Here is a 131,326-nt window from a genome sequence, read left to right as displayed (position 1 = left end):
ATAATTAGAACTGCAGAAAAAACAATTACTACCAACCTACCTTTCATTGAAGACCTGTATACTGCACGAGTCAAAAAGAGGGCTGTGAAAATATTTACAGACCCCTCACATCCTGGACATAAACTGTTTCAACTCCTACCCTCGCTGCACACCAGAACAACTAGACACAAGAACAGTTTTTTCCCAAATGCCATCACTCTATTAAACAAATAATTCCCTCAACACTGTCAAACTACTTACTAAGTCTGCACTACTATTAATCTTCTCATCGTTCCCACCACCCATCTCCTTCCATTTATGACTGTATGACTGTAATTTTGTTGCTTGTATCCTTACGATTTATATTGATATTGTTTCCTGACTGCTTATTTGTACCCTATGACTATCATTCTATCTATTCTATTCTAAGATGACACGATTGAAGCCACAAAATAAAAATGAAAGGATCCTCGGGGGTCTTGAGATCTTCACTTCAAAATGGCTGTTCTTTTCCTTAAAATGCGAACTTGTTTTTATTATCACCATCCATGCTAAGGACTGGAATTTAACCCATTTGTTTTCTTTAAAAGGGGGGGGGGATTGAGGGGAAGTAAAGAGAACCATAGAGCAGTAGAACATTTGTTTTGGGAAAAAGATTGGAAAAAGTAATGAATTCATCACAGCTTCCTATAGAGGCTTGTGCAATAAGCACATTAGTGAACCATTAAGTTTACTTAGACATCAAGAAAATCAAAGATACCAGATCTAACTCACTGGAAATAATTAAAAACCAGGAAAGGACAATAAATGGACTGTGTGAAAATACCATTCCCCTAAGGATCGCTAGTGCTTTTTATTTAAATTTTATTTAAAAATTTATTTATTTAAAATTATCTGGAATGAAGGCTGAAAAGAGGGGTAGTCATGTTTGTGGATGACACCAAACTGGTCAGAAGAGTAAACTCAAGATAGATTGAGAAATGTTCCAAAGTGGGTGAATGTGCAAAAAGGCAGTCAAAATTACCACTGTATAGGAGCAATTCCCATATAAAGAAAGATTACAGTAACAGAAGCTTTTTAGCTTGGAATGAGGATAAACAATGAAATGATAAGAGGTCATGCAGGATATTCATTTTTTTCCTAAATTATGGAATTTGATGTCAGGAGTTGTAGCCATTGTAGCCAATTTGGATGATTCTAAAAGGGAACCAAATAAGTGCCTGGAGGATCAACTATAAAAATCTACTGTCTCTCTACTTCAGGAATTGTATACTATTTCCTGAGCAGCTTAAAATGAGTTGGTGGGAAGTAAAGTAAAAGGGGGCAATCTCCCTCGAGTACAGAGAATGTGACACACAGTGCTTCAGTAGATAATCCTTGTTCTATCAAGCTCTTTGCGTAGAATTTGAATAGTTCTCTTTCACAGAAGCATAAGAATGGAAAGCAACATTTCGACCAGTGTTTCTCATCTTTAGCAACTTTAATGTGTCTGGACTTCAACTCCCAGAATTCTCTAGCCAGCAAACCCGATACACTGCTCAGTTCAGGAATTCAGTTTTAAACATCTGGCTGTCAAGCCTCTACTTGAACATACCTGACAAAAGGAAACATACCGCCTCTTTTAATAATTGGGTCCATTGCCAAACTCTTCCTTAGTTTATTCTATCATTTAATGGATGTTGTGTGATATTATTTCAGTTTGAAGTGTTTTATCATATTCTTCTCAGTATTTAGGTCTCAAGCCTGAACATGCTGGGTTCCTTTATTCTTCCTAGTGCTTATCTTCTAGATCCTCATTCATTGCTTTTCTCTGAACCTGTTCCAGTTTTTCTAAATAACATAGTACCCAGAACTGAAATAAACTCACTAATGAAGAATAAAGTGGAATTACTTCTTCCACTAGTTTACAATAGAACTACAGATACATTCCAGGCAGAAAAGGGAAAAAAGATTAGGAAGTAAGTGGAGTGACCTAATACAGAAATAGGAACATAAACTACGAACACAGGTTAACAATGAACGACAAAGATAGACATAAGAGATAGACTAAATAATGAGTCAAAAGCACAGATAAGAATATACAGTACAGTTACGATAAACTTGAATTTAAATTTGAATCTCTGTATATATGTTTACATGTTTTGTATGCTTTGTTGTGATTTGTTTGTTTAGTTTGTACTTTCAAATAAAAATTTTAAAAAATTAAAAAAAAAAGAACTACAGATGCATTCCAAAATTGCATTTGCTTTTTTTACAGTCTCATCACACAGTTGAGCCACATTCAGTTTATAATCAGCTACTATGCCAAGATTTTTTTCATAAGCCTCATTGCCAAGCTAGCTGCACCCTATTCTATATCTGTATGTTTCATGTTTGTTTCTGAAGTAATTTTGCACTTGATTTGGTTAACTTTCATTCCATTATTTTCTTCAAGCTATCAAGATGGTCTTGAATTGTATTTCAGTCTTCTAAGGATCTAGCTATCCTTCACATTTTTGTTTTTTTAATTTTGGTAATCAGTCCCTCCAATTCTTAATTCAATTAACAAAAGTAGTACAAGCATTGAAGAGTACTTTTTGGTACTTTGTTCAGCACTTTACAGTACGTCACCCTTGATGTGGAACCATTGAGTACTTTGATTCTTTGAGAAGGTTGTGTATCTGCTTAATTGCTGTAGCCCCCCCTCCAACTCTTAATAATCAAAACTGTATTTGCCATGCTTTCAGGAACCGTGAGAGTTGAAAGTCAAAATATTTGTAGGTCAATCAATGAGAAATGTGCTTTTTTGAAAACAGCTATGAAAATCTAAATACAGATTTGTGAATCTATATTTAGGATTATGTTTATGCTGCAACAACCCCTAAATGTTTCTTTCATTTCATTTTTTTCAAGGTTCCATAAAGTTCCTTCACTTTTCAGCCAGGATAGTAGTGATTCTAGCCCTATACATATAGATTGCAGTATTGTGGGATAGACTAAAATTCAAATATTCAAATCCCAGCCATTTATTGCCACTGAATCTTTGAACTGTGTACTAGGAATTAAGTTCAAATATATAATAGTCTGGAGTGGTTACATTTTCTGTCATAAATAAGGTAACGTTGTAGTTAAAATCATTCTGAATCTACTAGAGTCAATTTAGTGAATTTGAAGATATAGCCAATGGCATTTAACATCCAATTAAGGTTAGCAATAGAGATTTTTTCTGTATCAAGCATCTTTAGCCATATATGTTGCTTTTAAATATGTTTCAATTATTTAGCCATGAAGTTTGACTTTAAAAAAGTAAAAAAGTCTTGAGTATTGTTCCCAATAAGAACTCTTATTTTTCTTTTAACTCAATTTATGAAACCTTTTCTGCTGGACATATTAACTAGTAATTCTCTGTTAACTGCAGTTCCAGGCGAGTGAAACTTGCTCTAGAAATCAAACGCATCACTTTCTATTGATAAAGGAGGAATTTGCAACATAGTAGTCCTTAGCAATTGATGCTTTGATAGAATCATTAACCACTGTAAACTTCTCAAGGGAACAGTTTGGTTACAGTACTCCTTTTCTATAGTACAGCAAGGGAGAGAAAATAAATCCAGCAGTATATTATAGTTTTGCTTCTTGTCACAGCCTGAAAGCAAAGTCTAGTCAAGAAATGCAGATCTTGGAATTGTTCCTGTTCCTGTTCCTCACCCCAAATTCTTAGAAAGTATGGCTCAGAATCACCTTGAATCACGAGATGGGGTAGGGCAAATAAATTTGATAAAAAATAATGTAAAAAGTAATGTAAAGCTGTAGAAATGATCCGAGATGGTATGATGTATCTTTTCTCTGAAACATTCATGTAAGAAGTAAAGAGCTAATGGTCCAGATTATGGAAACGCCCAAGAGCACTCTTGCATTCCAGGTATTTCACAATAAAACGAAGTAGGAACAGATCTAAGTATTATCAAAAGTGGCTGTTGTTCTTCATATATTTTGCTATTTCCTGTTGCTGTGGCTGGGGAAGTGATCTATTATGGGACTCTATAGCACCTTGGATTTGAAGGCAAAACAAGCTTCCAGGTATAAGAACAACAGGCAAACACCATCTGCAATTCTCAAAGTGAACAGCTCCCATGTTCCTCTGCAGCTGTACAAGACAGCTGTGTGATCCTGGGAAAGATAAAGTTCCTGTATGGGATTGCCAGGAGATGCAACATGGGGCACACTAAAGCACTATTTTGCCTTAGAGTCTGAAGCTGTGTACAACCCTCATCTCTCACATACATATTTTATTTTGAGTGATGAAAAACTTTTGTATTTTGCTTCCCAATAAAACTTAAAGTGAAATATGTTTAAAGTAGGAAATGTCATAAGAAAAATAATTCCCCTCAAGAAATCAGCTTGAGCTTAGTTATTACAAAGGTATTTTCTATTCTTTAAATTGAACCACAGTGCCAAAGGACACAGCTCAGTCAACTTTAATCTGCCTTTTTATAACTTAGCCAGCTGTTAAATTTATTTAGTTCTCTACATATACCGTGTTTTCCCAAAAATAAGATCCTGTCTTATTTTTTTTGCCACCAAAAAAGGCACCAGATCTTCTTTTCGGGGGGGGGGTGTCGTCCACTGACTCACCTCATTTGTGCACGTTGTCCCTGACCTCTTTTTCGCTATCGGAGGCCTTCAGGAACTTCTTTGTCCGGCAAGGCCAGCAAGGCTTTCCTGATCGATCCGGAGCTCTGTTATCGGCTACAGAGGCCTTCAGGAAAGCCTTGCCAGTTGCAGAAGAAATGGGCCGAGGTGTGCGAGGCCTGGCTCCAAAGGTAAGTAGTAGGGCAGGTTCACCACCCCCATCCCCACCCAAGGTTAATTTTTACTCATGCACCCTGGAGTGGGTGGGGTCTTAAATTAGGGCTTATTTTGTGGGAAGGGCATATATTGGGCGCACATGTAAAAATTAAGCTAGGACTTACTTTCTGAGTAGGTCATATTTTCAGGGAAACACGGTAGCTCAAGGTAGACACCTACTTACAGCAGCAAATCTAAATATGCCAGATTATTTTTTGCTATCTCTTTTTGGATGAATGGGCACAATTGTATAAACAGATTTACTGCATAATTAAATATGCTAGGAGGCCACAGATTTTATCTTCATACCATATGCATTTGGGTGTGTATCTAATTTACCTATGCATACTTGTTTACATCTGCATAGGCACATCTGTGTGAGCAGGACCTCTGCATTTTTTTTCCACATTAATCTGAGTTAGTGATATAAAGAAAAAGAAATAACATGTTTTTCTACAATGTCTCTATTTGATGGAGAATTTTTTAAAATCCTTATGAGTCAGAGAGATTATATGTACATGTACTAATTATGAGATGTATGAGATCTCATAATTGCCTTTCATTCTATAATCTATATAGAATGCCTTTCATTCTATAATCATCTTTTCTTACCTTACAGCCTCCCTAGCTTTCCATTCATTCATTTATTTTCAAATAAAGACAAAAAGAATTCTTCTTATGAAAGATTTCACAACCCAGTGGACTAATGCAAGGATATTTTGTAAAAAAAAAAAAAAATGGCAAAAGAAAGATTATGGTTAAAAATTGGCCAGATCAGGCTGAGGATTGTGGTGGAAAACATTCCATAAAAAACTTTCCTCATTCATTCCTATGGAAGAGGCAGTTGGGCAGCCACTCAGAAAGTTGTGACTCCTTCTAAGCTCTTCCTTCCTCTTCCTTCTTAGTATTTCAGTCAGAGCAGAATAAGAATTAAGCATTAAACTGAGAGACACTGTAGTAATTACAGTGCTGATCTAGAACCAAGAAATTCTGAGTTTTAGTCCTGCCTTAGGCATAAAAGCTAGCTGGGTGACATTGGGACATCATTCTCACTCTCTCTGTGCTCACCTCACCAAATTATTATTATGGGTAAAGTAGGATGATGAGGGAGTACATTTTGCGTTGCGTTGAGTTATTTCTGAAGTAATAAAGGCAATTTTTTTTAGAAAATCTAAAAATATTAAGAATATTGGAAAGAATTCCAGATGCCATGCTGTGTACATTTTCTCTGGCTTACTTTAATCTGTCTCAATAGTCTTCCTGGCTTCTTTCTCCAATGTAATTTCAAAAGTGATTTATCCAACATCTCCCATGAAGAAGCATGCAAAGATTTGTGTGTATGGATAGATGATAGATAGATAGACAGACAGACAGACAGGACCCAAAATGCAGAGTCTGTAGAGAGGCCTGAAAGACAGTCCAAATCATAGTGACAGGACATAAGATGCAGGGAGAAACAGCATATCCTGAACAGCACAGCCAGGTAGCTGGCATTTTGCACAGGAATATCTGCACAGTGCAGATGCCACACCCTCCCAAGTCCAGATGGGAGAGTCTACAGTTGTGAAGAACAGTTACAATTCTATGTGGCTTCCAGATCTAGCTATACCAGATAGCCAGTCAATCAGACAACATGATAGTAGACAAGGATCAAAAGACTGCTAGTGATATAGCTGTACCAACATAACATCAAGTGTATGGGAACCTGAAGAAGTACCAGGGTCGGAAGGAGTAACTAGAGATGATGTGAAAAGTTAAGGCCAAGTGTACCCAATGGTGGTTGGAACACTTGAGGCTATGGCTGTTAACTTGAGGGATCCCAGGAACAATATAGGAACTCCCTACAGAAGAGTGAAGGCAAGATATTGTGCAGAACCACCAAACTCTCATGCCTCTGGTAGAGGTTACCTGATATTGAGTGAGGAAGACACATACCATCCATGGGGTGTAAAGGGAATTTTTATTTACACAGACACACACCTTTAATCTTACTTTTGGAATCATTGAAGCAACTGTTAATAGCAATAGCAATAGCACTTAGACTTATATACCGTTTCATAGTGCTTTTACAGCCCTCTCTAAGTGGTTTACAGAGTCAGCATATTGGGTCCTCATTTTACCCACCTTGGAAGGATGGAAGGCTGAGTCAACCTTGAGCCGGTGAGATTTGAACTGCCGAACTGCAGCTAGCAGTCAGCTGAAGTAGCCTGCAGTACTGCACTCTAAACACTGCGCCACCTCGGTTAAGTTCACCTAGAGTTAAGCACACCTAAATTGAATCTCAGCCCAATCACTGTCCTTAAAAGAGTGCATTATATCACTGTAGAAGTATTACTTCTATGATCAGGTTCATTAAAAAAAAATCATATGTAAAGAAGCAAAATTATGCATCTGAATGTTGTATGCATACCAGAATGGTGCTTCCAAAAATAGGTTGGATGTGATCCATAGCAAAGCTAAGCAAAAAAAGAAAAGGCAGACTGATTTATAGAACTGTTGGCTATGATTCCACATCATTTTCAGTAATATATGTAACCTAGAAAGGGGAAGCACAACAAAACTTACACTTGTATTTTGACCAACTGCTTCTAGTTAACAGATAGTGTATCTTTTCTTTCCATCAGTTAAATAAACCAAATATGCATGATTTTGACTTACTGTATAGAATGAACTATTGTAGTTTGTAAACTATGGTTTATGAGTAAATGTAAGCCCAATCAATTGTAGTTTATCCAATTATGGATATACTCTAGGTTAGCATGTATGAACTCAGTTATAAGTTCAAAACCTTCCTTAGGTTTTGCTTTTAGGATGTGACACTCCATATTAAATATCCATATGGATTTGGGATTTATCTTTTATCCATACAATTTATGGAAATGAACCTTATTTTCAGCAGCAGAACTAGTGAAAGAATCCATAGCAGCAATACTACACAACACGTTTGGCTTAACCAAATATACTAAGATTGAAATACCCAGATTAATGGAATTATTATGGAATGAAATACTCATCAAATTTTGCCTCACAACCTACTTTTAGTTTGATGGACAAACATACCAACAGATCAGAGGAACATTCATGGGATCATCAGTTTCAGGCTCACAGCAAAGATTATAATACAGTATCTAGAAACTATAGAATTCCACACATACAACCAAAAGTATAGGCCATTATGCAGATGACATCTTTGTCATAATTATCCACCTCTGAACAATGAGATGGGCAGCATGTAAATTTAATACATAAATAAATGAGACAATCAGAGAAAACACATGACATGAAATTTTTAAATAAATGAAATTCTTGAAGGAAAAAAAGAACAGCACACTGCCCTCTCTATATACCCTTATCAACAGAAGAAATGATGGCAAATTAAAAACACAAGACTATTGAAAAACAACTCTTAGAAAGCAAATTCTCCAATACCAAAATAACAACCCAACTTCCCACAAGAGAAGCTATTTTAAGAGACAAACATAAACAACTGCAGCAACCCAGACACCAAAAAAGAAAACAGTGCCTATGCAGCATCTGCCAACAAAATTGGTACTTATGCAACGTTATCAAAATGTACCTGACCACTCAACCCACAATAGTACAACAAATACAAGCATCCAAAAAATACCACTGCCATGCATCAAAATCACCTCAGAAACAACCAACAAACTATTTCAACCACACGGCATCACCATAGTATACAAACCAGCCCAAGCCCTCCAAAACATCTTAAGTAAGCCAAGAGATCTAGTAGTCCAGGGGGGAAAAAGTCATCTGTACCATACTATGTAAGGATCGTAACAGCCATTATGTAGGAAAGACAGGCAAGAGACTAGCTGTATACATCCATAAACACCAACTAGCAGTCAAAAGAAATGATGAAAATTTGCAACATGGATAGTTTCTACTGAGAAACTGAGCGTCCTAGACCAAGTTAAATCCAAAAATGGTCAGATTTCCTGGAGCTTGGCACTCAGACAAATCAGTCATCAACTAGAGATGCATACAGAAACAACATTTACACACCATTCAGAGGAGACAATAAAAAAACTGAAAAGGAAACAGACCAGAATACTACTTTGACTAGCAATCGACATCCAGATATACAGGAATTAAAACCAGGATTAACACCAGACAAACAATCAAGCAGTAAACAATAGGCTAATAAACTAGCCAACAAGCAGCAAATAGTAGCCTGATCAAGGAACTACCAAGGAGAAAACACTTCCACGAAAACATTCTTACAGGACAAGCTACTGTATTGTATATAAATAAGCAAACCCCACTTCTATCACTGAAGATGTTGCTTAGTCTAGTAATGAAACATCTGCAACCAAACAATCCAGCTCAGACAGCCCCAAGGATTCCATAGAATTATTAAAAATTGTATCACCCTGTAGATATTATGCGGCTGATTGTTACTAGAAGTATGCCTTCCTCAAAAATAACTACACAGATCTGGTTGTCAGTGGAGGGAATGGACCTAACTTCAACATATTCTTCCTTCAAAAATTATGAATTCTGCTAGAAGTTGTTGATGAGACAAGACCTCACGGATACAGCAACATTTGACAGAAAAAGCAGAATCACATTTGCTGTGCAGTTTTCATAGGTGGCTTCTCACTGAGCTATAGATATTCATATGATGCTTGTTACTGTTCACATATTTTTCCTGCCTGTAATGGACCATCTAAGAAAATCTGACAGAGTTCCTTCATAACATGTAATGTAGATAGACATATTCAATTAAATTGGATATTCTGACCATATTATCCAGAAAATAGTGCAATAAAAATGTGATTCAGACGGGAAAGTTGGCCAACTGACTGTACTGTAGTAGCTGTAGTTATTTGGCAATTAGTGCTTCCAACATTTTTTCACAAGGTGTGTCAATCTGGCCCTAGGAATTGACTCCATATGAATTGTGTAAGAATTTAAGATGTTTCCAAAATCTATAAAGCTTTTCCAGCCTTTTATGTCTCACAGTGGTTAAACAGATGCATCTCCCATGTAATCTACTAGGTTACCCTGGGATCTACCATTGCATAAGAAGAATTTATGTTCCTTTGCTTTTTCCCACCCAATACAAGGGTTTATGTATTTATCCCCTCCAAAGAATCTTATATCCAGACTACAATAATCTAAAATGTGGGTTTTTTTTCTATATGGGAATTAGTCTCACGGGCATGATTTCATGTGTCTCTTTATACATGAATAGGCCTACAGATGGATCCAGCTGCCTCTTGAAAGAAAAATAAATGCTTACATGCTTGAAAGAAAAACAAATGCTTACACTATCAACATTAATAAACAAGCAGAAGGAAAGATCTTCCTTATGAGATAAGTAGATAGATTTGTCTGGCCACAGACTGCTAGGTAAGGTAAAACTGGTTCAATAAAGCTTTTGTGTTTGTAGACAAATCCAGAGAGTCACTTAACATGATTGTGTGAATTCCAGGCTATAAATTCTATAGAACAAAGAGAAAATAGGTGTTTCAGTGAAGACTGTAGGTGCATATTGACTAAATATTCTTTTAATCCCAATCTCTATATTTCAATGTAATCAGGAATGCCACAAAAAATCCATAGTCTATGAGCAAAGCCTCAATTATTTCCTGAATTCTGACTATAATTTTTAAATTTAGTTATATCTCATTTTCCCTCCATGGAATTTACAATAGATTACATTGGTTTCTCACTTAGTACTAACTTGAGCCTACATTTGGTCAGCTTTAGCAAAGATCAGGAACTTTTAAATATACAGGTGAAACTCGAAAAATTAGAATATCGTGCAAAAGTTCATTTATTTCAGTAATGCAATTTAAAAGGTGAAACTAATATATGAGATAGACTCATTACATGCAAAACGAGATAGTTCAAGCCTTGATTTGTCATACTTTTGATGATTATGGATTACAACTCATGAAAACCCCAAATTCACAATCTCAGAAAATTAGAATATTACATGAAATCAATAAAACAAGGATTGTACATAGAACAATATCAAACCTCTGAAAAGTATAAGCATGCATATGTACTCAGTTCTTGGTTTGGGCCCCTTTTGCATCAATTACTGCCTCAATGCAGCGTGACATGGATGCTATCAGCCTGTGGCACAGCTGAGGTGTTATGGAAGACCAGGATGCTTCAATAGCGGTCTTCAGCTCTTCTGCATTGTTCGGTCTCATGTCTCTCAACTTTCTCTTGGCAATGCCCCATAGATTCTCCATGAGGTTCAGGTCAGGCGAGTTTGCTGCCAATCAAGCACAGTAATCCCATGGTCATTGAACCAGGTTTTGGTACTTTTGGCAGTGTGGGCAGGTGCCAAGTCCTGCTGGAAAATGAAGTCAGCATCCCCATAAAGCTCGCCTGTGGAAGGAAGTATGAAGTGCTCCAAAATCTCCTGGTAGATGGTTGCGTTGACCCTGGACTTAATGAAGCACAGTGGACCAACACCAGTAGATGACATGGCTCCCCAAATCAACACAGACTGTGGAAACTTCACACTGGACTTCAAGCATCTTGCAGTGTGTGCCTCTCCATTGTTCCTCTAGACTCTGGGTCCTTGGTTTCCAAATGAGATGCAAAAGTTGCTCTCATCAGAAAAGAGGACTTTGGACCACTGAGCAACAGACCAGTTCTTTTTTTCTTTAGCCCAGGTAAGACGCTTCTAATGGTGTTTGTTGTTCAGGAGCAGCTTGACAGGAGGAATACGACATTTGAAGCCCATGTCCAGGATCCGTCTGTGTGTGGTGGCTCTTGATGCACTGACTCCAGCCTCAGTCCACTCCTTGTGAAAGTCTCCAACACTTTTGAATGGCCTTTTCCTAACAATCCTCTCCAGGCTGCGGTCATCCCTGCTGCTTGTGCACCTTTTTCTTCCACACTTTTCCCTTCCACATAACTTTCTATTAATGTGCTTTGATACAGCACTTTGGGAACATCCAACTTCTTTTGCAATTACCTTTTAAGGCTTTCCCTCCTTATGGTGTCAATGATGGTTTTCTGCACAACTGTCAGGTCAGCAGTCTTTCCCATGGTTGTGATTCCTACTGAACCAGATTGAGAGATGATTTAAAGGCTCAGGAACCCTTTGCAGGTGTTATGGCTTAATTAGCTGATTAGAGTGGGACACTTTGAGCCTAGAATATTGAACCTTTTCACAATATTCTAATTTTCTGAGATTGTGAATTTGGGGTTTTCATGAGTTGTAAGCCATAATCATCAAAAGTATGACAAATCAAGGCTTGAACTATCTCGCTTTGCATGTAATGAGTCTATCTCATATATTAGTTTCACCTTTTAAGTTGCATTACTGAAATAAATGAACTTTTGCACGATATTCTAATTTTTCGAGTTTCACCTGTATTATTGGCCAGATTCCCAGAAAAAGCTGGAGTTACAGTTTAGCAGCACCTGGAGTGATACAGATTGGTTCCTTTTACATTAGGTCCTATTGCAAGGCAACAAAATAATTATTGCTTTAAAAAAAACCCCACTGCTTATACATAGGACAAAGAGATATCAAAGTTCTGCAAGCATGGTCCTTTTTTCCTACTTATGAATAGGCACAAAGAATCAACACTCATCTCCTTTCCTGTTAATAAAGGAAATTTAATAGTTAGTTAAAAAGTATTCACTTAATCAAAGGCAGAAACTAATACTGATATATTCCATGCCATCAGATTTCTGAAGCAGTTTAAGACTTCATATATTGTTTCAGCTAGTTATGGAACAACCATACATCATAATATTAAGATTTTCATAAAAATAGAAAATAATCCTTTTAAAAAAACTTTTAATATATTAGATTTTATAAGCCCAAATGTATACTGTGTTTCCCCGAAAATAAGACCCTGTCTTATATTTTTTTGAACCCTGAAATAAGTGCTTGGCCTTATTGCTATGTGCTCAAAAGCACGATTGGGCTTATTATCAGGGGATGTCTTATTTGGGGGGAAACGGTATATATATTGTGTTCCTAATATGTACAGGTGTGAGTTCTTTACCCCATCCCCTTTTTGTATAAATATTTCAATGAAATCCTTAGAGTCATCATCGCAAAGGCTAACCAAACTGCTGACATAGTGTGAATGTAGCTTTACTGTCACTGTTTATTGGTCTTACTGTCACCAGTTTCTTTCCAGACAATGTTGAAAAATGTTGCTGCTAAATTATCGTGTAACATTTACCTCATGCCAGAATAATCATTACAACAATCTGTCTTAAAAAGATAGCCCATTTTCAACACGCCCCTTAATTAAAAAGCAGTAGTTTTCCAATGACATTACTAGACATTTCTTTCTTTTTACAGTAAAGATTAGGATTCTACTAGAAATTTGAAATTCAGAACTGACAGAATTTAGAGAGGAATACAGATGGCCAGATTCTATGCTACAAAAATAGCTCATAGGGATTTTTGTTTTGTTTATTGTTTCAAAATTACAAAACAGTTGGAGCTATAGATAATAGAATTATTTCCAAAAATATAGATATAGGGAGAGCTATTTAAATTACAAAAGAAAAGTGTGCAAAAGAAAATTTCAGGTAGATTGTGGATGTTTTCCATTGCTAATAGAACTCAGAGGAATGGCTGGATTAATTTTTAATAGGCATTAATTTCAAAAGTCGCAAAATGAACATGACTACATTCTTTGAAAAACTCATTTGGCCATGCCATTGCATTTCCCCAAAAGCAACAGATATCTGTCTGGAAGGGACTCTTTTTGTTTACAAGCATTTTTGTTTGCTTCATACAATAAAATGTACATGTCTTTCTGCATAAAGATACAGACCACATTTCTACAATTTCTTGAGGCCTCCCGTTGTTACTTTCAGCTCCATGAATATTTCATAAAATATTCATTCAGTTCCATGAAACTTCACCAAGTTGAGGAAGATCAAAAAACCCTACAGCTTGCAATTATTAACAAAATAGATATTTTAGAAATAGATGCTATTTCAACCCACCCATATATAAAATAAACATTAGAGTTTGGCTATACTGTACAGCTGAGGTTGTCTAAAAATATTTTGATTCCATAAAAATTTCTCAGAGTAGTCACGAGAATAAAGTTGCCACAATGCATGGCAAGTCTGGTTTTGAAATGATAACTTGGGATTTATAGCAACATATGTGATTTTGTTTTCCCCAAGTGTCTTAGGGCTGTTTTATTCAATGCCTCACACAGAAAAAAAAAATACAAACTGCACTTGGGACTTAATATATACCAGATGGAGTATGGTATGAGTGTTATTTTAATTGAATTTACAGATTAAGCAAGTAAAAAAACATTTTTCAGATCGGTAGGAATAAGAAAAACAAAACTGAGCCAGTCATGCTATAAAACGATTCTCTAAAATCTATACCAACTGTGAGGAACATGTTTCCACAAGTCCCATGGGATCTTTGTTAGTTATAAAATCTGGGGGCTACAGGAGTTGAAATTCAACAATAGTTGGAAGACCACCACTAGATTATGGCTTCTTAAATTCCTGCATTGTGGTAACTTGAGTGCTTCATCAGACATCTGAAAAATATATGTTGTGTAATACTTTTACTCTCCAGCTGGGGGCATGACAGACTTGTATTCAGAATACACTGAATGTTAAAGAGGTGGTATAAATTCAAGAAGTTAATAAAGAAATAGCATTTAAAAAAACTACATAGATATATTTTCTATTGTTGCTTTCCCAATTGGTGATAGTATAATAAATATCTTACAATTCTGCATATATAGATTTACAACAAAGCTGATTTTTTTTTAAAAAAAAAAATCAGGCACTGCATGCATTGGAAAGGAATTAGAAAACAGATTAAATACTGTATAATCTCTCTTCTACCATCCAGACCCTTGAAAATTACGCTTTACTGTTGTCAGCCTCTAAGTCAGGGGTGTCAAACTCGCGGCCCACAGACTAGATGTGTCACATGCTGGCCCCGCACCCACCCGGTTTAACAAAGGGAGAAAAGTCCCAATATGTCACATGACGCCATGACAACGCAAGTTTGACAGCCCTGATCTAAGTAAAATAGAAATTCCCCAGGCAGTTATACTTGTCACTCACCCCAAAACCTTCAACTGAGTCCACAGCTGCTTCTTCACAATTGTTTTTGTAATAGGCTATATAGCCTGTTAGTGCAGAGTGAACACCTTGACATTGTAATCAATAGGTTAAAACTGATTTAAAACATACACATAAGTAATCAATTCAAAGTAATAATTAAGTGCTTATAATTAACTGAGATTGCACTCCTCCAATTCACACATTAGTGAACAATGCAGAGGAATTTGCAGACCTATGGCCTGTTACTGAAAGGCCTGAATTTTCTGTCATGTCCAAATTTTTTTATGAAAATTACTCTAGATCAGGGCTGTCAAACTCCTGGGCCATGGGCCGGATGCCTCATGCACTGGCCACGCCCATGTTCAGTTTAGCAAAGGGGGGAGGGAATCCCGATATATCATGTTACGCTGTCGTGACGACATGAGTTTGACATCCCTGCTCTAGATGCCTGCTCAAAACTCTTTAATATTCTAATATTAGTATTAGAATATTAGTATTAGTATTTAATATTCTAATATTTAGGTTAAATCTTCTTCGGAATATTAAATTATAAACATGCTCTTCTGATATAGGGATATATGGATAGAAACCAGGGATTGTACATCCAGATTCTCTTGTCTTCATGTAATCATATGTTGGGGTAATTGAATTTGTCTGCAGCCCAGTTTAAGGGAGATTGCATGTCTTTTTATTATAGCATTACTTGAACTATCAGAAGAATCTATGGGTACTCCCAGATACAATGCACAAAAATAGCTAAAGGTGAGATGCTATTTTTTTCCTCTTTATCAGAGTTTTGGAGAAAAAAATATAGAAGTGATAAAACTCAAGAAAGTGACAAGCAGAAACTAGATCAGGACCCAAAGTACTTACATTAACACTGCTTTTTCTTCGACATACAATTATTGATCACTACATAGATTTACTGTCATGGCTCCTATAAATCATAACTTGATATAAATGCTGAGAAATTTTGTTAAACACCTGTCTCCTTGCTACTAACTACAGAACAATTCTTTCGACTGTTGGACAAGAAGGAAGATTGTACGGAACTATCCTTAATTCCTACTGCATATTATATTCAACAACACTTTACAATTTTGACATTATTGAAAACACAGAACCACAATTACCTGCTCAGATATACAGCTCTGTAAGTAGAAAGTTTCAGAGAGAGCATGCGCCTAACAATTTAGTTAAAAGAGAAAAAGTCTAAACAAAATCTGTTTCAGGATTATCCTCTTTTCTCCAATTTAAAGGATCTTTTGAAAAACTGAATAAAAAATAAGTAAAAATAAACAAAGACAATTGTTTTACAGTTATATTTGCAAGTACAAAATTGACTAAATATTGAATAATAGGTGAAATTTTCAGCTACTTTATTATTTATCAGCTCTAGCACGATACTTAAGAGATACTTTTCCAACATCATGAATTAAATAAGATGTGAGATTTTCATTGCTGAAACAGTCATTTTAATCACATATAATTTGCCAACGCACAGCTGCTCTTAATTTGCTATCTTGCATTGAAGACTATTTCTCATTATTGTGTGTTAAATACAAGTTCAGATTTCTAGAATGCTTTTCATAAAACTGCAGACACTTCTTCAGATGAAACATTCCCCTTCATCATGTGCATCATGTGCAATATATATATGTAATTTTAAAAGCCCTGTAATTATTCTAAAAATTATACCCTTGGATATATAGTAGGAAAGACTAAGTTGCCTAGTTTGCCTTTTAGATAGCTAGTTTGCTATGTGTTGTACGCTGTTTTCCCTGTTAAGGAAAAGTTAGTTTGCTTTCTTGCTTGCAAAATGGTTGCCAAAGGAATAGAGACTTTGGGTTTTAGCAAGAGAATTCCAAATCTAATCTTCAATTGATGGAAGAGTACATCAGATGTAGTATGAAGAGTTTCAGAAGTTACACTTTCCTTTCACTCTAATAAAAAAACTTTATAGAGAATTAAGATTAAATCATTACTATTTCATAAATCAGGTATGAGTCAAGAAGGGGTTAGGTTAAAAAACAAGACCAACAGTGACCAGTACACCTTTCAGCAAACTAAAATGAAATGTGCAGTTAAGCGTCTTATGGGTAATAAGAATACGTATTTGTCTCTAATTGGCAATCAGGCTTCCACCACATGACTATGTGCTGGTCATCTGCAAATTCAAATATTATTGCTAGATATTGCTAAGTGGCTTTTATTTAATGTGAAAACCTCCTCATGTGCTTCTGTGGAGTGGAGCAATGCACAACACTCTTACAATGTTAACATGGGAAATTTGCAGCTTTACCCTCCAAGTGCAAGCAGTGAATTCTGAATATTATATTCCTAACACAATTAGATAGCATCAGAGAAAAGAAGGGTAGATAAATGTGTAATGATGAGGAGAACCTGACTCAGGAATGTAGATCTCCTATGAATACAACTAAATTCCAGCAGATCCTCAAATCCTAGTATAGATTTAATGTTTAAAAGCCACTTCAAGGGTTTTTTTTAATGTACAGCAGAACAAGCTAATCAAATAATAGTACAAGTTGCAAGGCATAATACTGGGAAGAAAGAAAACTTCTCATAAAATCTTCAAAATAGAATTGGAGGTAAAATCAAAAATGGAAGTTCTCTGACGGAACATGATGAAGTAAAATTTGCTACACTACTGCAATGCATAGCAAAATATTTTCAAGTGCAAACTAAAAAGGACTCTCAGTGGAGAAGGATAGATAGAAGCATGAATCTTTTTAACTGTACTGCTCCTCTGAGGAGCTGAAAATAACCTCTTCCTTAAAACAGTTGAAAACCTACATCATGATTTTTAAAAATGAGCGCTAATAAATGATGGCAAAACAAAATTGGCAGCAAGATAGTTAACATTCCAACAGTGCAGTCACATTAGAGGCTATGTTTTTGGGTTGGTTGCTATCATAAAGTGCATACATCTTCATGTGCAAAACCTTACACAGAGAAACTGGGTCCTCTCTTGTTTACCTAGTCTGCTTGTAAAAGAGTATTTGTCAGTAATGCTGTACCAATGTCAACAGAATTTATTTCTGATGTGCCGATTATGGTCCCAGAAACCCATGAATAGATATTTCAAATCAGATTAGAGTTGCAATCAAATGAGCACTCTCTCATCTAATAGACAAAAGTTATGTGTAGAGTTTCACTTCTCTTTCCACCTACACATGCTCAATTTTTAATGAAACTGCAAAAACAAAATATGGAATTAGGTATAGTCCCAGATGATTGAACCAGATTCTGTGATCCTGCAAAAGTAAAAATGAAGATTCAGTAGTAGATGCAACATGCCTACCAACTTGGTAGGAATAAACTGAGATCAGGAAATCCTACAGCAGCCATGCACCTTCTCCTCCATTTCTTCCATGGGAGCCTTGAATTTTAAGAGAGGTGGGTCACCACTTGATATGGTGTAATAAACTGAAGTTCCATTGGATGTATAAGAAGGTGTCCTGGAATTAATCAAATGTTCTTTAGCTTCTCCCCCATTTTCCACTGAGTCTCCTATACCGCTTGCAAAGTGTGTACTGATAAAGGGGTGATTGAGAAGTTTGGCTGCTGCTCGCTGCCGTTTCAGTTCAGAAAGGGTTTGGTGGCTTCTTTCTTTGTACTCCTCCCAGATGTGATGAGAGTCAGAAATCCCAGGGGTATTGTAGGGCAATGCTTGGCTTCCATCATTGTCCAGGACTGAATGCATTAACCAAATATCTCCATTTGGAATAGAATATTGGTAAGGAATGGAGGGTAGACTGAGTCCATTCTGAAGCAAATTTTCTGAATCACATTGTGTTCCTTTTGTTACCAGCTCTGGAAGGATTATAGCTGTATCAGCGGTCAAGTTCTGAAACACAAAAATAAATATGAGGGGTAACTTTGCTGTTGCATCTATCAAAAAACCCGATAATTTGTCCATGTTTACTGATTTTCTTGCATTATAAAATCAAGCCCTTGTGCTCTACTACATAGCTATCCAACCAAAGGCTCAGGACCACATGAGATATCCCAAAATCTTTGGTGTGGCTGCCAGAGAATCCCTTCCCCAAAGTTCTTACCAAATTGAATTTCTTAAAGAGAGGAAAAATAGTACATTATTTGACCAAGGATCTAGATCAGGGGTTGGCAACCTTAAACACTCAAAGAGCCATTTGGACCCGTTTCCCACAGAAAAGAAAACACCGGGAGCCACAAAAACCTTTTGACATCTAAAATGAAGATAACACTGCATATATCATTTTTTACCTTTATGCTATGTATAAAAAACTATACTGTGTTGCATTTATGTAATCAGTGAACTGCTACAGAGAAAACAATTTTTTTGTTTCTGCATGCAACAAAAACATTTTGAACTCTGAAAAAAAAAAAGAGTCAAAAAGCTCAATAAATCATGTGCTGGCGGGTGTCGCACATTGGCAGTTGTGACGCATGTTTTGAGCGACGGAGCCACACCAGAGGGATGAAAGAGCCACATGCGGCTTCAGAGCCGCAGGTTGCAGACTCCTGATCTAGATGGTAATCAGGTTAAGTCAATGATAGTTTTCTTTTTCCTTGCCCCATCTATTATGCCCCCAACACACAACTCTGAGGCTAAGTATGATTAAGAAGAAAATGTGCAGTCTTGCTGTACTGAATGTTAAACCAGTACGTGGCTTTTTCTTCACTGAAAGGAATTTGTAAAGAATAATTTTTTTCCTTTAAAAAATGTGAGAGGTTAGCAATGATATCAACGTAAGATGGAAAGGGAAATAAAGAAGATTGCATAATAGGCATATACGCTTTGGTTATCATGAGTTTTAGTTGCTCCATTAAGATTCACATGGTTTCTTGATTGGAAATGCTTTAATAGGAACAAGAAAATATATTAATTATTAGATTTTCCTTACTGGATCTGTGTTCTCTTGGTTAGAGGAAGCCTCCCGAATGTCAATATTGTAATCAGAAGTTCTTTGCTCTTCAGAAGATTCTATCTGTTGCCAGATGATAGCCTCCTTCTCATATTCCTTTCTATAAAGGTTTGTTCGATCTGAAAGGCTTGCCCTCCGCACCACTTTTCTAGGACAAGATGTGAAGAGAAGAGATTTACTAAAATGGTGATTTGCAGAAATGAATATAGCTGCACTTTTCTGAAGAAAGAAAGACGTCTACCTGAGCAGAAATGGACCAGTTTTCTAACATCAGGTGGTACTCATGAGTCATTCTTTTTATTTATTCAAAAGTAGATTGTCAACCATCGCAAAATTGAAATTCATGGATGAATCCTCATCCATCCATATCACATACTGAATCACTCCCTCACTTTAAATTAAATTCATTTCTGTTACACGTTCATGGTTTAGAATTTTTCAGACAGCTATTTAATCATATAAATATGTCAACCAGCAAATTGTTCCTCTATTAATTATAAATCTTACTGCTGCTTTTATCACAAGTTGTTGGACAAATAAGTACACGACATACATATTCAAACACTAAGAAAGTTTTGGATTCTAAATTAATTTTCATCACAATTTGTATGGAATAACATTTCTTGAGCATTTAAATATTGCACATTTAAATTCATAAATACAAAGCTACTTTTTGGTGCCTTCGAGTCAATCTTGATTCCTGGTGACTGCCTAGAGACAAATCCCTGTAGTTTTCATGGCAGTTTTTTCAATGGCAGTCATTTGCCATTGCCTGTTTCTCAGGGCTGAGAGAGAATGACTGGCCCAAAGTCACCCACCTGGCTTTGTATCTAAGTATCAATTTTCTAATGCGAGTTCTGAGCCTAGAACTCAGGGTGTCCTGGTTCATAGCCTGATGCCTTAACCACTACACTAAACTGGCACTCTTACATATAGTATCATACACCAGGATATTTATTAATTAGAGTAAGTTCATATCTATATCCTAATTATGATGGGGAAATCTCTTGGTGTTTCATTTAATGAACTATTCTTTTTATGGCTTCCCATGAAGCCATAAATGATACTCCAGATGTAGTTGCAACTTGCAGTATCCCTTTCCGTTGCCCATTGAGCAGTACTCATAGCTTAAAATATCATTGCATGTTCCTCTAGCTAATAGAAAAAAAAGTACTCTATTGCTATCCATTTTACATTGCATGAAACTCTATTTCCAGATTACTCAAAGTATAAAGCAATTGGTTTAAATCAAGGATACATAACATAGATCTTATAGCTAACCAAAAGAACAGAAGTCAAGAGTTTTTGTTTTATTAGACTAAAAATGGTGTCTAGATTCAAGCCAGTATTTTGTTTTTAAGTTTGTCTATCTGCCCCTGCCCCTCCCCGCAAACGACAATAGTAAAGTACAGTGATGCAGAACTAGAGGGCATAATATGGATTTCTCTTGAAAACAGTATAATTGGCTATGTCAATGATAATGGCTAATGAGGTATCTATAGCATATTTCCAAATGTATCCACCATTTGAAAGATTTGTTGATCCCTGCCTTATGAACAAGCCAAATATAATAACCTATTTAAACTTGGCAATCTTTTGTCAATATTATTTATTAAAACATATTTTGAATGCCATAATAGATGACAGCACATGTTGAACTGCTGGACAGTTTCTTTTATTCAACTCTACCAAATGAGTGCATAATTTTCTAATGTGAGGTCAGGCCACCGATTAATAGAGAAAAGATTTATCAATAGAGTGAAATACTAATTTTAAAATTTATCTGAAATATGGACCCTATTTGCTTCAGATAAAACCTGTAGAAAAATAGTAGTGGTTTTGGGGGACAGTGTATCTTAGTACAAATATTTTGGTTAGCATTTCTTGCACCTCGAAATTAGATGGTCATGGTGAAAATCAACTTCAAGAAGTTCAACCTGTAGTTTAGAAAAAACTTAAGACTGACTGAGAACAGATTTTTTTTTCCCCTTATTCACTCACCCTCTGCTCCCAGTGCTTGATGTTCTCCTATTCAAGGAGGATTTATGTCTCATCTGAGATTTCATGATGACATCATGTTTATGCTTCAGCTCTAAGAGCAGAACCTTAAACTCCTCTTCTTCACACAGGTCTAAAGGAACATAGATAAATTCCTTTAACTGAATTGTTCAGTGATGATAAAACAAACATAAGCATGAACTATTGCATCCAGTAGACATTCTACATGGTAGTACATGGGTCAGGATAAGGAAAAATAGGAGTCTTGCATATCTTTAAGAACCATAGAGTTGATTGCAGATTTGCCTACTGTTATTTGAAGATCACTGTGGATTAAGGCTACCATATCAGAGCTACATAAATCTGGATAATTGCACCCAAAAGTTAAATTGCACCCAAAAGGTTCTGTACCTCTTTGCTTCCATCTAATGGTCACCCAGATATTTGCAGTCCTGTAAAACAACTTTGTTTACTTATTGCAGATGCAGTAAATATCCAGTCACTTCTGACATGCCTTCTTCTGACTCTAAGGAAGGGAAAATGTCTTTCTGATTGTCTTTTTTTTCTATTTAAAAATCCAATTTAAATATATATGTGTATGTACAGTACATATGGGATATTAGTATACTATACAGATTGCATTTTAATTACTAATATCAGGATTTGTAGATTTAGAGAAGTGGGCAATGCAGGGGACATCTATATTCTGAAGGATATATTTGCCCAAGAAGTGCATCTGAAACTATTCCTTAAGCATCCATAGTTAATCTATGAGCTATAATCTATAATCTAATAATCTATAAGAATAATCTATGAGAATGTCTGGGCTCTGCTTTCAATTTAAGAAATATTAAACAGATAAATAGCTTTTAGGACCATCTGACAATTTCAGGATTACTGAAGAAATACTTAAAAGTGAATACAATGGTTTTATTCTAAAGTGATATGAAGACATAATTCAGACTCAGTTTTTCTTTCTTCATCCTTGATACAAAACACAGATTTTCTCACATGTAAAGGTATTCTAAGGAGCATTTTCCCATACTTTACATAATAGCAATGTGTGTGTGTGTGTGTGTGTGTGTGTGTGTGTGTGTGTGTGTGTCTTTCCTCTAGCCAGGTTTTTCACCTGGCAGCAAAAGCTTGCTGGCTGCCAGAAAGAAAAAAAGCCCAGAATCGAGTGGATGTGATTCCACTGAGCTAGGGCTGCAGAAAAACCTTGGTTACGTAGGAAAAACCTGGTTAGAGGAAAAACACACATAAATCCTACGAAGAAGTGTGTGTGTGTGTGTGTGTGTGTGTGTGTGTGTGTGTGTGTATGTAGATATATATATATATATTCCAATTTTCTTGTAGAAACTTTGACTAATTTAAGGATACAAGGGCTGGGCAAGCTAAGAGAGCAATTCCTAAAAGAGTCATGCTGTCAAAACTTTGGCCAAGAATAGAAATGGCAGGAATTCACCTATTGGCATCTCATCCATAGCTGTTCGGGCACTCAAGTTTGCCCCATGGGACACTAAGAGCTCCGCCATTTGCATCTGGAATAAAGAAAATGATGTTAAAATGTAATACCTTCCCACAACATCACCCAAATTTTAGTTAAATCTAGCACTCACAAGATAAGCTAGGCAGTGGTGGGTTTCAAAAATTTTTACTACCAGTTCTGTGGGTGTGGCTTGGTGGGCATGGCATGGCTTGGTGGGCGTGGCTTGGTGGGCGTGGCAGGGGAAGGATACTGTAAAATCTCCATTCCCACCCCAATCCAGGGGAAGGTTACTGCAAAATTCCCACTTCCTCCCGATCAGCTGGGATTCGGGAGGCAGAGAATAGATGGAGGCGGGGCCAGTCAGAAATTTTACTACCGGTTCTTCGAACTACTCAAAATTTCTGCTACCGGTTCTCCAGAACTGGACAGAATCTGCTGGAACCCACCTCTGAGGCTAGGCAACCTGTATGAAGGTAGACCCTCTAAGGCGAGATACGTTTTCAATAACTACCTTAAAATTAAAATGAAGTATGAGAGAGTGTGTGAAGCTTTTGAACATATCTAATATACTACTAATTCTGCACATGTGCATCATCTAACATGCAGTATATCAGGAGACAGCAATGAGGCCCTCAATGGCAACAGGTTACATACTAATAAATCAAATCTAATAAATATTTCACTTCAATTTTCCCCAAGTTGTGCCTTTCAGAAATACTGGGATTTAAATTTTCACAAGCTCTACTCAGCCTGGAGAATGGGTGACTCAGAATTCTAGAAGTCATAATCTAATACTTCTGAAATATACTAGGCTGGGCAAGATTGAGCTAAACCAGGAACATGGTTATACTGATGTTTTAAGGATGATTCACAACTAGGTAGTGCAGTAAATTACTATCCTACTCTCTGCTTGCCTCTTCTCACAAGAACAGCCCCAAGCTGACATTCAGCGACACACAGTTCTGGACAGATTCCATATAGCTATATGGTAAATATATCTTGATAACTCAGTTTTTCTTGATTGCTCTAGTCCTATTTGAACTGGTCCGTTAATGAAACACATACATGTCCCCAGAAAGCAGCAGCATGGAGGGGTTCCCAGCCATCACAGTCCTTGAGGTCCAGTCTGGTTCCCTGGTCTAGAAGCAGTTCTGCTGCATGTAGATAACCATTGGCGGCAGATATATGTAACTATAGCCAGGAAGAAATAAGAATGTTTTAAATGTCTGCAATTTTCTGTAATATATGTACAAGTATCTGTATACCCTTATTTTTTTTTTCTTTGCATATTCTTTTTAATACTGATTTTTGTCTTGTTTTGATTTGGCTTACAGCTAACCGGATGTTCATTCTATGTAAATTAATTATCAGTGGCTTGCTATAGTAGTCAGCCTCGTTTCAGACTAGGGGAAGCTAGTGTTTAATGTGGGTTCTATTCTTACATTGACCTAACCAAATAAATATGGATTATTAAATATATAATAATTAAGTATTAACTAACCAATGGTAAGGTTTCTTGAGCAAATGGAAACAGGTAATACCTGCATTAAAAATCTGTGCTGGCAGCCCAAAGTTGGAATCTAGCATCAAGCACCATGTCTTGCTATTGTGAGCCATTCTGATAGGGAGCCTTATAAATCTTTTAAATAAATAAGTAAAATAAAATGTTTTAGGATTCAACTAAAAGTGGACATTTTTATGGGGTTTTTTTGCTTCTATTTGTACAGTGGAAAAAGCCCGTTAACTCTGCTTCTTCTTTCACCTAAAAGGCTCCCCTGAAGCTGATGTTATGAGAAGATTCAAAATGAATGCCATTCTAGCTCTTTCCTCCTACCACATCATGTCACAGGTAATAACAATTTTGGAGAAGAGAAAAGCAATTTAAGTGTGTTAACTGGCTCTGAAGGATAAGACTGGACTAATTTTTCCTCCCCAAATCCCTAGTGAGATGGCCTCACTCCTAATTACACAACTGTACCATGATTTCAGCAGAGCAAAAAGTATGACCATAAAACCCCTGGAGAAATATGCAAAAAAACTTCTCTCTAGTTCAACATTCTTGATGTATAGCAGCCATTCAAAAAGCAAGCAGAAGTTAAAGGCAATAGCTGTCTTCCATAATATTTCAGCGCAGTATTTATTTAAAGATGCCACCTTTGATTCTGGAGATAATCTACAGTTGTCAAGCCCGGCAGTGTAATCTCTAGGAATTTCTCTTTGAAGCTGCCTAGAATGGTGGGCACTATCCACTATTAGTAGGGAATTCTATAGCTTATGGATGAAACAAGATCTTTTATTGGTCTAGAACAGGGATGTCAAACTTGCATCGTCATGGCGTCATCACAACTTTTTCCCCCTTTGCTAAACGGGGCGTGGCCAGCATGTGACGCATCTGGCCCACAGGCCGCAAGTGTGACACCCCTGGTCTAGAATTCTACCCCTTATTTAGATTCAATGGATAATATGGGGAAAATCCTTTTTTCCATAGCATGGGGTAATGCCTATTATGTATTACTAAGACCCTAGTAATATTGTACAATGTGTATTTCATTAGAACTGCAGTCATGTTATTAAAAAAACATGCATTGTCAAAGTCAGTATCAGCATTTAGGAATACATGGGACCATTCTTATAAAATCATTTCATTGTTTCTGTTTTATGCATTACATTTCACAACATTATTTGAATGTATTTTTTAGACCAGTTAACACAGAATTCACCATTAACAAGTTAATGAAAATATAAGAAAAATATGATTATTTATTTCCCTTGCTCTGTTATTATATTGATTTTGCAATCCAAGTTCAATCTCTGACATATACAGTACTACACAGTAGAATAACATAGCAGAAGCTTTTACAGGGTGAAGCACCTAATTTAGCCATCATTGACTCTAACTTCATCCAGAAAGGCAGTTCCATGATAATCTCTACTGTTGAATGCAAATCTGATGAATAGACAGATAAAACTATAAGATTAGTTTATTCGAATCTCCAGTCCCAAACTTAGCCTAAATTAATGATTATGCCATGAGATCAGTATAGTATGTTAAGAGATTTCTATTATTGTTTCTGTTATTGAACAGACATAGGATTACAAAATGAATCTTTGGCCAATTCCATACTTTCTGCCAACTACTTTCTATGTAGTTGTCAACTGTATAGAAACATTAATTTCTATGTAAATGTCAACTGTATAGAAACATTGTATTTAACTCTGTCTTTAGTGTACATGTACTAGAGTTTGCATGTGGCAACTTTTTTTTTTTATTTTATTTTTTTAATTTGATTTATATGCTGCCCTTCTCCAGAGACTCAGGGCGGCTTACAATGCGTTAAGCAATAGCCTTCATACTTTTGTATATTTATAAGTCAGCTTATTGCCCCACAAACTGGGTCCTCATTTAACCTACCTTAGAAAGGATGGAAGGCTGACTCAACCTTGAGCCTGGTAAGATTCGAACCTGCAGTAATTGCAGGCAGCTGTGTTAATAACAGGGTGCTTTAAACCACTGTACTACCAAGGCTCCTACTTGAACACTGGGCTGGGGATTTATTTATTTTTTGCATTCATTTGCAACCTCAAATTTCAATTCCAGTCATTCTGTTGCAGGAAACAAGCAAATGTAATAGGCAACACACCCAACTCATATCCCTAGCCCCAATCATGAATCTAACAAGTCTCCATATGTCTACTTCCAAGTTAAAAGCAGCTATGCTTTTCCAGATGTAATACAGGAGAAGCAGCAGTTAAGCCTTGGCATAATATATATATGAAAACCCTACAGGGTATCTTGAAGGTGTATAGGTCCAACTATATTCAAAGATGGCCAGTCTGCATGCCAGCTGTAAAAGCAATGTGGCTACGGCTCACCAGTGAAGCACCTTGAGCATCTATTATGTTCAGATCCTCTCCTCTTGCAATCATCTCTGAAATATCATCAACCATTCCCTGTTCAGGAGCAGCTCGCATCTCATTGATTTTCTCTTGTGTGATTCCTACAATGAATAGAAGAGGAAATTTGCACTGTAACAATTCCTGGAAACATTAAAGCAAATGAATAGGAAAAAATAATAATTTTTAAAAGTGCCTTTCCCATTTATTTATTTAAATGCAAAAATGCTGCTACCAATTTCCCATTCCAATCCCAGGGTCTCAGTATAGTTCTCTTCTCTATTCCCAACATCTAATATAACCCATATTACCAAAAAATGATAAAATTCCATGAAAAGTGCTACTACCCCAGATATCAAAGATTGAAAAGAAAACTGAAAAGGTATTTTTTGACTCTTCAGAAACAGTGATGCAATCTTTGGCTTAGATTTTATCTTATTTTACAAGACTAAACCATTTTTATTCAGGCCCAAGAACATAGCCTTTTTTTGTTCTGGAACCTACTCTCTGGAACTTCTTTCCCCCAGAAATCAGATTTGTCCTGACCCTCTCAGCCTTATGCAAGGCCTAAAAGACATGCTTCTGTCTGTGAGAATTTTTATTCTGTATTTTTTTTTAACCTCAGCTAAGTTTTTATTATTTTTAAACTAATTTAGTAAGTTAATTTTTAGGGTTATTTTTGTTTGTTCCTCTTGTTTAATTTCTTTTCTTTGCCTTGCTATTGTAACTCAATAGCTAATTAATTTGCTGGACATGTGCATATTGCTATCTTTTAAATTATTTTTCCATATTGTTTTCTCTGTATTTCTTTTTTTTAAAATGGCAATAAAATTACAGATATAACATAATACAATGTGTCTATCCTACTCTCAGTGCTTTAAGGCATACTGGAGATCAGAAAAATTCTACTGAACTCTCTATCTAAAGTTAGAAAGAGGAAATAGACTCATGAGTTTTAAAAAAATGTACCAAGTCCTTCTTTTCCTTATGAAATATCTCAGTACCAACTGGAGGAAGAGTTGCATTCTTGACCTTGACTTCAGAGCTGTATTGTATAATATGTCCTTTGTGTAAATGAACTGTAATGATAATGACTCTAAATAGTCTTTCTATTACATAAGTTTTAGAAATCATTTGGGAGAGTAAACATTGCATTGCAATATATGAACACTTTTCTTAATTATTAATACTTCATTTTAAAAAGAAATATTAAAAAATCAAGGTGTTTTTTTTTACATTTTCTTATGGGAAAAGTTGTAAAAGAAATATATTGATAATGCACCTACTATTTGCTTTTTATATTTTGGTTACTTTTTATATCATTATATTGACATGTAATATCTGAACAACCCTGCTATCTTTTCAGTAAGAAAAACCATTAAAAAGGCATTTTAAAAAATCAGGATTCTTATGAATGTTACTTTTTCATTCTAAATTGATCTTTTCCAAATTTAATAATAATAAACAAAATGTTTATGCATAACAATTGCACATATTATGCATCCATGACGCCAAGCAGAAAATATAACTCACAGTTGATAAAATGAACAAATGAATGGAAATGCTGCTTCTGCATTTCCAGTACAGGTAGTCCTCAACTTACAACCACAATTGAGCCCAACATTTCTTATGTTAAGTGAGACATTTGTTAAGTGAGTTTTCCCCCATTTTTTGACTTTTCTTGCCACAGTTGTTAAGTGAATCACTGCAGTTGATAAATTAGTAACCTGGTTGTTATGTGAATCTGTCTTTCCCATTGACATTGCTTGTCAGAAGGCTGTAAAAGGTGATCACATGATCCTGGGACACAGCAAAGGTCGTAAATATGAACCAATTGCCAAGCATCTGGATTTTGATCACATGGTCATGGGGATGCTTCAACGGACATATGTCACATTTTTCAGTGCCATTGTAACTTTGAACAGTCACTAAATGAACTGTTGTAAATCAGTCCCAATCTAGTCCCAAATAAGTACTTAGATGGCAGAACAGTGTTTTCCAATCTGTTGGCGCTGCACCTATGTTTATCTATAACTCCCAGAATTCTAGCTGTGATCAACAGCAAGAATAAATGAGCATTTCACACCAATGCATCTGAAAGGGAAGAGATTGGTACAAGCTGCCTTAGTCTCCAAACAAAAAAATTATAAAAATTTTTGGGGCAAAAATTTGACAGAATCTCATCTGATGTTCCAGGTTCCTTATCCTGCTTACCTTGGTATGCCATGCAGGTCTCAATAACATCCAGAGTTGGTTCATCTTCACAGAGATCATATGGCATGTTGCCATCTGCATTGACTGCCAGTAGGTCTGCCCCACTACAAGAAAAAAAAAAAAAGCAAGACATGAGAGATATCTGCACAGCTGGACAGAAAATCCTCAGGCACTTTTAAGGATGTATAGTAAGGGGCAAAAAATGCAGCCTACAGGCCAGGTACAGCCTGCCAGCATCCTCACCATTCCCAGAGCCCCACAGAGTAGGTGGAGCAAAAAAGATGATCCCATTTTTTGTCCCCTGGGTAAGTTTACAGCTGTCATTTCACCCATAGAAACTTTCTACCATTTTGGGACACATTTTTGAAATGTAGTTCTTGACATTCTAGTAAAATAACCATTGAAAACTAGATGATTTCTAGTTTTAACGTAGGATGCAGCAAGGTCAGATTTTTAATTTTCTAATTATATATTAAAGGAATTTACATATTGATGGTATTTAGAAGATGACTGGTCATTGAGGTCACTTTTATTTTACTGAGCTACTCAACCCTAGCTAAGTGTTACTTATGTTATTGCGGGGGAGTGCTAATTTATTATTGTTGCAGTTCTTTATAATTCCAATGTGTTGTGCGTCTTGGTCTTTTGATTTTGACAAGCTACAAACAAATAAATAAATAAGGTGGGTTTCATAGGAAATGCATTTCATGGGCAAATGGATAATTTATGGGAATTTATGTTTCTCCTGCATGCTTTGCAGTGCTGGTCTCATTTGTCTCATAGTTTCTCATGAGATTAAACAGATTTAAAAAACAAAACATTATCAATGCCATATCAATCTGCAACCCCATGGCTTTTTTTTACTGATTACTAAAGAAGTTGCCACTAAGCTAACAAAGCAAACATACTTCCCAAGAGTCTCACTAAATTCTAAAATGAATGACCATTTTAAAAAAATAAGTAATCAGTACTGAGTATTGTAAATGTTTACATTCTCGGAGAACATTTATTTATTTATTAAGGTAGACGGTGCTGAGAGGTATGTGTGCCCTAAACTAGCAGCCAATCCTTTATGATTTGTTTTTATAATTTCCTATGTTAGCCACATTTTTGGCCTACCAAGCAAATATGGCAGATTTTATCAAACAGATCAAGTCTCTCCCCCTTGTTCAATACACAGACCTTTCATAATTCTCAGCAATGGTTATATTAAGCTGGGGAATTCTGGGAATTAAAAGCCACATATTAGAGTAGTACATAGGGTGGGAAAGACTGCAATAGGCTCTAATATAATGCTTGACAACAATTGGGATAGCATATCACACTAAGCCAGAATGTAGTTTGTTGTTTCTGGTTTATTACTGTACAAATCTAATTACTGTATTTTACAAATTATGATTAATGTATTATACGTTGAACAAACCATCTTAGTGCAAGATATGAACCAATCCATGCTACATATTACAAGGACGGGAAACCTAAGTTATTTATTTTGTCTGAGCAGTTAATCTCATCAAATAACCTTATAAATTCTTCTACTTTTTCCTTTCTGCTTCAGTATGTCCTTCTAGCATATTCTTTGTCCTCATGAATCTTTATGTAGAAACAGAATAAACCACCAGTGGCCTTCTCTGGATTTTGATGTTTGACAGAATTACTGCCATTTCACTGCTAATAGCATTTAAGAATATTAATCACATAAACGCAATTCATCTTAAAACATAATAATGAGACTAATCAAAGTGTTGAACAAAAACATTATGTTACTATTTTCTATAGTTTTCACTCAATTTAATATAACAGGAGAATGGCATAGGAGAATTTTTCAAAGGAAAGGAGAATTCTAGGGAAATTCTCACATATAGATTATGGAACTCTTGCATTTAAATTAATCATAAATTAGACACCTTTCACTACACAATAATTTGAACATCTTTTTGCATATCTGACAAATCCAAAGAACAAACTCATCCCCTGACTTTTTCAGTAGGAATGAACTATTCCTGCCAGAGAAGGGTCCCATCCTTGAGAAACTGATAGAGAATTTCCAATTTCCTGGAGAAAATTGGAGGAATGACCACCAAACTTCTCTGCCCACAAATATGATGGAAAGTTCAAAACAACTATTTACAACAAAATATACCTGAGCAAACAGCTCAAAATCAAGCACCTATCTGAATTAAAATATTTTTCCTTTTAGTTCAGGTTTTCTATTGTGATTCGATATTAAGGAAGATACACAGCAATAGTCCCATACGCACATTTCCCTAAAATATCCTTCCATTCTATTTTACCAGCTACTTTGTGAAGATATCTACTGTAAATTGAGAAACCCACCATTCTGCTGCAATAGGTGATACCTATCCCCGGATAAACTGCCCAAAGGGTACCAAGTATTCTGAATTAGTTGAACTTCAAGATGAAAATGTTCAGTGCAGATTAAGCTTGACCCACCTTGATACTGAAAGCCTTTGAAGAGGACCAACCAACCACTTTTATGGGTATTTATGCTCATTTTTCTACCCCATGAGAACAGAGGAAATTAAAATGTAAAATGCACCTGCAAGCTGTTTCTCTGTCTATATCAGCAAACAAAGCATAGGATCAGACTTCCTTTGTGTGCTGTTACTCTCTGGCTTCCATGCTCTGACACTGAAGCCTTTTGATTTTGTGCTTAAATAAGCTCTTTGATCCAAAAGACTTCTGACAGAATCCTGCTTTGATTAGAACAAACATATGCTGCTTTGTGTTCTGCAAATAAACAAATAAAAGTGAATCCACCCATTGCCTCTTTTGATACCAAAAGCTCAACTGCTGCAATGAAACAAGTATTATATTCTTATTACTGAATGCTATAGCCAAAGCATATCCTTCTCTTCCAAGTTCAAGGAAGCACATGTAAAGTTTTCCCTACTGTATTTTATTTTTTTTTTCTGTAGCAATCTTTTGTGATCAACTCAGAAATAGGCTACAGTGAGTAAATATATGATGGCTGACTCATTCATTCATTCATTCATTCATTCATTCATTCATTCATTCAAATATTTTATGGTGGTCTATATTTCTTCCAAGACCATGAATAGTTAATCAGTTAAACCGTAACAATCAAATCCGAAAATTCAAATAAAAATAACCACAACAATAATGTTAATATAATGCTTTCAAGACCCTTACAACCTACAACCATACAGCTGGATTTATCTAACATCCTGGTCCACTGCTGAGGAAATAGATGCCTTTTTAGAGCTTTTCAGAACATGGAACTGGGCCATCTGAATCTCATGGTAGAATGATATTCTACAGGGAAACATTGAGACAGAAAAATTATATCTCCATGGTCTCACTACGTGACACTGCTTCAAAGATGCAATCTGGGGTATGTCCAACCTGTCTGAATAAGCAGAAACAATTGGAGACAGCTGATACTGAAATAACCTGGCTCTATGTCAGGTTATTTATATAAATCTCCATGTATCCATGTGTTGGGGGCAGGGACACACAGATACTTTATGTTGCCAGAACTGACCTACAGCCAGTTGTTTCCCATTCCTCCCAGCCATCAGACATTGGCAAAGAGCTTTGGCAAGTTCATAGGGCAAAGATTTACAACTACTATCAGCACACTGATAATATTTCACCAAATCATCTCATCTGGCACCTCATATCAGTGTTGAAAAGGAGTAGGGGGGAAAAGAGCCTTGCGATATCCCTGAATGGATATTCCAATTTCCTTTGAAACTCAACAGGAACAATCCCAACTTCCTTTGAATCTTAATGGGGTCCATTAAGTATCTAGAGTGGACCAAATGAATACTGTAGGTCCTCCTTCTCTGTAGCAAAGTACAACTGAGAGAATGGCAAAGGTAATTGGGAGTTTTCAGATCATAAAAACAGACATATTAATATCCCACCATCACTGTGAGACAAAAAACCCCCCAACAGATCTAACATGTGACCCTCAAAAATCTGGATCAGGTGATGTCTATAGTTGCCATGGTGGCCTTGAACTCCAAAGCTGTTTCAATCTAATTGACTAGATATGTCAAGATGAAGGGTCTACCCACCCCACTTGCCATTATCATACATTTGGGAAACTCGGCTGCATCAAAGGAAAATAGAGGTGACCTTGGTAAAAGAAAGGATGAACCATTAAAAGAGGAAAAATTATAACTAATTTCTGGGAAAATGGAAAGTGTGAGAAAGAAACTCAAAATAACACCACCTTGATTCTGTTTAGCGTAAAATGGGGCAGAGAGAAATTCTGACAGACTCTGACAAGAGTCTGTTACTATACCCTACAATAACATTCCTGGAAAAGTTGTGGTGTCTGACCTGGTCCACATCAAACCTGACAACTGCCAAACCAGTACTGAACAGTTCACATAAGGAAGCTGCCATGTAGCAGGAGGATGATTCATTAGCAAGAGTTCCATTTAATCCCTACAGTCTGACATTATGAACAGTGTCTCATATCTGGTTATCTTTGGAGTAGTGCCCCTGAAACCCACCAGAATCTCTCAGATGACAATTGCCAGTTCACTGCCCTAAAGCCACACCTGATGCCACACACAGATAGCCACATTTCTGAGAACATCTCCCCTTCCCATGCACAATAGGGTTGTAATGCATTCAAAATTGGTCCTCTTATACATTAAATCATGAATAACACCAACCATGGATTGAGCAGCCAGAAAACAGGGTCACTGAGATTCTGATGACCACCGTTAGAGCAAAATGCAGGAGGTGAAAAGTCAGTATTGGCTCTAAACACTGAAACTGTCTTTCCTCAGAATGGCTCAGTCCCTTTCTCCATCTCTGAATTAGAATCTTCATGTTCCATTAACAAATGCTACAATTTCTTTTTAGACCCAATTCATACTGACAGTTTTTCATTTTAAACTTTGGCCAGTTTGAAAGCAAGACATCTGCAGAATCATCACTTTAATTATTTGCTTCACAACCTTTATATTTGCTCCCAAAGATTTGGATTAGTGCCATAATAGGTTCCTTTTGGCAGAATGCCAAGCTGTTTAATTAAGGTGTGCCTTTTGTGTGTTTCAGTGAGGAGATCTGACTGCTGTTTTATTTTAACTGCCGAGATGCTTTTATTGTTTTCAGCCAATTTCAAAGACGGATATAAAAACTGCTTTATCCCAGGTGAGGCTACAGTATTAATTCATCTAGTCTGCTATTATCTATTCTGATCAAGTCAAGCTATCTTTGCTTTTTAATTAGAGATGCAAGGATTCATCTTGGAACCTTACGTATCTTTATCTTTATCTTTTATTAGATTTATATACCGCCCTTCTCCTTTCGGACTCAGGGCGGTGAACAGCCAAAATAAAAACATTTGTGCACAAAAGTTAAAATAATTTTAAAAATAATTAAATGAAATTTGGCCCATAATTTAAAACATTTCAATTAAAAATCAGTATCAAACTTTAAAACCAACATAGAATCAAACCAGCCCGGCTAACTGAAAAAAGTAAGTTTTAAGGTCCCGACGAAAAGTCCGGAGGTCTGGGATCACTCGTATCTCTGGGGGTAGATCGTTCCAGAGGGTAGGTGCCACTACAGAGAAGGCTCTCCCCCTGGGGGTTGCCAGCCGACATTGTCTGGCTGATGGCACCCTGAGGAGGCCCTCTCTGTGGGAGCAAACCGGCCGGTGGGAGGCAATTGGTGGCAGAAGGCAGTCCCGTAAGTGCCCCGGCCCTAAACCATGGAGTGCTTTAAAGGTGGTTACCAACACCATGAAGCGCACCCGGAAGTCCACAGGAAGCCAATGCAGCTTGTGCAGGAGAGGTGTCATGTGGGAGTGCCCCGTCACTCCCATAATCCCCCGCACGGCCGCATTTTGCACCAGTTGGAGCCTCCGGGTACACCCCAAGGGGAGCCCCATGTAGAGAGTGTTACAATAGTCCAGACGAGAAGTGACGAGTGCTTGAGTGACCGTGCGTAAGGAGTCCCAATCTAGAAAGGGTATAAAAAGTATATTCCCTATGACTAAGAAATTATAATGAGAGATTTATACATATATACACATATATTCACATACATATATACATGGACACACATGCACACAAATACACAAATTTACCAAAGAACTTACTTTTGCTTATATACTAAAAAATAAAGCTGTGCAACACATCACATCACTGTAAAGCCCAAAGCACTGTATTATTTTCATGTACCACCCCACTAAATTTAGACCATAGATAACCTCAAGCAGGAAGATGGAAAAAAATAGAGCATAATTACAAACATTTACTCTTCCCAAAATAAATTAGATGTAGATGAAAAACGTTATGGACTCTTACCTTAACAGTCATGTGAAACAGTCTTGTGAGGGTTTGAAAAAGCATGCCTATCCATTCTACACAACCATGATCTCCATCCTTCAAACGCTCAGAAGTATCTTACAAGATTTATTGTTGCCATTTTGGTAAAAAGCCACCTCACTTCAGCTCCTTAAATGACACCTTGTGAAGTGGTAGCAACACATTTGACTTCAACAGGAACTGAGAAAAGGCTGAGCAGCTGGGAAACAGGATGAGGTGATTCTCACCAATTGAAAACTGTCCACCAGGACAGCTCTAGCATTTCTGCTGAACAAGTGTCTTTACTGCTTTAGTGCTGGAATTAAACTGCAGCCAATATTTGTAGAAAAGTCTACCAATAGCAACAGTATGGTGTTGATCCCAAATCAGCACATATGCCCCAAATGGAAAAACCCTACCAGACCATTATGTCACTGGATACTGAAGCTATTCATCTTGTCTCTATCTCATTACTATGTTGTCTTGATCTCATCACTATACTGTATTTCATTTTTTATCCTACCTTTCCACTAAAATTTCTGCTTCACCATTGCTCTGATAGAATGAAGATATATGGTGCAATTACAATCTACCCAAAGAAAATAGATTTATAACATATCTGGAAGCTGAGGGAGACATTTCTTTATTGAGAAACCCCTTTTAATGAGAATTTCCTCTTAAAAATGCTAGTATACAGTACTTCCACTATAATCTGCTCCTCAAGAGAACACTTTAGCTGTTCAAGGGCTTATATTTTGAAATCAGAGACAAGATATCTTTCTGTTGCAGTTTTCTAAAATGTCTGCGCCCAAAAGATGGAAGACACTCTATTCAAGCATTTGCCTGAACCTGTAAGGGTTCGGAATAGACAGATGATGAGACAATGTACACTGACCAGTGGTGGGTTGCTCCCGGTTCTGTCCGGTTTTTGCGAACTGATAGTAAAAGCAGTGGGAGGCTCCGCCCACCCACCCACCCGGACATCATAATGGACGATCTGCACAGAAGCGCACAAGCGAGCGAAGTGAGCGTGCATTCACGCTCCCATTGCGAACCAGTAGTAAAGGTAAGTAGAACCCACCCCTGACACTGACCACACTCATGCTTTCCCTGATCTATTCACATTAAGCAAAAATGTCTAATGGAGAATTGCACTCTGTTATTTGAATGGGAGTATAACTTTCTGCATAAATCGGAAGCCAGGATCATAGGAAAATCTCATTAATCAAATGTGAATATAGCTCCTATTTAGATCTTCCAGCTGACTGCATGGAGATCTGCAATAGTAGGTGCATAAATATAGGGACGCTGGTGAGGACAGCACATACAGCTCCACGCTTTACCCAATTTGTCTTCACATACGTTTTAAGGGGGGGGTTCTGTGTAGAAGTGGTTTAGCACAAAATTGGGTCAACAAAAATGTCAAGTATCACAGGTCACCTACTGCTGAATCAGGATCTTCACTAGATTGATGTGTCCACATGTTGCTGCTGCATGCAGAGGAGTCCACAGTTCATTGTCCTTTGCATTGGCATTGGCCCCATGGCTCAGAAGGAGTGTAACTATTTCTTCATAGTTGTCTATGCAGCACTGTTGAGAAATCAAACCAGTAATGTTAAGCTTTAATTTGTACAGATGATTTCTGCCCCCTGAAGCAATGACTTTTACTTTACTGCCACCTGACAGAGTATTGATGCCTTGATAACATTCAAATGATTGAAAGTGATATGTCAAGGTGATGAAGACAAGCTTTGTGTTCACAATGAGGAGATTCATGTTGCAATATGAGATGTAATCACCTAATCTTCGAACCGCTGCACCCCGCCGCAGGGAGGCGGAGCCGGTAAGATGGTTCCGCCCCAGGTGCCTGATGGAACCTGATAGGTTCCAGATGGAGCTTGGGCCATTTCCCGAGGCTCTGGCACATACCTCGATTGGAGATCTAGTGGCCACCTGGGATAGGGCGGCCGCTGGAGCTCTGGATCGGGTCGTGCCTTTGCGGCCTCTGACCCGCCACTGATCTCATTTGGCTCCTTGGTTCACTGAGGAGCTGAGGGAGTTGAAGCACCGGAAAAGACGCCTAGAGAGTAGTTGGAGGGCCAGTCTTTCTGAATCGGACCGGACACTGGTAAGATCTCATATTAGGAATTACCTAGTGGCGATAAAAGCAGCGAAATGTAGTTATTTTGCTGCTCTTATTGCATCATCAGATAACCGCCCGGCTACCCTGTTTAGGGTGACCCGCTCCCTGCTCCACCAGGACCCCTTGGAGGGTAGAGCCAAGGATTTTGTTCAGTATCTGTATGACAAAATCATTCAGATTCGGGAAGATCTGGACTCCAACTGGGTAGTCTCAGGGGGAGGGACTGGGGCAGGTCTTGAGAATGTTATCTGGGATGAGTTTGATCCTGTGACCCCTGAGGATGTGGACAGGATTCTGGGCAGACTGAACGCGACCACTTGTTTATTGGACCTGTGTCCTTCCTGGTTAGTGCTGGCTTCCCGGGCGGTGACGCGAGACTGGCTCCAGGGGATTATAAATGCTTCATTGGGTGAGGGTGACTTCCCCGCCGCCTTGAAAGAGGTGGTGGTGAGGCCTCTCCTCAAGAAGCCTTCCCTGGACCCGGCAATGTTGGTCCGGTCTCCAACCTTCGTTTTGTGGCGAAGGTTGTCGAGAGTGTGGTTGCGCAACAGCTTCCCCAGCACCTGGATGAGACGACGTATCTGGATCCGTTCCAGTCGGGTTTCAGACCCGGGTAACGGAAACGGCATTGGTCGCATTGGTTGATGATCTCTGGAGGGCTCGGGACAGGGGGTGCTCCTCTGTCCTGGTCCTGTTAGACCTCTCAGCGGCTTTTGATACCATCGACCATGGTATCATGCTGCACCAGTTGGAAGAGTTAGGGGTGGGAGGCACTGTACTACGGTGGTTCTCCTCCTTTCTCTCCGGCCGGTTGCAGTCTGTGTTGGCAGGGGGGCAGAGGTCGACCCTGAGGCCCCTCATATGTGGGGTGCCACAAGGGTCGGTCCTCTCGCCCCTTTTGTTCAACATTTATGTAAAGCTGCTGGGTGAGATCATCCGTGGTTTCGGGGAGAAGTACCACCAGTACGCTGATGACACCAGCTGTACATCTCCACCCCGGACCACCCCAACGATGCCCTTGAAGTGATGTCTCGGTGTCTGGAGGCCGTGCGGATCTGGATGGGGAGGAACAGGCTCAGGCTCAACCCATCCAAGACCTAGTGGCTGTGGTTTCCGACGTCCTGATATAGTCAGTTGACACCATCGCTGACTATTGGGGGCGAATCGCTGGCCCCCACGGAGAGGGCTCGCAACTTGGGCGTCCTCCTGGACTCACGGCTGTCTTTAGAAGAGCACTTGACGGCCGTGACCGGGAGGATCTTTCATCAGGTTCGCCTGATTCGCCAGTTGCATCCCTTTCTGGATCGGGACTCCCTACACACAGTCACTCATGCCCTCGTTACCTCCCGCCTGGACTATTGTAACGCTCTCTACATGGGGCTCCCCTTGAGGAGCACCCGGAGGCTCCAACTGGCGCAGAGTGCGGCCGCGCGGGTGGTTATGGGAGCAACATGGCGCTCCCGTGTGACACCTCTCCTGCGCGAGCTGCACTGGCTCCCGGTGGTCTTCCAGGTGCGCTTCAAGGTTTTGGTTACCACCTTTAGAGTGCTCCATGGCTTAGGACCTGGCTACTTACGGGACCGCCTACTACCACAAACAGCTTCCCACCGGCCGATACGCTCTCATAGAGAGGGGCTCCTCCAGGTGCCATCAGCCAAACAATGTCGACTGGCGGCCCCTAGGGGGAGAGCCTTCTCTGTGGGGGCACCTACTATCTGGAACGAGCTCCCCCCGGAGATACGGAGGATCCCGGATCTGCGCACTTTCCGCCATGCTTTGAAGACACTCCTATTCCAGCAGGCCGGCCTGGCCTAATTTTCCCCCTTCTTTTAAATTTTTAAACTCAAATTTTAATTCGTTTTAAATTATTGGGAGTTTTAAATTTGTCTCGGGCAAAAATTATTTAATTGGGTTTTAATCATGTCTTAACTTTTGTATTTATGTGTTTTATTTCGTGCCTGTTCACCGCCCTGAGTCCTTCGGGAGAAGGGCGGTATACAAATTTAATAAAATGAAATGAAATGAAAAAATGAAAAAATCTTGTAATTGCATTTATTCTTCCATTCCATGATGGAAACCTAAATAGAAAGATTACCAACAGCTTTTGACTAAGTCCCTTTCTTTGCCTTATAGATGTAGATACTGAAACATACTTCATAAAAAAGTTCCAAGCACAGGTTCAGAATTTGGTGTCAGTGAAAAGTATGTATTATTTCTCATAGGCAATATCCAATGGCCACCTGCCAACAGGTCTGTCAAAAAATAATTTTTCATTTCACTAATACAGACGTTATCTTTTTATAATCCAGCATTCATAAGAAAGTGTGAAATCAAAAGCAGAAAAATCAATCTGACACATAAAAATGGAAGTGTGCACCTCAGACAATGATATTCTGCAATACTCTTTCCAACACTACAAAAAAGTTTTAATTTATAAGAACTTCAAGTATCAATGGTCTTCTTTATATAGATAATAGTACAATCTCTGGAACCATCTCACTTAAGATTTTGGCTCACAGGGGTGTGAAATGTATTAGCTAACAATTTAAATGAAAATTCAATGAGCTGTTAAAGAAGTCCATAGCACTGAGATTTTATTGTACACATCAGGAGCATCTTCTGAGTGGTAAAGATGGAGCCCTCTTTTTATTTATCTTCATAACAAGCTTTCAAGTTGTACCTGTGAATGAATGTGTCATTCGTTTAGATCAGGGGTATCAAAGTCAATTTCACTGAGGGCCGCATCAGGGTTGTGTTTGACCTCCGGGGTTGGGGGGTCATGGCCAGGGGGCATGACCAGCTCGACATCACTTGTGTCAGGGGCGCCTGTGGTGGCCCAAGCGCTCGGCCAGTGAAAACGGGCTTCCAAGCTCTGTTTTCAGCTGCGACAGCTTCCTGCAACCCTCTGCCAGCAAAAATAGAATTCGTGAGGGCCACCCGTGAGCCTCCTGAGCTCCGTTTTCACTGGCAGAGACACCAGGGGCCGGTCTTTTGCTGTTTCCAGGATGGCTCCGCGGGCCAGATCTAAGCACCATGTGGGCCGGGACTTGAGTTTGACACCCTGGTTTAGATTCTTCGGACTTCCTAATACAACACACAGCAACTGATACTCAGCACTTCTCTTAGGAATTCCTGGGAAATTTTCATTTAAACATACAATTAATTTATAACACCTTTGATAAATTTAATGTCAAATGTTAGGAGCAAAAAGAAGCCAAATATGATCTTTTAAAATCCAATACTCTTCTTCCATTTTTATAGATGAGATAAAGAAGAGCAGGGTGGATAAAAATGGATTTTTTAAAAAATGGATTTTTAAAAAATTTAAATTGGATTTCTTTTTAATTTAAATTGATTTTTTTTATTTTTATTGTATTTATTTTAATAACATGTTTTTGGAGTAAAAATCTATTTAAAGATAGTTTTCTATTTAAGATACATTAATAATTTCAGTATAAAATGGAGCTTAGTTATGTAACATGAGGCTGTATATTCTGCAATATTTACATTTTTGGTAAACTCATTCAATGAACCCAAGCTCTGCAAGCAGAGATAATATGCACTCTAAATAGGAAACCTTCATTTTGTTTGCAAATAATAATATTAAAGATTCTAACTAGCAGCAAGAATGAGTCCTTACATTTAAAGAGCACCCGTCATTTCAGATCCATCTTGGCAGCCTGTTAGTGGGCATCCACTCACACATGTCCCTCACCTTGTGTCACTGCCGCATCACCAGCCATCCCATTAAAGTGAATGGGACTGTCAGTGGGTCAACAATGGGTCAGAGGAGAAACCACTGCGGGACAGAGATGACAGTTGCTCTTTAAAAATTATAATTTAAATCACGTTGATTTAAATCAAGCTTTTTTACTAATGATTTAAATCATGATGTAAATTGTGATTTAAATGACTTGATTTCAATCAAATCTACCCTGAAGCAGAGTTTTTCAAACTCTGTTCTGTGGAATCTAGACAACTGTGACAACTTGATGGAGGCTCCATGAGAAACTAAGAGCAAAAGAGAATAAAGCTCATTCAAAAACAGCCACTTTTCTATCACTAGAGGTTTGCCTCTTGATCAGAAGTTCTAGGATTTTTTTTCCAATGATTTTTTTAAAAAATTCAAAAAATTTGAAACCCCTAGTATAAAGCAACATCTCAGATTAACATTATTCAGCAACACTTACATTTATCATTAAAAATCTATGAATGAATTCAGGTTATATGAATGTCAAGGCATTCCAAAGAACTTAAAGCTTAAAGAGAAATCTCAAAATGATGCCTCCCGCTCCAAAAGTCCACTAGCCCACTGATTTCAGGACGGGGGGCGCGGGGGGTATGGAAAAAGAGACAGAATTCAACCTGTCTAAACAACCTGCCTTCTAATATGCAATATTTTATATGATTACGTTTGTTATTTTATTTAATTACTATATTTCAAAATCATCCTCTGCTCTGGATGATATGCTAATTAAAGCAAGAAAGAAAATGTAGCAACAGGAAAAAGAATCAAAAAGCAAATAGTTGAATAGGCTATGTTGCCAATACAACTACATTCTGAAAGATCTGTTAGGCAATACCTTTATTAGACCAATGTGCAAATTTTGTGTAAATCTCTTAATTTTCGGTAAGTAAAACATTAAAACAAAAGCCTGGGAACTGGAGAAAGGAAAAATAAGGAGATGACTTAATACTGAACTCATAAAATCATGATGGAACACGGAAGGAGACTGGGGACTGGTGTACTGATAATTTTGGCTTGTATTCAAGACTTCATTTCGTATTATGAGGATATGAAAACAATGGCAGAGCTCTTGTTTTTAAAAATATAAAATCCAAGAATTACTCTCACCCATTTTTATCCTTAAGCAAAATAGAGACCTTGATAAATAGGAAAAATCAGTAAATTATAACTTGTACTATAATTACTACAATCAATCTATTATGTTTACTTCTTACTTTGCAAGATCCCTAACATGCATGCTGATTTCCAGGGATCTCTTGCTGCTTATCTTTTAACTCATTTGCAATTTTATCTGCTGATGGGAACTTCTTCCATTTAAATTAAAGAAGAAAATGCAATACTGTCTAGAGTGACTAGACTAGAAGAGCTGTTGCAGCCAAAAGTTTTTTTCTGAATAAATGCAAGTATGGTGGATGCAGGGATTTAGAATTGAAGGAGGATAACTAATTCCTACCACCAGCACCACCCATGTCACTTTCTTAACTTTAATCAGGCGTCAAAATCAATTAACAGAATTGGAAGTAAAAATGCAACTTCTGTTCCAGACAGGTTTTTCACAACAGAAAACAGTAGTTACATACTACTGTTTTCTTACATACTACATACCAGCTACATACTACATACCAGCTTTCCCAAAGAGTAGCAGGGAAAATATGATTTGATTTCTTTAAGATAGTAACTACTTACATATATTGCAGTTGACTATTTCTTACTGTCCCTAGACCTCTACACTAGCAACACAGAAGTCCTGATATAGAACTATTTTTCTTCCTTTCTCCCTGAATGATGTCACATTTCTGCTTTACAAAATGCTTACTTGATGCAGTGCAGTTAATCCATCTTCATTGCACAGATCGGGATTGAAGTCGTTGTTCAATAAATAACAGACTGAAAGAGACAAGGCAAAGATTTATTCTCAGGAAGGTTTATTATACTTTATACTTAGATGGAACAAACAATTGGCCCCAAAGGGAACCACTATGTCTAAAATGCACAATGAAATAAGCTGAATGTGCTTTATATTATTGAATACAATAGAACAAGCACCATTTTAAATCCAAAACTTTCACTCAACAATTGTTTTAAAATCTATGTACTATTCAGACATCCCCAGAGGTATTGTTATAGCATGCTATTGCTCTAGCACTTAATTAACATCAGAACATTTGAGAAATGAATCCTGTTCAGCAGTCACAATTATCAGATTTTCATTGCTTCAAATTAAGAACTAGTAATGTGACATCTTTCAAAGTTACTGAACTTCAGTTATGGTGAGTTTAAACCAGTATGGTCAATGTGATTCAGACTTCCACTTCGACAATATTTGAAAGATTGCCCAAGTATATATTGTGGCCTGCCAGCGACCAGTGGAGCTGGCAGCAGAGTCAGACAGTGAGGAGGTTGGGGAGGAACTTGGGCCAGTTCTGGGGGCTGGGGAAAGTTCAGATGAGGGCTCTGCATCGGAGGCAGAGAGGGGGCCAAGGCCGTCTGATAGTTATGTGCTGCCTCCGGAACTTCCGGAGCCTCAGGAGTCTGACATCAGCGAGGCAGAACAGCGGGAACCTGTTCCCAGTATGCGCATGTGCAGAGCTATCAGAAGACAAGAGCAATTAAGAAAACAGGGTCGACTTGGGAGTAAGGCTTGGAGATGATTGGCCCCTCCCATAAGACATAAAAGAGGAGCAAACAGGATGAGAGCTTTTGCCAAGTTTGGTCTTGCCCTGCGTTTGGCAATTAGTTCTCTGGCAGCATTCCAAGGGAGATAAGGTGGGTGTTTATAAACATTCCCCTGAAAGACTGTGAAGCCTTGTGGACTGTGAATGACAATAATTCACAGTTGTGTAAATAAAAGTGGTTTTACCGGGACTAAGATTGTGCTTTATACTTTCTAAGGAAGCAGGGGTTAAATGCTCCCGGTTTGGACTGGATCGCCTGATCTGGTAGCGATGGAGGTGGGTGGTTCGGAGAACTGGTAGCAAAAATCTGTGCCCCCCCCCCATGCCCAGCTGAGCTGCACAATCATCAGAGGTTTTTTTTTTTACTTTTAAAAGCATTTTTTCTACAACCTCTTCGGCCGAAAAAATGCTTTTAAAAGTAAAAAAAAAAAGCCTCTGATGATCGCGCAGCTCAACTGGGATCATCAAAGGCTTTTAAAAGAAAAAAACCCTTTTTTTCTTTTAAATGCCTCTGACGATCCAAGCTGAGTTGCCTGATCGTCAGAGGCATTTAAAAGAAAAAAAGTCTCTGCTGATCAGGCAACTAAGCTGGGATCGTCAGAGCCTTTTGAAAGCATTTTTTTACAACCTCTTCGCTGGAGAGGTTGTAGAAAAAATGGTTTTAAAAGTTAAAAAAAAATTGGCTACGCCCACCCAGTCACATTACCCCCCCAAGCCACGCCCACAGAACCGGTAGTAACAAATTTTAGATTTCACCCCTGTAAGGAAGCCTAGGTCAGAACAGTATATTTTTTTTAAAGAGGACCTCAAATATGTCTCTTAATCCCTAAAGATGGATCCTGAATTAGTTAGTTAGAAATCCATAGAAAAATGAGAATTTTAGAAGCGAACATCTTAATTGCTCATCTACTGTACATCAGGAAGCCAGTGTAAAGTTGCAAAGCACTGATTCTTCACCATCAGACATCGGGTTCAAGCGATTCGAAGAAACTAGAAGCAGTATAATGAAACAGTTGTATTTTTAACAGGAAGCTGTTGTACATATAAATGGTAGAAAACAAACAAGAGGATGAATTTATGTACTTTGGTAGAATATTTATTAAAGAGATAAAAATGGGTGGAGAAATTTTAAGATGTGCATCTTAAATTTCTTAAAAAGAAATTTTAAAATGTCATAGAAAGATAGTGGATAATATGTGGTTTGTTGCAAAAGATAATGCTTGTCAAGACAAATGAAAATATCTTTGTGCAAGGGAATACTTCTGCCCACTTTGTCATATGGAACTGATGGTTAGGTATCTCATAAAAATATAAAACATAAACTGTAGATGGTAGAAATTGGGGCTCTTAGAAAGAATGCATGACAAAGCAAGAATGAATGTGTGATGAATGAATGTGGACCATATACATTATTAGTGACCAATATGAATGAAATATGGGCTGTTTTATAATGACAATTAATTAAAATCAGTTCCCTATAGGATGAAAGCCACTGAAGGTTATGGACTTTAATTGACTCTGTTATTCCAATGTGGTGTAGATAGATACTTGTCAGTTTTCCAGTCTAAGACTAAGACAGAGTCACTGGCCCAAAATGACCCAGCTAGCTTTCACAGGATTAGCAACTGGATATCCCCACTCCTAGTCCAGCATCATAACCACTATCATATATATACCCAGCAGTGTGGTATGATGGTTAAGTGATTATAGGGGTCCTGAGAGAGAGAGGAAGAGAGAGAAATATTAAAAATATAAAGAACAAAAAGCAATGTATGCGTAAGCATATGGAAATGGTGGAGCCAGGGATGGTTTACAATAACAGGAAGGTAGCACGATATAGTGCTATTTCTCTGTCCGCTACTTCACATTGCTACATATTGTTTATTCCAAAAGTAAGTAGCATGATTGCCATGTATCATTATTTTTGTACATGTAGAGGTGGTCCTCGCTTAATGACTTCTCATTCAGCAACTGTTCGAACAATACTGAACAAGTAGTTATGATCAGCCTTCGTATTTATGTTGTATACAGTATCCCATGGTCACATCTGGCACGGTGCCATTTGTGATTTTCTTTGCTTGCTTCCTACAGGAAAAGTCAATGGGAAAGCCAGCAAGAGATGTTGCAAAAGGCAAATGCACAATATCCTTGTGTATTTTAATGTGTCATGAAAAATTACAGCATCTCAGATTTACCATCTGCACAGCCTATGTGCCTATCACACAGACCCCAATACATAGTCTCTATCTGTATCTATATATATATATATTATGATTTGCTTAGATTAATCTTTCCTATTTTGTTGCCTTCCACATGCGTTGGTCTATATCTGACAACATGACCATCTAACTGGGGATGAAAAAAGCAGCAGTTCATCATCTGCACATCTGAAAGGTGCTAGACAGAAGAAATCTGGGTCAGGCATTCTTCTTTCTTGAGTGTGCATGAAAAATGGTCAGCTTTTGTTAATTCTATTTAAAACACCATCATAAGAGAGAGGGGGGGAAACAGAGGAAAGAATTAAGATTTGGGAAGTACTTTTGTAAAAAATTTTTAGGAAAAACTTCAAATCTTCCCTAACTAACCAATAGCATTTGCAAATAAATACTACAATACACTTTCCCTTTTCCTTATGATTTTCCCCCCTCCTTTCCTTTCTCATCTGAACAATTCATTTTGTGTATTTTTCAACTCGTCTAAAGAAGTAGTTTGTGCAACCCAGAAAGTATATGTGTTTCTCCTGACCCTTTTTGAAGGAACTGACTAATAAATGTGTCATCCACCAGTGACTCTGGCTTTTCTGATTTACTCTGAATACAACTTCCATTAGGATTCTTAATTCAATCTGGCTCATTTAAAAGCCATTGTGGACTAATGACATGAGTATCTGTAATCACATTGGGTCTGCTTCCAGTGATATAGCCATGTTGCTACATGAAAATTAAATTTTATCAGTTCTTTTTGCTTCCCTTCTATTTTACAATATATTTCAGAAAATAAAAAATAAACTTGCCTGTTCTGTTTTTTCCTCTATCTCATATTCTTTAGCCTTTGGGTATACACTTGCCTCCACAAATTTTAAGTAATGTTATACCTAATTTGCTGAGCAGGCCACAATGCAAACTGGTTTTATCCAGAAGAAAACACATGGATAGAGGCAAAGATTTTGGTTTCTTTTTCCTACTATTTGTATTTTGTTCCTGATTGAGGTGTCTGAGACATTTATTAGAGCAATTTAGTGGCTTTTTCATCTATTAATGTGCCTAATCCAATCAAATAGCCATATATGATAGTGATCATTCCCACATATTCTGGAAGTGAATTTGGCATTGACTGCATATTTATGAAAGGATACTTTTTTTGTTTTATATAATTACTAATAAATTATATTGGATGGTACAAGAAGTGGGTTTCAGCAGATTCTAATCAGTTCTGGAGAACCGATAGCGGAAATTTTGAGTAGTTCAGAGAACCGGTAAATACCACCTCTGACTGGCCCCACCCCATCTATTCTCTGCCTTCCGAGTCCCAGCTGATTGGGAGGAAATGGAGATTTTACAGTATCCTTCTCCTGGAGTGGGGTGGGAATGGAGATTTTACAGTATCCTTCCCCTGCCACGCCCACCAAGTCACACCCACAGAACTGGTAGTAAAAAATTTTTGAAACCAACCACTGGATGGTATTGTGTTGGTTAAGATGCATAGAAGCTATTAGGAGGAAAACTCGACCTATTCACACCCCTTTTTTCTTCTTCATACAAATAGTTCATTTATTACAATGTAGCTGCTGCTGATGACCATACAACTTCCTTTGTCTGCACTACAAAAAATGGAAATTGGTGCAGCAAAGATTAGATGTGGCAGCTTATTACATAAAATCCCTCTACTGTTCTTCCCGAAAATCTTTGTGCTACCGTGTTTCCCTGAAAATAAGACCCTGTCTTATAATTTTTTGAACCCTGAAATAAGTGCTTGGCCTTATTGCCATGCGCTCAAAAGCCCAATTGGGCTTATTATCAGGGGAGGCCTTATTTTGGGGAAAACAGGGTATTATTGTGCTACAAGAGGTTGCCAAAAAAAGAGGGGTCAACTTATTTTCCAAAGCATCTGAAGGAAGCACAAGAAGCTACGGATGGAAACTAATCAAGAACACAACCAAGCTTGAACTGAGGAGAATTTTCCTGACAGAACAATCAATCAGTGGAACAACTTGCCTCCAAAAGTTGTGGGTGCTCCAACACTGGAGGATTTTAAAAAGAAATTGGATAACCATTGGTCTGAAATGGTATTGGGTTTCCTGCTTGAGCAGGGGGCTGGACCTCCAATGTCCCTTCCAAGTTCCAACTCTGTTATTCTGCTATTCTGTTACTATATGTCTTCTTTCCCAGTATACACAGGTAGTCCTTCAGTTACGACCAGTGGTGGGATTCAAATAATTTAACAACCGGTTCTCTGCCTTAATGGATTTCTTCCAACAACCAGTTCACCAAACTGCTCAGAAAGTTAACAACCGGTTCTCCCAAAGAGGTGCGAACTGGCTGAATCCCACCACTGGTTACGACCATAATCGAGCCCTGCAATTACGATCTTAAATTATGATAATTATAAAGTGGGTCACCTCATGATTGGACCCAATTTTTGCTAAGTGAATGGGATGGTCATAAAACGAATGCAACAGTTGTGAAGCAAACACTGCGGTTTTTCAGCGAACCCATTGCTGACTATGGGGTGATTTTTGGAGTAAACCTGAAGTAAACATCGGTTTCCAGAAAAAATGTCATAAATCACAGTCAAATGATCAGAATTCCTTCCAAACAGCCATAAATATGGACTGGTTACTGAGTGCTCAAATATGGTCAAATAACTTTGAATGGTCACTAAGCAACCGATCACAAGTTGAGGGCTACCTGTTTTAGACAATTACTTAGGAAGAAAAAACAAAGTTGTGTTTTCATACTGAGCTATGATTTCCTCAGTAAACAGTGGCCGAGTTCATACAATATTTCATGCCAAAACCAAACAAAGCACATTTTGATTCAGTGCACTGTTTGAAGTCTACGTACATATATTGGGAATGTTATTCATAATCCCCAGGAGTAAATATGGTTCTGGGCAATGGTAGAGAATGGAATATCTGAACAAGTCACCAGAAAATAGCAGAAGCCCTTAAAAACTGTTTAAAAACATTTTCACACTTGATCTTGGCCAAAAAGGCTGAGAAGCTTTTCTGAAATATAAGTTGCTAATCATGACGAAGTTGTTGATTCATTGAACTCCATTTATAATTTATTTTAATGCAGTCTTACAAAACACATGAAGGCACTTTTCAGAGCCAATTTAGCATCGTTTCCAGTAGATGGAGAAGATAACTGTGCAGGTAGGTGTAAATAGGTTTGCTGGCTTGGCTATGATATTGCTTTGCTTTCCTGCTGCATTTCAAGAACATTTGTCAAGATTTTGCCACAAGGTGACAGCAGTATAGCAAAAGGGACTTCAAGTGTGTAAATAAAGACAAATTCAATGCCAAATGGACATTATTTGGCTACTTGTTCTTCTCATTCCCCAAGAAAATCCTGGGAACCTTAGTTGCATAAGATGTTTTTAAAATGGAATTACAATTTTGCAACAAGGTGACAACAGTATAGCAAAAGGGACTTCAAGTGTGTAAAGAAAAACAAATTCAATGCCAGATGTAAGAAAATCCCGGGAACTTTAGTTGCATTTTTTTTAAAATGGATTTACAATTTCTTGGCTTTGGCAAGACACCAAATCAAAATCGAAATAGATTCCTAGTGTGAGGACTAACTACGCCAACAATGCTAACTTAAGGAAAGTGACCATGCAAGATACCTAAAAACTAGTCCATTTCAGGGTTTCCTCTTTTATAGGTAGACCAACCCATTTTAAAAAGAGGGAAATAGTGGCTGCTGAAGCAAGTTTCCCTCAAGAAAACTGAGGGGTGTGAGAAAAGGTTAGAAGCTGAATGAAGGTTGCGCCACACAAAAGAAACTAGCATTTGGAAACCAAGCAGAAGTAATCGGAACCACAGGTTTATAAAGAACACATCATTCCAAGTTGACCACATTGTGTATCAATACGATTAACACTGTCTACGTACCACATTGGGGGGTGAAAGCAGAGCACCTAAGGCCATCCTTACACTGACTCAATGGCAAGTAAATAATAAAATGTTTCCACAGATGTTTCTGTGGAAATAGTTAGCAGGCCAACACACACAGATTGTGGATAGGGTTTTTTTCTGGGATTTGGAGAAAATCCAGTGGGATTCTTTGCTCTAGAAACCAGGTCTGAACTATTTTAAAACTTATGCTACACATTTTGGGTTTTTTTTTAAAAAAATGAGGGAAAGGGAAAAACTGTACTGATTTTCAATGTCAGTAGTCAGTCAGGGTTCTGAGAATTACCCATTCCTGCTTTAAATTCTTCAAAAGACAGAATGAGAGAGTAAGCAACCTCAGGGGTTGCAAAGGTTTTTGTTTCACTAAAAGATTCTACTTTTAAATTCAGTGGCCTAGTTTTGCATATTAAATTGTTTCAAGAGCAGTGCATCAATAAAGTTGAAGACAATACCTTCATACTATAAATGGTTACCCTTGGACAAAGCTTGTTTATCAGAATTGCAAGACACATGATCAGTCTTACCCGTTAAACTAGGAATCAAGACATTACTGAACAGTTCTCAATGCCCTTAAGACTCTGGACTACTTCCTGCCTACCTTACACTGCTTGTCTCTAAAATGCCTACTATCACAACATTGGACAGCTGTATAAGGATTTGAGCCCCAGGGCAGACTCTGTTAGTTGCCAAGAACATGTACGAGAAGTAATTTGACACAGTTAAGATAAACTGCTAGACAGTTGCTTCATTTCACAGCCCTCTCTCCCCCGGCTTTCAAATTCATGAATGTCTCTACTTCTCAATTACTTCTTTATCCTGAGAGCGGTTCCTAGAATATGGTGACTTGACCTTTCATTGACATTACAGGACTTCATGTGTGTTCAGGCTTCAGTTTGCAAATTTTGCAAAAGGTTATTATTATTCAACAAACAACAGAGAGGCAGTCAGCAGGAAACCATTCAGTATAGCAACTTATCATCTCCTAGAAACGTTGTTTCTCAAGGTGTTCCATAAACATGACAGTCTTAAGTTCATGGTATCGCTGGAGGCTACACTTCACTGATCTTCAATTGGTGGTCAATTACTTGATCCTGATCTGGAAGCAAGCCAAGCAAAGTTGAACAACACTCATATGTTCTTATTCTTTTTTATTATGGTTTTTGTTTTGCTTTTAAAAAATGTAGAGAAAACAGTCAACACAACAGATGAAAGGGGAAATAAAACTGACAGGGAGGAAAGCACATGGACAAAAGAAGCTATGTGTTTCCTCCTCTAAATGCAAAGTTTCAATTTCAGATATTTATCAGATTTATGTGATTCTGGATGGTGTACAACAATCAGATAAAAAACAACATAAAATCAATATTTAAAATATAGACAATCATTGGTGATTTTTTAAAATCATCAAAAATTAGAGTGTAATATAATAAGGATTGCAATTTTTAATATATATAATATAATATAGGTGAGCCATTATTATAATTATTATTATTATAATTTATTTTGTACACCGCCCTTCTCCTGAAAGACTTGGGGTGGTGAACAGCCAGCAGATAAAATACAGAAAATACAACAATTAAAACAATATTAAAAACCAATTAAATTAATTTGGCCCACAGTTAAAACACCCCCATATTAAAAAACCCATAATTTAGCAATTTAAAATTAAAACAATTTAAAAAATATGGTCAGGTCAGCCCAGCTTGATGAAACAAAAACGTCTTAAAGGCATGGCAGAAAATGCGCAGATCCGGGATCCGCCGTATGTCCGGGGGCAACTCGTTCCAGAGGGTCGGTGCCCCCACAGAGAAGGCTCTCCCCCTGGGGGCCACCAGCCGACATTGTTTGGCCGACGGAACCCTGAAGAGCCCCTCTCTGTGGGAGCGTACTGGTCAGTGGGAGGCTACTGGCGGCAGAAGGCGGTCTCGTAAATACCCGGGCCCTAAGCCATGAAAGAATGGCAAGGTTCACGTATCAAACTGAATGCTTGCTTTTGGATTAATATGATACATGAACCCAACCATTGTGGATTGATTAAAGTTGGGTGTGAACACAGCCAGTGTGGCTTACTCAACCACCAAAATGTTAAAAAGCCATGGTTGCCCTTAATATGAGATTCCAATGCCCACCTTTCTGAGTGAGAAAAGAAATGATGATTTTTAAGGAGCATTAATCTCTACCCCAGTTGCAAAATACACCGACTATTTCAAATCAAAGAATTTGCCAGTACTGACTCATCTGAGCCACACATGGGGAACTATTTTTACTGTGTGTATGTGCCTGCTTTTGAGTCAGCATTGACTCCTGGTAACTGCCTGGGCTAGTTGCTGCAGTTTTCTTGGTGAGATTTCAGAAGGGGTTTGCTTTCCAGGGCTGACTTCACCCAGCTGTCTTCCTGCCAAAGGTGGGTCAGAGTTCAATGTCTTTTGCTTTCTAGCCCAGGGCCTTAATGGCTGTCATTGAGGGTAATTTATTGGAAGACAATAAAGGGTAACTACATGAGGGCAATTTATTAGATGTTACATACCAACTCCAAGCATAGCCAAAGTGAAAATGTATGCCTCTTCTTTTCTACTCTATACTTTCTCTTTTCAACTGCCACATGAGGGCCATGGAAGTCTTATCAGAAAGTTGAACTTGTTAGATTTTTTGAAATTAGATATAAGTACATATTAAATTAGGCTGAGAGCTCGTTCTGATGTAACTCATTGAACTCTCACATATCTTAGACAGTGGTGAAATCCTCCCACCGGTTCTCTGCCTGCGTATGTGTGGTGCACGCCAATTGCACACTGCATGCGTGCTGTGCACCAAATGCATGCATGCGCAGTGCACGCCAACGCACGCTGCATGTGGAAAAAGGAGGCTTAAGAAGATAAGTAGAACAGCGAGGGGGGGAAAACAGCTGTGCCGCGTGATTTAGATTTGCTAGAAAGCCTTCCTTCTAGCGAATAGAAATCACATGGCACAGCTGATTGTTGGAAATACCGGTTTGGATGAATCAGTAGCTTTTTTAAACTACTGGTTCGCCCGAACCGGTGGCTTTTTAAGTACTGGTTCGCCCGAACCAGTAGCTTTTTTTTACCACTGGTTCACCGAACCAGTAGCTTTTATTACTACCGGTATGAACCAGTAGCATTTCACCCCTGATCTTAGACTACTTTGTTGAATCACATATTGTTAAATATATGGTTTATTGAAAAAAAACTGATTATGCTAAAACATAAGTTCACAGAATATGCTCATTCAAATAAAAATAAACTATATTATAGCTTAGAACAGAGGTGGGGAACCATGGCCCTTTTATGACTTGTGGATTTCCAGAATTATTGAGCCAGTTGATGTCACAAGCCATAACAGGGCCATGGTTCCTCACCCCTGGATTAGAACAACCCCTGGATTAGAACGAAATGTGGCCTGAATTACCTCCTTGACCAGTAATAAATCTCTAGGATTTTTCAGAAAGAAGTCCTTCAGGTCTACCTGTAAATGCCAAGATGCGGCCCAGAGAATGGCAGATGTTTGAAGACCAAGTTACAATGTTTTTTCCTTGGATTGTTTTTTGTTTGTTTGTCTAGTCTTACCCCAATGAAAAAGATTGAAATGTGTATTATTAAACAGCTAGATTCCTTTATTGGACTAGCAATTCCAATTATTTTATAATTGCCATGGATTATGTAACTTTTGAAGGAGTTAGAAACAGTCACAAATTGTTCTTCAGTGCATCAGTAGTGCTGATTATAATCTAAAATTCTGGGCGCCAACAATGAATTTAACCCTCTTTAACCTTATCAACGCCTTCTCCTTACAGCACTTTTTTTTTAATTTTTCAGCCTCCTTTGAATGTTCTTTTATCACCCTGTTGTTAAGGCTGCCTACACACACAAGAAACTATTTTCTAGACTGTTCCCCCCAACCTTAAAGTCACGCAGTGACAAACTGCAATCTGCTCCACTGTTATTAAGTAAAATATATGCCCACACCTCCTGCATTAGGCTTTTTCTGTTTGCAGTTTTCCGTCTGTTAAAAAGGTCTTTTATAACCGAACAAAAAAACAAATCACACAAACAACGGAAACTGACTCACTGGTTCAGTGCAGGAAGAACAATGAGGCTGATTACAGAAAAAAAATAAATATTGCATCTACAAAAGAAACAAGTGACGGACCTCTTTTCATTCTGCCCTGCATGGCATCAATTCCTTTGTGAATATAAGCAAGACACTTTTGCTTATAATTCGAGACTCATTCTGCTCGGTCATGTTCATGTGAATGGTAACAGCGGTGCCTACACACTTATTGAAAACTAGCCCAGAGCTTCTTGAGGAAAGGCAGGTTATAAATATAATTAATTAATTAAATCAAGCCTACCTATCCCACTCTTCAAAAACCCTTCCAGGACTAAATGCAGATTAAAAAAAAATCAGCACAACAGTAAACACAATTCCTTCCTATGTATATATTGTACATATCCTTGAGTATTATGGCATTGAATATATAGTTGTTTTCATATTCCATAAACGTCCAAATGCCTTGCTGCATATTAGAATTTGTTAGAAAATGAAAAACCTAATGTGTGCAAGACAATATTTCATTTAACCTGGGCCCCAACTGATGCCTCCAAGCTCCTGGATTCCAGAACCCCTATAAATGCACTTCCATATTATGGATTCCCACTATTTTGTGGTATGAAATAGAAAAGAACTATAATGCAATCTACATAGATTTAACACTTGGAGGGAAAAGCACATAATTATAGTCTGCATGCATACATCAAGAGGCAGTTTGGTCTAATGTTTAAGGCATATGTTCTAGCCCCACCTTAGTCACAAAGGCAGTTGGATGACCTTGGACTAGTCACTCACTCTCCTAGGAAGGAGGTAATAACAAAACACATCCAACTTCTTGCTAAGTGCAAGGACCTGTCTAGGCAGCTAGTAGGGATCAGCACTAACTCAATAGGAACCAAAACAAAACAAACCCCCACCATAAAATAAATGGCGTATTCCTTTCCCCACTTAGAAAAGCACCTGATTGTTGTGGCCTGCCAGTTGCCAGCAGAGCTGGCAGCAGACTCAGACAATGAGGAGGTTGGGGAGGAACATGGGCCAGTGCTGGTGTCTGGAGAAGGTTCTGATGGATGCTCTGTATCAGATGCAGAGATAGAGCCAGGGCTGTCCGACATTTCCCAGCCACCGGAGAGGCCGTTGCCTTTGGAGGCTGATATGAGTGAGGTGGAAGAACAGCTGGGGCCTGTTCTATATGCACTTATGCACAGAGCAGTTAGAAGAGGTGAGCAATGGAGGACAAGGAGTTGAGTTGGGAAGCAAAGCACACGTGGACACTGAATGGCCCCTCCCTGGCTGGGAAATAAATAGAAGGAAAGGGGAGTGGTTGTCGTAGGATACAACAGTTTGTATTTCTGAAAATTTTGCTCATGGTGTTTCATGCCACAACAACTGCTTGCCAGAACTTAATTTGCAGCCTTTCGGCTGGAAGCTCACAGATTATTGCAAGGAACTGATAAGGTCTGTACTGCAGTTAACTCCTCAAAGGACTATTGCCTGGACTTTTCGGTGGGTGAAAGCAATAAATTCACAAGAGGTAAATAAAGAGGGATTTTCTTGACAAGGAGTCTGTTTCTTGCTTCTGCTAAGGCTGGGTCAGAACACTGACCACCTCCTCAAAAGTGATTTTTTCTCCCTTTCAGCCCTGATATAACCCTTTCAATTCACTTTTTAGAATCAAACTACAACTTATACTGGATAATATTTCATGACTAATACAACTTTCAAGGGCTACATAATTTATTGAAGAACTGGCATAGATCTTTTGTTTATTTAACCTTTCCTACAATTTTCTAAATCTGTCCCTTCTGAGCATCTATTGTTTGCATGAGGAGGGAGGAAAGAACTGAAATGTAGGTAGGACTCAAGAAAGCGGGGTGGTTGGTGCTTTCTGAGCTTGGTTGTTTTCTTGCAGGTGATCCCTTACCCAGTTAGCACTGATGATGTTGCCTAGTTGGGTAATGAAATGTCTGCAGGAAAACAACCAAGGACTCCATAGCTCAATTCTGAGCTACAAATATTCTCTTCTATAGGTAATACTAGGAAGGGCCTGCATTTCCCACTCTCCATTGCTGGAGAGCAACCATCCCACTTGGGAGGTTGCTCAAGCGGGGACTTTTTCTGGAATTGTTACATAAACACAAGAGGGCAACGTCCATCACACACACACACACCTCCAAATACCTTTAAGCCTTATCTAGTCTTCCCCAGGCAAAAGCTGCCAGTCTGGGGAGATTCCTGTGGAATTTGCATAGAACAATAAAGTAAACAGATTGGACTCTACACATGTGGGTCTGGTTTTTTATCCTTGACATATAGACCAGTGGCGGGTTCCTCCCGGTTCGGTTCGGCCCGGTTCGGCCGGTAGGGGTGAGGATATATCAAGAACCTAGAAGTGCCTTCATATTAAGCATATATTCTGATGTAAGAGGTCTGTCTCAGATTTCCTAGAAAAAGAACCTTATTTTGTGTTTTCATATGTTAAAAGAAAGCTGATGTTTTAATGGATTACTTCAATCGATTTTAATTCAAATGTGTTTTATAAGGGTTTCATTTAAAAAAAAAAAAGACTTAATCCTGCTCTTGTTCTTGCTCTAAATCCAACATTTTATCTCTGCCCAAAGGCCACTTCCCTTTGAAAGCATAGTAATCTGTATACAATGGAATTGCAATATAATTATTTCCAAGACTATCCCAAGCAGTTCCTTTACCTGGAGGCTGACTTGTGAAACCATATATTCTGATGAGCCCCAAAAGCTGTTTATCTCAGCAGTACAGTCAAATCCATATAAACAAAAGCTCTTTCAAAACATCTTCTAACTTTGGACCTAAAACCTATCTGGAAACAGAATAAAGACATTTAAATAAACTCCAAGCTACAAAGGCGCTGTGAATAATCAGGCAAATATATGAAAAATTGAAGTTACCAAAACTGGAAAACTCAAGAAAGAAATTACAAAACAGACCAAAACAGAAAATTTTTACTAGTAGAAATTCATCAGAACATTAATCAAGTTGATATTATTTTGTATTTTTATAATTAGCCAAAATTGTTACTGTAGGGAAAATAGGAGGAGAAAGGGGTATTATGAATGTTTGCAATCTTAAATTACTTATAAAGTAATAAAAGTGGGATTCTAAAAAAAACTAATAAATAAATGAAAATTGGCTATAAAACATTATAATTAATTAATAGAGGTAAAACAACAAACTTTTGCTTTCGCCAAAATCTTAAGTATATGCATTACTATAATGAATCACTGATGTTATATCTTCCTTGAGAAGACTGTACCACTGTTCAAACAGCAATACCACATTGAATGTTGTTTAAGTTTTCCATAGTCACTGAATACATCGTGTGTGTGTGTGTGTGTGTGTGTGTGTGTGTGTGTGTGTGTGTAGCCTTTGCATGAACAGAACCCCCTTAAAACAAAAATGGCACAAAGGTAGGGGAACTGCATATTCCATTTTTTCCAAAGATTTGTAACTCATGAACATGATTTCAGGTATTGGCTCACAAAATCTTGTTCATAGATGAAGCAAATAACACCTCCTACATTTATAAATAAATAGAAAGGAACTATTATAATCTGGGTACACACAAGTCCTCTGTAGCACATTCCTCATCAAGTATGTTACAGTGTCATCTTAATTATTAGAATAAGAAAAACAAAATCTGCTAGACCTTAGAGTCTAGCAACCCTAGGATCATGGAAGCTAGGAGAATATCTGCTATCATTGCTACAAACCCTAGAACCTAAAAATAGTTGAATGACAGGAAAAAGTGCATTTCATTATGCCTCAGAGACTATTCCCAGAGATCTTGGTGGGATGTACAGACAAGTTAACATAAATGTGCAGGTATGTTGACCAACATGCTGACAGACACAATTCCAACTATAGGAGGTGAAATCCATGCAGAAGAAATAGCTGCTCTAAGTTAATAAAGTACTTTAATTCTTCCAAAATTTTATATCTAAACTTCCAATATACAAAGCCTGTGATTTATGAATCACATGATTTATTGCATCTCAAAATGACACACCCTGTCAATAAAAAAATCTAGAATTACATCCTCTGCAAACATGTTATTATATATTCACAAGTTTTAGGATGATGCTTTTGGCATGGATTTAATCTCCTATAAGAATATTTTGCATGTACCAGTTTTAAAGAGTAATTCTCAATTTATTAACAACGTTCTTTCCTAAGGTGAAGGGATACAATTTTGACATCAGTTAAGTAAAGGCTTTGATTCAGCATCCATTTGATTCACAGTTGAATCAAATTTCCAACAGTATAAATGCTTCACATAAAATCCCACTATGATTCTATGCAGGGGTGAAATCCAGCAGGTTCTGACAGGTTCTGGAGAACCAGTAGCGGAAATTTTGAGTAGTTCGGAGAACCAGTGGGAATGGAGATTTTGCAGTATCCTTCCCCCAGAAGTGGGGAGGGAATGGGGATTTTGCAGTGTCCTTCCCCTGGAGTTGGGTGGGAATGGAGATTTTGCAGTATCCTTCCCCTGCCAAGCCCACCAAGCCACGCCCACCAAGCCACACCATGCCCACCAAGCCAAGCCCCCAGAACCAGTAGTAAAAACATTTGGATTTCACCACTGGTTCTAATGTTTGGTGGTCATGATAGTGGTGAGAAAGAGAATCTGATATGGATGCTTCAGTCAATATGTGAGACATATAATACTGAAGAGAAATAGGAACTCATGTGGGAGCAGACACTAGTTCTAAGTAGACAGCATATGGAAAATTTCTCTTACTGGAAGAGTGAAGCCTCCTGCTTCCTGGGTACCTTCTGTAAAGTCTGATTCTTCTAAGTCTGATAGGTTTTCTAGAGTTGTGGGGAGGTGAGGAAAATTATCATGTTCTAAAGAAGGCATTGGGCTTCATTTGTTACATAGACAAAAATTAAAATGAAAGAACTCTATTAACAGGTTCTATCAAAATCAGAAGACGACAAACGTATTAGGGAAATACTGCTTTAGGAAGGCAAATTCTTTTGCTCCATCTCTACTCATTTTGATGTTAAATCAAGGAGAATGAAATCACAAATTAGTGCATTATTTTTGAATGATCTCATTGTAGAAGTGATCAATGTTCAAGCTCACTCTTAAAAGAAGAGATTCTGATCCATTTGCATAAATCATTTAACTTGTGAAATTACAAGAGGGAGAAGCAGCAGCAGCTAGTGAGAAAAGGTTAATTCCAGGGGTGAAATCCAGCAGTTTGTGACAGGTTCTGGAGAACTGGTAGCGGAAATTTTGAGTAGTTTGGAGATATGGCAAATACTACCTCTTGCTGGCCCCAGACCGTTAACAGACCGTTAAAAACAAAGTCCATGATAAAATTGACAAAAAATTCAATAAAACCCCATTAAGTTCTATTAAAAACCCCATCAGTCTAGGGCGGCTAGATGAAATAGCCACGTTTTCAGCCCATGGCGGAAGGAGCGAAAGTCGGGGGCTACCCGGAGCTCCAGAGGGAGTTGATTCCAAAGGGTGGGTGCACCTACAGAGAAAGCTCTCTCCCTGGGGTCGGCAGCCGACATTGTCTGGCCAACGGCATCCTGAATAGACCCTCCCTGTGAGAGCGCACCGGGCGATGGGAAGCTGTTGCTGGCTGCAGATGGTCTGCCAAATATCCCAGGCCTAAGCCATTTTGCAGTATCCTTCCCCTGCCATGCCCTCCAAGCCACACCATGCCCACCAAGCCATGCCCACAGAATCGGTAGTAAAAAGATTTGGATTTCACCACTGGTTAGTTCCATTGATCCTCCTAGAAGCTAGGGGAGAGGGGGTTGCTATATGCACTGGCATATAATGTCTTGTTACAACCAGAAGTATCTATCTGTTCAATATCAAATAGCATAAAAACAGTTCAAAAATTCACGATTCTCTCTTTGACAGCATCAGACTATAGAAAGCAGTACCACAAGATTCCCTTTTCGTACATGGTTTCAGGAAATCTTTAAAACTAAAATCTCTTAATGTCTTCTCTTCATTCAAGGCCACCTGTAATAAGTGTTTTCTTTGGTCTGGAGGTCAAGAAAGAGAGAAGAGATCGTAATTGGCAAAGCAACCAATGAATTCCCATCTCATTGTCTGCAACATGATCACCCATGCAGCTTGATACTATGTCAACAGTTCATCTATCCTTACAACAGCTGTTGCTGCCAAGCTACAGGAATGAGCAGCCTTCTGAAATCAACAGCAAAGAACCAGCCCATTGCTTCTAATTCAATAATATAAAGTAACTTTTTGAAAAGAACCTTGTACGATATTTACCTTAAGGGTATAGTCAACCCACAAAATGATTTTCAGATTCAGTATATTGAAAGGAGGACTGCATTTTACATAAAAAAGGGATTAAGGGTTTTTTTTTAAAAAAAATTTCAATTAGAATCTAGTACTATACATGATAGCTGATCTACATGTGGTAAAAAGGAAATGCAGAACTCTGAATATTCTTAAAAGCAAGTATCAGTCAGTGGAGCTGAGATGGCAGGGCTGCCTATGCTACAGGTGAACAGGCAGCCGCTCGATTCCTTTTTCCAATAATTATATGAAACGTATCTGCAACATCAGCATAATATACCTTACAAGATAAGAAATCTTTGAACATGCAGATGGATGTTCAAAGCCAGGGCATGGGGCAAATACCCTCTACAGGTAGGGAGATGTGCATTAAAGGAAGCCATTGTTTGTTTAACCAAATTTTATTGAATAAGTCACAATTTGCTAGTTTCTACAAAACCAATAATTAGCTTTAGTTTAACACTGCAGTTGCGTAGCATGCTAATATCAAAGTTTATAATATATGTGCAGATTTCCTTTACATCAGCATATGAGTACAAGTCATCCTCAATTTACAACAGTTTATTTAGTGGCCATTTGAAGTTACAATAGCGCTGAAGAAACTGACTTGTGATTGTTTTTCACATTTATGACCGTTGCAGTATCCTCATGGTCACAGGATCAAAATTCAGACTCTTGGCAATTGACTCATATTTATGATAGTTATGGTGTCCTGATGTCATGTGATCACCTTTTGCGACCTTCTGACAAATAAAAGTCAGTGGGGAAGTCAGATTTACATCATAACCATATTACTAACTTAACAAGCTTAACAAACTTAACAAGTGACTCACTTAACCAATGCTGCAAGAAAGTTGGTAAAATGGAGCAAAATTCACTTAGGAACCGGCTTGCTTGCCAACAGAAATTTTGGGCTCAATTGTAGTCACAAGTCAAGAACTACCTATATATATAGAATACCAATCTGATTCAAATATCGCTTCAGCCATGGATTCAATAGGTAGCAGTAGAAAACCCCGTTTTACCATCTAATTCCAAGCATAATTATTATTGGAACAATGACAATCAAAAGACTTTGAGCTCTCCCAAATGCCAAGTATTATAATCATGATTAAATACCGACATCAGGATGCTGACAACACCAAGTTCTGATTTCCCCTTGGAGGCTTGTCAAAATCTGGAAATGTTCTCATGTCTTACAAAAAAAAGCATCCTGAATCTGTGAGTATTGTTAATGAAAGGCAAAAAATATAAATAAAACAAAACCCAAGTGTACATTTCACTGAAAGTATTGAAGCGTAAATCAACTGCACAGAATGTGTTAAAAAGAATATTTAAAATATCTCTTGCATACATTCAAATCATAACTAGGATTTTAAGGAACCAAGCTTTCATTTCTTATACAACCACAGATTTTTAAAAATTTGTAGAAAACTGGGGAGGGGGAGAGGGTTAGACTGATTACAACTAATCAGGTTGTGTGACTCATTCTCACTGACTTGAGATGGGTTCATGTGATTTGGTTAAGCTACAAGCCACAATATTAAAAACTATTAGGGCTAAGCCAAGTCAAAAATCATTAGTGTATTTTCAAAACACACTTGATCTGGTTACTGAATTAATCATATTTTGGATTTACCCAATACATTTAATGACAAATGTAACCAAGCATGCTGGATTTTGCACAGCATGCCAAGCCACCAGAAGCGTAATCAAAATTTAGACCATCCAAATTTAGCATATTAAGCAAATAAAGCCCCTTTGACCTGTAGAAGTTCTTGAGTAAACACAAACCCATGTTTCCCCATTTTCTGTGAACCAGGACACTAGGGTTTACCACAACATGATTTATTTATCACAACTACTATAGGTGGATTGTTAATCATATTTTATCATTTAACATATAATGCAAACACAACCTTGATCTTCCTTGATAGAAAGTCAAGATTTCTATCAACTGCAATTTCTCATCTGAAACTTAAACCAATGTTCATTTTTACTGTGATTTGTGACATGGTAGACAACCAGTTGTGTTTGCTTATTCATTCAGAAGTAAGTCAAACCATGACAAAACCCTACAATCTGGATACATTTGTATTATTCAACTAATTTGTTTTGCTGCAGATGCCATTATTAGAAATCTGCATCAGATTTAGCAACTGCACTACTGTGTATTCATTAACCTCCAATTAGGTTGTCAAGATTAATAACACAGAGAAGAAGATTTAAACCATGTATTTTGTGCTTGCTAATAAGTCAGTCCTCACTATGGAAAAGAAGAAACTAACTTTGGAAAGTTACTGCAAAAAAAAAAAAAAAAACGAACAGGGGTACAGCAGCCGCTTTTAGAGTAATACTTAGTCTCCCAGCACACTGTTTTGTCTTCACAATTTATAGCATCAAATAAACTGTTTTAGAAGCCAAAGGTGATCTCAGTAAATTCATTAAAGTAATTAATGCTGAAGGGGCTGCCTATGCTGCACGAGAGAAAAGAGAGATAATTGCATACTACAGACATAGATCATAGTAATGTTCCAGGGAAGCAATGAGTCACTTCTAATTAGGAGCAAGAGCTTGGCTTTATGTGGTAAAGTTGTGAGGACAAGGGGTTTTTTTTAATCATTACAGTTCAGAAAGTGCCAACATTTCCAGTTTTGAAGTCTTTGGAATCTCAATTTTTCTACACTGTAATAACCAATAGATCAACTGAGTATTTATTTTTAATTCTAAGAAAGGACTCTCATTGGTTGCTTGTGGATTCAGCAAAAGAAAATATATCACTCCTTTATTGTACAAGTTTACACACTAGCCAACCATCTCACACAATGACTCTGAGCAGTTTACACCAGTAAAATCAAACAATACATGTATAACAACTATCATTTGTTTTTAAAAAATATAATACTGTCATTCTTGAAAGTACAAACTGTCATATACAAGAGAGAGTAAATTACTAGAAAAGCCACCTAAGAATATCCCTGGTCCTGTGACAAAGTCAAGTCTTGAGACACGTATGAAATTTTAGCAGGGATGGGGCCACCCCCACTTCAGAGAGGAGGAAGAATGACCCATAATGTGGGTGCCATGATGGAGAAGGTTCACCTCCTTGGACCCACTAAGTGTAACTCTCTACTAGATAGAAATTAAAGCATGCCCTGTTTGCCAGGTCTAATGGGACAGGCAGACATAATTGGGATGATGCAGTCCCTCAGAAATATAATATTAATGCTAATTGACCCATTTTTAATTAACACAGTGGAAAAAAAAGATTCTTAAAATCATGTGGAGGAAGATAGGGTAAAGTTTTAAAATATTCTTATCACAGTTGATTTCCTTTGTCTCAATATGTCTGGTACAAGCTAGGAGATCCAATTCCATGATTGTATTGACCTTCCATGTAATTAGCCTTTCTTAATTGAGGAATTCTATCCAAAATAACTGGGGCTGAATAATCTGTATGCCCATTGATGTTTGAACATGTTAAATCGAAATCCAAATGTCCTTCTCCCTTCACTGAAGGCAGAGTTGGCAGAGTCAGATTAGTCACAGCATAATGCCTTCCTAAAGAAGGACCAACTATCTCTATCTCAGCAAGTCTTTCATATTGGAAGGGCTCTTTGGTAACATGCTGTGGGATGATAGTTCATGGTTAGTTGCATTTGATGATCTCTGCTAGTCCTGGAGTTTTTTTTTTTTGTTTGTTTTTTTTAATTTTGATTTATATGCCGCCCTTCTCCGGAGACTCAGGGCAGCTTACAATGCGTTAAGCAATAGCCTTCATTCTTTTGTATATTTTATACAAAGTCAGCTTATTGCCCCCACAAACTGGGTCCTCATTTCACCTACCTTAGAAAGGATGGAAGGCTGAGTCAACCTTGAGCCTTGGAGAGATTCGAACCAGCAGAAATTGCAGGCAGCTGTGTTAATAACAGGGTGCATTAAACCACTGTACCATCAAGGCTCTTTGTTATTTGCATTACTGCTGCTTCTGTTCCCATCTCCATTTAAGTTTTAAAGCAAACAAAGGAAATTTAAAGAATTCACAATGCCATAGAAAAATATTAATTGTTGACAGGGTAATGTCTTTTGAGTGCTTTGAGCTTCAATAACCATCATCTGCAAACAACATGACCAACAGCAAACCAATATAGCAAGACCTGTATTACAAGCCCACATGGAGTGTCTTTGCCTTGAATATGAGACAACATAAGAACCATGAGAAATAGTTTATCACTATAAGAAGGGCCAATTTGACCAAGAGAGTTGGGATAATCCTACTCATAGAATATTTTCAAGCTGCCTCCTTCTGGGGGGCAACTGGGTTGTATGGAACATTTGGGTTCCACAAAACCTTGATTGGGTTGCATGAGAAACTGGGGAGGGGGGAGTTCCCTCAAACATACTCAGTTTTCTACCACTAGAACTTTACCTCTTGATCAAGAATTCTGGGATTGGGGGGGGGAACAACTAGCGGGTTCTACAGACTGATAAAACCATGCCCAAAGACTCAGTAGCCATTCCCTGAGGGCTGAAACTACCAAGGATGGACGTAAAGAGATTTGCAACCAGAGAAAATAGTTATTAAAACATTATTCAGATGCCCTATACGCCCAAGGCCAAGAAATGAGCAACATTTACTCTATACAGCAGGAGAAAGCAAATACAATTTAAACCATAGACCTACATAGTGGGATGAATTACTATATTCTGTAGTGGCTGACTTCCTTCATTACTTGGCCATCTTGTATGAGGAATAAAAGTAACTCATCTATCCAAGTATAGTCCTACTACTAGCTCCTGAGTACAGGCTACAGGCAGTGATTGCTGGGCTCCAGGTAAAGCTCTGACACAACGTGTCTTAGGTAAATTGAGATCTACAAGAATATGCAGCCTGATTATTCTCCAACCAGCACTTTTACTATGCCTAGTACCACCTCCATGTTTGCTTCCACACCAGAGTAAGAGTGTGATTCATGTACTAGACAGAGCCATATGGCCCTCAGAGTAACTTCATGCAAGCCTCTGTTGCAGAAAAAGCTCTATAAAAGATCATCTGACAAAGTATCCATGATATGCTGATTTACCAGTAGATTAAGTATGGGTTGGATGAATGAACAATTAAATGGATATACAGGTAGCTCGAAAATATATTCTAAGAGTACTCATCAATAGTTTTTCATCAAACTAAAGAGAAGGAACAAGTGGGAGCCACAAGCATCTGTCATGGATCTTCTACTCTTTAATGTTTTTTATAAATTATTTAGAGGAAGAGATAAAGAGTGGATGCTTATCAGCTTTGCAGATAATACAAAATTGGGTGGAATAAGTATTTTCCCACAAGACAAAAATAACATTCAAAATGAATGATAAAAAACCTGAAAGTAACACAATGAAATTTCACTGTGAAAAGTGAAAAATCCTTATCTTAGAAAACAAAAATCAAAAGCACAGATGGAGAATGGGAGTGATCTGGCTAGTTAATAGCATTTGTGAAAAAACAGAATAATATTTTGAGTAAAAATTGAATATGAGCCAGGAGCATGGAATGGATGCTAAAAAAAAATGCATTTTAGATGGCAATCAGCAGAATTATAATATTCAAATGAAATGAAGGAAATGAAATAAAGTTTAACTGAGAACAATTTGGAATGGAACGGCTTGCCTTCAGAAGTGGCTGTTAAGAGGAGACTGGACAGCCATTTGTATATATTGGCTGTTGTATTTGTATAGGGTCTCCTGCTTGAACAGGAGGTTGGACTAGAAGACCTCCAAGATCCCTTCCAACTCTGCTATTCTGTTATTTCTCCATTTCTACTCCAGACTCAAGTACTATGATCACTTCAGAGTAGCAGAGTTTAAGAATAATTCAGAGAAACTGGAACAAGGTGAGAGAAAGACAATGATGATGATCAGGGGACTAGAAGCTAAGACCTATGAAGACCAGTTAAATAAACGGGATAGGTTTACCTTGGATAAAAGATGACTAAAGTGAGATATAATTGTACTCTTCCAATACTACTTGAAGGAATGCCAAATCAAAGATCAGGAACTGTTCTCTCAATCCAATCTTATGAAATAAACAGATTTAAATTACAGGAAGGAAGATTTGTTTGAATGTCACACAAGAGTAATTTGACAGTGAAACAAATTATCCAGAAATGTAGTAGAATCTTATATCTTTTACTGCACTCAATATGCAGTATATGCAGTAAAAGGGTTGAATTTATTGACCTAAATGGCTCCTTCCAGTCAGTTGGAGCTGGACAATAAAAAAAATATCAGTAATAAGTAAATAAATATATCACTTCAGGCAATGAATATAGTGATCAAAGGCAATGAATATGGTGATCAAAGAGACTTCGCAGCTATTTCTCTTGAATGCTCTGCCAATTTCCAACATAGCCATATCTTAAACTAGGGGCAATGCAAGATTTCTTAGGATTATTCTTCTTAAATGAAAGTGCTTTCAGATCACTTTTACATTTTGGTTCCACGTTGAGTAAATCTAATTGCTACATCTAAGACTGTGCTGCTAGGGTAGTCCTGAAAAGAAAAGAAAAGAAACACCAGGAGATTAAGTGTTGGGCTTTGCCAAGAGAATGACATAGACCTGTCATGTTAAACAAGATCAGGATGAAATTTATTGTAATTTCTTCTTCAGTATAATTTACCTAATTTCACAGATGACACTTGCCTTTTACAGGGAAAAAATGGATCCAATGGAACTTGCTGAACTAGAATTTTGTTTCATCATCGAAAGAGAAAAATGAATGTACTGAAATTTGCAATCAGAAACGGACTACTTCTCACCTAACTTTACAGGAGAACTCTTCGGTCCTTTTTCCTATACACTGAGACAAGGTATATTCTAAGTCTTGCACTGTTTCCTCGTCCAGAAAGGCAGAGTATGAAAACGAAGGTGTCATGCTGAACCCTAATGTGATTTATTTCGCTGTCCGGTCATGTTTGCTGAGGGTTGCACTGTGCTTACATAACATTTTATGCTCCTGCAAACTCTTTAGAATCTATAACTGAAGCTCAACAATATATTGTGCTAAATTATGTGAACAAGATATTATGCTTTAATTATCATATCATCATGATAATGATGAGCTGATGTACAATGGGAATTCTGTTAGCTTCTTGGCATAACAATGCACCGGACTTTGAACTCTGACATTGTTACAAGAAAGTCACTAAAGTTGAAAAAGCAGTTTTTGTGTGATAATCTCTAGTGAAAATAGATAAATTGCTAATGCTCGAAATTTTTCTGTACAAGATTGTGTTCAAATATATCATGTTTAAAACAAGCAGGAGTTTCCAGTTTGTTTATTTATTCAATTTGTATGGCCTCCCATCTGAACAAGTGACTGTGCGCAATTAACAAAATTAAAGTTCCATTAAGAGCTTTGTTTTGCAGAGAAATCAACAAACTAAACCCATGCTTCTAGAACTCCAAAACAATTAGAATGCATTTATTCAATTTCCCCCCCAAGACTATGCACTATATTTTTTTTTTTTTTTACTGAAACAGTGTACCCCCTCTAGAAATTGTAATGTCCTCCACTCCAGAGAGAAATTTTTCACCCTTCTCTCTGAAAAGCTGGCACACTTTGGAGCAATAGAAGTACATACAACATCCATTTCCTTTTAAGCTAGTTTACAAAATGTGTGCACTTCACATAATATGCTAAACCCACACCAGAAAACACTATGATTTAATTTGAAAAGTAAATCCAAACCATTATTTCCAGACTGATTGAGCAAATGGATGTCCAATAAAGTTTTATTTTCCACCTGTATAGCTCCTAGTAAGAGCTATTTCTGCATCAACCTTGATCTCAAAGCCTAATAAAGATTTGCCCTGCTTATTACATGGATAGATGGCTACAAGAAGTCCTAGTATGGTGTGCTTGATTTGGGAAGTTAAAAAAATAATCACAAAGGAAGGTAATATGCAGGGACCCATCCAAGAAGTTGAAATCAAGTGAAGACTATCTTTATCCAGTGCAAATGTGTCTGGACAATGAAAGATGCCCCACAGATCTTGGGGCTAGAAGGGCTCATGAATGTCCCATCAAATAGTATACTGGTAGGATAAGGAAAATTAAGCATGCCTTTGATTAATGATGAGACAAATATATTGTTGTGGTCCGCCAGCAGCCTGCAGAGCTGGCAGCAGAGTCGGACAGTTTAGGAGGCTGCAGAGCTGGCAGCAGAGTCGGACAGTAAGGAGGCTGGGGAGGACCAAGGGCCAGTCCTGGAGTCTGGGGAAGGCTTGGACGAGGGCTCTGCATCGGAGGCAGAGAAAGGGCCATCTGGGAGGTACATGCTGCCTCTGGGGCCTCCAGAGTTGGACCTCAGTGAGGTAGAGGAACAGAGGGAGGCTGCACACATGCACAGAGCTGCCAGAAGGCAAGAACAGCTAAAACAAAAGGGATGACTCGGGAGTAGGGCTGGGAGATGATTGACCCCTCCCATAAGACTTAAAAGAGGAGCAAAGGCACGTGGGGCTTTGCAGGAAGCAACGTTTGTTCATTCGGTTCAGCTTAAAGCCTGAAGCTCTGTTTGATCCTGGACTTTGCCAATTAGGTCTTTGGCAGCGTGTCAAGGGAGTTAAAGGTGGGTGATTATCCTGAAGGACTTCTGAAGGACTTTTTATAACTAATTGTGATTCATCTGTGAATGAATAGAATTCACAGCTGTTGCAATAAAAGAGGTTTTTGGGACTACTTGTGTGTTTTAATGACTCCGGAAGCCTAGGTCAGAACATACATAAAGAACAGAACAATTAACCTTTTGAGATTTTTCCCAAGCCAATCCCCATACATAGGCCATCAAATCATTGTAATTAATTATGTGCATCTGTCACTTGCTCGCTGTTTATATCACCTTGAAACTTTATTGGCTACTCTAGAAGGATGTGAGACTGTTCAAAGTTGACAGAAATAAGCAGTAACTAATTTATACTAAGTATGATCACCAATTACTCAGAACACAAATGAGGAATGGTGTTATTTATTTAAATTGTTAAATCACTCCTTTTTCCTTGCCTACTTCTGAGGAGCTAAATTTGAGTGGCATTTTTTTTATTTCTGCCCCCCCCCCGCCCCCCCAGATCTGGCCCCATCCTGCCACCACCATGCACACATACCATTCCTCTCCTTAATGTCACACTTTCCAATGGTTACTTTGGATGAAAACCAGCAACAGTTGGGCTACATGGAAGCAAAACATCCTTGGGAAGCTATACATTTAAGGGTAGCAGTAGCAAATGTGGTGGGGCTTTCCAGCATCAATATTTTTCATTCCAAACCCTTCCCTACAAATCCTAAATCCCAAGCTGCATTTTGCCTCTCAGAGGAAAAGATAAAAAGTCTACAGGAAGCCACATATTGGTATGCTTCCAAGATTTTTTGAAAAAGCAGCAGAAGAAATTAATCGCGATCTTGAGGCAAGTGAAAGATCTTTAAATATATATATATTAGAAGTTACTATTTCAAAAATAATTCCATACCTGGAATGCAAACTCATATAGTCTCCAGATTTTATTGCCAATATTTTTATGATTACTCGATGCTGTCAGTTCTTGGAATCATCATCATCATCAAAACCTCTTAAAGTTGACCAAGTCAAATGTTGAGTCTTTCTCAGCTCCTCTTTTTTATTTTTTTCCAATTTGGTCCTATTATTTAGATAGCTTTGTAGTCATCGGAACTTCTTTACTGCCATTAGACAAGCAGAATAATTGTATTTCCGATGGAAATTACAGTTCTAAATTGTAGAATAGCATGTACTTTCCTTGGAATCAAGGAACCAGATGGAATTTCTTTAAAGGCCAGATAAGATTTCTTGTCATTTAGCTGCCAGCCCTGAACTGAAACTCTCTGAATTAAACCCACCTAGATTGCTTTAATCCCATAGATTTAGAAGGAAGAGAAGGAAGGTGCAAGAATAGCATAATAACAGAGATGGAAGGGACCTTGTAGGTCTTTCTAATCCTACCCACTTGCTCAAGCAGGAAACGCTATAACATTTCAGACAAATTGTCTTCTGAAACAGAAGTAGAGAACTATGGTCACATAGTGACCTAACTACCAGCATTTTTACCACTGGCTAGGTTGGGTTGGACACCTGAAAATTGTAGTACAGTGTCTTCTGGAGAACTACTCTTGTCATGAAGGAATATGTAACTTTCTTCCATCTGGAATCCTCTGTGAGGGCAATAAACAGTTTGAAAACGTGTCTATTAACATCCAAATTAAGCCTTAAGAAATCTTTTCTGAGATTGTCAGTGCTTCCCAAACCTTGATAAGTTACTCAAAATTGGGTAAAACTGATTTTTCTTTGGATAACAAAGAAAAGAGCAAATGATTAAACTTAGACAAAGAAGTCAGTGCAAAATGTTATCTGAAGAACAAAATGATCATTTGGAGTCTTTGTGGTTAACACTTCATGACAAATATCCTGTGAGAAGGCCATAATGAAATTGTTGTCATTTCCAAGCACCTACATGTGTGAAGTAGGATTTTTCACTTTTGCCACAATGAACACAAACAAAACTGTTTGCTGAACCCTGTAAATGATTTTGGGTAATGAAGAAAATATTGGGAAGCAATGAATTAAGTCATTGCTACCCAGAGCAACCACTCCATTTAATAAAATCTATGCAGATATGACATACGGTTGCAAATATTGTTTCTTTCAGTGTTTATAGCTGCATGGCCAACACACTTAAAGTAAATCCAATGTAATAAAGTGACATATTGGATACACCAGATCCAACACCGTACTTGTGATGAAAACTGTTAACAAGATGGATAACAGGAACAAAAAAATGGAAATATTTCAAGACTGAAAGGTCACTTCTCAACTGAAGTTGTGGTGTATTTGTACATTGGCAACCCTAGTTAATAATTTATAATAGTACTGTTTGACAAATGAAGTGCCACATAAAGTGAAATAGTAATAGTAATCACCATTTGAGTGGGTGACATCCCATACAAAACAAACATATGAATATGTGCCACTCAGAGGAAGACAGATGCAGTATTTTTAGAAGTTGTCTGCTATGCTGAATTCCAATTACAGAGCAAAATCTAAGCTAGTAATTAGCAAAAGAGTATAGTATCATTTTACGTGTGTTAGCCATATATTTTTAAGCCTTATTTATTGTGTGAGTTTTCTTCTTTCTTGTTGATTTAACAAGATCTCTTTTTTTAAGTTAAAAGCATCTGCAAGAGAAAAGAATGGTACTCTCATTACAATGGCCCCTATGCATCTCTTCTCCATAAATGGTGTTGAAATATCTTAATAGCAATGAGAAGTCTGACCACAGATCCCCAACATCTTAGCCAGCTTGGCCACTAGCAAATGAAATGAGCATTTATTTTATTATTCAAATAAATGGATTTATTTCATAAAAATACTTTTTCAAGTATTACATCATTTTACCCTATGCCAGAAGTCACATCAATATTATTTTCAAATGGGCTGTTGAAACACCTAACCCAAGAGCAGATATTCCAATGCAAGAGAAGTTCACAGAAAACCTTTTTAGTGAATACGTGTCTGCTTAGTAAAATAGAGGCATATGACTGTAACCTTGTCGCTGGTATCCTTATGATTTATATTGACTGTTTCCTAATATGATTTGATTGCTTATTTGTTCCCTATGACTATCATTAAGTGTTGTACCTTATGATTCTTCACGAATGTATCTTTTCTTTTATGTACACTGAGAGCGCATGCACCAAAACAAATTCCTTGTGTGTCCAATCACACTTGGCCAATAAAGAATTCTGTTCTGTTCTGTTCTGTTCTGTTCTGTTCTGTTCTGTTCTGTTCATACTCACACTCACATTTCACTATTATAATTGCATTTATGTTTTTTTTCTTAACTGATAATAAAGAAATAGCAATAGCACTTAGACTTATATAGTGCTCCATAGTGCTTTTCAGCCCTTTCTACGCCGTTCACAGAGTCAGCATATTGCCCCCAACAATCTAGGTCCTCGTTTTACCAACCTTGAAGGATGGAAGGCTAAGTCAACCTTGAGCTGGTCAGGATCGAACTCCTGGCAATCGGTAGAATTAGTCTGCAATACTGCATTCTAATCAGTGGTGGGTTGCTTACGGTTCTGTCCTGTTTTATAGAACCGATAGTAAAACCAGTGGGAGGCCCCACCCACCTGCCATGTCATCATGGGGTGATCTGCGCATGCGCAGAAGCTGTGCATGCATGCATGCTTCCGTTGCAAACCAGTAGTAAAGGTAAGTAGAACCCACCCCTGATTCTAACCCCTGTGCCACCATGGTTATCCGGTGCCTAACTTATTTGGCTTTGCATCTTCTTTCCCCTTAAATAAGGACTACCCTAATCTTTTTAGGCAGGTCTAAAACATCCCCTCGGTTCAAGATCTTCAAAGCCAGATATATGTCAAATAATAATCACTCAATATTACATATTAAAATATCAATTATTCTCAGTAACACCTGCGACACTATCGTCTGTTCTGATATTAACAACTAGAGTACTGGTTCTGCTTTTTCTGTAAGAAATGACCAAGTCAGATGGGAAGGATACAATTGAATATGCATATACGTAGGTGAGACAGAGGCATGCTTCTTGATATTAAACTTTTACTATTAATGTATTTTTTCTAAACCCTGTTTTGTTACAAAATAGAAAGTGACCCACTTGGAATGTTTTCCAGCAACTTCAACAATGCCTATTTTGAAGGTGCAGAAAGGATGCGAGAGAAAACAAAGTGCATCCCACACAGTTTCCCACTCTTCTGAGAAATGACACCTCTTAACATATTGTACACAGCAACCACTAATTAACTGCTTTCATTTGAAATCCATTTTGTTACTATTTTTTTCTTTCTTTCTTTAGTCTAAATAATAAACATCTAGCCAATTGTCCTAAGTCAGTAAGTACAATCTGTTGGCAATAACTAAATGCTCTGTCTGTCTGCAAAATGAAGTCTACTGAGGTCAAGAAAGAACATGGATGTCAATTTGACATGTGACAGCACTTATCATCAGTGTCACTCTCCTTTGACTACATGCATCTACTTTATTTGGATAAAAACTACTATCCATATGTCTTCACACTATGTACTCTGCCTGGAAGCAACTTCCCCCTCTCAGATAGGGCTCTCTCCATTTCCTGAAATCCTAGGTGAAGATACTAGGATTTGGGATGTTGTGCATATGTGTTCTACCTATCATGTGCTCTACCCATAAGCAAAGAAATGTCAGGGAAATCCAGATTCAGGGGTGGGCTGCTGGGGGTTCGCAGGGGTTTGGGAGAACTTCTAGCTAAAATTCTGTGCAGTTCAGAGAATCCCCAAATCTCACTCCTGATTGGCCCTGCCCACCCTGCCCCACCCCTCCCAGGAGTCCCCATGCAGCCCGTTTTGGATTCAAGTAAGTGCAGGGCATGCACGGAAGCTCGGGGAGGGCAAAAAATGGGCCTACCGGAAGTTTGGAAAGACTGGAAACGGGCCTGTTTCTGGCCTCCAGAAGGCCTCCAGAGCCTGGGGAGGCCGTTTTCATCCTCCCGGAGACTTGAGGAAAGCCTCCAGAGTCCGGGGAGGGCAAAAACATCCCCCCCATTGTGGTGCAGGAGGCCGACTAGGCCACACCCACCCAGCAACTGGACAGAGAACCCTTGCTAAAATTTTTGAAGCCCACCCCGTCCAGATTTAATATAAAAATACATAACAGCATGGACATTCCCTTTGATAAACAGTAAAAAAAATATATATGTTCCCTCTGAAGAAATCCATAAATGCCTTTTACTAGAAGCATCATGTTCTGAACTAATCATATGACAATTTTAGGACACATCTGTCTTTCAGGTTGGATTGATGCCCTTATCTGTCTGCTCTTAAAGAAGTATATTCATTTGCAGTAACATTTGGTTATATTGTGATTTTATCAATGGAAAGGAAAGTGTGGGCTGAAGTAGGGTGGAACTCAAAGGCAGTGGAGTCACAGAGTGTTTCATTCTGTTATTGCCAATTTAGTAACAATCAAGTTGATTTAGTATCAATCAAGCTAAAGCTAGATAACCCAATATAACAACAATGCAAAGTTGCAGAGCAAGTTCTTATTCATTTATATTGCTTCCTCTAATGCTCAGACTAGATTGGCAGCTTATAATATTTATTTAACTATTTTATATAAATATTTAAGCTAAGGAACTTCAAAAATTGTATACAATGCAAAAAGCCAGCACAATAAATTATTTTTTTAAAAAAATGTTTCTGACAAATATAAATCTGGGTAGAAACAAATTTGTAGCCTCAATATAAACAAGGGAAAAATTCTTACAATAGAACAGCTAAACCAAACAGAAGCATTTGAACAAAGCATCACGTGTGTGTGTGTGAGTATGTGTGTGTGTGTATACATGCACACATTCTGGGAAGGGAAGAATGTTTTTATGTTCTAAAAATATTCCATTAAGTGTCAGCATCAGTTGCACCTATTTCTACTGGAAGGAACTGAAAATCACAACACATATACACATCTTCAATGGCAGATATTTATGCTTGCCTTTCATTCAAGAAACGATAAGTTATCTAAGAACAGTAGTCTAAAGATATGCAGAGTAACATCCCTCAAAGCTATAGCATACAAAATGATGCAAGGCTTTTAAAACTAGGGAACATTCGCCTCATCTCATCAACTTAAATCACAGTGTAAGATCTCAAATTCAAATTCATATCCATATCTGTAAAGCCTTCCAAACAGGACATTCTCAGTCATTTAGTTGAAAGCCATCAATATTAATCATTTGAGAAAACTAGGTCAAAGGGGATATATTTGACGTTAGCGTCGCCAACGCTGGATAGGTTTGACAGTAGCCAAGAATAATTATATGAAAAAGTTGTAGGTGTGTGTGAAAAAGCATTGCAATAGGAGTCTTTGTAAAGTGTGATTTAGCAAATGCAGGGTAACAAGACTTCATATCCCACTACATATGTCTAGTTGCTTCCCTGTTTTGCTGTTCTTTTTTTATATAATAGCAACTTATAAGCAGCAAAAAAGTCTTCTGTTTTAATGTGAGAAGCAAATCTACTTTGCAATCACTGAAAAAGGTGTCATAATGAAAGAGCAGCCATGTGTGTTATGGAAAACATCGCCTACCTCTTCCTGTGCCATGAGCGGAAAGCACAGAGGCACTTCCTGTGAAACAGGAGAGAGGAAAGGGTGTGTACTAGTCATTACATTCCTAAACTGGGTAATTGCTGCCAAGTGGAAAAACTTTTCAAATTCAACTACTGGATCACAGCCAACTCAAGTAGTTTTGCTGCTGAATTCAATGACAACAACACAATGATAACGAGAATGATGACAATGATGAGGATGAATCTGCTAATCCAATTCATAATTATTGAAGTGTTGCTTCAGAAAGTAAGATGCAATTTACTTTTGTTCTGCTGTCCTTAATAGAAAACAGGATGAACTGAACTACTATTTCATATTTCCAATGGAGAATTCTGTAGTGACGTTGTCACTACATGGGCACATCCATTAAATATTTTTGACAACTGCAAGGAATTGGTTATCTCTGCCTGCTTCTGTATTTTTTTTTTTCCTATTTTCCAATCTAGCCAATAAATCTGAGATTACCTGATGATTTCCAAAAAAAAATAACAACCTTAGTTAACTGTTTTGAATCAGCCAAGTTCAACTACATATTGTACACTGCTTAAAGACAATTATGTTGCAAACATACATATAAAAATATGTTCTAACTTCTAAATACTTGAGAGTGCCACATTTTAATTCATACCTATGAAATGGAAGTTATCATTCTTGCTAGCACATATTAAATGCATCCGATTGGTTATGAAGCTACTACCAATTTTTCCAAGTCCAATCCAATGTTCTGGTGGTTTCTTGGTTCTTTAACCAAGAAAACCTCAGTGCCTTAGATAAGGAAACATCAAAAACTGCCTCTTCTTGGACGAAGATGTATTTTGCATAAAGATGTTCATCCGTGGCTATGTGAAATGGGCAGGAATTCAAAATTGTTCACATATGGCCCTAGTTGCTATAAGCTTCCAGATGCAATCTATGGTCCTGATTTGCATTACCTTATATCATAGGGCTTGGATATTTGGGGTATTGCCTATCTTGTGTGTTTTGTGCCCATCTCCTATGATCTGACCCAGATGGTGTGCTCTGGCTCCCACTGATCAAGTGGGATGTAAGCATTGTGATCTGGTGGGATCCAGAAGTAGACCTCTGCCATAGCATCTGTCCTCCATAGGACCTCTTTGTTTAAGCAAGTTCTATCCATGAATTAGAATGAATAATAGATCGCTATGAGATGTTTCAGTTATTTAATTAATTGTTGCTTTCCCCCAGACTAGTCACTGAACAAGTGACTTGCTTGGTAAATGAGGATTACCTATGCAATTGAGAGCCAGCATAGCATAGTGGTTATTGCACTAAAATAGCAGTGGGCAGACCCAGGATCTAGTCTTCCCTTAGCTACAGAAGCCAGCAGAGTAGCCTCTGTTCCACTCTCTCTCAGCCCGAATAAGTGTAAAGCTCTATAACAAATTAACTGAAGAACAAGCCTCACTGTTGTTTCAGGTATTGATTGCTTTTGTGTAAGAATATTCTCCATATCAGTCCCTCAGTGCCTGCTTAAATAACCATGTCTTTACTAATCTTCTAAAGAATAGCAAAAGGATGTGTACCTCATTTCTGGAAGGAGTCACAAACCATTGGTTTGCTTTATTAGGCAGGTCATTAGTGCAGAATGATTGCTGATGTTTGTATCTAGAATCTTTGCTCTTGCAAATAGCCTCTACATCTCCTTGATCGCACAAAGCATTTGTTTTGAAAGTAGACTGTTTTATTGCCTGAAATCTTGAAGAATTTGTTGAATTTCAATGGTATAAACTGAACAGATATACAGTGACATCATTTATGTGTTCTGGGGCAGCTACCAAGGGATCATTTAAAAAGGTTCACCTGCACTATGCAGTGATTTGCCTGGAACTGCATTGCAATTATCCATTTTGGGTGGAAAATTCTTTCCATGGATCACATCTTTCTCCATGACAAAAAATACAAGCATAGAAAAGTACTTCATGCAGTCACATCAGCATATAATCCTGAACCAAATACAGAGACAACCATACTTAACCTAGACCCATTAAACCTATAGAACATAACTGACAAGTTCCAGTCTACTGTAAATATGCATATTAACATATGCACCAATAATTACACTCTTAAATGTACTGCAAATCTCAAAAAATATTTTATGGCTTGGTTTACATGACACATCTAGCAATAAGGATAGCCTTATTCTTTTAGCACCTGACAAACAGCCCTACAACTTCCCCATGCATGAGGGCCTCATCATGGCTAAATCCAGATTTAAGCTTATTCATTGAATCACATACGAATATGCAATATTTCAGCTCAAACAATTGTATAAGGCTGCAGAGAAAAGAGAGTTCCAGATCCACTTTTGAAAGGTACAGAAATTGCTCAGAATAGTTGGAAATCTTAAATAGCGATGGTGTAGTTAACATGCAGGTGGTTGGGAAACTAGGATTGTGCACAAGTTTGATAATAAAACTAACATTTTACATAAGTATGACAGTTCTAAGAATGCAAAATAGAATGTATGAAAATTACTATCCTGCTCTAATGCTACTGACCATTTTTAGATTTGATTTGCATCTGACAGCAGGAGAATTTAGTCACAAAGCCTCTTTTTAGAGACCAGGCCCAATGTCAGGGAGAACACAGAATCCCTCTGAAGACATGGAATTTTCCATACTAAGTCAAAATATAAGTAATTTTTAACTATCAGAGGCTATTCCTCCTGGATTGTGTTTTGGGGGGGGCACTATCACTCTTTAGATTACAGGGATATTTGAAATCAGACCACACATATATTAACAAAAGCCTGTCATAAAAAACCAGAAAAAAATGATAAAAGGTCTGATAATTTCATTTTCTGTAAATAAACTTATTCTGAAGGGAAGCTGAAATCTTTATCAATTTTCCCATATCTAACACTCCCCGATTTCTAGTGCAGTACCAATAGATATGAGACTGGTTGGGGAAAGATGATCTGTATTTTAATAAACTTAGAACATTGGCGTTAGAGAAGCCATAAGTAATATTGGCTAAATCACTGTGGTGCCATAATGATGAAGCATTGTCTGTGTGGGCGATAAATAATATATTTTATCTATATACACACAGATGCGAGGGATCTTCAATTATACAAGAGAAAGAGCAGACAGACTGAAACTGTTTGGTGATCCTGGAAGGGAAGGAAACAGAAAAAAACAATTATCACCCCAATGTCTTTGTTTTCTAATTTGCACTTACATTTATTTAAAAGCCAAAGTTATTATATACAATTAAAACTTTTTCACTGTGATGGCAATAAAATACTGCAGTGTTTTGTTCAGCATCATTGATGTTATCTAGCCAGAAATGCATTTTGACATGGTAGTTATATTGCATTTTAGCATTTTCTTCATTAAAAATATGAATAGGCAAATCTTTAGGGACAAGTGTAAAGTTAAAAACTATTTGTGGATGTTTTCAGAAAGTGCTGTAGTGATGGTTTTTCTATTTATAAAATGTCTGCCATAGTAGCTGGGGTACTACTACTACTCTTGGTGAACATTAGATAGCAGTGAAGAATTAGAATTTTTGCTGCCATCTTGTGATCTTCTGGATTTTTGCATCATCACATCTGGTTTTTTGAAACACTCTTTCTTTAGGTTAAAAAAGTTTGATTTCTTACTTAAGTTTCAGATAAAACCTCTACTGTGCATGACACTGACATGATAGCAGTGTTCCAATATCTAACCATTGTCAAAAGAAGAAAGAGTCAACCTATTCTAAAAAGCACCTGAAGGCAGGACAAGAAGCAATGGATGGAAACTAATCAAGGAGAGAAGCAACTTAGAACTAAGGAGGAATTTCCTGACAGTTAGAACAGTTAATCAGTGGAACAACTTGCCTCCTGAAGTTCTGGATGCTCCAACACTGGAAGGTTTTAAGAAGATATTGGATAACCATTTGTCTGAAATAGTATATAGGGTTTCGTGCTTGAGCATGGGGTTGGACTAGAAGACCTCCAAGGCCCCTTCCAATTCTGTTATTCTGTACTAACTTTGTATCACAATGTTATTAAGTATATAACCTTGCAATTCTATAAGCCTTTAATCAATCAGTAAACTAGACCTTGAATTGCAGGTTGAAAAGTTAATGAAATTTGTTAAGATGAGTTTGAAAGGTGTATAGCTATCCTCATGTAATAACAACTCCTCACCTACCAAACTACTGAAAAAATAACTAGGTGGCTTTTCCCCCTTTGACTTTTAAAACTAGTCAAAGTTTTGCATTTCAGGTTAAAATATACTTAAAATATCTACTGTCGTCATTGGCACTTGAAAACAATCTCAATATATGTTTTATATACTTTTAATATGGAATTGCCATGATCCCAATCAAATTCAGATTCAATCATTTCTAAAAACTACTTTGGCTCGAATATAGCAACAAATATCCTGCATTCCAATTTCCCACCTGATTTACTCTGTCAGTACAATATTGAAAATCCTATGAATGCCATGCAGCTATTGCTTAATAGGCTGCAAGTCACCCTACACTTAAGAAAATATGCCTTCCCTGAAGTGGCCCGTACAATCAGTTTAAATGATCAGAAGATTGATTAAATATTATTTAGCCAGTTCACAATTCTCTCCATCTGCTTTCAGCTGCCAAAATCAATGACAGAATAATGTGTCCTCAGATTTCCCTGTTGAGATCTGGCAACACAGAGTTTGCAAAACAGATGGCTACTTTAAAACAACCTGCCAGCTTGTAAAGGCAGTCCAATGCACTTCATTCAGATAAACTGGTTAATACAAGTGCTGCAACAAATATTTGCCGCCTTTAACTCAAAGCTAGACAACCTGTGACCTTAGTGATGTTGCAAGGTCGTTGTTTTTTTGTTTTTAAAAAGTTTTTTATTAATTAATAAAAAACGTGATGTTGCAAGGTTGTTGGTTGGAATTTAATATCTGTACACCAGGGGTGAAATTCAAAATTTTTCCCTACCAGTTCTGTGGGCGTGGCTTGGTGGGCATGGCAGGGGAAGGATATTGCAAAATCTCCATTCCCACCCCACTCTGGGGTCAGCCAGAGGTGGTATTTGCTGGTTCTCCAAACTACTCAAAATTTCTGCTACCGGTTCTCCAGAACCTGTTAGAACCTGCTGGATTTCACCCCTGCTGTACATTTATGCCACTGTATGTACTTATGCATTTATGTATTGTTGAGCTGTGAATTATTATAGTGATTTATTGTAATATCTTTCTTTTTAATTTAATGTATCATTGGTGTACTCCCCTCCTTGTGGACTATGACACTGCATAAATAAAGTAAATAAATATTAGTCTTACAGTATAGATAGACATACTGTAAAGCTAAATGCATTCTTAAAATCTTTTTTTGTTATTGTTTTTGCAGGATCCTTTGTCCCTTCAAATTATATAACTGACATTTGGTAATGCAATTTGATAATGCAGCTAATTTTCAATGGGATTGTTAGCCAGCAGAAAGTGGCAGTACATGTTCCATTAACACATGTAAAGAAACAAGATAAAACAAAAATAAATATTCCACCCACAAAAAAATGGGTACCAGGAAGGGAAGAAAAAAACTTTCCTCAGTGTGTGACATACTTCTGCTCCTATAAACTCCTCACCGTGCTGTCTACTTAGTCCTTAACCATCCAAATTTGTCTGTAGTATTTTGATCAGCTGATGTAAACAAATCTTCCCAAACTGTGTCCTGATATGAGGGATTTTGAATCCTGTTCTTTTTTATATTGGCTAGGAATGTTGTGATTTAAAGTCCAACATATGTGGCAGAATCAGGGACAGTCTGGTGAAGACTTCCACATCAAAGTTTCATGCAAATATTAGAAATCTTAATATGGTATTCCATTTCTGCGAGGGTTTGGGTTTGGGTTCCATGAAATCATAGCAAGGAAGAGACTTCATACAATATCTAGTTTAATCTTCTACTCTGAGGAAGAATCCACTAAACCCTCTCTGACTGATAGCATGTACCACCCACGCTCCTCCATTTGAAGATTTTCATTGAGGAGGAATCCATCATTGTTCTAGGTAGTCTGCTCAACTATCAGGAAATTCTCCCGAATATTCAGCCAGAATATTCTTTCATTTCAACATATTCATATTTGTTCTGCTCTTGATATCAGTGGAGAGAAGTCTTGTCCCCTCTTGCACATGAGAGCTTATACGCAAATATTTGTAGACCTCTACCACATCGCCTGTTAGTTTTCCCTTTGTCAATTTAAACATGTCGAGCTTCTACACAGAGCTTGGTTTCCAGACCTCATATGATCCTAGCAATTCTCCTCTAAACCCCCTTAAAATATTCCATGTTTCTTCTAAATTAAAATTTTAGAACTTCACACTCCAAAAGAAGCACAGGATACAGTGGAATATTATCCCCTGATCAGAGGTGGGTTTCAGCAGGTTCTGACCAGTTCTGGAGAACCGGTAGCAGATATTTTGAGTAGTTTGGAGAACCGGTAGTAAAAATTCTTATGGCCCCGCCCCCATCTATTCTCTGCCTCCCAAGTCCCAGCTGATTGGGATGAAATGGGAAATTTGCAGTAACCTTTCCCTGGATTGGGAAGGGAATGGAGATTTTACAGTATCCTTCCCCTGCCACGCCCACCAAGCCATGCCATGCCCACCAAGCCACACCCACAGAACCGGTAGTAAAAAATTTTGAAAACCACCACTGCCTCGATGCAATTTGGACACATTTATTATTTGATGTTGTTACCTAGTCTGGTAATGAAAAGTCTGCAAGAAAACAACCAAGTTCAGAGAGCACCAAGGACTCCACATTTCAACCCTGAGCTACAAATATTCTCTCCTTTGCAGCCCAAGACTGCATTGACTCTTTTAGCTTCTTATCTCATCACTTGCTAATATTCTTCTGGTGCTCCATTTGTACTCCTAGCTCCTTTCCACATGTACTCTGCCAAACCAGATCTACAAATTGACATTTGTGGATTGGATTTTTCTATGCACTTCTCATAGGTAAATACCACTATGTTTGGTCTAATGTTCAAGCCTTTCAAACTAATTTAGAATTGTGACTTTTGTTCATTAGTGTACAAACCAACCTCCTAGTTTGGTGTAAACCGTAGCTCAGTGATCTACCTCTCCAGAAGGATTCACATCCTAACACGTTGTTAAATATTGAGAAGGACCTTAATAACCATTCAGCCCTATCCAACAAAATGTTGAAAGGATCTGCACTTAGGAAAAAGCAGATGCGCAAATACAAGATAGGCAGTACTGGCTACGCAAAAAGCATGGAAGGAGAGGGATGAACAGGAAGGAGAAAAAAAGGACAGAGAACTGAACTTAATAACAAGAATCTACATTACCTATATATCAAAAAGCAAATAACATTCCAGACAAGCCTTGGTTATTCTGCTATGGTACCATCTTGATTTTTTGGACAACTCCCTGTGGCACTCCTATTATTTATTTAGAGTATTTACACTATGTGGTGCTTATAGTTCTGCCTTCATATCAAGTACAAATGGACTGTAGAATTTTTTTGCTTCCATCTAGTTAGTCACGCTGAGACTTATATCTCTAAGCAAGACAAAAGTAATCAGATTTTACTTGCAACTTCACTCAAGTTGTATTGTTATTTATAAATATAAAGCTTTTGGGGCAGATCTCCAGAGTTACCTCTGTGAAAATAATTACACTGTGGATATATACTGCCTGACACGATCATTCAAATTCTTTATTATTCTCTGGATTTTGCTTCCTTTCCTCATGCCTACCTATCAATCCTAGTATAGACTGACAGATTTTAAAGTAGGAATTATTTTTTGTTTTGTTTTCCCTCCAGAGCCTAGTATGTGAGAGCTAACCCTATGGCTGATATGAGACAAACAAGCAGCAACACTTGAAACAAGGTATGTTAAGACTCTGGTAGGTTTTCTTTTCCCCTTGCTTTCTTTGTTAAATCTAAGTGAGAGGATGAATAGCAAATATCACACATCTTTTCTCCTTTGCCTTGAGAAAAAAAAATGGTATGAAACACTTCAAAGTTAATATTCTTACATATTCATGCAGTTTTAGATGCAGTTTACAAAACCATTTTTCCCCAGGGATGTCCAGACAGCATGGAGAAAAAAAAATTAAGACGTCTCTGCCTTTTTTATCTGCATCACAGGCAGAAGTTCGATTGCATCAACATGGCCACCAAGATATATTCTGGAAATTCCAAATCCCATAATTCCCAACTAGCATCCTGTCTAAGAACTCTGGGATTGTAGTAAAACACATCTGGAAGTCAACACATTGGGGAAAACTACCTCTTAGCTCCTCTTGCCCCCTCACTACCTAGCCTATAACAAGATCCACACGTTATATCAAGCCAAAATGTGGTTTCTTTGATTTTGATTTAAGAATTCCATTTTGGGGGGAGATAGTTTCTTCACTAATTAAACCCTTATTATAAGCCCTATCTATGCACACTTAAATGAGAGGAACTAGTTTCAGTTGGGCCTTTTCTGGATACATACTGGAGAATTATAGAAAACTAGAAGAATTAAAATTGAATAGATAGCAATAGGACTTGTGTATATCACATTTTTATGGAAGTTTATGGAAGTTGAATATACATTCAAGGTCAGCCCTACTAGAGCCCAGGGGAAGCAACTGTCTTGGAAGAGAAGTGGCAGTAGGAGCCAAATTCTCATCTACTTTACATATCATCACGTCAATGAAATCTAGCTGAGCAAGGATGGGATCATGCTAGGTAGAGAAGAGATAAACAGCTTCTTCGTATGCACTGCATTGCAATAAAAATGTCACCAGCTTTGTTTTAAAGAAGAGCAAGGCAAGATACACAGCTGAAAAACCAATCATCAAAGGAATGTCAAGTTATGCCTTGAGGCAACCGTTTTTACACTGCACCCTATATATCAAGTTCTGAAACTATAGCAGATAACATCAATAATTTCATAATGTAATGGTATAAATTAATCTCTTTCAAATCCTTCAAATATATCTTAGCATTCTTAAATGTATTCTGGGTAAATACAACACATATTTTCCCCCTTAATTTTTTTGTTACGCGATATTTTACAAATCATTCTGAATAAAATAAAATCCCAAATATACACAAACATTATCCAAATAATATTTTCTACTTCCTTATTATATTTACTACATCATTGTATTTACTACTGTATATCAACATATATCATTTTTGTAGTTATTCATTTGCTGAGTCATGTCCGACTCTTCGCGACCCCATAATATGTCAGGTCCCTCTGTCCTCCATTTTTTCTCCCCCAGTCTTCCCAGTCTCATGTCCACTGTATCAATGACATTATTGACATATACCAAATATTTTTCCAAACCAGCAATCTTTACTACCTGAGTTCATATTATCCTTGACATTATCCTAATTCAATGATTTATGCCTAATGTTAGAAGCAGGTATAGGAAGTGTCTGGAATAATCTTAAAATTTAACTGCACCTTGACAATTTATTATATAGTTCAGAAACGAGTATATGGCATTTTCTTTTAAGTCACATTAAAATGCTTCTAATGGACCCAGGACTAATTTCTGTACTACATTTGGACTAAATATAAAAATCAATGTAAGAAAATAATTTCATCAAACTACTTTGCATGCTAGACAAAAATATCTATCATAACTAAAAACTTTTGGAGGCCAAATTAAGCAATTCTATCGTTGCTCACACAATATCATTTATTGTGGCCTGGTTTTCAGATATTAACTAACTGACCTCCTACACTGTGTGAACACAGCCACATTAAATTCTTATGCAAAATATATCTATCAGGAAGAAAGACAATGTGAAGATTGTACAGAAAAAAATATGCTGCTTTCATTAGCGAATCTAATACGACCTAACTAAAGTATGTCTTTAGGGAAATGTCTACAAAACAGTTCAAGATCAAATGGTGCCAACCTTGAAACAAACTGCCCCAAATTTACTGGAAGTAATCTGGGCTAGAAAACAAAACAGTCTAGACCAGGTATATAAGTAATAATCAGGAAAAGATAAAATGTGGGCAACACAATTTCTAAACATAGAAGATCAAAGGATTCCTTCTCAAGCAGCTGTTCACCTGGCTTGTGTGTAGACTACCACAATGTAATATCTTATTTGGTGGAACACTATTTGGTGCTTTAAAATGTCTTCAGACAAACTTAAGATTTACAAAATTCATGTGATTTTCACTTTTAGGATTTCTTACCTTCCTCAATATCATTCCTTAACGAAGCTTCCAGCAATGCAACACTGGCCTCAAAAGACACCTTCTTGGAGCAGACAACGTTCCTCTTTTTCTCGTGCTTCCGCTTCTTGTGCTGCATCTCCTTCTCATACTGAGCCCATTTCTTCAACTGCTGAGCCCTGCGTTTCTGAGCAGTTCGGAGTCGCTCTAGGGTAGGTACCTTATCCAGAAGATGGAGCTCTGTCAGCAAGTCCATATGGGTGTCCATTTCTTCGACAAATTGGTTGATGGGCCCAGCCACACAGCTGCTGAACCTGTAGCCCTGTCTAGGCGACTATGTGACAATTATCTGGCATTAAGAGAACATTCTGAGTCATGAGTGGTACTTCTCAGAGTTTGAGGAACACATGGTGGAATCCTGAAAAAAAGATAAAGAGGGCCAAAAGTGACTATATATTGCGTCCTAGATTTAAAAAACAAACAAACAGGACAAGGGAAAAGATTCAAAATAATATTATACAGGTAAAATAATACAGCATACAGGTAGTCCTTGATTTAAAACCATTCATTTAGTCACCATTCCAAGTTTTACAATGGCACTGGAAAAAAGTGATTTATGACCATTTTTCAGAGTTATGACCATGGCAGCATCCCCATGGTCATGTGATCAAAGTTAGGATATTTGGCAACTGGCATGTATCTATGATGGTTGCAGCGTCCCCAGATCATGTGATCCCCTTTTGTGATCTTCTGACAAAGTCAACAGGGAAGTCAGATTCACTTAACAACTGTGTTACTAATTTAACAACTGTTGGCTTAACAATTGCACTGGTTCACTTAACTGTGTCAAGAAAGGTAGCAAAATGAGGCAAAACTCACTTAACAACGGTCTTGCTTAGCAGTAGAAATGTTGGGTTGTAAGTCAAGGACTACCTGTACTATCATATTATAGAAAGCAATAAATTTATAATTCTTATAAAACAAATTAAAATTAAGAAGAGCCTTTTCTCAAAAAGGTTGTCCAATAGCAGATATCTGGTAGGTCTTTAAATTCTAGCTAGATGTAAACTAAGGAAAGCTTAATTTTAAAAGATTTTGTATGTGCTGTGTTACCTTATGCTAAGAATCTCAGAAATAATGTTGAACATTTGCTTTATTATATTCATAGGCTAATCATGCCAAAATCATAGTCCATAATGAACGTAAACATAAAAACCATGATTATTATTTTAGGCATTAAAATCTAGATCAGAGATCACTGCAAATAGGCTTATCAACATGACTGGAAGAGACAGGATAATATAAAAATTAAGTAGTTCTGAATGGGGATATTGATAAGATTATAAACATTCATTATTACTATGTATATTGTAAAATATTTAGGCATATGATTTATTTCTGCAATACTTTAAGCTGTTTTAACCTGTGGATAGAAGTTCTGATATAACTATTTTTACTATCTAAGGCAAGGGTGTCAAACTCAAGGCCTAGGGGCTGGATCCAGCCCGCAGGGTGCTTAGATCTGGCCCATCGGCCCACCCTGGAAACAGCAAAGGACCAGCATGCGGTGCCTCTGCCAGTGAAAAGGGAGCTTGGGAGGGCTGCGTGCGACCCTCCTGGATCCATTTTGGGTGATGACGACCTCCTGCAACCCTCTGCCAGCAAAAATGGAACTTGAGGAGGCCGCACACGGTCCTCCCGAGCTCCCTTTTCACTGGTAGAGGGCTGCAGGCAGCCATTGCGGCCCAAAACGGAGCCTTGATGAGTGACATCAAGCTGGCCACGACAACCCTGGCCATGCACCTCCAGTCCCCCGAGGTCAAGTACAAGCCTGATGCGGCATTCAATGAAATTGAGTTTGACATCCCTGATCTAAGGAGGCTTCATTGTAAAAAATAACTATAAATAGCTAATCTGCAGTCCAAGTGACAAAGAAAAGATTTCTGTTGGTCAATGATGTAGCTCTCCAGTTTGAATGAGTGACCTTATGCAAATTAATTGAAGTCAGAGGCAGCTTCCCTGAAGAAGCAACTGAGGTCCAAATCTATAGATACAGATATAGATAGGGTTAGGGTTAGGGTTAGGGTTAGGGTTAGGGTTAGGGTTAGGGTTAGGGTTAGTCCAAAATTTCTGTTGTTAAGTGAATTTTGCCCCATTTTACAGTGATTAAGTGAATCACTGTAACTGATAAGTTAATAACCTGGTTGTTAAGTGAATCTGGGCTTTCCCATTGATTTTATGAGAAGGTCGCAAAAGATGATCACATGATCCCGGTCATAAATATGAACCAGTTGACAAGCATCTGAATTTTGATCACATGATCATGGTGGATGCTGCAAAGGTTGCAACTGTGAAAAACGGTCGTAAGTCCCTTTTTTCAGTGCTATTGTAACTTTGAATGGTCACTAGACAAACGGTTGTAAGTTGAGGACTATCTGTACCGCCTTGCTGACTAATAAGGGGGCATTCTGTGTCTCCCATAGTTTTAGGAATGCTTTTGTGTTTCTCCTATTACATTTTTAATTTTATGCTATCCTTTTCTTTTTTTCTTTTTTTTTTTATTGAAAAAGTTTTTCAAATACAGATTTTTCCCCCTTTTCCCCCCCCTCCTCCCTAACCCCCCCTCACCCCCCTTCCCCTTTGACTTCTTCATAATAAAACCCAAATTCATAACAGATTATATCATGCTTGACTATCCACTTACTCCATCTCCATATACTGACCCTTTCTTTCTAATAAAATTATCATACCCCCCTTATACTATGCTATAATATGCATTTCAAAGTGACATTCTATTATAACAATGTCTAATAACTCCTGATTTAACATAATAATATTATTATATCTCCCAATTTAACAATTTTTGCTCGTGATCTACCCTTTTACTACCCCCCATACGACATGACATTTCATAGCATACTTCCATTCTAAGACTATTCAATAAATCCTAATTTAACACTTATTCAGTTCAGCTACCCATTTCCTTCCCCCCCTTCATTACATATATTCACATCTAAACATAATATCCCTTTTCTTTAAACTAAACAATCCATAACCTAACCTATCTCCACCCACTTTCCTACAAAATTACCATAATTATTCTTAATATCTTTATTCTTCTGCCCACTCCCCTAGAAAAATATTCCCTTATGTAAATAAAATCCTAAAAGAAAAAAACTTTAAGCTTGTAATCCATATAGCATCTTCTGTAATATCTTTCAACTGGATGATAAACTCCATCGCCCATGTTAGGGTAACATCGCATCCTTATTCCAACAGTATTTTCAGTATCTTCAATTACCATCTGCCCCCATCAGTAACAAATATCTTCATATTGGAAGAGAGAAAAAAGAAAAAACCCGACAACCACCTGAGTGACTTTATAATTATATTCCATATAATATTTATGGAGGTGTCTTTTATCCAGATTATTAGTTCCAACCATCATAATAGGGTAACAACCAGATCTTCTGCGTGCCCCAGTCCAGTAGATCTCTTGCCATATAACTCAGCATACACGTAATATATTTATCCGGAAATCCAAAAAAACAAACAAGATATTTCCAACCATTCGATTTAAGGCCTTTTTCACATCCCAAAATAATTCAGCACTGCAGAGATCTGCCCTATCCTCAGGATAAAATAAACCAATACTTTGCCAATTATCTTTTCGTATATTCAGTCCTCTCATAAGTAACTGGCATTACACTGTTGTTTAGTTTAAAAGTTTTTATGTTTGTGAGACCTACTTCTTCTTTTCTTGACTTTTTGTGGGTTGGATCTCCATCCTAAATTCCTTTCTGTAGGTTGTGTGTCAACTATTTGGTTTTGCTGATGTATAACTTGATCCTGTTGGGTTTGCTTTTGTGGCTGAGATCTTTCTGGTTCTGTAAATTGTATATCAACTGATTGACTTCCATGCTGGTTTGTGGCTTGACAAATCATTGCATTAGGGTCCGGAACCGCCTCTCTTATATTAAATAATCCAGCTAGACCTCTGAAAGAGAATCCAAAAGCGGTTCATCTGTGGAGACCTCTTTAACTTGTTGTTTCTTCATTGTCTCCATCTCCTTCTGCTTTTCTTGAATTTCTGTCTCTTGTTGATTTCGCTTTTTAAGTACCTTATGATAAAATTCTTCTGCTTTTTCAACAGTATTTAACTGATATCTTACTCCTTGATATCTCAGTATTATACCCACTGGGACATCCCACCTGAATAAAATGTTTTGTCTTCTTAACTCAGTCACCAAGAGACCAAATTTCTTTCTATCTCTTACCATCTTAGGTGGCAATTCTTTATATATCCAAATTTTTCTCCCATTCAGTTGTAAAGTAGAATTAAAGGATTTTTGCACAATATCATTTCTTATCTCTTTATCTGTAAAGTAAATCACCACATCTCTAGGCAGTTGCCTTTGCTTTGCAATCCAGGAATTCACTCTATAAGCCTTATCAATTTTACTGAATACCTCCTCAGGATGAACCTTTAAGATCCCAGCCAAAACTTGAGCAGATGTTTTTCTTAAGTCATCACTGTTATTTTCCTGTAAGCCTCTGATTCTGATTGCAAATTCTGTAATCCTGTATTGCAGCATTACAACCTCTCTTTCAATTCCTTGCTTTATATCTTCTGCATTATAAGTCTCGTGACCAGCTTCCTCTTTAGACTTTACTTCTGAGCTATTATCTCGAATATTTATTAAGTCCTTTTCAATTCTTAATATTTTATTATCCAAATTATCAATTTTCTCCATTTTAGACTCTAGCAATTTAATATTTGTATCCAACTTTATAACAACTTCTGAAAAACCATTAGTCACTGTTACAATCTTTTGTTGCAAATTGTCATACTTTAGTTGTATCATTTCTTTAATTTCCTGCCTTAAATTTTCAAATTTCTGGTTCACAGTCTCATAATATTTTGCCATTTCCTCCTGAATAAATTCTTTTAAATTAAAACCATTCTGCAGAATCTGTAGGCTCAGAGCTTGTTCAAACAGTTGTGAGTGGGGGAGCACCCCCCCTTCTTGTCTATCAGATTTTATTAGTAACGCCATCCTTCCAGCAAACTCTTCTTTTTTACCCCCCAAACAAGATCAAGTACAAATCTCCAAGAAGAGAGGAACTTAAAATAACTATTTTTCTTTCAAGTTGTAGCCAGCACTATATATTCCGCTACTTTGTATCTGTTATGGAAGGACTCTTACTTTCCGCTTCTTCTACTTCCCAAGCCTCAGCGGCCATTTTAAAGCTTTTTTTTTTTCTCTTTCACTTTAAAATGCTTGTAAATTCATTAAGGATACTTGCAATTTAGGGTCCCAAGTCCAAGTCTCATCTTTTTTAATAAGTCCGTCTGTTAGGTTCATTAGTTAATCCGGTTCCAGCGCCTAGCTCTGCAAAAAGGCAGAGTGCACCCGATGCCCGGAGCAACGGCGAGGGACAATAGGGAGCTCCAACCTGCTCGTCCCCAAGAGTTAAAAAAAGACTCTGGGGACTTCGCAGAGGGCTCTACCCACCCCCGCCCGCTCAGACTCACATTTCCATCAGGAAATGGAGTTTTTCGAGCTGCCTTTCAGATGTAAAGGCGGCTCTTTTACAGGCAACGGGGCGGCAGTCACGGAGGACTGTCTGGCGGCACCGGAAGCCAGACAGGAAGCCGCTATCCTTTTCAACTGGCTGTAATATAATCACCTGGGGGCTTCCTAAACTGTAGGTGTAAAAATACTGGAACTCTCTGTTCTATAGAATTTTGAAAGACAATTTAAGAGAATGTTGTTAGAGCAGATATGAACCCATTTACTGTTCATTGTTTGGAACCCTGAGGGACCTTGCTATAGTAGTTTTCCTTTCTGACTGTTTTGCTATAAAGTTGTTTTTTTCAACAATCAATTGGCAATATTAGGAGCTGCAGATTATTACAACTGGAGTGCACTAAGATTTAGGTTAATGGAGTGCACTAGGGAGAGATTTTCTGCTTGGTTACTGAATTGAAAGAGGTATTTTCCTATGTATTATTTTTTTACAGGCAGTAAATCCTACACATTTGAACTATTGATACCCTGAATGAAGATCTGTTTTTACTTTTACTTTTTTTAAAATTTTTATTTTCCATTTTTCCAATTTACATAACAATAAGCATTTTTAACAGTACTGTGTCATGTGTCTCTTATAGTTATCTACATTTATTTCTATACATTTTTGTTTCTCTGTTCTAACCACTTATACCACTTATCCCAAACCTCATAAAATTCTGTTTCTTCCTTGCCTTTTATTTCTAATGTGAGCTTATACATCTCAGCACATTCTAATATCTTATGAATAATCCTCTCGTTAGCTGGTATATTTTCAAGTTTCCAACATTGAGCATAAACAATTCGTGCTGTTTTTACTTTTCCAACAAAAGTAGTTCAGACATTGATAATGTTGTATCAGTGTAACTAATTTCAGCATATTACTTCTTCTTTCCCTACATCTGACAAAATAACAAAGAACTGTCACTGCATTTCTTCATATAAAACCAAGGAGTAGAGTACTAGATCTGCAATGCACCCTGGTTGGTCCTTGGATTGGCCAGGATCCACTGCAGAGGTGGTTTCAGCAGGTTCTGACCAGTTCTGGAGAACCGGTAGCGGAAATTTTGAGTAGTTTGGAGAACTGGTAAATACCACCTCTGACTAGCCCCACCCCCATCTGCCTCCCGAGTCCCAACTGATTAGGTGGAAATGGGGATTTTGCAGTATCCTTCCCCTGCCATGCTCACCAAGCCATGTCGCACCCCCAAGCCACACCCACAGAACCAGCAGTAAAAAAATTTGAATCTCACCACTAATCCACTGTTACTCGGGTCAGCATACACTACTATGGTACAGGAGGGGGAGGGGAAACTCAGTTACTGCAGCATCTTTCCAAAATGCCTCATCCTTTGGAAAAGACGTCAAAGGAAGAATTTTGGAACAGAAGAGCATGTCAGATTCCACACAATGCTGCCACAGAGAGACTTACGTGGTAAAATGAGACAGAGAGGAAAACAGAACTGAAATAAAGCCTTAGGATGGAAGCAAAAGCAGAGATGGGATTCTGAAGAATTCAACTCCTACTCAGCAACCCTGGGGGAGAAAACCCACATTTGATTAAAACCATATATGCAAGTACTGTATCTCTCCCCAAAGTATTATGTTGCCGGGATGATTTATGTAAAACATGCAGGAAGTTTTTTTTTTCTTTCTGATAGTTGTAAAGTACATTTTTCATGTAAACTGTTAGAAAGAGGGGGAGGGAGAGAGGGAGGGGGAGGAGCGATAGATCACAAACCTGATGACTAGAGCAGACTATCGACCTCCAGTTCAGTATTTGGTTTTCATAGAGGCTAAGCAGATTTGTTTAGGAAGCCAGCAAGCAGGTCTTGAAGATGATAAACAATTTATATTCCCTAGAATTTATAAATACAATATTGCCTCTAGTTTCAGAAAGGATAGCATATACCTATAATAGCTAGTAGTTATTGATAGTCTTATTTTCCCTAAATGTATCTGACCCCCCCCATTCCACAACTTTTCTGCACATGTGCAGAAACTGCACATGCACAGATCACCTATAATGACATCCAGGTCAGTTGGCGGAGCCTCCTGATAGTTTTACTACGGGTTCTTGGAACCGGTCCGAACCGGGGGCAACTCACCACTGGATTGAACCCTGTGGAGCAAGGGGCATCTGTAGTTAGCAAATTGAGGATCATTGGTTGCTCTCTCCCCTCTTTGGAAGAGCTTTATAGCTCCCGTTGCCTTAAGAAAGTTCACAACATTCTTAAAGATCCATTCTCATCCTAGGGAACCCTTTTTTTGAACAGGATTATAAAAACAAGGACAAATAGGCTGAAAAACAGCTTCTATCCCAGGGCAGTAACTCTATTGAATTCTACTATATAGGCCAATATTAATGCAATATCAGTTTTCAATTCAATTGTATAGAATGTGAAGGATGTGTGTTTGTGTTTTATTTTTATAATTATAATGTACACTGAAGATGGCATTTAATTTCATTGTACGAGGTGCAATGACAATAAACTAAACTACCGTGTTTCCCCAAAACTAAGACATGCCCCAATAATAAGCCCAATTGGGCTTTTGAGCGCATGCGCTAAAATAAGCCCCCCCCCCAAATAGATGCATGCACAGCTTCTGTGCAAACAATACGACGTGAGGATGCAAGGCTGGAGAGGGAGGGGAAAGGGAGGGGGAACATGCCCCATGCATCTCTGCCATGCATGCAGAATGGCTTCACGGAGGCTGCTCCTGCAAACCCTAGTTCGCGCACCCCTTCTCTTAGTGGTGAGCCAGATGCACCGCTGCCACTCAGGAGAAGGAGAGAGAGAGAGGAGGCGCTGCGAGAGAGCCCATTTCTGATGTTGTTCTCCTCCCAGGCAGGGGCAGCGTGTTTACCTTCTCGAATCTGGCTTGCCGATCTTGGCCGACGAGGGGGTATAGTAAGTGGGGAGGGGTAAGGTTGTGGAGAAATGAGACGGGATTCCCCTTGCCGTCCCTTTGCTCAGCATGGCAGGAGCTGGAAGTCAGGTAAGATACGGCAGAGGAGACAGGTGAGAGACAGACAGAGAGAGAAGCAACAGGAGTGAGTATCATCCCATCCACTTTTATTTGGTAATGGCGCGCTGACCATTTAGCCAGATCTCGACTCCACATCCTTTGGAGATTTGGGAGGTGACTATTTTTTCCCCCTCACTTTTCTCTCCCCGCCCCAACTTCATTCTTTAACCAGGAGGGGAGGGCATGGGATGAGGCATTTCTTGTTTCAGCTGCACAAGTGGCCTTAAAGCGCTGCCCACCCCCCTCAGCCCTGAACCCAACAGCAGAGTGAAGCCTCCCCCCTATCTCTTGCAGCCCAGTTCGTGCAGCCCGGACATTGAAGGCTGGGGGAAGGCTGGGGGGAGGCATGTGCAGAGACGTCCGGGTGGGTGGGAGGCTCTCCCACCACCACCGCTACCAGTTCATCTGATCTGGGGCAAACCAGTAGCAACCCACCACTGTTTACAGTACTTTACAGCCCTCTCTAAGGGATTTACAGAGTCAGCATATTGCCCCCAACAATTAAGGTCCTCATTTGACAGACCTTGGAAGGCTGGAAGGCTGAATCAACCTTGAGCCTGGTGAGATTTGAACTCCAAATTGCAGGCTGCTGGCAATCAGCAGAATTAGCTTGCAGTACTGCACTCTAACCACTGTGCCACCATGGCTCATCCTTGGTGCATCACCTAACCTCTTCAATTCTTATTGCACATAATTTGGTTCCTTATTCAACCGCATAGGCATTGTCTCCTTACAAAAGTACAACATATGTTCATGACCCTGATCAAACAGAACTAATGTTACCACAACCATTCTTTACACATTAATCTAGAAATACAATCAAGGGGGTATCACCCATTCTTGCTTTACTTCTTGCTCAAAGCTGAAACATCCGCTAAACAGTCCATTTATAATCATGCAGTATACTTTACTTCCATCATATACCATTTTTTTCATTTTCAATAAGCAATTTCAACTCCATATACATGGAAAATATTCCATAATTCAAGGATATTTGCTTCATATGTTTTCTGAAAACCAAAAATATGAAATAAGCTTTCTCACATTAACACATTTTTCAGTTATCTGCTAAAGAATATAAGCATGATCTATGCTTCCCCTACAATCAATAAAGCCACACTTTCCAAATTTGGCTCAATCTCACATCTTGTAATTTTTCAATCAGAATTTTGCCAGTTTCTCAAACCCAACTAACAAAGTCATCCCCCTTTAGTTTCTGTATGCATTCTTGCTATCTTTGTGTAGAGGAACATTAATAACATTCTTCCAATCTTCAGGCACAGATAAAAGCTTCACTCACATGTTAACAAGTCATATATTAAATCAATTAAGCAAGCCATACCTATATTTTAACATTTATCCAGTTGCATTATTTATAACTATTTCCTCATTTTCAACACTCATACAGTATTTATTACAATCTTTTAATGATGATGATGATGATGACCAGAATATTTACAGCATTCATTTCAGTTTCACTCCTCAACACAGCATGAGGATTCCCATACAAAAGACAAACACTCTAAAATTTTTCATTTTGGATTGGCAAAAACAGATAAGTGTGTCCATGGACAGAAACTGTTTTGGGATTTTTTTTTTAGGTCTTCGTGATCATGCTCACAATCCAACAATTCTTTTGTCCGACACTTCAATTCTATCAAGTTATGGATGCTTTGAGTTAATATTTTAATAATAATAATAATGCTCCAATATCTAAGGGGATGCCCCAAAGAAGAGGGGGTCAATTTATTCTCGAAAGCACCAGAAGGCAAGACAATAAACAATGGATGGAAACTAATCAAGGAGACAACTAACCAAGCAACCTAGAATTAAGAAGAAATTTCCTGAAAGTTAGAACAATTAATCACTGGAACCACTTGCCTCCAGAAGTTGTGGATGCTCCAACCCTGGAGGTTTTTTTAAAAAGATTGGACAACTACTGGTCTGAAATGGTAGGGTTTCCTGCCTGAACAGGGATTGGACTAGAAGACCTCCAAGGTCCCTACTAATTCTGTTATTCTGTTATTTCTATGATGAAAAGATTTTACTCTCTTCTAAGTGGGATTCACCAATTGGTACAAAAGAAGGACATAGTGTTTATTTATGAAGGTATTTTTTTCTAGACTGGGGGAATCAGCAAGAAAGAATGTGGCTTCTCAACCAAGACATGCAGCTTTTACTTTTAGCAAATCAGCAATTGCCATCAAGTAGACACCTCTTTGTTTAACCACAAAACGAAGCACCAGCAGCATTGCTCAGAGATAGGCTTATAGCTGCATAGAAATCAATGCAACAGTTGCTTTGAGCAGCAATTGGGAACAGGCGGACATGCTGATCCATTAAATACCTAAACCCTTGAGGGAAAAGCAACTGGCCAGTTTTTTTCCCCCTCAACTTCAGTGCAACAATTCATTAATTAGCACATGGCACAGTTCAGAAACTCTATGTGGATCGCCACTCTGTTCACTTTTCAAAATGACCTAGTTTCCTTCCTGGAGTAGGGAAAAAAAAAGGAACAGAAGCAGAATAAAGACATTGTATTTACGATTTTCACTTTTTGTACACACTGGCCAGGCCTAATTACAGCAGCACCGCAACGTATGCACACCTGTGAAGCAGCGGAAGCCAATGGATCGATCAGCACTTTCTCCCCCCACCCACCCACAGCTCTTCTCTACCCACCCAGATCTGTTTCCATGAAGCAGCAGCCAATCTCTTTTGAGATATACCGAGAACATCCTGCAAGCTACAAAGCACTTACTACAAACACAGAAAGGAGAACACAAACTACCCAGGTGACCAGTTACAGAGGAAGAAAATTGGCAAGATCAGGCCATTCTATTGTGACAAGCCTACAGAGTTCACAATTCCCAGGAGTACAATAATCTGGAACGGGCCCTCCAAGGCAAAAATGGAAAGCCCAGGCATTCTCCAGCTTTCTTCAATTAATAGGAAACCAGACCAATTCTAGCTAACCTGTATGTGAAAGAAAGACCTCTTATGCCCCCAATACTGATTTGCATGCTGAAATTGTACACTTACTTTTCACTTATTTCCCCCCATCGTTAAATATACTGTCTATTTTAATAGAATCGAAGTATATTTGGTATTGTTTATTTGTACAATTAAAATTTGTTTTTGCAATTTATCTCTCTCTTACAGAGTTATTATTTATACTTTACCATCAATTTTATTTTTTATTGGGCTATAATGTAAGCTGTGATTAATTCTATTCTGTATTTTGCTGCTATTGTCATTCTCATCTTCTGTTGCTTTTCCTCTCAGTTTCATTTGCAGAGTATTCTTCACACGATCTAAGTGGTGGCTCTCAACCTTTTCTTCATCATGGATCCCCTTTAAATACCTTTTGTGGCCACGGACCACTAAGATTTAAGATTCAAATTGCAATGTTTCTTCAAGCTTTTGCAGACCCTCTGTGACAACATTGTGCCCACTCCCCAGAGGTCCATGGACCGTTGGTTGAGAACCACTGTTCTTTCCTGATTGATATAATTCCTCTGGGCTTTCTTTTCTAATTTTGCTTATCAAACAACTACACACTTTGTAGAACAGATTGAAACTAGATATTCTTTGATCAAATACTGAAATTTCTACCCTGTTTCACTTGCTTGATCTAATGGACACTTTTCTCCCTAAGCATTCTAGGATAAGGGGAGAGAAGTGCACAAATCAGATTAGAAACTATGAACCAAATTATATATACCACATACCTCTCTTGCTGATATGGGATGTAGCCACTGACAAGAGCCACACACAATTTTGTTTCCTTTAGAAACATGATGCAATATTGGGATGGAGACTCAGAGCAAAAGAGAAAGAATAACATTCCATTTCATCTGCTTTCTCTTCCCCCAATCTATCACTGACTCTCATTCTTGTACCAGAGAGGCAATCTGGTGTAGCAATTAAGGCATCAGACCAAGACAAGGAAGACCAAGGACCTACCTCCCACCTGATTGTGAACTTTATTGAAGACTTGATGTAGGGAGTAAGGACAGAGATATGCAAGAAATATTGCAAAGGCAAAAGAAGCTAAAGGATTTTTTTTAAAGTCCAGAACCATGTGATAACATTGAAGAAGATGTTGGACACATCCCTGATTCACTGGCCTATGAGAGGAAGAGAGAAGGTACAGCACAATCAGTCTTGCACTTAGTGGTGGATCTGACTTGCTTGCAGAGTATCAAAAAGATCTGATTTTGGTCCATCGCTGTAGAGAGTAAGGAAAATGACCTTTACGGAATTATGCAAACTCCACTGCCAAGGCAACAAGAGTGTCCTGGTAACATTCGGAAGTGGTTCTGACAGATACTTCCCTAATTCACTGAATTATAAGGAGAAAGAAGTGGCAGGCACTATACAACCAGCCTTGCAAGCTTCTGTTATTATAACCAGTCTTAACCAAAGTAGTGTTATCCTTTCTGTAGAGTTGATTTCCTGGTCTGATCTACTTAATGGGGCAAACACTTGGATCAAATATTTTCCCTCACTCTAACCTACTTCACAAGCAAATGCATGGTCAAAAAAGTCAAGTCTGTAACTCCAACTATGCATTGCTTCCTTTTTATGTGCACACTTAAACAAAGGATAGGGTTTTGGTTGCATAGTGGCAGCCATCCTGACAGGTTTGTTTTTACTCCCCTATGGATATTTCTACTCACAGGATTGTTATTTTGAACATGTCTTGTATGTCAGTCTAACATCCTTAAAGGAAAAGTGTGGTAACTAGTAAGTGCCCCTTTGTACTTAACGGAATACATTTCTACATACTGTCTCTTAATGCTGTTAATCTACGTCCATTTCTTCAGCAATTACTGTCACTGAAATGTATAAAATTTATTTCTAATTGATTGTAGATTAATCTGGTAAATTATACACTTGGGATGACTGGTAACATGAACCCGGTAAAATAATGTTTATAATAGACCCACTTGGGCCAACTGTTCAACTTCCTTTTCCCTGCCTTTCTTATTATATAATTATCACTATTAACAAATTATGGCTCTGACCATATATGAACCTCAATTAGTTATCCATTACTAAAAAGAACCTGTTTGATAAAAAAATGTTGGCGGAAGGACAGTACAAGCACAGATAAAAAGCAGACAAGTTGTTTTTTATTTAACAATTTTTCTCAGCAACCATCATTAATCAGACATTGTAGTTTCTGTACAAAGTGGCATTTATATCCACTTGAATGCACATGATCACTGATTAATGAATAATTTGTTGTTCAGAAAAATCACATTTTTAAACTGTTAATTTCCAAAAGGATTCAGTGACTGCTTCGGGCAATCCTCCGTACTAAGCACCTTTTTCAGAAGAAACAATTCTGATTTTAATAGCTTAGTTGAATTCCATGCTTCTAATATTCCACTAAGTAATTATCTGACTATCCACAAGCCTGACCTGGTAAAATCCTAATATGAACTCCCAGATATGACTTTAAAAAGAAGGAGGAAAGAAAGATAATTTTGAAAGAAAAGGTCTGGTGTCAGCTTGGGAAAAAAGCTATTATCAGAGAGGGCAGTAGCAACTACTATTTGATCAACTTAATTAAATATACCTTCAATTATTGTGAGTCCTTCTCTCTGCCCCAAGAATTCTATAAAGTGAAAATTGGCAAGATGCTATAACATTTCTTATACAGAGAGCCTTTGACTTACAACTGTTTATTTAATGGAAGTCTGGAATGAAAACAACTCTGGAAAGGATGAAGCAATACTGGACATTTTATAAAGCACAATTTTATAAAGCACTCCTGGACATTTCAAAATTTTGCAGCAGTACCCCTGCTGTGACCCGTGACATGATTGTGATCTGGGTTCTTGGCAACCGTTTGCACTTACAACCAGTTATCAAGTGCCTTGTGATCATGTGGTTGCCATTTGCAATATTCTCTACTGACTTTCATAGAAACTCAGTGGGGAAGCCGATGGGGAAGGTAGCAAGCTTTTGCCTCCTGCTGAGAAGACATTCTCATCTTTGAAGGTTAAAAGATTTTGGCTCTGTTCCTGCTGAATTCCTTCGACAGGTAGCTCTATCAGCCAATGCTAAGATTAATGGGAACCAAAATTCAAGCAGTGTGTAGAGAGTCAGCATTTGGCCATGAGGTGGGAAAGGCCCAGCATAGGCCATGCATGAATGTCTCTCCGCTTGTCACATTTCAACTCTTTTGAAACGGAAAACATTTTGAGGGAATTCCTCCCATGGACCTTTTTCAGATCAAGAAACAGAGAAAGCAAGGAGGTTGCACAGCAATAGACAGAATTGGGAAGCCGAACACTGTGTCACCTAAGAAGCTTGAAACTAATTAGTTGTCAAACCCATCACCACAGCACCATATTTACAAAATATGTTCAGGAGATCAATTTCCAGAAAACTACCCTCAGAGTGCCCAGATAACATAATGTATGAGGAGAATAAATCATATTTTGCACATCCTTACCACTGCATGTACTATATAATAAAATTCCAAAGAACAAGATTTTTTTAAAAAACTGCAAGATAGATTTCAGTATAGTATTACATTCAGTGAAAGACAGTTGATTACAGCAGTTAAGGCACCAGACTAGAAATAATGAAAATGTGAGTTCTAGTCCTGTGTTAGGCCCAAAGCCAGCTGGATGATTGTGAGCCAGTCACTCTCTCTTAGCTCTAGAAATGAGGCAATGGCAAACCAGCTCTGAAATCTTGCCAAGAAAATTGCAGGGACTTGTCTAAGCAGTCATTAGGAATCAAAGACTGACTCGTTTTACGGATATAAAACACTTATATCGAAATTAGTCAAGAAGCATAGGTCAAATTAGCTGAGTGGAAGGACCTGAGTAGAACAAGCTATGGTCTGATGAGATCTGACTTAGATCCTGGGATGGTTTTGTGGGCTTGGCCCATCTTGCTGATTCCTTCCCTTAGTATTGCCAATTTATGTCAGGGTTACTGCTGCACTGGTTGTAAGCTTGACAAATGTACAAGCACCCTTTCATCCATGCCAAAATCTTAAAAAAAAAAAAAAGTAGAAGGCAATACCTAAAGGCAGGTGTTTTGGAACCAGTCTATCCTGCTTTAGGAAATGGAAACTGTAGTCCCTACCATAATCCCTTACCTTAATAATTGGTATGCTCTTAATAGTCCATGCCAAATATTAAAGGACAAATCGCCAAGTGCTGGAAACACCTGTTTTGAGTTTCCTTGTAGCTGTCAACTAACTAACTAAATAAAACTTGGACGATCCTTCTAATCATCATTTTGGGAACAGGTTTATGTAACAGTCTTTCCACCTATGCAGAAAACCAAAAATAAACTGAATGGAAGATTCATTATTTTCCACATTCGTAAGAGAAACCAGGTTGCTAAGTAGCTTCTGATCTTCATTTCTAAAAAACAAATATTGCCAGAATGACATGGCTTTCTTCTCTGTGGCTTAATCTTATCCCCAGGAATGTGTGAGTAAAATAATCACATTAAGACAGTATGATCATAGAGTGTACTTCCCATAGTAATCTGTACCTTGTAAGTTTAATACACTAATTTGGTTGCTTTCTATGCAATATAATTTCACCATCTACACCAGTGATGGTGAACCTATGACACAAGTGTCAAAGATGACACACCACAATATTTTGGGTGTCATTAATCACCTAAATCAATACCCAACTACTATTCACAAAAGATTCCCCCCCCCCATTCTCACATGATTTACAAAGGCTGTGGAGATCATATGAGGACCTTCAGAAGTCACATGAAAGGGCTGTGCTCTCAAGCAGTCTCCAGAATCCCTGAAAGTCACACAAGATTGAAGAGTGCTCAGAGGGTGCAGAGGCCACAGAAGAGCCTTCTCCAAAGCTATTTCAAGAGCAAGGGCCTCATGTGACCCAAACCTGCCTCAGGTATGCCACAGCGGCCTGTCAACAGAAAGGGAACATCGCCTGAAGGTAAGTGGATTGCAACATATCATGGAGATCACTCATGATTGGACTGGATTTTTTTTTTTTAAAAAATGAATATGTAAAAAATTGTTTCTCTTTTGTTGGGATATATGTGTGTGTGACAAACTAGCAGAATCAAGTAAGGTATTTTCCAAATTTTTGACATCCTGAGTCCAAAATAATTTACCATCGCTGACCTATATTTTAAGAGAATAGTTTTAATTTTATACAACTGAGCATTTTTTAATGCAAGGAAATAACTGTGCTGTTCTAGTAAAAATAAAGTGTATATTAGAAACTCTATGGAAAAAAAGCAAGAAGCAGGAAAATTGTGGCTGGAACTTACTCATTTTGCAAATACAAATCATGGTGTACAAATTCAGGCACTGTGGTTTGCAAACCACAATTTATACATTTATTTTAATTTTGTCTCAAATTGTATTTACCAGTTTCTTAAGGCAGATTTATATATGCTTAGAGATCACTCTTGGGCACATTTCTTATATTGATCTAAGATTGCAATAAAGTAACTGACTGAATTACCATGTTACGCTAAATAAAACAATATTTGAAGTGTGTTTTTCTACGAAATGTGAACCCAGCTTCTTTCTCCAATATCTTTGTAAAAAATTCTGAAGACTTCTAAACTAACATCCATTTATGGACTTTAAACATATGGGGCAGCATGTCCAAAGTAAGAGGAAAGGCTGTAAGTCACTAATAGAGGATATAGTTTGCATGCAGAAGCTCTCAGGTTATAGCTCATGTCTTAAGCCAGTTTCATTGACAATATGAGTTAAATAGATCATTTTCATAAACTCCTTTGGAACGCTTGGTCCAAAGATGCCTCATGTAATCAAGTTAAGTTACAGTGTTCTAAAAGGTGTATACAGAGATGCTGCTGGTTGCCAAATCAAATCCACAAATCATCGTAATTATTATTTTAAAAACAACTGGATAGCTTGGGAACACTGATAGTATAGAACAGTGTGCAGCAGACCTCTTCAAGTTCAATTTGGAACTGGAAATGTCTCTGTGCTAATCTATCATCAGTCAACCTGAACTTTATTGTCAAAGAAGAATGCTTGCTGTTCAAGAGACAGAAAGCTTACATTTCCTTAAATCCATCTTGTTATAGCCAAATTGGTGGTTCCAGTTCATCTCCTTTTTGTAAAAGTATCATGAAGCAAAAGAGATTACCATTATTGCAAGGAGATCCAGCAACACAATATAGGGGGAAGTCCTCTAGAAGAAGAAGAAGAAGAAGAAGAAGAAGAAGAAGAAGAAGAAGAAGAAGAAGAAGAAGAAGAAGAAGAAGAAGAAGAAGAAGAAGAAGAAGAAGAAGAAGAAGAAGAAGAAGAAGAAGAAGAAGAAGAAGAAGAAGAAGAAGAAGAAGAAGAAGAAGAAGATTATAGCACACATCTTAACAGTGTCATGTCAGATCTTCCAACCAGTGGTGGGTTGCCCCTGGTTCAGACCGGTTCGCAAGAACCAGTAGTAAAACCGGCAGGAGGCTCCGTCCACCGCCCCAGATGTCGTCAGATGTCGTCAGATGTCGTCATAGGTGATCTGTGCATGTGCGCGTAAGCAAACCGAGTGCACAAGCAATCTGTTCCGTTACTAAGGTAAGTAATCCGTTACTTACCTTAGTAAAGGTAAGTAGAACCCTCCCCTGCTTCCAACGTTGAAGATCTGACTTTTTCCTTAGGTTGTGGAGCCAGGATGTTGGGGGGAAACTCAGTATGCATTATTTTGTTCTAGCTACAGATAGAGTTGTGAAGAACTTCAGCTTTTTTTATGTATGGTATTATGAACTTTATACTGAAATTATGTATGCATTTGGTTAGCTGCTCATTAATTTGGTTAAGACACTGCTTTATTGACTGACTTATTATGTGCCATCAAGTCATTTTCTACTTCTGGCCATCACATAAATTAAAACAAACTTAAAGTTAATTACAACAAAATAGATAAAACATAAATTGCTTAAGAAATGTGCTCCTGTTAATTATTTAAATAAATAAAAATAACTATTAGTACATTTGATTAATTTAACCCTTCCACAACAATTATATTGTGCAAATTCTAAAGAACTTCAAAGTAATTAACAGCGTAAACTTCTAATATTATGGCTCCCTATGTCAAAAGGTTTGACATTAATCCAGCATTCATCTACCCTTCCTGCTATTTCATGCCATGTAGAAAGTGCAACTCCTGTCAAAATTCTCCTTCCCACATACAATTTGACTTTATATGTAATAGGAAGCTATTCCCATTTGTTTTCACAAATTAATCACCTACTAGGAATTAATAAGCAGGAACATTCTCCAATCACCTGAGCTTTAGAACTCTGTAGAGGGCTGGGTGAATAACCAAATGTATGCAAATGTAAGTTCAACTTTTATACTGAAATCAGAATATTATTTCTGTGGAAGAATTGTGAATCTGTACTAAAACATATGAGTATCTTCCTCAATCTGGCACTACAGATGTGCTGAAGTAAAACTCCATCAGCCTGAGCCAGTACAGCTGATGTTGTCTTTCAACATTTGTGTGGGTGCCTACACTGAAGAAAATCGCTTTAGGTTTAGCTTCAGAAATGAGCATTATTCCGTGATTGAGGGCACTGAAGCATAGCCATTTATCTGGAAGCAAAATCTTTAGGTCTATTACCAATAGGAAATTCCATACCTTTCAGTTCCAGATTTCTCAACACTGTTTTGGCATAAGCAATTTACAATTAAGAAGAAAGCTACATATTGCAGAACTGCAGAATCAAGCAAATTGATCAAAGCCAAGTACTGATCTATAAAATGTGGCCTGAGACAGAGAGAAGATGAAAACCAAGCATACACAAGCGTACTCCCTTAACCCAAGGAGAAAAACATTGTTCTAGTTTCCCCGAGATAAAAGGTTGTGCAAAGGAAGTTTGTTTTTCTCTCTTATCAGGAATTTAGTGTTTTGGGAAAATAACTCCAGTTGTCAACATCTAATCAGAAATGCCCAAGGCAACTTATTTTTGAACAACAGCTGTTAGTGGAAAACAATGTGCGAAGCCCCCAGAGTTGAGCACTCTGAGATAGATTAGATCAGTGTTGGCTAACCTTTTTGCCATCGCATGCCAGGAGCGGGGGGTGGGAGGGGTTTGCGCATGTGTGTGCCCACACCCATAATTCTATGCGCCCCACCCCCGCACATGTGTGTGTGACACCCCCCCCCGCTCCTGGCACATGATGGCCCGGTAGGCCCATTTCTCTCTCACACCAGGCTCCAGAGCCTTTCTAGGAGTGTGGAGTGGACAAAAACAGCCTTCTCCCCCCCCCCATCCCCCGGAGGCTCTCTGGAGGCTGAAAACGGCCCATTTGCCAACTTCCAGAAGTAGGCAAATGGGCTGTTTCTGGCCTCCGGAGAGTCTCCGGGGGGGAGGCCGTTTTCACTCTCCCCAGACTCCTAGAAAGACTCTGGAGCTTGGGGACAGCAAAAAACAGGCCTTCCCCACCACCACCCCGAGGCCCTCTGGAGGCAGGAATCAGCCTGCTTCCCTACTTCTGGTGGATTCAGAAGGGCAGAAAATCAGCTGGCCGGCGCGCACATGTGCACCAGAGCTGAGCTCACATGCCCACTAATATGGTTACCTGTGCCACCTGTTGCACGCGTGCCATAGGTTCGCCATCACAGTATTAGATGGATTCAATTTAGGAAAGTGTTTCTTGTGACCTGATTGTCATACAGAATGCTAAGCTTCGGACATCACATTAAGCTCTTCTTTGTTTTAAACATTGATTTGTCAATGAATTAAAATTATGTCTGAACCAGGACACTATACTATAGTTTACTCAAAACTACCATACAATGGCCTGGTTTAGACGTAACCTTATTTCGTGGGCAAACTGATCGTATTATGGCTTAAAGCAATACAGGAATCCAGCAACAACTTATACAGGACTTCTTACAACAGTAAACTCATTCCCACATAATAGAGGTTCCTCAACAATTTACACGAGTTTTGGGAAAGCTTCCAAGAACAATGAATCTAGCACCAAAGCTGTTGTAAAATAAGATTAATAAAACTGCAGTACGCTGCTTTTTTTCCCCCTGCAGCAGCAGTCACAGAAAAATTTGCAAAGAATATCTTATCCTGGCTTAGCCTAAAATGCAATTCTAAATCTGCAAACTAACCAACATGAAGAATGCAAGACCTGAACATAAACACCATTGCCCTCTGCAAAATGGACCTGCCTTTCTATATACAATATTTTTTTTAATAACTTCAGAATCCAGTCATCTTTTATATATATATCTATGAAAATCTCAAAAGCAGCCCTTTGGGATACAGAATACACATTTACCTTTCTTGCCTTTTTGGAAATATTACACTATGTTTTGATAAATAACAAATCAATATTTACCTAATTATATTTTGTTTATATTAAAGCTAGAGTTGTAGATATTCTTCTTTGTGTTACATTTCTCAAATAAAAAACTGCTTCTTACCTCAGCTTTTTCAAGCCAGAGTAATTTTATTACCTATTCCCAAAAGCAGTAAATTAATTTTTCAATGCTATCCAAAGTTGCCTTGTCAACAACTGGCACCTATCCAAGGAATAATTTTCTAAACCATAAGAATTTTCTGCCAAAGTATCTCTAGTTATTAGTCTATTGTGATTACTAAAACATTTCTAACCTATCTAGCACCTTCTAGTGTGCTATGCAACATTTTCTACCATCCCCAATAATTAAGGGTCAGTTTCCCAAAATGTATTAATTCACTTATTTTATTAAGAGGCTTTACAATCCAGAACAATGCCCAGCAATAAAAAGCAAAATTAGAAAAAAAAAACAATACAAATTTCCAAGTTAATCGTTGCTATACGTCAGGGGTGACAAACTCAAGGCCTGGGGTGCTTAGATCTGGCCAATGGGGTCACCCAGGAAACAGCGAAGGACTGGCCCACAGTGCCTCTGCCAGTGAAAACGGAGCTCTGTTTTCACTGGCAGAGGGTTGCAGGAGGCCGTCACAGCCGAAAATGGAGCTCGCGAGCTCATTTTCTCTGGCAGAGTCCTCGGGCCACCATAGGCACCCCCGACACGTGTGACAGCAAGCTGGCCACATCTACTCCATCCCCCCACCCCGAAGTCAAGCACAACCCTAATGTGGCCCTCAGTGAAATCGAGTTTGACATCCCTGCTAAGGCAGAGTCACCTAGAACCACAGGGATATTAAAACAACACAGTTTTTACAGTAGTTGCTTGTGGAAGTCTAACAGAGCTGTGCCACAACTGGAAGAAGTGTGTTCCAAGATGTTGGGGGCTAAGACTGAAAAAAATCTGCTGCCTAAACTGTTGTGGGTGTATTTCTTGCAGACACTTTCCAGATGACCGAACAAGGCAGGCAAATTCATTTCTGACAATCATTGATCAATATATCCCACTATTAGGTCAAAAAAGGGCTCCAAAGGTAATGACCAGCAGTTTGGCAATTAAAGGTATTCTGTTCCAAAGAAACCTGCATGCCAAGGGATCTGTCCAGTTCATGGTTAGACCAAAGGTATCAGAATGTGAATAGTTTTCTGGAAATTTTAGATTCATAAAAAACAAAACAAAAATATGAGTGCAGCTTTTATGCAGAACCTCCCATAGAAATATCCAGGGTTAAAAGGTCCAACAGAAAGTAAATTTTCTGGTTCAGAATCTGGGAACCTCTGATTTTTTTTTTTTCAACAAGACCTACATTGAAGAATCAAAATAGGTGATAGCAGTGTATTAGTATCATAAATACAAGTAGCAGTGTATTGGTGGACAAGTCTAGTGTTAAAAACTATGTTTTAAATTTTCTAACCAAGGCAGCTTCTATAATCTGTGTTTTTATCCTAGGCCTGAGTAATTGAGTTGAGCACTGAAATGACACCTAAGCCCCAGGAAAAGGAATCCTGAAGCTACAGCAGCTGTTGCAGTTCATGTTCACCAGATGCAATACATCAGGGGAGGCAATCAGCCTTGTTGCTAGGCCCTGCTTTTCTTTGGCGCCTCACTTCCACTCCTGCATGAAGAGCATAGAGCAGGGGTCTCCAACCTTGGCAATTTTAGGACTTGTGGACTTCAATTCCCAGAATTCCCCATCCAGCTTTGCTGGCATGTCTTAAAGTTGTCACGGTTGGAAACCCCTGGCATAGAGCACTGAGCTTTATTTTAGTTGAGTTTACAAACCGAAACATTGCCTATAAATTTATAATACCAACTCTTCCCAATTTTCTCTAGACAGATATAAATAGGCAAAAATTAAAAAAAAAAAGAAAAAGCACCATAAAATCAAAATGTATGTGCATGTTTCTTATCTCAAAATAGAAAGCAAATTGATGTACCAGGGGAATCTGAAAAGTGAATGGCGACAGAAAAGCATTTTGCCTATTCTCAGGGGCAACTGTAAGAATTAGGGTAGAAACCAGGAGACAGTGAGTTCTAGTTCTGCCTTAGGAATTAAACCAGCTGGGTGACCTTGGGCTAATCACTTTGTCTCCACCTTAGGAACAAAAAGAAGAGGCTGACCAAGAGCAAGGTAGATGAACTCAAGTATTGCAGCAATGGATGCACCACTGGAAGTCCAGAAAAACCAGGTTAGGGTTCCTTCTGGAGAAAATCAATATTGACTTAATAGCATATAATCATAATTAAGTTTAAGACTATACCTTTACATATAGATTACATGTATATATGGGTTTGTTGTTGTTAGTTGCGAAGTCGTGTCTGACCCATCGTGACCCCAGGGACAACATTCCTCCAGGCCTTCCTGTCCTTTACCATCCTCTGGAATCCATTTAAACTCATGCCTACTGACTCCATCCAGCCACCTCATTTCTGTCATCCCCTTCTTCTTTTGCCCTCAATCTTTCCCAGCATTAGGCTCTTCTCCACTGAGACCTTCCTTCTCATTAGGTGGCAAAAGTATTTGAGTTTCATCTTCAGGATCTGGCCTTCTAAAGAGCAGTCAGGGTTGATCTTCTCTATGACTGACAGGTTTGATCGCCTTGCTGTCCAAGGGACTCGCAGGAGTCTTCTCCAGCACCACAGTTCAAAGGCCTCAATTCTTTGGAGCTCAGCCTTCCTTATGTCCAACTTTCACGGCCATACATATATGGGTAGGTGGTAACTTTTTGGTGTATGTTTGAGTGAAGCTTGTACTTTTTTATAATGCTTAAATAACCATTGTACAATTACTTTAGCACTTATTTATTTAGAAACAGCAATCTATGATCAACTTTGTTAGCTTTTTCATGTTTTGAATACTAAGAAACATCCTTCATTCATGAATTTAAAAAGTGCTATGCACAAGCAACCCCTGGCTACCATTAATTTAAGCCAAGTAGCTAGACAAAGTTCACATTATCTTCAGATATCGGATATCTTCTGTTATCTAGTCCAACAGTAGCTGCAATGTACAATGAATAACTAATAAAGGATGACACCAACTGTTCTATCCTTGTCTTTCTCTACCATGTTTCAAATAAGTTGGCTTTATAGATGCCAAGCAATTATTTAAATATGGCTTACTTAAATCACTACATCAGGTCAACAATTCTAACCACCATGCAGTGGTGGGTTGCCCCCGATTCGCACTGGTTCTATAGAACCGGTAGTAAAACCAGCAGGAGGCTCCACCCACAGACTCCGAAGTCATCAGAATGCTTCTGTGCATGCGCAGAAGAGTGTGCACGCTCCGTTGTGAACCGGTAGTAAAGGTAAGTAGAACCCATCCCTGCCACCATGGGTAATTCAAATTTAACCACCATTAGATGGATTTTATAATAAAACAACCAAGCAAATAGTACACAAATCAGACAATGTTGCCACTAAAGGAAACAATATTCTCTAAGATATAATGGCATTGAAAAAAGCAACTTATAATCAGTCCTCACACTTACGATCATTGTAGCAGACTTATCACAATTGGCAACTGGCATGTATTTCAATGGTTGTAGCATTCTGTGGTCATGTGATCAATATTCGCAATCTTCTCAGCTTCTGACAAGCAAAGTCAATGGGGGAAGCTGGATTTGCTTAACAACCACGATTCACTTAACAACTGCAGCAATTTGCTTAACAACTATGTCAAAAAGGTCATAACATTGGGTGCGAGTCACTCAAGCACTTTGCTTAGCAACGGAAATTCTGGTCCCAACTTTGGTTGTAAATCAAGGACTATCACTGTTCCTTAACACCTGTTAGAAATGTAATCCAAGACTTTTTACAATGTCTCAGAACAAAATAAAGTCTAAGCATCTTGCCATTTGCTAAAATCCTGTTGTCCTCTAAAACATTGCTACTGAAATCATCAGTCCAATTGCTGACCTAGCAATAAAAGCCACCTGTAGTTCATGGCATTCTGTTCTCACCATGAGCCAATGTTTCAAGCTTTCTGAGAATCAACAGAAGGAAGTAGTGGCTGGGTTTATATAGCATGCTAAGCCATAGTTTGCTTAATATGATTAAATGAATAAACTATAGTTGGCTGTGTTAACATCATATGTTGATAAAACCAAACAAATCACATCTTGACATAGCTTATGTATAAACTAAGTCACCGTGTTTGTTCCAGACACAAATCATGGGGGGAGGGGAGAGTAATTATTCCTTTGTCTTGGTAGAGAGAAGATACATAATCTCCATTAACATCTGCATTGTTCCAAGAGTCAATAGAAAAAACAGTATTTCTGATTACAGGAGCTCTGTGTGTGTGTATGGACGGATGGAAAGAGATATGTTTGTGATCTAAACTCATATAAAACCATTTTCTCACCATATAAAAGATGTTCTCATTTTAGAGCAGGGGTGTCAAACTCGATTTCATTGAGGGCCACATCAGGGTTGTGTTTGACCTCAGGGGGCTGGAGTGGGTGTGGTCAGGGTGGGCATCGCCAGTTTACCATCACTCATGTCAGGGGCACCTGTGAGCGGCCGAGCGCTCTGCCAGAGAAAATGGACTCCCAAGCTCCATTTTCAGCTCCTGCAACCCTCTGCCAGAAAGAACGGAGCTCAGGAGGGCTGCGTACGGCCCTCCTGAGCTCCGTTTTCGCTGGCAGAGGCACCATGGGTTACTCCTTCACTCTTTCCAGGGTGACCCCATGGGCCAGAACTAAGCACCCTGCAGGCTGGATCCTCCTCATCGAGTCTGCCACTAGCTCCGCTGACTGCCGGCGGGCCACAACACAAATAGTTAAAACTAGTTTTAATGGCCAGTTGTTAGACAATATTTACTGAACCATCAAGGATTTCTTATTCTTAATTATGTGTCAGGCACAAACAACCAGACCCACACATGTAGAGTTCAAGCTAACTGCTCTATTGTATTATGCCTACAATACAGGTATCTTCTCAGACTACTTGCCTTCTCTTGGAAACAGATAGGTTCCATGGAGCTTAAGGATGGATCTCTTGCAGCTGTGCAATGATTCATGGCTAATCTCCCTGCTTGAGTCCTCATCCCTGCCTGGCTGGGCGTTTCCCAACACTATGTAACAGAATCATCTTATTTTTCTAATTATACAGTTGCATTGAATTAAAGGAAACACAGGAAAAGATTGGGAATGGATTTTTATGTCAAAGATACATAGGTACAGTTCTTGTTTTGAAATAAACCATGAAATCAGATTATCTTGTTTCTTTACGGTGAATATATGTATACTATGGTCCTGTGCTTTTTTCTTCTAGTGACTCTTGTGGGGAGGAGGAAAAAAGCTGAGCATCTTTTTGTGATGAAGTACAGAACACAATTTAGAATGCTATTTTAAAAACCTTGTACATCTTGTGTTTATGTAGCATAAATCTACAGAAATGTACATATCTACATTTGAATGTAGATATGAATGAACAAGCAAAAGAATGGAAAGAAGATGGCATGGGAAACAGCCTAATTGGGGAAGACAGATTTCACCTAAGGTAGCAAGGAGCCTCTTTACATTTGTCTAACAGTTGATGAAGGATAGAAAGTACAGCTCAGCAGAATTGTGTTGTTGTTGTTAGATACGACAAGTCAAGTTCTTCCTGATTCCAAAGTTGTTCTTTCTTTTATTTGTCTTCTGGGATGAACTAGCATTAAATGCTTGGTTTAAACCATCCCAGATTAATCTGGAAATCAGACTCTGCATGTCTAAATATACATTCATATACATAGTGTGAATAGTGCTTCAACAAGAAGAGCATAGCCTCTGACCTCAAAAACTTACATCATGTACTTTGATCCAAGAGAAGATTTGGGAGATTATATGAGATGAATGTAAGGATAAGGAAATTAATTTATTACAGAATATGAGTTTCAAAAAACTTTTTGGAAATAAACTGTATTTCCAAAAATATAGTTTATCATCATTCTAAGGTTACACTTAGACTTATATACTGCTTCATAATGCTTTTACAGCCCTCTCTAAGCGGTTTACAGAGTCAGCATATTGCCCCCAACAATCAGGGTCCTCATTTTACCCACCTTGGAAAGATGGGAGGCTGAGTCAACCTTGAGTCTGGTGAGATTTGAACTGCTGAACTGAAGCTAGCAGTCAGTTGAAGTAGCCTGCAGGATTGCACTCTAACCACTGTGCCACCTCAGCTCTTTAATAAATATGTTCAGCATAAGGGTAGCAAATACAATTTCCTTTTTGTTGCAGTCAAGTTAATTGGACTGAATGGTAAATATAAGACTTCATTTATTCAGACTGGAATTTTTAGAAAGCTAAATTGGCAAAAAGTTTAGTATGGGGAAGAGGTTGTTTAGTTTATGTTTTGCATATCTGAAATGTTATAGCAATTGTGAAATATGGCAGAGCAATGAATAATGATGGGAAAAATAAACACTATGGAATTTTACTAGTGCAGTGGCTCCAAACCTTTTTGGTACCAGGGAAGACATTTTTTCCACAGATCAGGAGGGTGGGGATATGATTTGACTTTTGTTCACTTTTCTGCTGCTCAACTCCAGCCGGTTCCTAACATGACCGGAGTTTTGGGACCCCTTGTACTAGTGGAAAGAACACATTTGCTTTTAAGCATGCACAGAAAGGGGCTTGAATTTCTTCCTCCTAAGATTTGTCTATGGCTATTCTTAATCATCCACGTCAAGGTTGGCCCAAAGGTGCTTTTTTCAAAAGGCAACTGGACTTTCTTGGGTTTTTTTCTTTGAAAATGTTTCACTTCTCATCCAAGAAGCTTCTTCAATTCTCCAGAATCAGAGAAATCAAAGAGAAAAAAAAAAAAAGTCCAGTTGCCTTTTGCAAAAACACCTTTGGGTCCTAAGATTATTAGCAAATTATTAAGAAATGGGCGTAGACTAGATGATCTCCAACATTCCTTCCAATTATTACATTTCATGATTCTAATTCAAAGTTGCATAACCAGAGGCACTAGGCCTGCATAGCACCCAGTAGTGAGATTCAAATCCCGTCGCTACCAGTTTGCTAGTGGGTGCGTGCACACTCATGCACATGCATGACACTTCTGTGCATGCGCAGAAGCTTCTGTGCATGTGCAGAGATGTCCAGGTGTGTGGGCAGAGCCTCCCGCCGCTGCTACAGTTTGCCTGATCCGGCGCAAACCGGTAGCAATCCACTGCTGATAGCACCCTCCTTGAGTGCAACTGCAGAAAGTCCTCATCAATTCAACTTTTAAGGAGATAAAAGGGAAAAAAATTAAGCACATGAAGAATAATCATATTATTATTTGACTCTTTACTGAGTAACATTATATGCTGTCCGGAGTCACATTAAGATTGGGTAGCCATATACATTTCTTAAATTAACAAATAACATTACCTGTTTAATTCATTTTAATTTAATGTACATTATTTTTTAAAAAATTATTTTGCTTGCTCATTTTTGTCTTGCTCCCAAACACACATTGTAGGAAATTCTCTTGGATGCCATTTAAAGGCCAACTCTTCAATTCAAGAAATTAATTTTGGAAAGGTAATAAAAAAATCAAGAATTTATTTTCAGCAATAGCCACTTTGCCACCGAGAAGGGCAAAATTAGGGAATTTTCCATTATCGAATATTGGGGGAGGAGGGGTGCCAAGTTTTTTGGCTCATAACACTCTTTTAATATGTAATTTCAATGCTAGAAAAAACTCTTTTTCAAAAAGTAGCTCAAAGAAACTGTAAAGTAAAAGAAGTAGAATGGAAATACTATTAATCAATGAAAAACATTAATTACCCCATTGGGGAATAACCAACAGCATTTTTGTGAATAAATAAAAGCATATGAGAAGCCTTTAAAATAAAAAAAAAATTAAACCTAGCTAAAGCTATTTAAATATATGAACCTATAGTAAATAGTAACTAATATAAACATTTAGGCAAACACTTTTCCTCAGCATATGCCTAAGCGGCTTTAAAAAAAAAAAAAAAAGACAAGCAGCCTATTACTCAAGTTATTCTGGTATTTTTCATGACAGGAAAACTGGAAGAAAATGCACTAGAGAGATAAGAGTTGTAGTTCAATTTTTCAAGAGGAGATAAGTTGGTCTGCCAAATCTGAAGTAAATCGTGTTACCACAACTTAGGGTTTGGCATTAAAGCTTTACAGAGCAATATTATTCCCCAGAAATATCTGCTGAGGGATTGGGGCAAGAAAAGGTGTTAAAATCTACCTGATGTGCAGCATTACAATTATGGCCTTGGGCAGGACCTTGATGCAATGCCACACCCATCATCTTGCAGATAGTTAACTCTCTGCTAATGCTTCTGTTAACCCGTCCCTTCGTTGAAAACAAGAATGGTGGAGAAAAAATACCTACCTGCAAACCAGCTTCACAATCATATTTATTTTTGAAAGTTGGGTTGGGCTAATGAAGACTTTGCCACTACTCAGTTTATACAGTAGTGTAAACTGAGGCCCCTCCTCAAGAAGCCTTCCCTGGACCCGGCTGAATTAGCCAACTATCGTCCAGTCTCCAATCTTCGTTTTGTGGCGAAGGTTGTTGAGAGCGTGGTGGCACGACAACTTCCCCGGCACCTGGATGAAGCTATCTATCTAGACCCGTACCAGTCGGGCTTCAGGCAGGGGTACAGCACTGAAACGGCATTGGTCGCGTTGGTGGATGATCTCTGGAGGGCTCGGGACAGGGGCTGCTCCTCTGTCCTAGTCCTATTAGACCTCTCGGCGGCTTTTGATACCATCGACCATGGTATCATGCTGCAGCGGTTGAGGGGGTTAGGAATAGGGGGCACCGTTTCGCGGTGGTTCTCCTCCTTCCTCTCCGACCGCTCGCAGTTTGTGTTGGCAGGGGGACAGAGGTCGACCTCGAGGCATCTCGCATGGGGAGTGCCGCAAGGGTCGGTCCTCTCGCCTCTCCTGTTCAACATTTATGTGAAGCCGCTGGGTGAGATCATCCGTGGTTTCGGGGTGAAGTGTCATCTGTACGCTGACGATACTCAGCTGTACATCTCCACCCCAGACCACCCCAACGATGCCCTTGATGTGATGTCCCGCTGCCTGGAGGCCGTGCGGGCCTGGATGGGGAGGAACAGGCTCAGACTCAACCCCTCCAAGACCGAGTGGCTGTGGCTTCCGGCGCCCCGATATAGTCAGCAGGTGCCATCGCTGACTATTGGGGGTGAATCTTTGCCCCCCACAGAGAGGGCTCGCAATCTGGGTGTCCTCCTGGATGCACGGCTGTCTTTAGAAGAGCACATGACAGCCGTGGCCAGGGGGGTCTTTTATCAGGTTCGCCTGATTCGCCAGTTGCAGCCCTTTCTGGATCGGGACGCCTTGCGCACGGTCACTCACGCCCTTGTCACCTCCCGGTTGGACTATTGTAATGCACTCTACATGGGGCTCCCCTTGAAGAGCACTCGGAGGCTCCAACTGGTCCAGAATGCGGCCGCGCGGGTGGTTATGGGTGCAACCCGTTGCGCCCACGTGACACCCCTCCTGCGCGAGCTGCACTGGCTCCCAGTGGTCTTCCGGGTGCGATTCAAGGTGTTGGTTACCACCTTTAAAGCGCTCCATGGCATAGGACCCGGGTACCTTCGAGACCGACTTCTGCCACCAATAGCCTCCCACCGACCAGTCCGCTCCCACAGAGAGGGTCTCCTCCGGGTGCCATCAGCCAAGTTATGTCGGCTGGCGACACCCAGGGGGAGGGCCTTCTCTGTGGGAGCCCCAGCCCTGTGGAATGAACTGCCCCCCGAAATATGAAAGATTTCCGACCTCCGGGTGTTTCGCTGCGCTCTGAAGACCCTGTTGTTCCGCCAGGCAGGGCTATTAACATAACGTTTTAAATTGGGGTATTTTAAATTTCTGGGATTTTAATTGGAGCCTAATTATTTAATGATTTTAAATTTTAAATTGTTGTCGTGTTTTTTGTGTTTTTAAATAGGCTGTACACCGCCCTGAGTCCTTCGGGAGAAGGGCGGTATAGAAATAAAATTATTATTATTATTATTATTATAGTCCTCTCGTGTTCCTAACTTGTTAGTTTCATAACACAGCCCTTAAGTATAACAGTCTATCCTTGATTTCATTAGGTAAGAAGGACAGAAAATAGCTGTGAGCAATAAATCAGCTGCATTCCCTGATTTTTCTTTCTTTATATCCCAGGTGCTTAAAACTGTTCTGCCAGTCTTTGTTCTTAGGATCTCCTGAGTCTTCTGGATAGAAATTCAAGAAGTTTCTACCCCAATACATCTGAAAAATGGCAGGCTGGTATAGGCAGCTTCGATACACTCTATTATTCTTCCTGTTATTCTGGAAGCATAAAGACAGGTTTTCACAAACAGGACACCCTCCGGGTATGTTAGGACTGCCAAGTTCCTATATTCCTAGCCAGCCTGGCCTCTAGTAACCCCAACTTCTGGAGCACTGGGTTGAGACAATCTAATTTAAAGCGAAATCTGTATAGCAGAGTTGAGATTTGGTTGATGGTCTTTCCCTTTCATGGTCTGCATTTTTCCGGAAGCATGAATGTTACTATCATTTGTGCTATATTATACTCTAAACATGGTTTATGAGTTACAATGATTTTACAGGACAGGATAAGTCCTATCCAAAACTATCTATTCCCGTGATGGCGAACCTATGGCACGCGTGCCAGAGGTGGCACCCAGAGCCCTCTCTGCTGGCATGTGTGCCGTCCCCCTAGGTCAGATCTCTGTGGCATTTCTTTTGTGAGCTTCTGTATCCCTGAAAACGACGAAACAGAAGCTCACAAAAGAAAAAGATCTTACCTCTTGCCGCACTGCGGGCGTTGGGATGCCCTGCCTCCCACCAGCCAGCTGATCTTCAGGTTTCTGCTACGCATGCACGCATGTCAGCTCAGGTTCATGTTAATGTTGGCACATGCACGAGCATGTCGCATTCGCACACACGTGCATACATCTTTGGGCATGCAGGTATGCACAATTTGGGCACTTGGTGTCTAAACAGTTCGCCATCACTGGTCTATTCCATCAATGACAAAGTATACAGAACTTCCAAAGGAAATCCAAAGGATATTTTGGCTGCCCTCTTTCTGTGTTCATTAGTACCTCAAACAACCCTAATTCTGAAACCATCAAACTAGGAAGTGCTTCATGACTATTTTGTTTGGAAAGCACCTCCTGTTGGCAAAAATCATATTTTAGACTAAATAGCCTAAATAAGAAATAATAATTCATGCCTAAGCAAGCATGAATTATTAATTCATTATTATTAATAAAGAATGGACAGTTTTGCCCAATATTCACAGTCATTTATTCATTTCGATTATTTTATACTGTTTGGTCCAGAGATTTCAGTGCAAAATATCTTTTGCTGACATATTTCAACTCTTAGAAAAAGAAAAGTTACCATCATCCAGTAAGGTTAAATGTGACATGAGACAGTATCCTTCCTCGCCATAGCAGATCATCATAGCATTTGCTTTGCAAGATATTTATTAAAGTGCAAAATCGTTTGTTAAATTGTTTCTACTAATAGCTTGCCTGCAATTACTGGTGAGCCTGAAAGGCATGGGGTAAAAACTGATGGAGAAATCATCAGCAGTTAGAACCAAAGCACAGCAGTCAGCTCATAGTAATTCACCCCTCATGTTTTGCAAAATGAGATGCTAGAAAAAAGGCTTCTATCTGTCTTAATTTAGATTAGGAATAGGCAACTAGTTCTCGCCAGATGATTTTCATTGGCCCCAATTACCATGGTTGGGCTGTTTTGTGTGTGCATGTGTGTACGTGTGCATGCGCCCCTCCCTTCAAGTCAGTTTTTGACTTTTTTGGACAAGTTCTTGCAGTTTTCTTGGCAAGGCTTTTCAGAAGTGGCCTGTCATTTCCTTCTTCGTAGGACAGAGAAAGAACGATGGACACAGTGTTGCCCAGCAGCAACATCTAGCCTGATGTCTTAACTTTTACACTAAACTGAACTCTCATACATTCATACATAAAAAAGCCCCTTCCTTTTTACGACCCTGTAATCCCTTAATTTGGGGTAAAGTCAGGGCAAATGGATGGAGCTAGCATTTACTGGCCAGATGCCCTTCCTGACTCCATGTGGAGTTCACAGCAGGTACTTTTTCTTTGTGCCTTAGGAGAGAGAAACCTCTGCTGCAACTGGGTTGAATTCTCAACCTTCCGAGTGGGAGGCGACATCTTATAGGCCACTATGCCACTCTTTTCATGCATGCATGCATACATACATACATACATACATACATAGAAGGGAAGATAAAATTGCAAGATAAAAATAGAGAGATGAAGGATATTACAGTGACTTGTAATGATAAGTGTAAAACACTTCACTAAAAAGAGTTTCACAAAGAAGTAATTAACTTTTCTATATAATTCTCACATTTTCTATAATCGAAAGAGACTCACACTTGAAAACTTAATATACATCACTTTTATATGTGGAAAAAATTAAAAATGGGCAAAGCTATTGGGCTACTTAAAAATGCAAATGTAGTCTAAAGATCATATCAAGTTGTTTGAGAATGTTCAAAGATCTATCAGGGAATAAAAAAAAAACTGGTCTCCAGGCACTTACTTTCTGACACATTTGGGCATCTACAATATCTGAGAGAAATTCTTCATCCTTAACTCATAATTCAAAGTCTTGGATAGTTGTTCCTGCGTTTGTTTTGACCATCAGATACTAAGACTCTGAACAGATGACATTGCTCTGACAGGTCTCTGATGAGAAGCCAGGAACATTAAAGGAAGCAAAATGGGGCAAAGCCAATACATCTTGAATCATTCTCATAAAGATACGTTCCTTAGATGACTTCTCAGGGGAAAAGGAATTCAGACATTGCATGCCATTAGATTAAAATTAGACTTTATATGCTTTCAGCTATACATGTATATATTAAGTAACTTCTTGTGAGAGCTTTAACTTTCTAGTAAATCTGGGTGTACAAATAAGGAGCCATAAAAGCATTCAAAGTATTTTTGAAAAAATAACATCTCCATAGGTGGAGGTGGCTCCAAGAGCCATAAAGCAGAGTCAACTGACAACAGTAAAGAAAATCAGGTCACTCATCAAAAATCATTAACAGACCCAAAATTGCTTCTAAGTGAAAATGGGATTCAATCAAGTTATGATGGCACGAAGTGAGTTTACAGACAGACATTAAGTTTCAGTTCAGACAAGGCACAAAGAATCATTCAGCAATGCTTTTATTTGCTGGAATACAGCCAGGGAAACTGATCACAATATAGCAGTACTATTATGATGCAGATATAAAGTACAGAAGCAACATGATCAGCACCAGAGCCAAATACAAGCATAAACATCCTTTATCACTAAGATTCAATAAAGCAGAGTATGAAACAGTTTTGATGTAGTTGGCAAATATTAAATAAATAGACTATTTCTTTTATATGTGGAACAACCATTCATATTGCAGACAATAGGTCAGAGAAATATATATAACTGGTACCATAGGCAAATAATCCATAGTACCGAAGACTCTAAAGAAAAAGCAGTTTTCTAATAAAGAATCCTTGTTAAAAATGTGCCAGCTGGATTAAGAAGCTGAAGAGGGGAAAATTGTTCATCGTATAGAGTGACTTCAGCAACAGCCTCTATATACGGTTAATTATCTGTTTTTTTAACACTCTCATTCACAACAGCATGAGTGTCTTTCTCTAATGCTAATCAAATGCAACATTTACTTGTCACAAAAGATGTCACAAGGCAGGAAAGGACCTTAAGATCATTCAATCCTTCCCCACGTTGAAAGAGAGTCTTTGTGCAGAATCTCATTAACCCATCTCAACGACCGTTTTAAATATTTTATCAAGTGCTACAAAACAGAGCATCAGGCCGAGAAGATATTCCTTTGTTTGTATAACTCCAATGAACTTATGAATATTGGCACTTACACAACCAAAAGGGTGTTGCCTGTTTCTGAGGAAGAGGTGGTGTGGGAGAATCTCAAGGTTTGAAGAGTTGTAGGGAAAAGGTCTGTGGGGGGAAATAACCTGCATGCATGGATAGAATAAAAATAACCCATCAGAGCTGAGCATGTTTCTGAAAGATGTAAACCCAGTAACAGGGATGAAATGGAGATTCTGGATATCTAAACAAGGACTGTTCCACATACATTATGTGGTAGATTTAACTTCCATTTGTTTGGTTTGTGCACGGCAAAGTTCATACTTATCCCAGATATTCAGAATAGATTTAAAAAATCCAAGTCTATGGATTGGTTATTGCCATTTATTTCACAATACAGGTAATCTTCGACTTAAAACCGTTCATTTAGTGACCGTTCAAAGTTACAACAGTGCTGAAAAAAATGAGTTACGACCATTTTTCACACGACCATTGCAACATCCCCATAGTCACGTGATCAAAATTCAGATGCTTGTAATAATATTGTAAGCAATATTGATGATTATTACTTACCTCGTGCATTAAAGAAATAATCTCAAGGTCAGCTAGGATTTCTATATAAGGTGATGGGAATTTCAAAACAGAGCAAAGTAACATAAGCATAGTAAACAAATTAAAATAAAAATACCAGGAACGGTTCATATGTGGAGCCTGGCTTCAGAAGAATATGGGATGCACATGCGACATAGAGTAGTTACAAAAGATAAAAGTCCTAATCATAACTGGGACTTACCACCTCAGGTCTTTTAGGAAATATCCACAGCATTCAGATGCTTCTAAATCCAGCACTGCACACCTAAACTTGGGCAGAAGGAACAATTGTTAAGAAACTTTTCTTACTATATGTTCAGGTCACTAACAAGCTAAAGCATTCAGATTAGTAAAACCCTAAACTAAAAAGCTACTCAGACATTATTTCTGAAATGCTGAAAAGGAGCTCTAGGAAAGATATGTGCGTTCATGCTTTCATCCTTCTGCTAATCTGTGAAGAAGGTTGGAGCATGGCAGAGTTCAGGTGCTGTATGAATCAGAGATGGGGATGTTGTGGTCCTACATATGTTATTGGACCATCACTTTTTGTATGCCCATCTTTAGCCATGACGGTTGAGGCTGCTGTGTGCTGACCATCAGGAATACTCAGCCAACCACAAATTTCTTGATCCTGCTTTAAACCTGCGCATAACATCCACCCCGTGATGAACATCCCTATAAAGGGCTAAAGGTTCCCCTGTACAGTCGTGACCAACTCAAGGGAAAAAGGTGCTCATCTCCAATTCTCAGCTGAATGAACCTATGTTGTCTGAGAGATGCATTCTGTCATCATCCTGTCAAGAACAGAATACAGTAACCTGTCCTGCCTTAGTGGTACCTATATATCTAATCGCATTTTCATGCTTTCTGACTGCTAGGTTGGCAGGAATTACGGTAAGTAACAGGAACGCACCCTGTCGTGCAGCACTCGTGTCTCAAACCCAGGCTATCAGCTTTCCAGCTGACAAGCCCAGCATCTCAACTGCTGAGCCATCCATCCCTATGGAAGATACTAAATCAATCTAACGTGTTAGACCCTGTCTTATATTTTTTGAACCCGGAAATAAGTGCTTGGCCTTATTTTCAGGCAGGTCTTATTATTTTGGGGCAGATAGCAAGATGTGAAGCAAGATAGGACTCCTCTTGCTGTCTTACCTGATTTCTAGCTCTGTATTTAAATATTTTCAGGAAGGGCTTATTTTTGGGGGGAGGCTTATTTTAGCGCATGCGCTCAAAAGCCCAATTGGGCTTATTATCAGGGGATGTCTTATTTTTGGGAAAACAGGGTACATGTATTTTGAGCTGCCAACCAAGGGTGAAATTCAGCAGGTTCTGACAGGTTCTGGAGAACCAGTAGTGGAGATTTTGAGTAGTTTGGAGAACTGGTAGCGGAAATTTTGAGTAGTTCAGAAAACCAGCAAATACCACCTCTGGATGGCCCCATAGTGGGGTGGGAATTGAGATTTTGGAATATCCTTCCCCCAGGAGTGGGGAAGGAATGGGGATTTTGCAGTATCCTTCCCTTGGAGTGGGGTAGGAATGGAGATTTTGCAGTATCTTTCCCCTGGAGTGGGGTGGGAATGGAGATTTTGCAGTATCCTTCCCCTGCCACGCCCACCAAGCCATGCCCACCAAGCCCAAGCCATGCCCACAGAAGCCACGTCCACCAAGCCACACCCACAGAACCGGTAGTAAAAAAATTTGAATTTCACCACTAAAAGGTAAAGGTAAAGATTCCCACTAGTTGTTCCCAACTCTAAGGGGTGGTGCTCATCTCTGTTTCAAAGCTGAAGAGCCAGTGCTGTCCGAAGACGTCTCCGTGGTCATATGGCCGGCATGACTCAACACCAAAGGCACATGGAACTCTGTTACCTTCCCCCCAAAGGTAGTCCCTATTTTTCTACTTGCACTTTTAATGTGCTTTCGAACTGCTAGGTTGGCAGAAGCTGGGACAAGTAACGGGAGCTCACCCCATTACGCAGCACTAGGGATTTGAGCCGCTGAACTGCTGACTTTCAATCGACAAGCTCAGTGCCTTGTTCCTTCAAGGTACCACAACACCGATTGCTAACATTAAAATTCAGCACCCTATATGAATTATATTAATCAAAGAAGCACTTTATTTTTTGTTCAGATCATTCCTTTATCTTGCTTTTGTAAAATCTATTCCGGTTTTGCTACTTGAAGAAGCATGTGAATCACCAACACTAATGAATAATACAAAAATGTTAGTGCCAAAGATGTCTCTGTACTGTTATTCTTTTTTCTGACTTTCTTGTTTAATAAAAGGAAACAACAGTAGGGAACTGGAAGCAGGGAAATAGAAATGAATGACTCTTTCCTTATCTCTGATTCTTCTGTTCAGATTTCTCTCAGAATTATTTGCCCATGGTGCATTCTAAATGTAAAAGTTTGGAATACTGCAGGTTGCTGCCTTGGTGTCTGTAGAGAGTGCACCGGTTATTGCTCAAGTGTCACCAGGTTCATGTCAGTTCTTAATGATTATATAGATCTGATTTTCTCCAGAAGTAGAGGGAATACAGGCAAAAAATTAGCAGCTGCCTTCCTCATTCTGCTCTCTAAGCATCTGACTCCCCAAACAGCTTCTTTCCGTTGCTGTTGCATTTAAAGGTCACCAAAGGTTGATGATGAATTTTGCATCTGTGGGTAAATGGGTTATTTGAGAGGAGTGGAACCTCTTCTAGCTTCCAAAGTTTTAGCAGGCAATTGTCTTTACATCACTGAGTACCTACCTATCTTTGTAACCATTAGAGTTGGAAATCGTTGCTTTAAAAAAAAATAAAATATATTTTCACAAAATGGTACATGTAGCCAAAGCCTATGTATATGTGCCAGAAGTTACATTACTTTCAGAGGGTAATGTAACTAAATTCATAAATTGACATACGTAGGATAATCTTTGGAAGTAAAATACTACAAACCTATAACATTTCCTTGAAAACAACACCATCAAATTCAGTTAGGACAGTTCCAGAGCAAATGTGGAAATGTATTTGTAGTTTCAGATTGGGTAAATGCATCATGTTAAGCTACTTTTCCTCAGCCTTCTATTCTCTTAATCAGTGTTTCTGACCAACTCCCAGAATTCCCAAGCCAGAAACTTATCTTAAAGCTGCCAAGTTTGAGAAACACTGCTCTAGATACATTGAATTGCAATTCTCAAAGTGTCAAGTCAGCTCTTAATTCTTGGAGTTGTAATTCCAATACATCTGGGGAGTACCAAATGGGGAAAGCTATAGTAAGCCATAAATTCAATTAATCAGAGTTTATTGAATAAGCTACAATTACTGGATACATACACCATACCAAGCCATAAACCATTCTCGACAGTTATCAGTGGCTGGGTTTATGTAATTTACAAAATCATATTACGGTCCTCTGTATGAACTCAATTTGAATTTGAAATAGATTTCTAGTAAATATGGATGTGAAAAAGTGATTTAAGTCAAATCTATTCTAACAACAAGAACACACACACATACATTTTATTGATTTTATTATTGCCAATAAATTCAGTGGTGCTTATCAAAACAATATGAAGAGGCAAACATGGCTATAAACCTATATTGAACTGCATCATGTAAAAATATGAGATCACCATGTGTGGAATGTTCAGCTCTTTAAACTAATTCAGTTGGGATTTTCTTAAAAAAAGAATAATTTGCACAAAGCAAGCAGTACTGCTCCAAATAAGACACAGCCCACATCTCTGAAGTTCTGCACTTTTAATATGATTTCACTTTTGTATGCAACAATGAGCAGATGCAGATAAGTCTTAAACACCTGAAGCAACTGAGTATGCAAATATATTTTTCATTGGTTTGTTCTTGAAAAAATGTCATAGTTGCAGGCTGTTCGTTGCTCTTTCAAATGATATTTAGTTTTGGAAATGGTTTCATGAATGATAGTGCCTAGTTGCAGTTGAACCTGAGCTAAATAAATTCAAAATAAAATTGAAAGGCACAAAGCAGGAAGTCTAAGCTTTTGCTATGACTTTCTGATAACGGAAACTATGCAAAGCAATATAATACCAGAAATAGTTATGAAGAAAAGAAACTGCTCGCAGATACTAAATTAGTGCAACATAATTAACATATAGCTTTAACCTACTTGATATATAAGAACTGATCTAGATACAGTTGCAAAAAAACTCTTTGGGTTATTACCAAATTCTCTGCACATTACCCAGACAAAGTGAATGGAATATTTTTGGTTGACCAAACCTAGAGTGACGACATGATAGTTTCACCAAATGCCTCTCACCTGTTCTAAATATGCAACTGACATTAAGGGAATTATTGCTGTGTAGAGAAAAATTTAAATCAATTTCATATTCAAAAGTGGAAGTTACGCTGAACATTATGAGATTAATCCAGATTATGAAGATTGAGATTCAAAAATATATTCTATCACGAGGCTCAGGGCAGTACTTTTGCTCTTTGTACTGACCTTTAAAAATAGATGGCAATATAAAATTGGGAACAGGAGCAAACATATGTTGTTCTATGCTTCTCAAGAGCCAATTGGAAATGAGTTTGTCTGAAATGGTAGTGGGTTTCCTGCCTGAGTAGGCAGTTGGATTAGAAGACCTCCAAGGTCCTTTCCAACTCTGTTATTCTGTTAATTGCATAGAAAAATTATAAATAAATAAATAAAATTCAGTTTACAAAAAGTATTATTGTCCCTCTCTGATAATTTCTCATATTGATCAATAATTGTTTTTAACCTTCTGGATTTTTCACTCACAAGTGTCTAATTCTGAAGGTAACAGAGATATTGAAGAGAAAAATTATTTCCAAACTTTTATTATTTTTACATAAAGGAACATATTTAACATGGTGAATGGAAAAGCTTATTCTTTGGATTTGCATCATAATACTGTAACAAAATTAACCAAATGGTCTAAGTTCACACAACATGGTAAATCAATAACCAAGACTGATACATCTGTAATCACCTTTAATGCACTGTATGAATGCATCCAGGGTTTACAATCACCAGTTAAGCCAGTGACATGTTCACATATTACATCAAATTACGATTTTATTTAACATGATTTGCTAAATAAGCAACAACAACCTGGAACCATACAACTACAATCATTTGCTAAGTTCATTTCACATCATTCTAATTTCTAATCCATAATGAGTAAATTTACATATGTTAAACCAGAAAAAAATAAACTAACTTGTAGATAATTATGCACAAAACAGTTCAGCTACTATAAATCAGAATTTATCTTGACCATGCTTGCATTACCCATTTACACTAACCATAATGCTGTTTCTAAAAGGGCTTTTATTGGCCTAGATACAAACAGAACACTTGAATAATCAGCTACGATCATTCAATTTCCAATCTTATGTTACACCTTACTCTCCCTCAGTGGTGGGTTACCCCCAGTTTGGACCAGTTCTATAGAACCAGTAGTAAAACCGGCGGGAGGCTCCACCCACCGACCTGATGTCATCAGGACGCTTCTGCGCATGTGCAGAAACTTCTGTGCATGCGCACGCGTGGCCCATTGCGATCCGGTAGTAAAGGTAAGTAGAACCCACCTCTGCTCTCCCTACTATCATTTTACACTTGGTGGAGAAAGTAATTTTTTCTCAGCAATTACAAATAAATTGAACATGTTATCACAAAAGAACTTTATTTCTCATCTTATTTTAAAAGGCAGTAGCACTATATAAAGCCAGCAGGTCACCCCAAATTCTTAAATGTTATATTTTGAAAGAACCATTTGAAACAATCTTCTGTACATTTAAAATTAAATGGGAGGGGGAATTACAAATGTCAATTTACCTTCCTTTTCCATTTCTCCAGCCCACCTCATCTACTTCCCAGCCTATCCTTTACACCAATATTTTTCAACCTCTGCAACTTTTAAGATGTATGTCCAGCATGGGGAATTCTGAGAGTTGAAATCCACGTATCTTAAAGTTGATAAGGTTGAGAAACAGTATTAAACAAATGGATACTAGTCCCTTTTGCTTGCCAGAGGACAGGAAAACACCGTCAGCCTAACAAACTTCCACACTATCTGATTTCCATCCTGTCATGGTTAACAGGCAGTGGCTTTGTGGACCACAGATAGCAGAAGAGCATCAGGAAATAACTGATGTATATTCAGCCAGAGGCAGCAGAAAAGCAGAAGTGAGTAATAATGTTTGTGATAGCGGCAGAATTACACACGCGCCGGTGCATTTACACTTTACTTTCCCACACCTTTAAGAGGTAAAGCCATCCATTGCATGGTGACTCCCACAAGCTGCCAAGGTAAACGCACCTTTGGAAAAGCAAAACGTTGATGCAGGCTTGCATCAAAAGATCTGGGATCCTCGTAGCGATTATATGCATCTGTGTTCAAGGCAAAGCTTAGTTTCAGAGATAGGTTACTCTTTCATTTCTGAAACCGTGAAACGACTCCTTTGCACTTCGGCTGTCAGAACTTGCATTCTTCTTCCTCTTACTTACAAAGCTGGGCTTCGTTTTAAACCAGCTTTAAACCCGAGCCCCATTGAACAAGCTAACTCCCAAACGTCCGAAGCCAAAAAGAAAAGGCAGAGAGAGCTCTCTAACCCAGTACATTGTAGTGTCCCCCCCCCGCACCTTCCCTTTCTTCCTCCTCCTCCTCACTTGACAGTGGTCGGTGAAAGGAGCGGTCGGACACCTTTCCCTCCGTCCACTCCTTGACGAACACCTGAACGGAGCTCAAATTAGCACAATCACGCCCAAATTTTCTGGATAACTTAAGCTGAGGGGGGAAAAAAACCCCCCAAGAAACTCCGCGCCCCAATGCTTCTTGATTCGCCTTTGCTTAAACTTCATGAATAAAGCCTGGAAGGGTGTTTTTTTTTTTTTTTTTTAAATAAAATTCATTCTGGAGGGACAGCAACAAGCACACATCGAAGAATCTCTATATACAAGAGGCAAAATATACGGGAGGTGATGGTAGAATTTGTTCTAGTTCTTCCACCCAAAAAGGTCTGGCAGCCCACCCACTTGTCTCATTCCCTTCCTCCGCCCGTCCACCCACCCTCAAGCTCCCTGGAGATTTCCGCCCTGCGGGCTTAGATGGAAGAGACTCCCGCACACGCGCCACAGCGGCTCCTCCCGGGACCCACCGCGGAGCTCGGTCCCTCTCTCACCCCCCAAACAACTCACCGGGATCGCCGAGGACCACCACCAGCCTCCCCGCGAGCTCAGCAACCCGCCCGGCGTCGGAGCCAAGAAGCGAACGCGGTCAGGGACCGGCTATTATTCCCCGCTCTCGGGACCAGCGGCGACCGACGACGGGCAGCTAGCTGCCCGCTAGTGTTACCGACCCCATCCGTTTCCACGGGCAGCCTCGAGAAAGCGGCAAGCCCGGCGCTGAAGCTCGGATGAAGTGAGGGGGAGGAGCTCTCGGCGCGGACCAGCCAGCCTGGGAAGCTGGGCCACGCCCACCTCCTCCTCCGAGGCGGAGCTTTGCGAGTTGTGATGGGGAAGCGGGTCGCCGAGGTCAGGAAAGGTAAAAGGTTGGGGGGGGGGCTGCTTCGAAACGGAGAAGGGCAGTGGGAGGATAAGTGCCTCGCGGGCCCATGTGGGCAGACTCGGGCTGCGATAGAGATAGAGAGAGTAACAGTAACAGAGTTGGAAGGGACCTTGGAGGTCATCTAGTCCAACCCCCTGCTCACGCAGGAGACTTATACTAGGGATTCGAACAACCGACCTTTCTTATCGACAAGCTCAGCGTCATAGCCACTGAGCCACCTAGGAATTAAATGCAGTTGACAGATGTTCCGGCAAAAACCAGTCCGATGGCGACTCTCCCCCAAGCAAACGCATGTTAAATCTGTCTGTTTCTGAAAATTTGCATCCTGCCTTTTGTTAAGGAATTCACTCCATCTCCCCCCCCCCCCGCCCCCCACCGGCAACCACCCTTCGAAGTATGTCTATGGAGATTGTCAGTCATCCCAGGTCATGGTTGTCACAAAGGTGCTTTTTTTCCAAGAGGCAACAGGACTTTCTGGTTTTTCTTTGAAGACATTTCGCTTCTCATCCAAGAAGCTTCTTCCCCAGCATCCAGTCAGAGTTGAAGAAGCTTCTCGGATGAGAAGTAAAACGTCTTCAAAGAAAAACCAGAAAGTCCAGTTGCCTCTTGAAAAAAAGCAGCTTTGGGACACCCTTTGAAGTTTATTGGGCCAAGAAAAAGTAATGGCTGGAAGTCCCCCAATGGGTTTCCAGGGCTAAGGATGGAACTCAGTCTGGATCTCGTTGGGAGTGCTGCAGCCAAGTTTTGGATGTGCTTAGCTTGTTGAGGGACACGGTGGTTCAGTGGCTAAGACACTGAGCTTGTCGATAGAAAGGTTGGCAGTTCAGCGGTTCGAATCCCTAGTGCCGCGGGGTGAGCTCCCATTACTTGTCCCAGCTTCTGCCAACCTAGCAGTTCGAAAGCCCGTAAAAAATGCAAGTAGAAAAATAGGGATCACCTTTGGTGGGAGGGTAACAGAGTTCCGTGCGCCTTTAGCATTTAGTCATGCCGGCCACATGACCATGGAGATGTCTTCGGACAGCGCTGGCTCTTCGGCTTTGAAACAGAGATGAGCACCACCCCCTAGAGTCAGGAACAACTAGCACATATGTCCAAGGGGAACCTTTACTTTTAGCTTGTTGAATGATTTACAACAGCCATAGTGAAACATCGAGCATGGTTTATAATCCACAATAGCTGGTTTCATAGAATGCAGAAGCTGTCAACCAAACAAGGTGTTCTATGGTTAGGATAATATATAAACTCAATCATAGCTTGGTGATTTTCTTACAGATTTTTCATTACCAAACTAGGTAACATCATCAGGGCACTGATGTTTGATAATGAAATGTTTGCAAGAAAACTACCAAACTCAGACAGCACCAGGGACTGACTCCACAGTTCATCCCTGAGCTACAGATAACGCTATTCTATGGAAAAACTCAGTCATAGTTTGCACCCTCCAGCCTTATATTTCTGACTCAAATAATTGCATAAGCGAAATGGAGTGGGGAGGAGGGAGATAAATATATCTTTCAAAAAGTAGCGCATCCTCCACGTATTCTTCCCCCACACCTTTTTTGTATGTATCTGCAGTACACCACAGTGATGACATATGCCTCAAGAGATCAGGCAAATGGCATAATTATGCACTTGTGTCATGCCATCTGGGTTAAATGTATAAATTGCCTCATGATTCATATTGTTTGCCCCTTACAGACATTTGTGTCCTTTTTTCAACAGTTTCTTGAAGAAAGTCACAGTTTCCATACGCATCATAGAAAGTGTTCACATGACTTGGGTATCCATGGTTATCTAAACTCTAGTCTAATGAGTTTATATGGTACACTAAAATATACATATCTACAAACTGGTTTGTATATTACCTGCTAGGCTAATATGTGTGTCAGGCTCCAAGTAATGCACCCATCACAAATCGAGGCATTGCCCCAATCAAATTCAGGCTTGACAATGTGACTGTCTTAACATGTAGCTGATATATCAAGCAAACATAATTTCTACATTAAAAAATTGAGTTCCAAAAAGGAAAAAGAACTTTGTTGCCTTGATCAGGATACTGAGAAAGAAACTCATCCTGACACAAAGTCATTCTAATAAAGTAAACTTGATCCAATCAGAGAACATATAGGGCCCTTTAATAGTTTTTTTTTATCTGCAGTGATCTCTATT

General features: G+C 38.6%; 1 protein-coding gene and 1 long non-coding RNA gene across 3 annotated transcripts; both read right to left on the bottom strand.

Moving 5' to 3' along the window:
- Positions 1-18,217: 18,217 nt before the first annotated feature.
- PPP1R16B (protein phosphatase 1 regulatory subunit 16B) lies at positions 18,218-86,437 on the bottom strand. 2 transcript variants are annotated; one of them, XM_070939974.1, is made up of 10 exons: positions 86,191-86,437; positions 43,419-43,489; positions 37,156-37,301; positions 29,395-29,498; positions 27,160-27,284; positions 24,352-24,477; positions 23,263-23,338; positions 21,801-21,930; positions 19,779-19,947; positions 18,218-18,739 (listed from the first exon to the last, which is right to left on the bottom strand). In XM_070939974.1, exons 1-10 carry the CDS (start codon positions 86,435-86,437, stop codon positions 18,218-18,220), a joined length of 1,716 nt encoding a protein of 571 aa, XP_070796075.1. The 2 variants fall into 2 exon arrangements, with proteins under 2 accessions (XP_070796075.1, XP_070796076.1); XM_070939975.1 differs by lacking the exon at positions 24,352-24,477.
- Positions 86,438-86,500: 63 nt separating this feature from the next.
- LOC139314618 (uncharacterized) lies at positions 86,501-128,874 on the bottom strand. Its single transcript, XR_011600197.1, has 3 exons — positions 128,788-128,874; positions 121,802-121,864; positions 86,501-86,587 (listed from the first exon to the last, which is right to left on the bottom strand). It is a non-coding gene; the product is annotated as an uncharacterized lncRNA (long non-coding RNA).
- Between the last annotated feature and the right edge of the window lie 2,452 nt (positions 128,875-131,326).

Source organism: Pituophis catenifer, unplaced genomic scaffold (genome assembly GCF_029215685.1).
Source record: "Pituophis catenifer annectens isolate HBS135680 unplaced genomic scaffold, rPitCat1.0.hap2 SCAF_3, whole genome shotgun sequence".
NCBI lineage: Eukaryota > Metazoa > Chordata > Lepidosauria > Squamata > Colubridae > Pituophis > Pituophis catenifer.
This window is presented reverse-complemented; position numbering and strand designations above follow the sequence as displayed.

What these genes read in the sequence shown, in the direction of transcription:
- PPP1R16B (XM_070939974.1), bottom strand. Translation starts at nt 86,437, where the DNA reads ATGGACACCCATATGGACTTGCTGACAGAGCTCCATCTTCTGGATAAG. An exon ending in CTGCTGCTTTCTGGGGACAT is followed by an intron (nt 23,339 to 24,351) that starts GTATGTGTTTCA and finishes TCTTTATTCCAG; the next exon opens with ATGCAAATGGCGGAGCTCTT. An exon ending in ACCAAGAGAACACAGATCCA is followed by an intron (nt 18,740 to 19,778) that starts GTAAGGAAAATC and finishes TTTGTGTTTCAG; the next exon opens with AACTTGACCGCTGATACAGC.